This window comes from Lolium perenne, chromosome 2 (genome assembly GCF_019359855.2).
Source record: "Lolium perenne isolate Kyuss_39 chromosome 2, Kyuss_2.0, whole genome shotgun sequence".
Classification (NCBI taxonomy): Eukaryota; Viridiplantae; Streptophyta; class Magnoliopsida; order Poales; family Poaceae; genus Lolium; species Lolium perenne.
The window spans coordinates 321,188,273-321,332,082 of record NC_067245.2 but is presented as its reverse complement, the minus strand read 5'-3'; the positions used below and the strand labels follow the sequence as shown (position 1 = coordinate 321,332,082).

Genomic DNA, 143,810 nt, shown 5'->3' with positions numbered 1-143,810 from the left:
CTATCCCTCCTGCATCGATATACCAACGGGGGCTCAGGTTTCTTTCACTCCGGCAACCCCGCAATTGGCAAACGAGTACAAGATGCATTCCCCTAGGCCCATAAAGTTGAAGTGTCGTGTAGTTGACGTTCACACGACACCACTAGAAGAATAACACCACAACTTAAATATCATAACATTGAATATTACTCAACCATACTTCACTACTAACATTTAGACTTCACCCATGTCCTCAAGAACTAAACGAACTACTCACGAGACATCATGTGGAACATGATCAGAGGTGATATGATGATGAATAACAATCTGAACATAAACCTTGGTTCAACGGTTTCACTCAATAGCATCAATAACTAGTAGAAATTAACACCGGGAGAGTTTCCCTATCAAACAATCAAGATCAAACCCAAATTGCTACAGCGGTGACGATGTGCAGCGGTGGAGACGGCGGTGATGATGATGAAGATGATGATGATGGTGATGGAGATGATGTCCAACTTGATGGCGGTGACGATGGCGTCGATTTCCCCCTCCGGGAGGGAATTTCCCCGGCGGATCTCAGCCCGCCGGAGAGCTCTTTTCTCCCTGGTGTTCTCCGCCCCGCAGAGGCGGTTGTAACTCTTCGTGAGGTACCCTCTGGAGCTTAGGTCTTCGGGACGAAAGATTTCGCGAAGAAAAGGAGGCGAGAAGGGCTGTGGGCCCCCCTCCTCACAGGGCGGCGCGGCCAGCCCTTGGGCCGCGCCGGCCTATGGGGTGGGCCCACCTCGGGTCCCCTCAGCTCCCCCTTCTGGCTCTCTTCGTCATCTGGAAAAATAGGATTTTTGGTATAATTTCCGTCAACTGTTGATCTTCCGAAATATTGCATTCTGACGGTGCTTTTTCTAGCAGAATCCTGTCTCCGGTGCTTGATCCTCCAATAATCATGAAACATGCAAAATAGATGAAATAACATAAGTATTATGTCCAAATATGAAATATATCAATGAATAACAGTAAATTATGATATAAAATAGTGATGCAAATTGGACGTATCAGTCGCCGACGACGAGGCGCTCCGCGTCACTGCCGAGGCGGCGCAAAGAAGGCAGGCGACGCCGAGATGGTGGAGGCGGCCGCGGACGGCTGGCACGAGACCGCGGACGGCTGGTACGAGGCCGCGGAGGAGCCCGTCGACGAGGAGGACCTCGCGCTGGCGAATATCAATGCCTCCATCGAGGAGCGTCTCGCCGATCTCACGCGCGTGACGAAGGAGCACGAGGCCACCTGGCGGGCCGGCCGCCGCCGATTAGGCGACCTCCTCGGCCAGAAGAACGAGTTGATCGCTATGCGAGCAGCCCGTCACCTCATCTAGATGCCCTCGCCCGAGCGGCGCGCCCGGGAGGATGCTGCGTCGGCGGAGCGCGGCCGGCAAGAGCGCATGCGCCGGCGGCAGGAGAACCACGAGGCCCAGGCCCCCGCTCGCGTCCGCCTGGAGGCGCGCACCGCTGTGGAACGCGCCGCCCTGCAGAAGCTTGAGGTATGCGGGAAGCGGATGGTTCCGCCACAGGAGGCGGAGCGCGAGCTCGCCCGAGGTGCGCGGACGGAAAGGAGGAGGATGAAGGCCTCCGCCGAAGCCGCCGCCGCCGCCGTGCCACCCAGCTGGTAAGCTGGAGTGGAATCCTCACGCGTACATGCCGCCCGCGTCGAGTGAAATCCACGGCCCCGACGGCGAGTCGGCGAGGAGACGCCGGCGAGGCCGCCGGCCCCGTAGGTAGTAGGATAGAAGTAGTAGTTAAAAAAATTGTAATGGGTTCTTTTTAATGAAAACAAATGTTTATGTCTATGACACGCGGACCAGGGGTGGACAAGGGGCGGACGCGAGCGACCAGCCTTTCGCGTCCGCGGCCACGCAAACTCGGCCCAGATTTGGGCCGGATTTGCGTCGTTCCGGACGCCGCGGCCATCCGTTTTAGGGATGGGTCCGCGCGCTGGGCCGGGTTTTTGTCCGGCTGGACCCAGCCGGACGCGTTGTCGTGGGATGGGTCGCCCCGTTGGAGATCCCCCGTCCACAGTTTGCTCCTCCCGTGCCCATGCCCGGCGCGCCCCCAGTATCCCAAATTCATTTATCACCTAAGCGTTTGGTCTGGCAACGCAGAACGCTTATTCGGTCGCTAACAAAATTAAGAAAAAGGGACTACGAAGAACCATAGCGCCCACGTACCCTCTCCAATGCGAGACGCTTGCATCTGGAACAGACAAGCTAGCCTACGAGCTTCTCTTCCCCACTTTCACTCAGGTTCAGCTCGCGCTGTGGAACACCAACGGGGACTCCTCCCTCCATCCACTCCCTGCCTCTCCTCTGCCAAATCTGTGGAGCACCAACGGTGGCCGGCTCGACCCGGACCGGAACGGCCCAAATCCGTGGAGCTGGAGGTTGACGCGGACGGGTATTCGATCCGTCCCGGACCGCGGACGTTTACGTACCCATCAGCCCGTCCGTCCTCGTCGGAGTACTTCGTCGACGGTAAGGAACCCAGCCGCCCGTCCTCGTACTAAGCACTGCAAGCAGGCTTCCAATCTCCGCCCTCTGTTTCTGTTCAGGAGTACTTTTTTTTGCGAAATCTGTTTAGGAGTACTCTGGTCAAGCAAAATCAATTCGTCGACATTGTTAGATTGATCTCCACACGACCGAGCCCAACGGCTCAACGTGTCCCTTGACCGCGCCCTGATCGGAGGTGCCCAACCGAACTCTGGTCAGGGGTGGCCCCAGGATTTCTATGATGTGTATTCAAATTTTGAAGTGTGCAATTTTTTTTGACAGCCTAAAACCTTATTTTGGCCTGTATAACTGATTATAGGAGCATCCCACTATATAATAGTATGTAGAAGCTATAACACGGTTTGACCATAATATCATAATTTCATAGAACATATCATAATTTGAAAGTGTTCAACATATACAAGTACCAATTGTTCAACATATGGGGATAGGGTCCACCAAAGAGCGGAAGTTACGCTAGGGCGATCGGGAGGCGATCGTGGTGAGCTAGGGTTTTCCTCTCGAGGGTGGTGTGTCTCCGGCGGCGGGACTGATCTCGACGGCGAGTTCGGTTGATCGCTGGCTGGAAGAGGTGCTCTCGCAACTGCTGTGCGGGGGCGAGGAGCAGGTTCGGGTTTTTTACTGCATGGCGAACGAGCAGAGGTCGCCGCCAAAGGGGGGAGGCCGTCCGCGGGTGACTTCTTCGCGATCTCCGGCGAAGAAGGGAGCAGACGATCTGGCTGCAGGTTTGTCTGCACGGATGGGTGATCTCATGTTGACGGATAAGGAGGCCACTGGGCTTGTGATCGGCGAGATCGGATCGTCCTCTGCGCCGCGACCTCGCTGGGCGGTTGTCGGCAAAGTCTGTTCCCCACGGCGACTGATGATTGGTGCCCTGGAGAGGGCCATGGAGAAAGCCTGGGGTCTCCACAGGACTGCGCTGTTCAAGGACATTGGAGATAACAGATTTGTTATCCGTTTCAGTTCGGAGGGAGATTGGAAGCATGTGATGCGTAATGGTCCATGGCAATTTGATTTTAATCCCATCTTACTGCAAAAGTTTGATGGCTCTATCAGACCGTCGGACATGGTTTTCAATTCCCTGGATGTGTGGGTGAGGGTTTTGGATTTGCCACTGGATAAGATGAACAGGATATATGGAGAACTGATTGGGAATTGGGTCGGGAAGTTTATCTCGGTAGAAGTTGATGAGGATGGTATGGCCTGGGGCGAGGACCTGAGGATCCGTGCAGAAATTAGAGTTGATCAACCTCTTATGCGGGGTGTAAACCTCAGAAGCTCAGACGAGGATGTTGAGGGTTCGTGGTTCGACCTGCAATATGAAAAGATCCCTCATTTTTGTTTTGATTGCGGGTGTCTGGTTCATCCGGATGAAGGATGCCAGGGTGAAGGTGGTGAAGTGAAGCAATGGGGAGAGTGGCTTCGGGCAGAACCACGCAAAACCAGGAAGTCGCCACCACAGGGTAGGCCGGCTTTCTCATCAAGCAGTTTCAGTAGCTGGTCGGCTGGGTCGGATTCATGGCATAAGGGAACTGCTTTTGTCCGCGACCTCCCGCCAAAGAGGAACCAGGCTCGTGACTACTCTTTTTCTAGCTCTTCCCGCACTGGCGGGAATGAGATCAGGAGGCACGAGGAAGAGGCGACAAGCCCGGAGAAGCGCCACAGGGCTAGGGCAAGCGTGCGAGCTGAAGCAGCAACTAACGAGCCATCTCTAGAAAGGAGGACCAGAGCGGGTACGTATGTCAGGGTACGGAAGCCTGCAGAGCAGAATGTCCAAGGTAGCAAATCTCAGGCGCCGCAGGGTACTGGGAGCAGAAAGCGTGGACAGAAGCAAGTCTGGATGCCCATCAACGTCCAGGTTATAGGAGAGGGAACCTCTGAATCTCAAGGGAAGAGGCAGCGCACTGGCTCTGTCTTTGACCGTTTGGAGGAGCAAGGAGTGGAACAGACTGGGTCGGTGTTTGATAGAATTGAAAATCCAGCGGCGGACCCTGCGGTGCAGGGCCGCCGGGAGCAATGAATTGTCTTGGTCTCAACTGTCGGGGATTGGGGTTGGACTCGGCAGTTGGCGAACTCAGGGACCTATGTAGGTCTTACAATCCAGCGGTGGTGTTCTTAAGCGAGACTAAGAAGCGCTCAAAAGAGATGGACAAGCTTAAATGGAGCCTTGGCTTCACCCATGGAGTGGCTGTTGAATGCAATGGCAGGAGTGGGGGTTTGGCACTTTGGTGGAGAGATGGTGTGGAAGTTTCTGTGAGGCCTTGGTGTCAATATTACATAGACGCAGAAATTTCGCATAATGGCAGAAAATGGAGGTTCAGTGGTATCTATGGGGAGCCACGTACGGAGCTGAGGCATAGGACATGGGAAGCTTTGAGGTATTTAAGGTCACAGGACAATTTACCTTGGCTATGCATGGGAGACTTCAATGAAATTGCCTCTCTTTCGGAACAGCAGGGAGGTAACCTGAGGAATCCATCACAGATGGCTGCTTTTCGCGATTGTTTATCCTTCTGTGGCCTTAACGATCTAGGGTATAAGGGATATGATTTTACCTGGTCCAATAGGAGAGAAGGGGCGGAAAATGTGCAATGTAGGCTGGATCGGGGGACGACGACAGCGGCGTTCCTCGACATGTTTCCTCTTACTTCTGTTGAGCACATAGTGACTGAGGAATCAGACCATATGGCACTGTTGGTTAGAGTGTGTGATGAGCCCCCACGGCGCCCAAACCATAGAGGCTTTGTTTTCGAGGAAATGTGGTTAAAACATGAGGGCTATGAGGAAATGGTTAAAAATTCTTGGGAGGCTAGGGATAGAGGCATCAATGGCATAAATGACCTATGGAGTCAGCTCCGTGAGGTCTCAGGTGATATGAAGTGATGGAGCTATGAGTCGTTTGGTTCGGTCAGGGCGGAAATCAAGAAGCTGAGAGCTAAGCTTGATTCGGCTCGTTGTGCAGCGGGTTTGCATGGTACCTCACTGGAGGTCCGCGAGCTCGAAAGTAAACTCCATGAAGTGTATGAGAAGGAGGAGATCATGTACAGGCAGCGATCGAGACAGGAATGGCTTAAGGCGGGAGATAAAAATACTAAATATTTCCAGAACAGAGCCTCTCATAGGAAGCGCAAGAATACGGTGAAGGGGCTGCGGCGAGAGGATGGTTCTATTTGTAAAACTAATGAGGGGATGTGTGAAATGGCACTGGCCTTCTATCACAATTTGTATTCCTCAGAGGGGTCGCAAGGGGGCGCTCAGGTGCTCAACCTTATAGATCGGCTGGTGACAGAGGAGATGAACCATGATTTGATGTTGGATTTTTCGGATGATGAAATTACAGAGGCACTGTTTCAGATGGGCCCAACAAAAGCCCCAGGGCCGGATGGGCTACCGGCCCTTTTCTATCAAAGACACTGGTCTTTTTTGAAAGCGCATGTGTGCAGGGCTGTGAGGGACTTTCTGGCAGGAAGGGATTATCCAGAAGACTTCAATGATACCATCTTAGTTTTGATCCCCAAGATCAATAACCCTGATTTGCTGAGTCAGTTTCGTCCAATCATCGGGGATAAGGATCGAAGGAGGAGAATTGCCAAACTAAAGTGAATGTTGGGATATACCTGAAAAGTAATGTCTTATACAAAATTGCGTCGAAGGTGGTGGCGAATAGGTTGAAGCGGATTCTCCCCATTCTCATATCGGAGGAGCAGAGTGCGTTTGTCCCTGGGAGGCTGATCACAGACAATGTGTTCATTGCATACGAATGTATCCAGGCAATTAGAACAAGGAGAAGGAAGAAACCCCTGTGTGCGGTGAAGCTGGATATGATGAAAGCCTATGATCGCGTCGAATGGACGTTTTTGGCTAATATGATGAGGCGCATGGGGTTCTCGGATCAGTGGGTCGATATGGTCATGCGGTGTGTCTGCTCGGTCAGATTTTCGATCAAGCTGAATGGAAGTGTGTCGGACTCGTTCACGCCGACGAGAGGGCTGCGTCAGGGGGATCCTCTCTCTCCCTATCTATTCTTATTCTGTGTCGAAGGTTTCTCAGCTCTGCTTAGGCGTGCGCAGCAAGAAAGGGACCTTGCAGGAGTGAGTTTTGGTGCGAGTGGGCCGAAAGTTACGCATCTACTTTTTGCGGATGACAGTATAGTGTTCTTGGAAGCTAGCAGGAGCAACTTGGAAACTCTGAAGGGGGTTTTGCAGAAATATGAGGCCTGCTCCGGACAACGAGTAAATCTTCAGAAATCGTCCATATTCTTTGGCAAAGGCTGTGGGGAAGGCACAAGGAATACCCTCAAGACTTCCATTGGCATCCAGTGTGAAGCCCTATCCGAGCGCTACCTCGGCTTACCAACGGTGGTAGGGCGACAAAAGCAGGGGGTTTTTAAGCATCTGACGGAACGATCACGCAATAAGGTGGCGGGGTTGAAGGGACAAGGGCTATCCAAGGCGGGAAAGGAGGTTCTGGTGAAATCAGTTCTGCAAGCGGTATCCACTTATTCCATGGGATGTTTTCAACTTGCCAAAGGTCAGTGTGCTGAGCTATCATCGATCTCCTCGAACTTTTGGTGGGGAGATGGCAAGGGAAAGAGGAAGGTTCACTGGATTAGTTGGGAGCGAATGTGCTCGGCTAAGCGCAGTGGTGGCATGGGATTCCGGGACTATAGTGATTTTAACCAAGCCCTCCTTGCTAAGCAAGCATGGAGGATGGTTACTACGCCGGAATCCTTGTGTGCTCGGGTTCTCCGGGCCAGATATTTCAAGGATGTTGATTTTTTGAGCGCCAAATGCCCAAAGCGGGCCTCGTTTACCTGGAGAAGTATCTTGCATGGGAGGGACCTGCTGAAGGAGGGACTAGTCTGGAGAGTGGGGAATGGTGCATCAATTGATGTGTGGAATCAAAACTGGATACCTCGTTCATCACTACAAAGACCTTTTGGACACAAACCGAACCAGGAGGTACAGAAAGTGCAGGAACTACTTCTGCCTGGAGGTATGGGATGGGACATAACGAAGCTTAGTGAGGTGTTCTTTGAGGAGGATGTGGCCGACATACTGAAAATCCCTGTAGGTAGAGCTGGAACAGTTGATTATGTTGCTTGGAATTACACCAAATCGGGGGTTTTTAGTGTACGCTCAGCATACCACCTCAAACAGCATATGAAACAGATGGCGGCGGGGAGGGGTAGCTCGTCTCTGAACTGCTCAGAGCATCGAGGTTGGCTCTCGCTGTGGGCGGCGAATGTTCCTGGTAAGGCCAAAGTGCACTGTTGGAGACTTGTTAAGAATGGCCTTGCGGTGGGCGACGAACTGCGCAGGAGGAATATCAAAGCAGGGGTGGTATGTGTTGCTTGCAACAGGGCAGAGACGATTCATCATCGCTTTTGGGCCTGTCCACATTCGGTGCGGATCTGGGAGCTGCTGAAGGAGCGCTCTGGACTGCGATTGGCTGCGCCACCACGTGACTGTCGCTCGCATGGGGAGCTGCAAACATGGCTTCTGGACTGGATAGCGGGGTTGAAGGAGAGGGAGCTAGCGCTGGCTATGATGGCTCTATATCACATGTGGTTGGCTCGTAACGACGCCCGCGATGAGCCTATGATTGAGGACCCGGACCGGACTGCACGGCGAATTATTGGCCTATTGGAAGAGTGGCGATCGCTTAAACCGAGCAGCGGGCAACGGTCTCATCCAGAAGTGGAGCACTGGCTCCCTCCGGAGGAAGGCTGGCACAAAGCGAATGCCGATGGCGCTCTATCTCCTGGTGAAGGAACTGGCGGGGTGGGGGTGATCATCAGAGATCACCATGGCGAAGCGTTATTGGGCGCCTGCCATTTTTTCCCTCGCGAGACGGATCCTGAGAGGGTGGAGCTTCTAGCGTGTAAGCGTGCGGTCCAAGCTGCCCGACAACTGGGAACGAGGAGGCTGGTGCTGGAGACAGATTGCGCTGGAGTGGTCAGCAAGCTTCGGAAGGAGGAGTTGGATCGATCGGTCCATGGCCCTTTGGTTGAGGAGATAAAGGTGCTGATTGGTGAGTTTGAGGACTCCTTGATCATGCATGTTCGTCGTTCTAGTAACGGAGTGGCGCATAAGTTAGCTAAGGAAGGCTGCAAAAATAAACTGTGTAATACCTGGGTTTCGTCTTTCCCAGATTATGTATTGGATGTTTTAGCTCGTGACATTGATTAATAAAGTTGCAGCCTCTTGATCTCAAAAAAAAAAAATTGTTCAACATATCAAAGGGCACCATCCAAAATATCTTGAGGACACAAAATAGCAAAATGATTTGAGATCTTACAATTAGAGGTCAACTTTCGCATGCTTGGTAGCTCGAAAACTAGTAATGATGTCCTCATTCTTTGACTTGCAAGAATAGATCCATGAAAGCCTTCGAATCAACAACAGGACCACCACTCTTTCTCTTCATATTTCACAGCCAAATGATGCAAGCTGAAAAACGAAAACAAAAGTAACATTAAGTCTTCTGAATTTCAGATTTTTTATTTAAAATATCTCAACGATTGGAACTGGTCTGATAATAAGTAGTAGACAGTAGTAGCAGACCAGGGGACGGAAATCACGGAAGGCATGAGCAATTGAATTCGGCAGCCGGGCATAGAGCCCCGATCGGCGACAGGCCCTGATCGGTGACGAAGGCGAGTGTCACAGCCGCGGTTTTTCGTGTAGGTGAACCAGAGAGGCCGTTAGAGCATCTCCATCGGCGGCCTCGATAGCGGCCCCGATAGCTTTTTGGGGCTGGCCTCGTTTTTGGGCTCATACCTGCGCGTCCCAAACGGCACCGGCCATTTTTCGAGCCCAATAGAATCGCCGGCATCCCCGGCTGGCTCCTTCGCCAAGGGCGCGAATCGGGCGCGCCGGCGCCTCGCGAAACGACGGTTTCCGCGGGTGGGGGCGCCTTGTTAGCGAGAGGACGCGACGGTTCGCATCGACCGCGATGCGGGAAGGTTGGTCGTCGGCGTTTAATGGCCTCCCGCACGGAAACCGCGGCGGCCACGAGAGCAGCGACTGGCCACGCGGCAACCAATCAGCGTAAATGTGGGTAGTTGCCGCCGCTATATAGTACGTACGCCGTCCACACCGCCGCTCCATTCTCTCCTCTCCACCACCGCCGCTCCACTCTATCCTCTCCACCACCGCCGCTCCCTCTCCACAGCAAAATGTCGCGCCGTCTGAAGACCACCTACTCGATGCTTGGCCTCAACGGCCGCACGATGCATCCGCCACCACCGCAGCCACAGCCGGAGCCTGAGCCGGAGCCGCAGGCCAACGCCGACTACAGCACCGACGAGGACGTAGACCCATGGTTCGCGGCGTGGGACGAGGTCCACGTCACAGCCGCGGAAGAAGAGGCGGCGGAGGAGGCAGCGGAGGAGGTAGCGCAGTCAGGGCAGCCGCCGCAGGCCCCCGCCCACCCGGATCAAGTGGCGATCCTCGCGTCGCTGAAGGTGGAACGATACCACCAGCGGTTGAAGGAGGAGAGGGACGAGTTCATCAATGACGCGAACCTCCAGCACGACCTCGAGATCTCGTGCCAGCGAGCGGCCACGGAGGAGGCGGGACGCCGCCTCATGGAGGCGGAGCGACAGAAGCTCGCAGAGCTCAACGCTCACCGCCACTACGAGGCGTTCGCCCGCCAGGTGGCGAGGCACGCCGAGATCCATGCTTCTCGGGAAAGGATGGAAGCGCGGGGACATCGCCGCCGGCAAGCCCCTGTGACGCCGGTCGCCATGCTCCACCGCCAGATGCACGAAGCTAGGGAGGAGAAGCGGGCACGGACGCAGGCCGCAATGACGAAGAACGATGACGAGGCAGGGCCGTCGAGCGGACCAACCGACGGCCAGTAGATAGGATTAAGTTTAAGTTTAAATTCGAGCTACCTTTGTATGAACTTCGTATAAATTTCCTATGAATTTCAGTTTTTAAATATTATTTTAAATTTAAAAATCTATCGGGGCCGTCCATTTGGGGGCGCCGGTGTGGGAGCAGCGTCCCCAAATAGAGGATGCAGTGCTGGCGCCTCCCAAACGAAGGTGACAGCGTTCCTGCTGGCGCCTATTAGGAGGCTACCGGTGGGTGAGATGCTCTTAGGCGGAGACGATACTCCCTGGGACGAGTGTTGCACCTGCTGTGTCGACGTCGGCCGCTGGGACTCCGCCGTCGTGCGTCGCCGTCTCCCGTCGTCCCGCAGTGTTGCCGGTTCAGTTAGGGATTTCGGGAGTTGGAGGCCTGGGCGCTTCCACTGGTAGAAAAACAGGCTTCCGTCCGGCCCCATTAGTCGCGAAACTATAGGAACCGCGACTAATGCGGCCTTTAGTCGCGGTTCGGGAGGCAAACCGCGACCAAAGGCCTGGGCCGAGGGCGCTCGGTGGCCAGCTGGTGCACGTGAGGGGCTTTAGTCGCGGTTGGCCAGGCCAACCGCGACTAAAGGTCCTCAGGCCTGGCCCGAAGGCCTTTAGTCGCGGTTGGCCAGGCCAACCGGGACTAAAGGCCCATCCCTATAAAAGGGCCTCAGCTCACAGCACTTAGCCATTTGGTGCCACTTCTCTTCACAAGCTTCACAAGGGGGTGTAGGTTTGCTTTTGGTTCCTCTTATGCACACAAGGTGTTTGATAAAATGCCCCAAGAGCATGAAACAAACATGATATATATGAAGTGTTGGAGCCGCACTTGAGCTTCCTTATTTATTTTTTCCTCCTCGATCGCGGTTAGCAACTTGAACCTTTCATGTGTCATTGATAAAATATGCATGTGTGTAGTTCATTGTTTAATTTATATTGTTTGTAGCTAGTTAGTTTAACAAATGCATGATGGTTAATTATATATTTTATATTATAATAATGCAGATGAATCGGCAATGGATGTACGGTAACCGACTCTCCGGCGAGTTCACTACGGGTTTGAAAGATTTCCTCGTAGTGGCTAATGCGAACAAGCAGGGGGGTTTTGTTATCTGTCTATGTGTTAACTGTAAGAATCAGAAGGGTTACTCTTCCTCAAGAGATGTTCACATGCACCTGCTTTGGCACGGTTTCATGCCAAGTTATAATTGTTGGACCAAGCATGGAGAAAGAGGGGTTATAATGGAAGAAGATGAAGAAGGGGATGATTTCATTGATGAAAGCTATCTTGCTCATTTCGGTGATACTTTCATGGAGGATGCTGAAGGTGAAGGGGAAGGTGAAGGGGAAGGTGAAGAAGAGGCACGTGATGATCCCGTTGATGATCTTGGTCGGACCATTGCTGATGCACGGAGACGCTGCGAAACTGAAAAGGAGAGGGAGAATTTGGATCGCATGTTAGAGGATCACAGAAAGGCGCTGTACCCCGGATGCGATGATGGTCTGAAAAAGCTGGGCTGCACACTGGATTTGCTGAAATGGAAGGCACAGGCAGGTGTAGCTGACTCGGCATTTGAAAACTTGCCGAAAATATTGAAGAATATGTTTCCAAAGAATAACGAGTTGCCCGCCAGTACGTACGAAGCAAAGAAGGTTGTCTGCCCTCTAGGTTTAGAGGTTCTGAAGATACATGCATGCATCAACGACTGCATCCTCTACCGCGGTGAATACGAGAATTTGAATGAATGCCCGGTATGCACTGCATTGCGTTATAAGATCAGAGGCGATGACCCTGGTGACGATGTTGAGGGCTAGAAACCCAGGAAGAGGGTTCCCGCCAAGGTGATGTGGTATGCTCCTATAATACCACGGTTGAAACGTCTGTTCAGGAACAAAAAGCATGCCAAGTTGTTGCGATGGCACAAAGAGGACCGTAAGTCGGATGGGGAGTTGAGACACCCCGCAGATGGAACGCAATGGAGAAAGATCGACAGAGAGTTCAAAGATTTTGCAGCTGACGCAAGGAACATAAGATTTGGTCTAAGTACAGATGGCATGAATCCTTTTGGCGAGCAGAGCTCCAGCCATAGCACCTGGCCCGTGACTCTATGCATCTACAACATTCCTCCTTGGTTGTGCGTGAAGCGGAAGTTCATTATGATGCCAGTGCTCATCCAAGGTCCGAAGCAACCCGGCAACGACATCGATGTGTACCTAAGGCCATTAGTTGATGAACTTTTACAGCTGTGGGGCAGACCTGGTGTCCGTGTGTGGGATGAGCACAAAGAAGAGGAATTTGACCTACGAGCGTTGCTTTTCGTAACCATCAACGATTGGCCTGCTCTTAGTAACCTTTCGGGACTGTCAAATAAGGGATACAATGCATGCACACACTGCTTACATGAGACTGAAAGTGTACATTTGCCAAATTGTAAGAAGAACGTGTACCTTGGGCATCGTCGATTTCTTCCGAAAATTCATCCGATGAAAAGAAAGGCAAGCATTAAAACGGCAAGGCAGATCACCGGCCGAAGCACCTGCGGAACACTGCTTGGTGCTGAGGTATTTGATATGGTCAAGGATTTGAAAGTCATCTTTGGAAAGGGTCCTGGCGGACAATCAGTTCCGAAGGGAGCTGACGGGCACGCAGCCATGTGGAAGAAGAAATCTATATTCTGGGAGCTAGAATATTGGAAAGTCCTAGAAGTCCGCTCTGCAATCGACGTGATGCACGTTACGAAGAATATTTGCGTGAACCTCCTAAGCTTCTTGGGCGTGTATGGGAAGACAAATGATACAAAGGAAGCACGACAGGACCAGCAACGTTTGAAAGACCCTGATGACCGGCATCCGGAACGGTTTCAAGGTCGTGCCAGCTACGCTCTGACCAAAGAAGAGAAGGTCATCTTTTTGAATGCAGCGGTATGAAGGTCCACGTACGGATTCTCGTCCAATATAAAGGGAATAATAAACATGGCGGAGAAAAAGTTCCAAAACACGAAGTCTCACGGCGCCACGTGATTATGACGCAATTGCTTCCGATTGCTTTGAGGGGGCTCCTGCCGGAAAATGTTCGAGTAGCCATTGTGAAGCTATGTGCATTCCTCAATGCAATCTCTCAGAAGGTAATCAATCCAGAAGTTCTACCATGGTTACAGAACGATGTGATCCAATGTCTTGTCAGTTTCGAGTTGGTGTTCCCGTCATCCTTCTTCAATATTATGACGCACCTCCTGGTTCACCTAGTCGATGAGATTTCAATTCTCGGTCCTGTATTTCTACACAATATGTTCCCCTTCGAGAGGTTCATGGGAATATTAAAGAAATATGTTCGTAACCGTGCTAGGCCAGAAGGAAGCATCGCCAAGGGCTATGGAAATGAGGAGGTAATTGAGTTTTGTGTTGACTTTGTTCCTGACCTTAAGCCGATTGGTCTTCCTCGATCGCGGCACGAGGGGAGACTAAGTGGAAAAGGCACGATCGGAAAGAAATCAACGATATGTATGGACGGCCATTCTCTGACTGAAGCACACCACACAGTTCTGACCAATTCCAGCTTGGTGGCTCCGTACTTTGAGAAACACAAGAATATTTTACGCTCGGACAACCCTGGGAAGCCTGAATCCTGGATTAGGAAGGCCCACATGGAGACTTTCGGCAGTTGGTTGAGAAAACATTTAATGAATGACGATCATGTTGTAGATCAGCTGTACATGTTGGCCAAGACACCATCTTCGACTATAACGAATTTCCAATGGTACGAGATAAATGGGAATACATTTTACACGATCGCCCAAGATAAAAAGAGCACCAACCAAAACAGTGGTGTCCGCTTTGATGCAGCAACCGAGAGTGGGCAAAAGGTCACATATTATGGTTACATAGAGGAGATATGGGAACTTGAGTATGGACCCTCCTTTAGGGTCCCTTTGTTCCGGTGCAAATGGTTCAAGCTAACAGGAGGTGGGGTAAAGGTGGACCAGCAATACGGAATGACAATGGTGGATTTCAACAATCTTGGTTACCTTGATGAACCATTCGTCCTAGCGAAAGATGTCGCTCAGGTTTTCTATGTGAAGGACATGAGTAGCAAACCGAGGAAACGGAAAGATAAGAAAACGATCAGTACATCATGCGATGATCCAAAGCGCCACATTGTTCTTTCAGGGAAAAGAAACATCGTGGGAGTGGAGGACAAGACAGACATGTCAGAAGATTATAATATGTTTGCTGAAATTCCGCCCTTCAAAGTGAACACCGACCCAAGCATTAAGTTAAATGATGAGGATGCTCCATGGATACGGCACAATCGTAAGCAAGCAGGGACACAAGGAAAGAAATGATGTGTAATAATTTATTGTACCAAACTTTGTTGAATGGATCATGTGAATTATATTACCCGTGATGTGTTTGGTGTCCATTTTCGAATGATTCAATTGACTCGAGATAGCACTGATGATACATGAAATTTGGAGTGATTCAGTCATACAACTGCCTAGGGGTATAATATGCATACTCGTATTCTTCATAGCCGCCGCCGTTGTACTGGTAGTCGTCGCCTTCTAAGTTGCCGCCGTCGTCGTCGCTGCTGTCGTCGCTGTCGTCGGGCGGCGCTCATGGCTCGAACTGAGGGTAGCGCAGGCGGGGGATATCGCCGGCCGTGATGTAGTCCATGACGCTCTGCAGAGTCCGGCCGTACCACCATAGCCGACGGCCAGCCTCGTGGAAGTTCCCAGGAGGCAGACCGTCCTCCTCATACCTGGCGAGCGCCCTCTCACGCCGATTGATGAAGAAGGCGTCCCAAGTATGCTGGTTATCGGGATGGCAGCGGGGATTCATCCGCTGCTCCGGCGTGAGGTCGAGGTAGTAGGGGTTCGTGATGGCCGCCCGGCGCGCAGTACCCTGAGGGACGGGAGGGACCGGCACGCCGCCGGCGCTTAGGCTCCAGCCGGCGGGGACGCGGTAGCCCGGTGGGCAAGGGTAGTTCGAGGCGCAAGCTCCTCCACCTGCTGGTAGGTTAGAGTGGGTGCGGTGGAAGCCATGAGGGAGTGATGAGAGATTGTAGAGATGTGATAATGCTGGCCAAGCCGGGCTACATATATGTAGTGACAAATGGCGGGAAAAATGGGAGCGGGAAGACAGGAGGCGGGAAGAAAGTGGCGGGAAGAAAGAGGCGGGAAGAAATTGGCGGGAAGAAATTGGCGGGAAGAAAAAGAGGCAGGAAGACAGGGAAGAAATGGCGGGTAGACGAGGCGGGAAGAGGGGGTCGGCGGAAAGACAGAGGCGGGAAGAGGGGGCCAACGAGAAGACAGAGGCGACATCGAATATATTATTTGTATTTTAAGATTTTGAATTGAATTAGTTTTATTTTTCTGAATTTTTTGATATATTATTTGTATTTTTAAGATTTTTAAATGAATTAGTTTTATTTTTCTGTATTTATTGATATATTATTTGTATTTTTAAGATTTTTAAATGAATTAGTTTTATTTTTCTGTATTTATTGATATATTATTTGTATTTTTAAGATTTTTAAATGGATTAGTTTTATTTTTCTGGATTTTTTGATATATTATTTGTATTTTTCATATTTAGAAATGAATTAGTTTTATTTTTCTAAATTTGTTGATATATTATTTTGTATTTTTCACATTTATAAATGAATTAGTTTTATTTTTCTGAATTTTTGGATATATTATTTGTATTTTTCACATTTAGAAATGAATTAGTTTTATTTTTCTGAATTTGTTGATATATTATTTTGTATTTATAACATTTACAATTGAATTTCTTTCGAAAAAGGTCTTTAGTCGCGGTTGGCCTGGCTAACCACGACTAAAGCTCAATTCCGCGGGATCCGCAAAAACGGGCGAAAAATTGGCTTTAGTCGCGGTTGGCCAGGCCAACGGCCAAACGCGACTAAAAACCCTTCCTTTAAATATCCGCGCCCGCAGGGCGGCGCATCAGTTCTTCTTCCTCTCGCCCGCTCCGTCTGCCGATCGCGCCGCGCCCGAAGACGCCGTCAGGCTGCCCGGCCGTCGCCGGCCGTCGTCGCACTCGACCTTCGCCGCCGCTCCTCGTCTTCTCCTCTCTCGCCGCGCCGCCAACACCACCGCGCCGCGCCGCCAACACCACCGCCGTACCGAGCCGGTGCCGCGCCGCCGCCGCCACAGACCGCCGCCGCCCGACGACGACACGTACAGCAGCGTAAGGACTACCCGCGCGCCGCCTTCTCAGATCGCCGCCGCCGCCTGCCTCGATCTCGCGGCCGTCCGCCGGCGCAGCCGTGCGCCCTCTCCGGCGGCCAAGGCCTACATCATGGAGGAGGGCGGCCACTCCCACCCATCGATCCGGGCGTCCACCATCTTGGCCCCTTTATTAGGAAGGTGAGGGATCATGACGACCTCGTAGTGCGGCGACACGGCAGGATCGAACACGATGTAGTCATACCGGGGGAAGCCGGTCCAGCTGATAGGAAACGATGGCCGCGGGAAGGGCAGGCTGGCCCACCGCCGCGTGGCGGGGTTGACCACGTAGGCGCAGCTCAGGAGTAGGAGGCCGTTGCAGTGGTCTGCGACCGGGATTGGATCGGTGGTCGGCATGTACTGGTGGACCTTGCCGCTGACCTTGGCGGACGGCGGCACAGGGCGGGCCAAGAGCTCCGAGAATGCGTGGTCGTTGAAGCTGATGAAGATGCCGGCTAGCGGGAGCTGGACAAGTTGCATCAGGCGGTGGTTGTGGATGACGGCGCGCCAGGAACTGTGGACGCACCGCGCCGCGGCCAGGTCATGGGCGGAGACACGGCGGAGGATGTCGGCGAGTAGGTCCTCGGGTACCAGCTCCATGATCGATCTGGCGATCCTGTGCTATGATGTTGGTGTCTCGATGCCAGGGCTCGATCTCTTTTTATGAGGTTGGAGCTCAATCCGAGTAGGTTTAATATTCGGTGTGAGGCCAAATACAAACGACACGATATTGGAGCGCTTCGTCTCCGTACATACAAGCAATCTCCGCACGCAGGTTAGTACGTTGATGTACCAGTAGGAATTAGTTGAGGGAGTCACGCCACGCTAAGGATAATCAAGATCATATCCGACCCGGAGAGCAAGGCACAGCCCAAGAAAAAAGCTACACACCAGCACAGAAGAGCAGATCGATCGGGCAGGGGGCTACTGCCTACTCTGTTCAGCGCACGAGCATACGCAATCGCGCGCCAGATCGACCATGGAGCTGCTACCGGTGGACCTACTCGCCGACATCCTCCACCGTCTCTCCGCGCACGACCTCGCCGCGGCGCGGTGCGTGCACAGTTCCTGGCGCGCCGTCATCCACAGCCACCGCCTGATGCAACTTGTCCCGCTCCCGCTCGCCGGCATCTTCCTCAGCTTCAACGACCACGCATTCTCGGAGCTCTTGGCCCGCCCCACGCCGCCGTCCGCCAAGGTCAGCGGCAAGCTCCACCAGTACATGCCGACCGCTGATCCAGTCCCCGTCGCAGACCACTGCAACGGCCTCCTCCTCCTTAGCTGCGGCTACGTAGCCAACCCCGCCACGCGGCGGTGGGCAACCCTGCGTCTTGGGTCATGGAAGACGTCAACTATCATTTCTACTGCGATAGGTTTCCAGATTACGGCGGACAAGCGCCACCAGAAGATAGATTCGAGTGGGACTCTGACAACGACGATGTTCTCGACATGAAAGATACTCCCTCCGTTCTTTTTTAATTGACTCAGATTTAGTACAAAGTTGTACTAAATCTGAGTCAATTAAAAGAGAACGGAGGGAGTACAACTGAAGGGCGGTACAGGGAAGGTATCACCATCCTCGGGTTTCATCCCCACAAAGAAGTCTTATATCTGAGCGAGTCGATGAGGAGAGGATTGGCCTATCATATGAACGCCTCCAAGCTTCAGGACCTGGGAAATATGTACCCGACACGATATGATGACTTTGCAGATCCTCATAGATTCATATCACTAGCTTTTCCGTACACGCCGTGTTGGACTGTAGAGTTCCCTTCAAATAATTGATTCTGAAGCTTATATGGATTTTTTTACTTTGGAGTTAGAAGCAAACCATGGTCCATGGTGTGCAAAAAAAAAACCATGGTCCATGGTGCAGTTAAATAGGATTGATCGCGTGATGTTACTGTATCTTTTTTTATTTTACTTTAAAGATGAGTCCATCTTGAAGTTTAGTAGTATGTGCAATGATTCCTAATTAAACATAGTAAACCATAATGCCAGTATTTTAATATGAACAATTTTATAATTTTATATCGATTTTGCCAATTCCCAGTCAACTTTTGACCCAGAGTTTGCTTAATTTCTAGTCGACCCCGAGAAAGTTAGATTGCGTCGTGCCATGAATTGCAACATGGACTGCAACTGGGATTTTTTTCCGATTTGAAAATTATGTTGAGTTGCAACTCAAAAACAGAAAATACTCTCAAACCATGGTGACTTGTCTAACGTTATGCTTCCAACCGAACAACAATTTGCCTAATGCCATCCAATTCTTCACCTTCTAACCAAAACAATAATCCCTCTCGTCTCTATTTGGTTCATCTACAAATATGGACAAGGCCAACTTAACCATGTTTGCACTTCTGCCAATGGTGTATTTGGTTCACTTGGTATCTCTTAGTGGGAACACTCTCCCTAAGAGCCAGTGGAGCTAATATGCCAAAATATGTGGAACTGAGCCCGTGCTCGTATGGCTAGCCTAAGACACATCAAATCGGATTTAGTCATTACTAAAACCGAAGTCAGTAGGGGTACTATTATGAAAAAACATACCTTTTAAGGGGGAGAAATGGAGATATGGATTGTCTATAGGGCCTCGTTGATCAATAGGAATAGTGCAAAAAACACCGGAATATGAATTGTTTTAGGGTATTCATCTATCTGACTCAAAAGAATGGAGCATAGAAATAAGGAAAAAATAACATGGCATTCTTCTTTGTTTTTTTCGATAAGGGAGCAAAAATTCCCAGCCTCTGCATCAATTGATGCACACGGCCTTTTTATTGCAAATATCAAAAGTATTCAAGGTTCAAGTGCGGGAATAAAACGAAATACAATCATGGATCTGACATAGTTGCAACATGAATCAACCAACGGAAAAGACGACACAAAGCTAGACTAGCCATACTCTATCCTATTACTGTGTCGCCATCCAGTAGCCCGGGAAAACAAGTTCTGAGTAACCAAAAGCAACCGAGTGCATCCAGTATCCATATCCTTGCGCTGGTCCACAGGTAGCAGGAAAGCCCATAAATGGATTCAGTGCACTGCTCGATGGATAACCTGCAAAAAGTTAGTACCTTTTTGATTATTGAAAATGATATCATTTCTAGTTCTCCAAATTGTCCAACATATGACAGAGATTCCAATTCTAATTCAAATTTTATTATTATCTTTCTTTAGAAATCCATTTAACCAGTTCTCAAACATATTATTAATACTTGTGGGTGGAGGAATGTTATAAGCAAAATAAATCATCCTCTAAATTATCTTAGCAAAAGGACATGCAAGGAACAAATGGTGAACAGTTTCATTTGCATCACAAAAACAACACTTCTGAGACCCCGTCCACCTACGCTTTGCCAAATTATCCTTAGTAAGTAAAATTTTGTTATTGAGAAACCACATAAATATTTTAATCTTCAAAGGGATTTTGAGTTTTCACAAATACTTACGCAAGAATCTAGCATGTCCATTCATACAATCGAGATACATAGATTTAACAGTAAACAAATCGGTTTCAGTAAGCTTCCATCCAAATTTATCAGGCTCCGTATTAAGATCAACAACAATAAGTCTCTGACACAAATGCAACCATTCATTATATTTGTGATCATTTAAACTTCGTCTAAACGTGATATTGAGCGGAGTTTGAGCCAAAACTGTGGAAACCAGGACATTCTTATGTTGAACAATGTTGTACAAAGAAGGATATCGAAGGGATAGAGGAATATCCCCTAACCAAATGTCTTCCCAAAAACGTACCGAAGTACCATCACCAACTTTGAAATATCCCCTACTGAAAAATTCAGATTTCACCTTCATAAGGCCTTTCCAAAAGGGTGAATCCGTCGGCTTTGCTTGTACTTGAGCTAGAGTTTTAGAATGAAGGTATTTGTTATGCAAAATTTCCTACCACATACCCTCTTCGGTAAGGAGTTTGAAATTCCATTTACTAAGCAAACATTTATTCTTTGGTATATGTTTCAAAGAGCAAACAGGAATTTCACAATCCATCCAAAACTATTCTTATTAATATCTTTGCATATGTTTTAACCTTAATTTGAAAATTCTTGTGCTTAGTTTATTCCCATGAATCAAACACCCGAAGTCCCGTTCTATCTTAATTCTATATTTGTGCAGTTATTACTATTTTTTCAAAATCCTGCGAATCAACTTGTAGAAGAAAAGTACTCAAGCTAATGAATCTTGTGGAAAGTCGAAAGGAAAAATAAATCCAATAAAAAGGCTTTGTAACAGTATTTTCTAACTAACTTTGCAGCAGTTATTTTCCCAAGTGCCATAATTCAAATAATTTATATCTCCAAAATATAGCATTTTTCTGAAAAGAAAAAATAACCTAGAGAAATAGTAAGAGGCCCAAGTAAAAAAAAAAACTAGGCCCAACAAACCACCACGTTCAATAAGCACGAGCCTGGATATATATATTACCCTCAAACGAGCCTGAAACGAAATCGTTAGTTCTCCGGTCCAGACCCGTCACCGGAATTCCAGGCGAGCGGGAGCGGCAGGGTGCGGCACACCATGGCGGGCGGGGGTGGCGCAGCGGGTGGCGTGGGCTGTACTAGGGTTTCAGTCGCCGACCGGAGAGCTTGGAATCGACCGACGCCGGCGAAGAGGAACCGGAGGCGGAGGACCGGGACGCTCGGATTCAAGCGGCGCCTCCTCCGTCCCGCTACTCATTGGATGGCAGGTTAGTTTGTCCCCTCTATCGACTTTGATGCGTCTTGGATCACAAACTGTCGCACAGCACGGTTTCAATCCAAACACCAGACTAGCACTAGCCCTTGGTTAGATAATTTTTCTACTTCATGGAGTACGTACGGTAGCTCCGATTGCATAATAGGCAATGGCGCCTGCGCCTCTGCTTCTTTGGCCGACCAGCACCTGTATATGCAACATGCTCGCCATGACAACACCCATGAAAGAGTCGGGTTTTTTTTTCTGAAATATAAAGGATGCGTCCACATTTTACTTAATTTATCCAGTTTTCCGCTGGAGGCTTCCATGGTTGAGGAGTCCAAGGCTGAAATCAGGACAAGTGGACAACTTCATGATTCGCTACACATCCTGGGACTCCCTTTCTGACCTGGCCGGTGGTCACTTTGTTTTTGGTATCCAGAGTTTCACCCAAACACTAATACACTACTGTCTCTTTAAAATGTTGTTAGAGATCTTGCGCTGTAGTTGGATAAGGGAAACAGATTGGATTCAGCATGTGTATGCTAAGTTGTCCGTATGATCCGTAACCACTCATGTGCTACTGCAGACGGATTGATTGCTTCGCGGGGTAAAAGGAAGTGCCAACGAGATTATGTTCCAGGTGGATCAAGTAGTGACCAGGCAAGCACAGAAGGATCGCCCTGCCAACTAGATGATACTTCTCAGAGTGGCAAAACAGATGTGTATTCAGGTCCAGATCTTCCAGAGGTACGTCAATAAATTTGTGGACATGTGCTAACTACATGAACGAACATGACTTCATTTCTTAATCCTGTAATCTGCTACTTCATTAGTAGCTTCGTCTTGTTCCGGCCGTTACAGATTTAACCCCCTGCAAATGACACTGGCAAGCGTCAGTTTTCTGTTATCTTTTTGGTAGTTCCATGTAGATTTCCTGGAGCATCGCTGGCTGGTGCCTCTTTTGTGTTAAGGGTTAGGAGATTCCTCAGTGGACAACTTGCGCCTGGCCTCTTCCAACAGTAGTACATGAGGGATGTCAACCTTTTTTTTTTTTTTGATGAAAGGGAATGGCCCCGAGGGGCCTGGAAGCTTTGATTAAACGAACGGACGGTACAAGGTTACAAACAGCCCCCTGGGAGAAAAGGAAAATACAACACATGGCTGATTTTTTACAACCAACACCCTAGATCTATTCGCGAAAACGCGATCAGGTACTTGGTCGCCGCCGCCGATTTGAAACCACCACCTCCAGGCACCGTCGTCGCTGCCGGGGAACATGCCACTTGGGACGTCGCTGGCGTTGCCTCCCGGAGTGGGGTTGATGAAGATCCTCACGCAGAGGATAAGGAGTCGAAGAAGAACAAAGCTTCCCGACATGGAGTGGCTTCTTTCGCCCAAGATAGCCCCGGCGTCCCTTCGCCGTCGCTGATGAACTCCAACACGAACCGCTTCCAGAACGCACACCTCACGCATGCCGATTTCCTTCCAAGAAAGAAGCTGAGCAGCAGCAGTTTGCCTCACAGCATCCCTTCCCTCCGCACCATCGCCATGATGGCCAAAGAGGGAGAGAGATACCAGGGGAGCAGAAGCTGTCGCCCAGACACCGAACCTCCACGTCGTCAATGCCGAGGATGAAGCCCAGCATAGCTTCTCCCCCTCGCCTCCACAGCCGTCCAGGAGAAGCTCCACCGGATTGTAGCCCTCAACCCGCCGCCCCTCCTCCTCGCCGCCACGCCCGGCCAGGAGAAGCTCCGCGTCGAGGATCTCGCGCATCTGGATGTGGATGACGACCATGATTTTATTCAAGGAGACTGCGTTCCCCTCCGCCGCCGCCAGCTCCGACCGGAGGAGCACAAAGAGAGAGAAACCCTAGGCATCTCTGGATCTGGCCGCCATGACCATGAGATCTGCTCCGACTACCGGGCATAGAGCCCAAAACTACCTTACACCTAGACCTAACTACGCCGGCGCCCCTCCTAGCCCAGCTCCGACCGGCTAATCCGGCGGAGAGGGCATCAGAGAGGCCCGGGCGGCGGCGAGAGCCAAGCAAGGAACTGTTCACGCGTGAGAGCTATGATGGGGGAAATGAGAGCCTTCGGAAACTGTTGAGGGATGTCAACCTCATCTAGCTCAGAACAAACTTCTTGCAGCATCTCCCACACCTTACACGTTATTTAAGAAAGCTACTTCCATCATATTTTCCAGATCACTAGGAGTTCCTGTTTTGTCGGGTTCTCTGACTTTGAGTGTTTATGTATATCAGTACTTTGGTTGTTGATTGCTCTTAAGGTCAAGGTGCTACCGTATAATCATTACTTTGGTTGTTGATTGTTGTTAAGCTCAAGGTGCTACCATATAATCTTGCACAAAAGGAGTTTTTGCTTCTCTCACTAAAGAAAGCTGGAGGCTTCTTTGTTTTTTTGTTCACTACACATACACAATCACTGCTCTTCACTAGTGTCATCTCTTTCTGGTCAGTGATGTTGAAAGGGATGACCAAATTCCTCCTGGTTGTATGACAATCGTACCACCTTCCATTTCCGAACTGCAGTACTGTCCGTTGTCTTTGTCTCATTGACATGCAAGGTGGAAATTGACCATATGGACCAGACCATTTCTCTCAACCCCCCCCCCCCCCCCCCCCTCCTTACCGACCCTGCAACAAAATCCCCAACAAATGGAAGCTAAATTGGTACTCCCTCCGGCCCAAATTAGTTGTCGCAGGTTTGCCTAAACCTGCGATAACTTATTAGTTATTTGGGCTAAAGGAGTACCAAAATCTGAAATAAAAATAACGGAATGTGGATTACCAAGTCGATGAAAGCACTTGAGTTATTTACAGTGGCATCAAAATCCCCTGGAACACGTGATTTTGATGTTCACCAGGCTTTGCAGATATGACACTTATTTACCCAAATAAAGTAGGACCATATCAGTTAGACATAGATTTTGACTTTTCATAGAGGTTAATTAATCATGTTGTTTTTGGTAGCACTGACAATGGTGTCTTTTTCGTACCAAAAACCACCGCCAAAACTTTTGGGAAAAGATGCTCAATATACTAACCATGGTTTCCAACGCGTTGTATCTCTGCAACATGGTGCACTGTGTGCAATCATGGGCATGTATTTTACAGTGCTGATGTTGAGCTTTTCTCTGATGCTTGTGCATGCAGGACATGTGGCATCATATACATTCCTTAATGCCTCTGAGAGATGCTGCCCGAGCCGCCTGCCTGTCTCAATCCTTTCGCTATTCTTGGAAACACCATCCCAACCTAATTTTGAGTAGGGAAACATTGGGCTTGGACGAACATGTGCATCAAAAGGAAACAACTATGGATTTCAGAAGCAAAATTGACCACATCCTTAGAAACCACTCCGGCAATGGTCTGAGAAAACTCAAACTCAGGATGGTTCCAAATTACAATGCCAAGGACTCTGATTATATCGATAGATGGCTTCAAATTACTGTTACACCAGCGATTGAAGAACTCACCCTTGCCGTGTCTTTAGATAGTCACAAATACAAGTTCCCGTGCACACTTTTATCGAATGGGATGGCAGACTCGCTTCGTCATCTTTTCCTTGCCGGTTGTTCCTTTCATCCTACACCTGGGCTTTGTTGCTTGAGAAGCCTGACAAAATTAGAGCTGGTTATGGTGCGTACTACAGGGGACGAGTTATGGAGCCTTCTTTCCAGTTCGCCAGCTTTAGAACGGCTTTCACTTAATTGTTGCAACAAAGTAAGCTACTTGAAGATACCTTGCCATCTTGAGCGGCTAAGCCACGTTGAGGTGCATGAATGCAGCAAGCTGCGAGTGATAGAGAGCAAAGCTCCAAATCTCTCCAGATTTCACTTTCTAGGTAAGCTCAAGGTACAAATCTCACTTGGAGAAACATTGCAAGTGAAGAACTTGCACATGAACTGTACCGATTTTGGTTGTGATACTCGAGCAGAACTGGCATGCAGCATGCTAAGCAGGGAGGTATGCTCTAAAACTGTAGGTCTGCTTAATGATTCTTTATAAGCTAGTAATTGGAATTATAACTAATCTGACACTATTGTGTAGGTGATCAATTCACCAAATGTTTATAGTAAATTTCTTGAGCTGAAGTCCTTGAATATTACAATTGGAGAATTGCCCTTCGGTCGGAGCTTTGATTGTTCTTCTCTGGTCTCTTTGTTTGGTGCTTCACTCTCTTTGGAGACCTTCATCTCGCATGTAAGTGCCCTACTTTTATCCTGCAAACATGAGTAGTTAGTTAGCCATGGTGGAACTGTCAGCTGAAAGATGGTTGCCTTTTCATTCATCTCCAGGTTTCCAATGAACTCAAGCAGCATGCAATGGCTTTTGGAGATCCTTCGGGGCTGTGGATCTTGGGGACCGGCGGTGGTTTGTCCCCAATGAATAAGGGGCTGGTTGAGTTAGCATGTCATGTGCTCAGAGCCTGGTTAAGCTAAAATGCCCCATCCTGGGGACTGCAGCATCGCTTGTACTGAACAACAGATAAGTGTACATGGTAATACCAAATGCTTTAAGCGCTTGGCCATCGAAAACTAAACTAGGCAAAGTGTGGAGCCTTTGTGAAGCTGTTCAACATGAGATGTCAAGTTGTGTGGTACTTATAGTTGCTTATAAAGCTGTAGCTAGATCTTGTTTTCTTAAATTACCGGGACCGGTCACTGTTTAAAATGGGGATTAGCACACAGACAAGGACCTTGGAGAAATTATTTTTTGTTGCATGTGTTCATCATCTTTAGAATCTTAGCACTAGTTTTCATGTTACTGTCTCACTTACATGAACAGTGAACATGTTCACATGCCCTCGTGCCTCGTGGTTTCATCATTTTAGTAGAAGGGATAACTCACTAATTTCTGCAATGACAATGTATGTGCTCATTGTGCTGGTCATGTCGACTTTACATTTGTCCGAACAGTGATTGTGTACTTGAAATATTAAACAGTATCACTCGCCTAACCTCTTGGTTTTTGGGTGCTGATCCTGGTTGCAACTCCTACTAAGTTGTATGAAGTGGGCGTTGGTCATGGCACCCAAACTGCAATAAGAGCTGAGCGAGCGTGAGGAAAGTAAGCTATCGAGGCTAATGGACAAGCCAGCCGGATATGTACCATGTGAAAGCTCTCGAGAAGCTGTGGTCTTGTATGTGCACAGCCTTACAAGGGTTGCTGGAAGCGTGTCGCAGGGTACTATGTGACATCAGATCTGCTCAAAGCAGTAACGGCGTGACATAAAGGGGGTCACCTTGAGGATAATTATAGGCTAGCGTTCTTCTCCTATGGGAAGCCAAATTGTTCATGTAGGAGTACTTGTCAAGTGAACCATTCCAAGCAGCTTGTACATGGAGTTCAGCAGCGCCTCGAGTAACCTGATGAAGCTTCAGAAAGAGGTGGATGTAGTTACTTGGCATGTGGCATTTGTCTCGACTTTAAACAAATTTGGATGTATCTAGATACTAATATAGATCTAGATACGTACCGGCAATGCTCTGTTCTGTCCATTTGTATTACATCTAGCCTGTTATCGATAGGTCACCCCTTAGTCAGCATTTTCTTTCATGTCAATCATCAGTATATTGTTTCAGTGTTGTATTGTGGTCAGACATTTTTGACGTATATATTGTTGAAGTGCTGAGACATTTTCAAGCGTTCTACAATATCTATAAGAGTTGTATACAGTGGGTCACTCGGAGCATGTTGATCAATACAAACACCCTGTTCCCAGTAATCGAGATACCCAGCGAAGAACTATCTAGTAGCATCTCCCTCACTTTGAAAGTTAAAATGTCCAACTCATTTCATCCATCAGCTAAGGTTCTGATAACACCACACATGGATAGCAGTTACATATATAGTGGCATCTCCCTCACTTAAAAAGAATATCTGGCAAGTATAAAAAAAACAATAGTTTCATATCTCTGATAGGAAACAATCTTATTCGTCCGACGACACGCTAACCGGATGCTTGCTCAACTAAATTACCAGAGCTCGAATAGACATGGCAATTCACGGAAGGATACGCCACGAAACAGTTGTAGATTTTGGTGCTGCAATCTCCAAAAGTACATGCCAGCTTGACCGTCACTCTTTTAAGCATCGGCGAGCATTTGGATATAACGCCTAAGAAGTCAATCTCGTGGTCCTCACCGGTGAGCCCGTCGATTTCCAATTCATCGAGGCATGGCAAGGAGATACTTTGCCTTCTCCAGTTCTTGGGGTTAGCACAAGGACAATTTCCTGAGCAAGCTCGTCTCTGCTTAAGAAAATGATGGACATTATAATGCATTATTGATTTATGCTAGCTCCACAACTGGGACCATATCGAAACCAGATTTTTGCTCAACATCTGTAAGCTAAACGTGGGTGAATGTTACCGGTGGACACGATGGTTGGATGACGATCTTGAGCTTCTCCGTAGCAGCACGAATCCGCTCCATCCCGAGTATACGCAGCACCAGTGCGCCGAAAATGTGCCCACATGTGCACAGTCTTAGGTCCAGCACTGAGAAGTTGGTAATCAAAAGTTTCTCCGTCTCCTTTGCTAAGATCGGCCTTGAACCCAGACGACCCTGTAAAACAAGTTGGCAAGGTATTATGCATTAAAGGAATCTGAATTTAGTGCCTAACTCCAGTAAATTGGACACAGATGACTGACTTACGCTAAGAATGCAAGATATGTGCAAGCACAAGGTATGCACACGAGGGTCACATGTGTCTAGCTCTTGCCCGCTCTCTAGACTCGCGCACTCGAGACGCCAGAAACCAAACATCACAGCCGATGTTGTGTACCGGCGCTTCCATGAGACCTTCTCAACCATAGGCGCTGAGATGGACACGCTGAGTTCGCTACCACTACCAGCCGAAATCTCCATCTCCAATTTCTTAAGCTTGGGTGTGACTATGTCGATGGTGTGGCATTCCGTGTTACTATGGACATGAAGGTCCTGCACCGACGCCGAGTGGACCGTGACATCACCCGAAGCCATGGCCACCTTGAGCACACGCAAGCGTGGGCAGCGGCTGAGCAAGGTGCTGAGGTCGACAATGCTACAACCCTCAGAGATGGACAGCCCCTCGAGCGCCGAGAACTCGCCATCCAGCAGTGCTGTGAAGTATACATTTTCTAGATCCAGCTCAATTGACATGGCACGCTGGAAGCAAGGTAGGTTGGCCTCAATGGGTGAATCAAAGTGGTGAGTGAATACGAGCTTCTGCACTGATATCCTCGCCATGGCGCGGAGAAGATCACGGAATCCCGGGGCGTAAAGATTGTCTGTGGAGCGACTGTCGACGCCGAGGAGGGACAAGGTGAGGCCGAGCGCGGCAGCCGCCGCCTCAAGTGCCTTGAGAGCTGCTTTGAGCGCGCGGAGATGGAGCACACCACGGAAGACGACACCGAGAATGCGAAGGCGCGGGCAGCGGCCGAGCAAGGTGCGGAGGTCGACGATGTTGCCAGCAATGGACAAGTTCTCGAGGACAGGGAAATCGCCGGACGGCGGCGGGCTGATCCTGAGCAACCCAACGTCGAGCTCGATCGAAGTGGCACGGTGGAAGCAGGGCAGGTGGGCTGCTGCTTCCATATCCAGGGCAAAATCGTGAGTGAACCTGAGCTTCTGCGGCGACAGCCTCGCCGCGGTGCAGAGAAGGCGGTGGAATCGAGCGGCGTCGACTCCGTGTCTGTGGCGAGTGTCAAAGTGGACGCCGAAGAGTGACAGCTCGAGGCCGCGCGCCGCCGCCGGTTCGAGCGCGGCGAGCTCGGCATCGAGCGAGTCGGGATCGACGCCGCGGAAGGTGACGGCGAGCACGCGCAGGCGCGGGCAGCGGCCGAGCAAGGCGCCGAGGCCGGCGACGTTGCCGGCGAGGGACAGACTCTCGAGCGCGGGGAACTCCCCGGCCGGCGGCGGCCTGATGATGTGCAGCCCGGCGTCGACCTCGATCGAGGCGGCGCGGTGGAAGCAGGGCAGCACCACGGCTCCGCCGTACGCCTGCCGAGGCTCCTCCCTGAGGACGAGCACCAGCTCCGCCGGCGAGAGCAGCGCCGCGGCGCGCAGCAGCGGGCTCGGTTCACGTGGTGTTACCGGGAAGCTGATGCGGATGGAGGACGCCACGGCCGAAGCGGCGGCGGAGAATCTGGCGAGCGCCGCCTCGATCTTGTCGGCCGCGTCGGCGCGGAAGGCGAGATCGGCGAGGCGCGTCCAGAGGCCGAGCCACCGCCGCGAGAGGAGGCCGGTGCGCGCGGCGGCGCGGACGCTGCCGAGGCGTGCGAGGATCAGCAGGATCATGTCGTCGGCTAGAGCGCTGATGCGGTCTGAAGACGGCTGAAGGCGCCCGGAGCTGGCTCCATTCGGCGGCGGCGGCGAGCGCCTGCGACGCGCCGATGGCGATTCCATCATCGCAAGGAATGGGTGAACGAACCCCTGGAACTCCGCCCCAACAAAGACAAAGGAACCTAAAAAGGCCCAAACTCACCCAGCGGCCAGCGTCAACCAGCCCAGCCCATGATAGCCCCGCCTTTTTACGTTTCAAATTGTCCGGGTTTTTTTTTTCAAACAAAAATGTGAGAATCAACTTGTCCACTTGCTCAACATTAATCCCGTGTTCTAATTTAAGATGTCGACACATAAGCTATTGTACACTGAGCTATATGTATTTTAACTACTACCTCGGACCCATATATGGGTCGAAGGAAGTAGTAATTTTGCACGTGCTTTGCACATTTAGACATCTGATATAAAAAAAATCATTAAAATAGTTAAACTTGTATCCATACGAAATGAATTGATATTGGTTATTCATTGATTCCATTATGTATCTAAGTGTGGGTATCCCAAATACAATTACGACTCCCTCCGTTCCTAAAAAAGCTTCACAAATTTGTCTACATATATAGGTATCACTAATAGGAAAATGGGCCTTTAGTCCTGGTTCAGGGCGACCTTTAGTCCCGGCTGTTCAACAGGACTGTGAAATCAGGACTAAAGGCCCTTCACGTGGCCGATGTGGAACACTCGAGCTGTAACACCAACCGGGACGAAATAACGCAGTATGGTTTAGGGTTTTAGCCCCTTTATTTTGTGTTTTTCATTCAATTCTTTTTCATTTTGTGTTTCAATTCTTTTTTTATTTCAAACTAGTTTTCGTATACATATTTTATGCTACTACATATTGTACACATTGATGCATACATAATATAATTTCTCTTAGGATCGAGCATACATATATACAATTTGGCATAGTTTCTACCTAATTACATGGAGATCACTAAATTATATGGAGGCATTAGCGGCAATGGAATTCTCCGGCTGGATATATGACCTCCGCAAGAAAGAATCCCGTTAATTCCTCTTGAATTGCTTGTACGCGGTCCTTCGGTACGAGCTGTTCCCACAACTTATCGTTCTTTAAAATAAGGAGATAGATATGAATATATGAGTTGTGTGAATATATATCAAATCATCGTAAAAGAAATTATGAATGAAACTCGACACAATTGATGTTAATGAAATAAAATTATGAATATTGTTTACATACTTGAAGGAAATCAGCTATGCACCACTCACTGCCCGTGATGCAGATTACTCGCAAACGTAGAATGCACATAAATTAGTCACATGTGTCTGCCTCAACCACTTTACAAAAATCTAATTTAATCACCGGACCTAGTAGTCAAGAATGATAATCGTATTGAAACTAAAATTAAAGAGATGCGCGGACCTAGTACTACTTACATGCTTTCGTGAAAAGCGCATCTCCGGTTTCCATTCACCGACAACCGCCTTGATGAACTTTTTTCAAACCCTGCGTCAAAGAAAATAAATAAAGAAGTTATTAATTATTTGATACGAGGAAATGAACGAAAGAGGCCGATATAGTGCGATAATGATTGAAATTGCCGCTAGAGCACAAGAATGATGCTCTCGTACAACTCAGGGTATTGGGGGTCAATGATATCAACTTTTCCAGTGCCAACTTGAATGCTTAGCGTAATCCAGTGGAAGTCGCACACATTTATATTCGCAGACATGCATAACTCATCAATTACACTAAACATCGAGTAAGCAAAAAAAAATACAAGACAATAACACCTACGAGAAGCTGTAATGAAATAGTATTTCCGATCTTTCATTTTGTCCAATTTAAAACCTTAGCAAGTTATACTCTGTGTCCTTTGCGTGGTTTGGTACCGTAAGCCAATTAACGGTATATGGGTCAATGAACGCAATGGCATATATTATCCGTATTTTACATTCTTGAATCTTCATTATGCATGAATAGCGTACAAAAAAATACAGTGAGGATAATTACACGCAATGAACGAACTAAGATGGAGACTTTATTACATAAATAAATCACTTACAGATAATAGCAACTTACGAGAGATTTGTCGAGGACGTCTTAATTATACAACTGAAAAAGTTCTTCAAGCATAATACATACTGGTTCTCACGGAAGTAATACTCTTCTTTAGCTTTCACCATGAGCGTGGTTCGCTCTTTCTTTATGATATCCATGTAACAAGTTCTGTAATATTCGTATTTGTGTTGGTAGATGCGGGACTTGCTCGTGGCTCCCGACGGAAAATTTATATGCTAGTTCAGCCTTGAGAAAATGCGCCACGTGCGTTGTGTCTAGCTACTGGTTGATATGACTAATTAAACGCGTCATGTATTCTAGTCGTACTACGATACAATACCTTTACACGTATTCTTAACCGAATCCCCTCCGTGGCGTTCGACCGCTCAAGCAATCAATTAGGTCTGGAATTAAAACTCGAAACTCGTGAGCTAAATGAGTAACTCGCGACTCGCCTCGCCTCGACTCGAACTCGATGTATAACGAGCCGAGCCGAGTTTTAAATTTTGTCGTTAAATGAGTTCAAGCTAAATGAGTCGAGTTCATGAAACTCGCGAGTAGCTCATTTAGCTCGGTAAAAATAAATAGTAGTTTGTATAATCTGGCAAAACAAATTAATCTAGCCTGAAATGAGCAAGTAGTGTCGTGTCGGCCCCAGCCCATCATATTGGGCAAGTATATTTGTTCTTTCTCGACATGGCGACCTTATACTCAGGATATATTTATTGTTGTAGTTTATACTGGTCCGATACCATAATTATAATGATTATTGTGCATCATTCATGCCCAAATATTTAGGAACAATGCATTATATGTTTTACATATTTTATTTGAAAATTTTAAACGAGCTACTCATTAGTTACTCGCGAGCTTTGCGAGTCGAGCCGAGTTTCAAATTTGAACTCAATTATTAAACGAGTCGAGTCGAGCTAACTCGATTGTTGACTGAGCTTTAGCGAGTCGAGCCGAGTCGGCTCGGCTCTGCTCGAATTCCAGCCCTACAATCAATCTCGTGGAGCGATTTCTTTTCTGTCGTTTCCTTCGATCCCGCGGGGGGCCCATGTCCAACGGTTTCCTTTTGTCGTTTCCTCTAATCCACGCATTTAATTCATTCCTTTCTTATCGTTTCTCCTGATTCTACGTATTTATCTAGCGCCTGATTTTCTCACGGTTTCCGGTTTCCTTTTTTATCGTTAGCGTTCCTTTTTTTATGGCTACCGTGATTTTAGTTTCCTTGTTTTCTGGTAGCGTGATATCCGCGATATTTGTTTCCTTTTTTTATAGCTAGCGTGATTTTAGTTTCCTTTTTTCGGGTAGCGTGATATCTGGCCAACTTAAATCAATTCCCTTTTGTGCTATTTTTCCTTTTTTCAATGGAAAACGCTGTCCTTCCCCCGGGGGAACAGCGCTCTGTTCCTCCGCTCTGCGTGACTGACGCGTGTCCTGTGGGACCCATCCTTTCCTCCAATTCTTATCTCTTCCTCACGGACGCAGCAGAGGAACCACCACACCGCACGACACTGCTTTTCCCCACCGCCGCGCCGCACCCGGTCCCTAGCTTGTTGCTGTGCTGGCCGCCGCACCCCACCTACCTCCAAGTCCGGCCGCCGCGCCCTCTGCAGCTCGCGCCGCCGGCATTGCAAATCGTGTCGTCGCGATTTCGAGAGATCTCGTCGTCGCGCGCCCCTGCAGCTCGCACCGCCGCTGCGCGCCACTCGATTCGCGCCGCCGCCGTGCCCTAGAGCTCCCACCGCCGGGGCTCGTGTACAAGCATGCGCCGCCGCGCACTCCGCCGGAGCTCCTACCGCGCACGCCGCCGCTTTTGCCCGCGCACTCATGGAGACGCGGCCGCTGCCGCTCGTTGTGCAGCCATGGGCGAGCTCGACCGCGCCGCCGCTGCTCTCGACCGACCCGCTGTAGCGCTCAACAACTCCCTAGCACCCGCCGCTGTCACGCTCTAGGAGGATCCCGCCGCGCGCCGCTCTATAGCACCCACTGCGAGCCGGCGGCGGCGCCACCGTATTCGTCGCCGGCGCGCTGCGGCCGCTCCGTCCCCTCCCAGCCACAACTTCGTCGCCGGAGTGTTGTCGTCCAATGGTGGCCGGAGTGCCGCAGGTGCTCGACCTTGCCGCTCCCAGGCCTCTGGTCATCTTTTTTTCTTTTTTGTATGTGATAGCTGTATACACAGGCCCAGGATGCTACCCTAGTTTGATGATAGCTACAATAACATTTTCTTTTGCTACATTCTTTTTCTGGTTGAGCTAATATAGTATAAATTGTTTGCTACCATGTCTTCCATGAAAATAAGTTGTTTGCTACATACCTATATTTTTCTTGCTATTTTGATTATGTGTTTTTGCTGTATTCACATAAAATTCATGGTCCCAGGTTTTCGGCGAGAGGCTCCGACTAAGTCACTTTTGCTACTTTTTTTTCTTGATTTTTGCTATAATAGCATACGTTTTTGCTACAAGTTCTCCGGAGAGGTCTCCGGTGAGACTTCGACGAGATCGGTTTTGCTACAATAGCAAAAAAAGCTGCTACAATTTTTGTGTTTTTTTGCTACTTTAGCATATTCTTTTTGCTACCATGTCTCCGGTGAGGTTCCCGGCGACGCCTCCGGCGAGTTCCCGGGTGATATCTCCGGCGAGTTTTTTTTTGCGAGCTCTCCGATGAGGTCGGTGTTGCTACAATACCATAATTTTTTTGCTACAATAGTACAACATTTTCGCTACATCGTCTCCGGCGAGGTCTCCGGCGAGTCTCCGACGAGATCTGTGTGTATTTTGGGTGAACCGTGTTTTGCTACAATTGTGTTGATTTTGCTACAAACGAACCGTTTTTTGCTACTTTGGTACATTATGGTAGCAAAAGTGGGACTGAGGTATACTGTGACACGTGTCATGATCTGGACGGTCCAATCGAGCTAATCCAACGGCTGTCCATCCGGGGGATTAAAAATCTAATCCCCCGGGGGACGCTCAGCGTGACCCTTTTTCAATTCCCTTTCTCCAATTCCCCTTTTTGTAATAACTAGGAAAAATGCCCGTGCGTTGCACCGGGAAACAGAAAACACAAACACTCGAGCGAATCATTTTTGACTACACTTTTCATATGTTCCACCAATCCACCATCGACGAAGGTGGTCACCTTTTTTCTATTCATTACAAACATGGTTAATCATGAGAAGTTGAGTCTACGAGATCGCCGCTTTATCGACTTATAATACCGCGGAACTTGTAAGGCACCGCCCATATTTTAATTTAAACTTGGTACATGTTCCATATCCACAATTTAATTCTACTACTTGTTATGATGGTGATCTACCCGAACAAAAGTCGATGCTTAAAAAATCGAGGAATTGAGCTGAGAGGAGCAACACTATTATAGTTTTATCTAGAGTTGAAAACAATTATATCAATAAACATGATTGAGAAAATGACACATCTAATCAGAAAGCAACATATAATTGAGCTAGCCAATAAATAATTATCCACAGGGTAAGAATTGACTCTTCAAAAGAACAATGATCACAGCATGTAGAAAAAATAACTGCATACGGGTTGTAAGAAAGAAAGCAACATTTTGTTGGGAGGCATACCTAAAACTTGTATTTTTCACGTAACTAATACACTGAGAAATATATTCAGTTCTTTACATGAAGAAGCAGCACAGACAGTCTCTAACTCGACTGCATAGGGGGCTGCAGCAAATTCAGATTCTTTAGGCCGGGCCAGCGCATCCCTTCAGGTTAAGCAGGCAGAGACATCCACCACTACCAGCTAGCTTGTCCAATGACAATGAAGAAATTAACTGCCGATTTAAATTTTTGTCCATCCCGTCTATATATGATTTCTTGCAGACTGCAGAATCCAGATGCATAGTATATGTTTGGAGCTCATATCTGCAAAGATGTGATGTTTGCCTTTACCATCGGTGTAAACTCTGAGATCTAGATTTGAAGGTAAATTATAGAAGCATCAAGCATTAACAGGCGATTTAGCAGTGTCGTGGACAATGTGTCCTCCGCGACTGAGGTGAGTACCAGGAGCAAGTGACGGCCGCCGTAGCGCAAGGCTAATTCAGGAGGAAGCTCCCAGTGTTTGCAGATCAACCGATTAGTACGCTATACGTAGAGCAACCAGTTTTGTGCATTGAACAGTCAATCATACGCTGCATCTGGTCTATTACTTTGATCAGCTCGTGGAGTTCATTCTTGCCTGATTGCCTCTTTGAGAACCTCGAACAATCCACGGTCGATGCTCTCGATCGAACGGAGTCCATGAAGTCGCTTCACATAGCTAGTGCCTTGACGTGATCAATCATTAGAAATTTGAAGTGCTCTACAGACTACAGCGATATACAATACGAACCAGCAAATCGTCTTACACCTGCACCACGATTCTGAGTGATCTCTGCCAAAATCACAGGGCGAAAGTGATGCCGATCCACGAAGACAGCGACCTCGACGGCTCGCTAGCTAGGCATGGCTGCAGGTGCGGTGCCGACTCGATCCCGTGACAGCGGCCACCCCCTATTGGCGCCGGCAATGGAGGCCATGTGCATCACCTTGGCCGCCTTCTCTGCCAGGAAGTCTTGGAGAAAAGCGGCGCCGCCATGGTGGAACCCGCCTCCTCCAGTCTCTACGTCAAACTGCGTGGAGGCTCATGACAGCGCACTCGACGTCCTCGACGGATGAAGAAGTACGCCGACGTGGGGAGGTGCGACGGCATCTCATCTCAAGATCGGCAGAACGCCGACGATCAGCCACGAAACCTAGCCGTGTCCTACCCTCTCCAGAACTTCCAAAGTCGATCGGCAGCGCAACCGTATAGGCCTCGATCGGATCGCGATTCGCCAGCCAAATTCGATGAATACCCTGATGATCGAGCGATGTATCAACAGTGTTTATATATACTTTTCTTCGTGACTCCTTTTTGAATGAGGGCCGGGAGACCAGACCTGATACGGTACGGTGAGCTGCTAACGACGCGAAATTTACTGAACGGGCGGACGAACGAACCAGGCGGACGACAGGTACGGACGAAACCACGGAAACGCTTTTGCCTTTATTATTGGGAAAAGCTGGTGTTCCCCCGGACGATTACTGATCAAATCCTCCGGGTCCTACCAGGCACGCGGCGCGTTGTGGTCCACGCGCACATGGGTAGGTCCCACTGAACCAAGGCAGAAAAATATCCCATCCATCTTCCTCGCTTCCCTTTTCCATGGCTGCTCTCTGCGCGCGGCCAAGATCCGCCTTCGCATGGAGTCGCGGCTGCACGCGACGCCGTGGGTCAACTCCGCAGCAGGCCACTGTCCGCCGCTCCCGCTCCTCCCCGGCCGGTCGCCGCTGGTCCCTGGCCGCCGCTCCCGCTTCTCGCCGCCGCGGAGGACTCCGGCAAGGAGATCCGCCGGAATCTGCCACCTCTGCCGTGGGGCAGCCATGCTGAACTGCGCGCGCCGCCGCGCTGCCATGGGGATCCCACGGAGCTTGGACAGCGCGCCACCGAGCAGAGCTCGTCGCGTCTACCTGCTCCGGCTGCTGCTGCCGGCGTCCGTGACGTGGTGGCGAGATTTCTCCATCCTCCGGCTCCCCCAGCCATGGCCGTCATCCTCCTCTCCCCCTTCCCTCTAGCTGCAAGTCAACGGCCGCCTGCTGCTAACGGCTCCTCGGCGTTTTTGCTCAGGGGCGTGATGCTACAATAGTATATTGTTTTTGGTACTTCAGTTTGGCATTTATGCTAATATAGTATACATTGTTTGCTATAATTCTTTTTGGCGAAATTTGTCTTGCTACAATTATATTTTTTCATCAATGCATAGTTTGCTACAATAGCAAAAAAATTTGCTACAATATTTTTGTTTTCTTGCTACTATACCATATTTTTTTGCTACTATGTCTCCGGCGAGTATCCGGTGGAATCAGGTTTTGCTACATTTGTTCTAGGTTTTAGCTATAATAGTATACGTTTTTTGCTACAAGTTCTCCGGCGAGGTCTCCGGCGAGACTTCGATGAGGTCGGTTTTGCTACAATAACAAAAAAAGTTGCTACAATCTTTGTGTGTATTTGCTAATATAGCATATATTTTTTGCTACTAAGTCTCCGGTGGGTCTCCGGCGACATCTCCGGCGAGTCTCCGGCGAGGTCTATGTTTTTAGGTGAAAATAGATTTTGCTACAATTGAACCGTTTTTGCTACTTTGGTACATCATGGTAGCAAAAGTGGGAGAGAGGACTGGTTGGTTTGATCTGACGGCCGAAAATGTTCCAGATCTGTTGATCGGACGGTTGGGGACCCGGGGGATTAGATTTCTAATCCCCCGGGGGACGCTCAGCACTCCCCTTTATTATTAGGTATAGATTATATATTTTTCTTGTTTGTGTTATTTGTATCAAAATTCATATTATTTGTATCTTTTTAATTTCTTTTTTCGGGCTAGTGGTTTTTTTAAGGGGAAAATAACGGGTGGGGAAACCAATTGCAACTTAAATAAACTACCACTTGCAACACAAATAAATATCACTAGCTTTTCGGGTCGATAATTTTTCACATTTACCATTGATAAAAAACGGGCGGAAGGGTTGATAATTTGTGAGCTAGATTGTTTCTAAAATATTCTAAATGAAATGAGCTTTTTTGGGTAGATAACACTTCACATTACCATTGCTAAATAACAAGTAGATGGGTTGATAAATTGCGAGCTAAAAAAGTGCCCAAAAGTATTCTAAATAAAAAGTTTTTTGTGTCGATAACTTTTAACATTTACCATTGATAAATAATAGGCATATGGGTTGATGAAATTGTAAGCTAAAAATGTTCCCATAAGATCCTTAACTTTTTTTTTTGCGAATCCATAAGATCCTTAACTAAATTAGTTTTCCTGGTCGATAATTTTTCACACTTATGGTTGATAAATAATGGGCAAGGTGGTTGATAAATTTAAGAGCTAAAAACGTCCCAAAGATATTCTAAATTAAATGAGCTTTTCGGATCGATAAATATTCATATTTACCTTGATAAATAACTGGTAGAGTGTTTTGATAAATTGTGAGAATGTCCCTAAAATATTTTAAATAAGATTAGCTTTTTCGGGTCGATAACTTTTCACATTTACCACTGATAAATAACGGGCGGAGGAGCTGGTAAATTGTAAGCTAAAATGTTCTAAAATATTCTAAATTAATTTATTTTTGCAACAAAAACGTTAACTCCTCTACAATTCTCTTTTATTAATTCTCTTTATTAATTCCTCTTCTTCCCTTTTTTACTTTTGTATCAGAATTTATATTATTTCGGCTTACTATATTCTATTCACTTTTACTTCCCTTTTTATAGTTGGTACACTAATTCATGTTCCTTTAAACAAATTGTTATAATTCCCTTTTTCGGGTTGGTGGTTTTTTAGGGGGGAATAATGGGTGGGTTCACTTGCAACATAAATGAACTACGACTTGCAACTTAAATAAACTACTACTTTCAACTATTGTTATTATTTTTACGATATAACCTCGCGTATTTTGATATGTTAGATAATATTCTAAATAAATAAGTTTTTTGGGTCGATAACTTTTCACGTTTACCTTTCATAATGCGTGGGGGTTGATAAATTGTGAGCTCAAAGTGTCCCCCGAATAATCTTAATAAAATTTTCTTTTTTGAGTCGGTATCTTTTCACATTTACCGTTGATAAATTACGGGCGTAGGGGTTGATAAATGGTGAGCTCAATATGTCCCCATAATAGCTAATAAAATTTCTTTTTTTGAGTCGGTATATTTTCGTATTTACCGTTGGTTGATAAATTGTGAGCAAAATATGTGCCAAAATATTGTAAATAATTTTTTTGTTTTTTAGTCGGTATATTTTCACATTTATCGTTCATAAATAATGGACGCAGGGGTTGATAAATTGTGAATATCCTAAAATATTCTAAATAAAATGTCCTTCTTTGAGTCGGTGATTGTTCACATTTACTGTTGATAAGTAACGGGCGCATGGGTTGATAAATTTTGAGCTGAAAATACCCCCAAAATATTCTAAATAAAATTTCCTTTTTTGAGTCGGTATCTCAAAATATTCTAAATAGAATTCTTTTTTTGAGTCGGTATCTTTTCACCTTTATCGTTCATAAATAATGAGTGTAGGGGTTGATAAATTGCGAGCTAAAAATGTCCACAAAATATTGTAAATAAAATTCTATTTTTGAAAGTTGTTATCTTTTCATATTTACCATTCATAAATAACGGGAAGATGGCTGATAACTTTTTGCGAAAAAAAGTTGTTGACACATATCAATATGGATGTTACTTATAAAGATCTTGCCTAGATTGGTTTATTGGTGAAAACAGAACTAAAATTTAAGTTGTTTTTTTAGAGATGAAACATGTTGAATTTTCGCATTTTGAGAGAAGCGTCGTATCTGATTATTTCTGCGCGTGAGCTAAAGTGGCACTGTAGATTAGTAAAAACAAAGTGCGTCACTATTTTTCACATGAAGACTTCACGGTCCTGGTGGTCAGCTCGTGGTATTCCGCGGCCGCACAGGAGGTTGGTTGTTCGATTCCACTGAACAGGAATTTCGACAGACGAAAACGGAAATGTGCGAACGGTGCGCAGTGTCAGCAGCCTAAAAAAGGAAAGTCGGGAATCGACCGCCTGGATGCCTCCGCGCGGTCGATCGCCAGCTAGGGTGGCCCATTCTTAACGTTATCTTCTTAGTTTGGTATGCAGGTAGTACCTGATACCTAATGAAACATGCCCTTTATACTACTAGTCGTACGCTACAGTATCCTTTACACGTATTCTAACATTATCTTATTAATTTGGAGGTTCCGTCTAGTCAATCCTGGCCAAACAAATCAGTTAGACGTTGCTTGTTTGACATGATTGCGTTCACGCAGGACGAACACGTACCATGCATAGTACACGCGCATGCACCTCAGCTCAATAGTCTTTGCTCGTGTGGCACGTTCGTACGTACCTATCCATTCTAGTACTAATCTCGCTTCGAATCACTCTATAAATACGGCACCCTAGCTACGGAATCCTCATCCAAACAACCACTATACGAAAGCTAGGCTATCTATCGGATCAGCATCGTCGTTCAATATCAGTCGAGGGATACGCCCAATTCAAGACGTGAGTCCTCCATTTTGATGAATCTCTAGCTGATAACTACGAACTTTGATTTCTAGTACTGCAGCTAATGAGCTTTGTTTGATCAAGCACAGTTGGACCAGCATGAGCTCCTCGGACGAAGTCGCCGGCGGCAAGAAGACGTCGTGGCCGGAGCTGGTCGGGAAATCCATCGAGGAGGCGAAGAAGACCATCCTCAACGACAGGCCGGACGTGAAAACCGTCGAGGTCTTCCCGGTGGGCACGGGGGTGACCAAGGACTTGAGGTTTGACCGCGTCCGTATCTTCGTCGACACCGTCGCCGAGATCCCCCGCATCGGCTAGCGTTGCACTATGCTCGACCTTGTTGACCAGCTCAAGAATAAATTACCAACGAAGAATATATGTAAAAGTGTGTCCGGAACAGTTACTATGTCTGCAGTTTTCTGAATAAACTCTATAGCCAGTGGCTCACTAGTAGAAAACCTCTCATCCATCTAAACCTTTAGTACCGGTTCCCTTACGAACCGGTACTAAAGGGGGCATTAATACCGGTTCCGTGCGTGGGACATCAATACCGGTTCGTTATGGACCTTTAATACCGGTTACGAACCAGTATTAAAGGGTTTGGGCCCGATTTCCAGGCGGTGGTGGGGCCAGGGTTGCACCTTTAGTACCGGTTCGTGTAAGGAACCGGTACTAAAGGGTCTGTGCCCTATATGAGCGCGCGGCAGGGCCCGAGCTCCCTGCATATCTCATTCTCACTTCTCCTCTCACATTTTCAAATATTTTGCACCTCTCACACTCCAATAATCTTTATTTTTCTCCACCATTTTAACAAGATTAACGGCATACATCTATCCAAGGGTTAGCAATATCATCCTTCCTTCCGGCGTTCCTAATTTAGCTCAGTTCTTTGGTAGTTTTAACTCGTACTATTTTTGTAGTGCAAGCAAGGTGTTCGATGAAATGCCTAAGTTAGTGATTTTATTTTTTTATATGCAATTTGAGCTGAAATTATGGTATGTTTTGTAGGTTTTCATTAGTATCATCCCCGTCCTTACCGCTGTCGATCGCCAGCGTCGTCCCCTAGCCGGCACGGTACCACCTCGGTGAGCCCCTCTTCTTTTTTATAAAAAACAATTAGTTTTATGTGATGAACTTGAATATTAATTAAGTTGGTCACTCATATATCCATGATGTTGTGTATTTAATGATTTTTGATATACATATAAAATGCAGATGAGTCGACAATGGATGTACGGTGACCGGTGCCATCCCGAGTTCATTACTGGCATGCATTATTTTCTCAACGTGGCTGAGGCAAACAGGCGGTCGAATGGTTTCATGTATTGTCCATGTAGTTCCTTTAAGAATATGAAGGATTACTCTACCTCGAAGACCCTTCACGTCCACCTGCTGGAGAACGGTTTCATGCCCAGCTATAATTGTTGGACCAAGCACGAAGAAAGAGGGGTTATATTGGAAGACAACGAAGAAGAAGAGGATAGTGACAACTATCCCTTATTCACTGAAGACGGTGGTAGTAGAATGGGGGAAGACGAAGCTGAAGAAGAGCCCATTTTCGATGAGCCGATTTTTGATGACCCGGATGACGATTTGGGTCGGGCCATTCTTGATGCGAAGATGAACTGCGGAAATGAAAAGGAGAGGTTGAAGTTGGAGAAAATGTTAGAGGATCACAACAAACTGTTGTACCCAAATTGCGAAAATGGTCAGAAAAAGCTGGGTACCACGCTGGAATTGCTGCGATGGAAGGCGAGAGAATGGTACTTGACAAGGGATTTGAAAAGTTGCTGAAAATAATAAAGAAGATGCTTCCAGGGGAGAACGTGTTGCCCTCTAGCACGTACGAAGCAAAGAAGGTTGTCTGCCCTCTAGGATTAGAGGTGCAGAAGATACATGCATGCATCAATGACTGCATCCTCTACCGCGGGGAGTACGAGATACATGCCCGGTATGTAGTGCATTGAGGTATAAGATCAGGCGAGATGACCCTGACGATGTTGAGGGTGAGTCCACCCCCAGGAAGAGGGTTCCTGCGAAGGTGATGTGGTATGCTCCTATAATACCACGGTTGAAACGTTTGTTCCAGAACAAAGAGCATGCCAAGTTGTTGCGATGGCACAAAGAGGACCGTAATAAAGATGTGATGCTGAGACACCCCGCTGATGGGTCGCAGTGGAGAAAAATCGACAGAGAGTTCAAGTCATTTTCAGATGACGCAAGGAACTTAAGATTTGGTCTAAGTACAGATGGCTTTAATCCTTTCGGGAGCGAGCTCCGATCATAGCACCTGGCCAGTGACTCTATGTATCTATAACCTTCCTCCTTGGTTGTGCATGAAGCGGAAGTTCATTATGATGCCAGTGCTCATCCAGGGCCCGAAGCAACCCGGCAACGACATTGATGTGTACCTGAGGCCATTGGTTGAAGAACTTTTAGAGTTGTGGCGTGACGAAGGTGTACCTGTGTGGGATGAGCACGAACAAAAGGAATTTAACCTACGAGCGTTGTTATTTGTAACCATCAATGATTGGCCTGCTCTTGGTAACATTTCAGGGCAGTCAAACAAGGGATACCATGCATGCACACACTGTTTAGGTGAGACTGACAGTAATTATTTGGGAAACAAGAATGTGTACCTAGGGCATCGTCGATTTCTTCCAAAACAACATCACGTAAGAAAGAGAGGAAAGCATTTCGGAGGTGAGGCAGATAACCGAACGAAGCCTACCCGCCCTACTGGGGAAGTTATATATGATATGGTCAAGGATTTAAAAGTGATCTTTGGAAAGGGTCCCGGCGGACAATCTGTTCCGCATGATGTTGACGGACACGTACCCATGTGGAAGAAGAAGTCGATATTTTGGGAGCTACCCTACTGGAAATTCTTAGAGGTTCACTCTGCAATCGACGTGATGCACGTGACGAAAAATCTTTGCGTGAACCTGCTAAACTTCTTGGGCGTGTATGGGAAGACAAAAGATACACCGGATGCACGGCAGGACCAGCAAAGTATCCACGAAGGAAACAACCTGGATCCAGAGAAGTATCAAGGTCCTGCCAGCTACGCTCTTACCAAAGAGGAGAAGGAGATCTTTTTTGAAGTCCTAAGTAGCATCAAGGTCCCGTCTGGCTTCTCGTCAAATATAAAGGGAATAATAAACATGTCGGAGAAAAAGTTTCAAAACCTAAAGTCTCATGACTGCCACGTGATTATGACACAATTACTTCCGGTTGCATTGAGGGGGCTTCTTCCGGAAAATGTTCGAGTACCCATTGTGAAGCTATGTGCGTTCCTCAATGCAATTTCTCAGAAGGTGATCAATCCACTTACTCTACAAAATTTACAGAAGGATGTGGTCCAATGTCTAGTCAGCTTCGAGTTGGTGTTCCCACCATCCTTCTTCAATATTATGACACATCTCCTAGTTCACCTGGTCGAAGAGATTGGCGTTCTCGGTCCTGTATTTCTACACAACATGTTCCCCTTTGAGAGATTCATGGGAGTCTTAAAGAAGTACGTTCATAACCGTGCTAGGCCAGAAGGAAGCATCTCCAAGGGCTATGGAACAGAGGAGGTCATTGAGTTTTGTGTTGACTTTATTCCTGACCTTAAGCCGATCGGTGTTCCTGAATCGCGCTATGAGGGGAGACTGCGTGGAAAAGGCACGCTAGGAAAGAAATCAGCAACGTGTATGGACGGACATTCTTTCACTCAAGCACACTACACAGTTCTACATAATTCCATCTTGGTGGCTCCGTACAAAGAGGAACACAAGGAGATCTAAAGGTTTGCCTCTGTCTTCCCGCCTATTTTCTTCCCACGCTTTCCACCGGTTCCCGCCTCTGTCTTCCCGCCATTTTTTCACTATATATATGTAGGCTTGGCCACCATTTACATATCACATCTAGACTCATATCTGCAAACCTCATCATTCTCTCCCATGGCTTCCATCGCATCTCTAACCCCCCGGGAGGCGGAGGCGCTTTGCGCCTCGAACTACCCCTGCCCGCCGGGCTACCGCGTCCCGACCGGCTGGTTGCTAAGCGTCGGAGGCGTACCGGTCCCTCCAGTCCCTCTAGGTGTGGCGCGCGAGATGGCCATCACGAACCACTACTACTTCGAGCTCACGCCAGAGCAGCGGAGGAATCCCCAGTGGCATCCCGACTACAGCCCGACTTGGGAAAGCTTCTTCATCAATCGGCGTGAGAGGGCGCTTGCCAGGCACGAGGAGGGCGGCCCGCCTCCTTCGAACTTCAACGAGGCCGGCCGTCGGCTGTGGTGGCGCGGCCAGACTCTCCAGGGCGTCATGGCCTACCGTGGCCCCCGCCTGCGCTACCCTCAGTCCCAGCCCACGCATGCTCTCCCGCCGAGGTTCAACTACCGCGACCCCGATGCCAGCGACGATGATGACGGCGACTACGACGACTACAGTGGCGAGTACTATAGGGCTAGGCACGAGTATGACTGAATCTTAAGGTGGCAGTCGGCTATGTGTACCCAAATCTGGCCATGTATCTTAATTTTTAGTTGAGCTATGTACTTTTAATTCGAGTTCAATCGTAATAAATTTTTATTCCCGCCCCTTTCTTTCCCGCCTTTTTTCTCCCACGCGCGGCGTCGTGGCGGGAAACTTAAAAGAAAAGGAACATAAAAAGAAAAAAGAAAAGAAACATACAAGAAAAGAAAAAAAAGAAAAGAAAAAGAAACAGAAAAAAAGAAAAGAAAGAGAAAAGAAAAAAGAAATAGAAAAGGAAAAGCAAAAGAAAAGAAAAAAAGAGAAATAGAAAGAAATAGAAAATAATAAATAGAAAAGAAAAGAAACATAAAGGAAACGAAAAAAAGAAAAGAAAAAGAAACAGAAAAGAAAGAAGAAACATAATAGAAAAAAGAAATAGAAAAGAAACATCAAAAGAAAAGAAAACAGTAAAAGAAAACAAAAAACAAAAAAAACCCTTTGGTACCGGTTGGTACCACCAACCGGTACGAAAGACCTTTCGTACTGGTTGGTGGTACCAACCGGTACCAAAGGGGTTCGCCTCGTTCCCTTAGCCGCGCAGCACCAATTTTGGTGCCAGAACACCACACATCTCCACCACACACCGAAGCCGCACGCGCCGCCGTGTCCGCCGTCGTCGCCAAGGACCCCGAAGCCTCGCCATCACCGCCGTGTCCGCCGTCGTTGCCACGCGCTCACCGTCGCCACGAGGACCACGCCGTCGTCACCCGCCGCTCCCCCCTCCGCCGGCATCCAGGTGAGCGTTTCCCCCACTCGATCCCCTTCTTCTTCCCTCCTCCGGCCGGCAGCGCCTCCCGCCACAGCGGCCACCGCCTTCGCCGCAGCGCCTCCCTGCTCCAACCGCCGCCGACGCCGCAGCAATGGAGCAGCTAGCGCCCGTCTGCGTGCAGTGGCGCGTGCCGCGGCGCCCTCAACCGCGGCCGCCCACCAGTTGTTCGACGAAATGGCCGGCTGCCCCTCACCTTGCCATCGACGCGCCCCCGAGACGTACAACACCGAAGAGACCGGCTGCTTGGCAAGCCAGTCCATGCACTCGTGCCGCGGCTGCGCCGACGGGGCGGGTCTGGTCGCGTCGAGGTCGAGGTCCATCTCGGTGAAGAAGAATTCTGGCGGCGGGACGGGTAGGCCGAGCGCGCGCACCAGGCAGTGCCCGGGGTCCTTGAACTCCGCGGCGAACGACTGCGCCCCGCACTGGAAGGCGTACGCCTCGCAGTTGGGCAGCCGCGACGCCTCGGACGCCGGGAAGGCCGTGATGCCGTCGTGCACGACCACGACGCGGCGGTTTGTCGCGGCCAGCTCCTGGAGGAGTCGCCCGAGTGGGGCAGCGGCGTGGTCGCAGAAGGCGTCGAAGAGCGGCTGCAGGTGGATGGGCCGGGGTACGCGATCGGGTTCTCGGGGTCAGGCGGCGGCATCTCGTAAGGCGGGATGCCGAGGGCGGTGAAGTGGAGGTGGAGCGAGCGGACGGTGCGCACATCCCAGCCCTGCACGCGCACGCGCACCTGGCAGACGTGCGCGGTCGTCGCTGCGTAGTGCACGTCCAGGCCACGGGAGGCAAGCAGCAGCGACAGGTGCAGCATCTGGTTCAGGTGGCCTTGCGCCGGGAACGGCACCGCCACGATGGCCACAGCGGCTGCTGGTGCAACCTCCGTTGCCGCCGGAGCCATGCTGCAGAAGAGTCCCGTTTCGAAGTTGTTATCCATAATGTTCATATATTGCCGACGTGCCCCTCACAAGTTGTTATCCATAATGTTCATATATTGCCAAAACGCATCCATTCTACATTATTTGAGCACTGAATTTCGAAGTTGATTTTGTCTCTGCAAATGAACTGCAAGATTGTTAGGAGGTATGGTCGTGCCGAGTTCTTTTATCATGAATATTAAACTAAATAAAAAAATGTAGGGAAACAGAGCAAAGTGTTCTATTTGTTGGCATGGATTGGAATTGATAGTTCTTGAAGTACATAAACATATGAACATCACAAGGTGAAATCTGGATAAATAGAAAGTACCACAACTAAGTTTTTTTAAGGGCATGCTTGTGTTTTTGTTTGGCATATTCATTTCAAAAGGAGGGCATATGTGTTTGTATTTCACAGGATTATGCTATTAATTGCTTTCTTCATTTTGCAGTGACATTGAGGTATGGAGGACGGCACCTTCGTCCGAGATGAGGAGGGGGAAGAAGCGGTGCAGAAATTGATCTATGAGAGTGCCCGTGGTCCGGAACCCGACGATGGAGATGACAACGAGTTCCAAGACTTTCTGAATGATTTTGGCGAGGGACTTGAGTCTGAACAAGTTAGAAAAGACAATGAAGTGTCCATCACAAACTCCGTCAAGGTATATATCTATGTATCAATTAGTCTGTGTTCATCCCTAGAAGCATTCATTTATTTGTATTGCACTTATTAACGAATAATTTTTTCTTTTAGCCTTCTGGATCATCGAGCAAGTCTGTTAGAACAAAACGAGGCCCGACGCGGGTGCTAAAGGGCGAGGGCAGGTTAGCCCTCACGGCATTCAAGGATAATGGTGAACCAGTTCATCCTAAGGAGTTTTGCCGCAAATTTACAAGTCAATCCGGAGTTATTGTTAGGGACCATGTACCGATCAGCATTCAAGAGTGGCATAAGCCGAAGAACCCGGAGAGTGGTGCTAGTTATGTCAACGACACGATGAAAAATTTTCTTTGGGACACGCTACTGACAAAGTTCAGCCTACCGGAAGACATGAAGGAAGGCCAGAAGAATAAAGTCAAGGAATGGATATTGAAGAAGATGGCCATACAATTCCAGAGCTTCAAGAAAAATTTATGGGACAAATATAAGAATGAAGATCCAGTATTCGATGATAATCTAGTGAAGATAAAAGATCACTGGGCCGCATTTAAGGAGTATAAAAAATCGTCTACTTTTGTGTCCCGATCGAAGAAAAATACCGAAAATGCTGCAAAGAAGAAACTTCCGCATCATTTGGGGTCAGGTGGCTACAAGAGTGCCATTCCGAAGTGGACAGCGTTTGAGAATAAACTGATGGATCATGGAATCACTCCACAGACATGGGACTGGCCCGAACGGTCCAAGTTATGGTTGTTCGCTCATGGGGCAGGGTTGGACCCAAAGACAGGGCTGATCGTTGCGAAGGGAAAATGGAAGGAAAAAATTGAGGCAATTGTACCGAAGCTTGTAGATGCAATTGAAAAGGTCAGAAAGGGAGAGTACATTCCCGATCGAGAGAATGACGAGCTGACACTCGCTCTGGGGAACCCTGAACATGTTGGACGGGTACGAGCTCGCCCAGGTCTCACCATGAAGAAAGCGTGGCCGGATAGCGCTGACACTTATAGAAGCCGTTCGCGAAAGAAGAAGAAGGACGCCGACATTGTAACGGAATTGTTAACTAGGGTGGAGGCTCTTGAGAGAAATCAGAGGGCACCTGATCAGCCGCTGTTTCTACAGGATCCACAAGCCGATGCTGCCCCATCTCAGCGAAGAAGCAGTGTCGGTTCCTCGCATCTTGACGGATGTGGAGGAAGCTACCCCGTGGATTATGTCACGGAGAAGACAGATTGCGAGCTACATATGTTATTCAGGACAGCGTCCGTTAAGGTGGCGGTCGGCTATGTGTACCCAAGTGAAGATGGAGCAATGCACCATCATACGCCCATTCCACCTGGCTGTGTTCGTGTCGGGGTGGATGAAGTTGTTCCAGGTTTTGAAACAGTGGAGCTTGATATTCCTAGAGGTGAAGATGAGAGGACACTGGCCGATGTCAAGCACGGTTTCGCCCTATGGCCGAAGAAGTACGCCGTCCTTTTGCAAAGGCCACCGACTCCTACACATGAGCAGCAAATGCCATCGACTCCTCCTGGTGGCAGTCCTGGTGAGCAGCCAAGTCCACACCTACCTGAGAGGGACCCCAGCGTGAGTCCACCATCTCGAGATCCTCCGCGACGTAAGACAGCGTCCGTTAAGCGGAACGGTACGCCGCCTAGGAAGAAAGCTAGAAAGGAGAAACAACTGCCGCCTACTGAGAAGTTACCTTGGGAAAAAACTCCAGAGGAAAACGCGGAGGCCGTTCAGGCCGAGTTGAAGAAATGGTTTGCACCGAAAGTGCCAGAGATACCTTTCGAGAAGACACTAGATCCGGTGAAAGTTGTGCGTACCGTTGACAATCTATATGACCCTGTACCATCGCCGCCATCTGACTATGCGCGTTCTATTGAAAGGTCGTATGACAAGATGATCGAGGCGACAAAACCCGTTCAATCGGGTATTGATGTCTACGCCCCCTCCTTTTCCTGTAGACAGTGTTGGGCCTCCAAGAGCAGAGGTTTGTAGAACAGTAGCAAGTTTCCCTTAAGTGGATCACCCAAGGTTTATCGATCTCAGGGAGGAAGAGGTCAAAGATATCCCTCTCATGCAACCCTGCAACCACAAAGCAAGAAGTCTCTTGTGTCCCCAACACACCTAATAGGTGCACTAGTTCGGCGAAGAGATAGTGAAATACAGGTGGTATGAATAAGTAGTAGCAACGGCACCAGAAAAGTGCTTTGCCCAGGACAGTAAACAAGCAGTAGTAACGCAGCAATAGTAATGCAGTAAAACAGTAAACAAGCAGCGATAGCAGTATTTAGGAACAAGGCCTAGGGATTAGACTTTCACTAGTGGACACTCTCAACTTTGATCACATAACAGAATAGATAAATGCATACTCTACACTCTCTTGTTGGATGATGAACACCATTGCGTAGGATTACACGAACCCTCAATGCCGGAGTTAACAAGCTCCACAATTCAATGTTCATATTTAAATAACCTTAGAGTGCATGACAGATCAACACAACTAAACCAAGTACTAACATAGCATGCACACTGTCACCTTCACACTATGTAGGAGGAATAGATCACATCAATACCATCATAGCAATAGTTAACTTCGTAATCTACAAGAGATCACAATCATAGCCTACGCCAAGTACTAACACGGATGCACACACTGTCACCATTACACCGTGCAGGAGGAATAAACTACTTTAATAACATCACTAGAGTAGCACATAGATAAATTGTGATACACAACACATTGCAATCATAAAGAGATATAAATAAGCACTTCACTATGCCATTCATAACAGTGAATAAGTATTCTGTGAAATATAGCCTAAGAGACCCACACGGTGCACACACTGTCACCTTTACACACGTGGGACAAGGAGTCTCCGGAGATCACATAAGTAAAATTCACTTGACTAGCATAACGACATCTAGATTACAAGCATCATCATATGAATCTCAATCATGTAAGGCAGCTCATGAGATTATTGTATTGAAGTACATAGGAGAGAGATGAACCACATAGCTACCGGTACAGCCCCGAGCCTCGATGGAGAACTACTCCCTCCTCATGGGAGCAGCAGCGGTGATGAAGATGGCGGTGGAGATGGCAGCGGTGTCGATGGAGAAGCCTTCCGGGGGCACTTCCCCGTCCCGGCGGCGTGCCGGAACAGAGACTCCTGTCCCCCAGATCTTGGCTTCGCGATGGCGGTGGCTCTGGAAGGTTTCTTGTACCGTGGCTTTTTCGTCTCGAGGTTTTAGGTCGAGGGGCTTCTTATAGGCGAAGAGGCGACGTCAGAAGGTCAACGAGGCGACGACACCATAGGGGGGCGCGGGCCACCCCTAGGCCGCGCCAGCCTATGCTCCGTGGCCTGTGGCCCCCCTCTGGCCTCTCTCGTGTGTTCTGGATGCTTCCGGGGATTCTAAGATCTTCGGCGTTGATTTCGTCCGATTCCGAGAATATTTCCTTACTAGGATTTCTGAAACCAAAAACAGCAGAAAACAGCAACTGGCCCTTCGGCATCTCGTCAATAGGTTAGTTCCGGAAAACGCATAAATATGACATAAAGTATGCATAAAACATGTAGATATCATCAATAATGTGGCATGGAACATAAGAAATTATCGATACGTCGGAGACGTATCAGCATCCCCAAGCTTAGTTTCTGCTCGTCCCGAGCAGGTAAACGATAACAAAGATAATTTCTGGAGTGACATGCCATCATAACCTTGATCATACTATTGTAAGCATATGTAATGAATGCAGCGATCAAAACAATGTAAATGACATGAGTAAACAAATGAATCATATAGCAAAGACTTTTCATGAATAGTACTTCAAGACAAGCATCAATAAGTCTTGCATAAGAGTTAACTCATAAAGCAATAATTCAAAGTAGAGGTATTGAAGCAACACAAAGGAAGATGAAGTTTCAGCGGTTGCTTTCAACTTATAACATGTATATCTCATGGATATTGTCAATGTAAAGTAATTTAACAAGTGCAATATGCAAGTATGTAGGAATCAATGCACAGTTCACACAAGTGTTTGCTTCTTGAGGTGGAGAGAAATAGGTGAACTGACTCAACAATAAAAGTAAAAGAATGGTCCTTCAAAGAGGAAAGCATCGATTGCTATATTTGTGCTAGAGCTTTGATTTTGAAAACAAGAATTTTTTTTTGTCAACGGTAGTAATAAAGCATATGTGTTATGTAAATTATATCTTACAAGTTGCAAGCCTCATGCATAGTATACTAATAGTGCCCGGACCTTGTCCTAATTAGCTTGGATTACCGGGATTATCGCAATGCACATGTTTTAACCAAGTGTCACAAAGGGGTACCTCTATGCCGCTTTGTACAAAGGTCTAAGGAGAAAGCTCGCATTGGATTTCTCGCTATTGATTATTCTCAACTTAGACATCCATACCGGGACAACATAGACAACAGATAATGGACTCCTCTTTTATGCATAAGCATATAGCAACAATTATTTTTCTCATATGAGATTGAGGATATATGTCCAAAACTGAAACTTCCACCATGGATCATGGCTTTAGTTAGCGGCCCAATGTTCTTCTCTAACAATATGCATGCTCTAACCATAAGGTGGTAGATCGCCCTTACTTCAGACAAGATGAACATGCATAGCAACTCACATGAAATTCAACAAAGGGTAGTTGATGGCGTCCCCAGGAACATGGTTATCGCACAACGAGCAACTTAATAAGACATAAAGTGCATAAGTACATATTCAATACCACAATAGTTTTTAAGCTATTTGTCCCATGAGCTATATATTGCAAAGGTGAAGAATGGAAATTTAAAGGTAGCACTCAAGCAATTTACTTTGGAATGGCGGAGAAATACCATGTAGTAGGTAGGTATGGTGGACACAAATGGCATAGTGGTTGGCTCAAGTATTTGGATGCATGAGAAGTATTCCCTCTCGATACAAGGTTTAGGCTAGCAAGGCTATTTGAAACAAACACAAGGATGAACCGGTGCAGCAAAACTCACATAAAAGACATATTGAAAACATTATAAGACTCTACACCGTCTTCCTTGTTGTTCAAACTCAATACTAGAAATTATCTAGACTTTAGAGAAACCACTCATGCAAACCAAATTTTAACAAGCTCTATGTATTTCTTCACTAATAGGTGCAAAGTATATGATGCAAGAGCTTAAACATGAGCACAATAATTGCCAAGTATCAAGTTATTCAAGACATCATACCAATTACTACATGTAGCATTTTCCGTTTCCAACCATATAACAATTAACGAAGCAGTTTCATCCTTCGCCATGAACATTAAGAGCTAAGAACACATGTGTTCATATGAACCAGCGGAGCGTGTCTCTCTCCCACACAATCATTTATTCAAACAAAAACAAAAATAGAAACAAACAAACAGACGCTCCAAGTAAAGTACATAAGATGTGACCGAATAAAAATATAGTTTCAAGAGAAGGAACCTGATAATTTGTCGATGAAGAAGGGGATGCCTTGGGCATCCCCAAGCTTAGATGCTTGAGTCTTCTTGAAATATGCAGGGATGAACCACCGGGGCATCCCCAAGCTTAGAGCTTTCACTCTCCTTGATCACCTTGTATCATTCTCCTCTCTTGACCCTTGAAAACTTCCTCCACACCGAACTCGAAACAAACTCATTAGAGGGTTAGTGCAGAATCAAAATTCACATGTTAAGAGGTGACACAATCATTCTTAACACTTCTGGACATTGCCCAAAGCTACTGGAAGTTAATGGAACAAAGAAATCCATCCAGCATAGCAAAAGAAGCAATGCGAAATAAAAGGCAGAATCTGTCAAAACAGAACAGTCCGTAAAGACGAATTTTATTGAGGCACCAGACTTGCTCAAATGAAAATGCTCAAATTGAATAAAAGTTGCGTACATATCTGAGGATCACTCACGTAAATTGGCATAATTTTCTGAGTTACCTACAGAGAATTTTGCCCAGATTCGTGACAGCAAAGAAATCTGTTTCTGCGCAGTAATCCAAATCTAGTATGAACCTTACTATCAACGACTTTACTTGGCACAACAAAACACAAAACTAAGATAAGGAGAGGTTGCTATAGTAGTAAACAACTTCCAAGACACAAATATAAAACAAAGTACTGTAGCAAAATAACACATGGGTTATCTCCCAAGAAGTTCTTTCTTTATAGCCATTAAGATGGGCTCAGCAGTTTTAATGATGCACTCATAAAGATGAGAGTTGAAGCAAAAGAGAGCATCAAGAAGCAAATTCAAAACACATTTAAGTCTAACATGCTTCCTATGCATAGGAATCTTGTAAATAAACAAGTTCATGAAGAGCAAAGTAACAAGCATAGGAAGATAAAACAAGTGTAGCTTCAAAAATTTCAGCATATAGAGAGGCACTTTAGTAACATGAAAATTTCTACAACCATATTTTCCTCTCTCATAATAACTTTCAGTAGCAACATGAGCAAACTCAACAATATAACTATCACATAAAGCATTCTTATCATGAGTCTCATGCATAAAATTATTACTCTCCACATAAGCATAATCAATTTTATTAGTTGTAGTGGGAGCAAATTCAACAAAGTAGCTATCAAATATAGGAGGCATATTGTAATCATAATCAAATTTACTCTCCATAGTAGGTGGTACCAAAAGACTACTATCATTATAATCATCATAAATAGGAGGCAAAGTATCATCAAAGAAAATTTTCTCCTCCATGCCCGGGGGAATAAAAATATCATGCTCACCAAAACCAGCTTCCCCAAGCTTAGAATTTTCCATAGCATTAGCAACAATAGTGTTCAAAGCATTCATATTAATAACATTCCCATTAGCATGCATATAAAGTTCCATGGGTTTTTTAATTCTCTCTTCAAACACATCATGTCCTAATTCAAGATAAAGTTCATAAAGATCTCTCATATTTTTGTTGTTTTCCATTATGCCTAACTAGTGTAAACAAGAAACAAAAAGTTGCAATTGCAGGATCTAAAGGAAATAGCTTCGAGCACAAAAACAATGGCGCCAGAAGAGTACTATTACCTGGAACCGAAGTATGAGTGCCTTTTACCTTTCCTCCCCGGCAACGGCGCCAGCAAATAGCTTGATGTCTACGCCCCCTCCTTTTCCTGTAGACAGTGTTGGGCCTCCAAGAGCAGAGGTTTGTAGAACAGCAGCAAGTTTCCCTTAAGTGGATCACCCAAGGTTTATCGATCTTAGGGAGGAAGAGGTCAAAGATATCCCTCTCATGCAACCCTGCAACCACAAAGCAAGAAGTCTCTTGTGTCCCCAACACACCTAATAGGTGCACTAGTTCGGCGAAGAGATAGTGAAATACAGGTGGTATGAATAAGTAGTAGCAACGGCACCAGAAAAGTGCTTTGCCCGGGACGATAAACAAAGTAGTAACACAAAGAGTAGTAACGCAATAAAACGATAAACAAGCAGCGATAGCAGTATTTAGGAACAAGGCCTAGGGATTAGACTTTCACTAGTGGACACTCTCAACTTTGATCACATAACAGAATAGATAAATGCATACTCTACACTCTCTTGTTGGATGATGAACACCATTGCGTAGGATTACACGAACCCTCAATGCCGGAGTTAACAAGCTCCACAATTCAATGTTCATATTTAAATAACCTTAGAGTGCATGACAGATCAACACAACTAAACCAAGTACTAACATAGCATGCACACTGTCACCTTCACACTATGTAGGAGGAATAGATCACATCAATACCATCATAGCAATAGTTAACTTCGTAATCTACAAGAGATCACAATCATAGCCTACGCCAAGTACTAACACGGATGCACACACTGTCACCATTACACCGTGCAGGAGGAATAAACTACTTTAATAACATCACTAGAGTAGCACATAGATAAATTGTGATACACAACACATTGCAATCATAAAGAGATATAAATAAGCACTTCACTATGCCATTCATAACAGTGAATAAGTATTCTGTGAAATATAGCCTAAGAGACCCACACGGTGCACACACTGTCACCTTTACACACGTGGGACAAGGAGTCTCCGGAGATCACATAAGTAAAATTCACTTGACTAGCATAACGACATCTAGATTACAAGCATCATCATATGAATCTCAATCATGTAAGGCAGCTCATGAGATTATTGTATTGAAGTACATAGGAGAGAGATGAACCACATAGCTACCGGTACAGCCCCGAGCCTCGATGGAGAACTACTCCCTCCTCATGGGAGCAGCAGCGGTGATGAAGATGGCGGTGGAGATGGCAGCGGTGTCGATGGAGAAGCCTTCCGGGGGCACTTCCCCGTCCCGGCGGCGTGCCGGAACAGAGACTCCTGTCCCCCAGATCTTGGCTTCGCGATGGCGGTGGCTCTGGAAGGTTTCTTGTACCGTGGCTTTTTCGTCTCGAGGTTTTAGGTCGAGGGGCTTCTTATAGGCGAAGAGGCGACGTCAGAAGGTCAACGAGGCGACGACACCATAGGGGGGCGCGGGCCACCCCTAGGCCGCGCCAGCCTATGCTCTGGTGGGCCTGTGGCCCCCCTCTGGCCTCTCTCGTGTGTTCTGGATGCTTCCGGGGATTCTAAGATCTTCGGCGTTGATTTCGTCCGATTCCGAGAATATTTCCTTACTAGGATTTCTGAAACCAAAAACAGCAGAACAAAGAACTGCCCTTCGGCATCTCGTCAATAGGTTAGTTCCGGAAACGCATAAATATGACATAAAGTATGCATAAAACATGTAGATATCATCAATAATGTGGCATGGAACATAAGAAATTATCGATACGTCGGAGACGTATCAGCATCCCCAAGCTTAGTTTCTGCTCGTCCCGAGCAGGTAAACGATAACAAAGATAATTTCTGGAGTGACATGCCATCATAACCTTGATCATACTATTGTAAGCATATGTAATGAATGCAGCGATCAAAACAATGTAAATGACATGAGTAAACAAATGAATCATATAGCAAAGACTTTTCATGAATAGTACTTCAAGACAAGCATCAATAAGTCTTGCATAAGAGTTAACTCATAAAGCAATAATTCAAAGTAGAGGTATTGAAGCAACACAAAGGAAGATGAAGTTTCAGCGGTTGCTTTCAACTTATAACATGTATATCTCATGGATATTGTCAATGTAAAGTAATTTAACAAGTGCAATATGCAAGTATGTAGGAATCAATGCACAGTTCACACAAGTGTTTGCTTCTTGAGGTGGAGAGAAATAGGTGAACTGACTCAACAATAAAAGTAAAAGAATGGTCCTTCAAAGAGGAAAGCATCGATTGCTATATTTGTGCTAGAGCTTTGATTTTGAAAACAAGAATTTTTTTTTGTCAACGGTAGTAATAAAGCATATGTGTTATGTAAATTATATCTTACAAGTTGCAAGCCTCATGCATAGTATACTAATAGTGCCCGGACCTTGTCCTAATTAGCTTGGATTACCGGGATTATCGCAATGCACATGTTTTAACCAAGTGTCACAAAGGGGTACCTCTATGCCGCCTGTACAAAGGTCTAAGGAGAAAGCTCGCATTGGATTTCTCGCTATTGATTATTCTCAACTTAGACATCCATACCGGGACAACATAGACAACAGATAATGGACTCCTCTTTTATGCATAAGCATATAGCAACAATTATTTTTCTCATATGAGATTGAGGATATATGTCCAAAACTGAAACTTCCACCATGGATCATGGCTTTAGTTAGCGGCCCAATGTTCTTCTCTAACAATATGCATGCTCTAACCATAAGGTGGTAGATCGCCCTTACTTCAGACAAGACGAACATGCATAGCAACTCACATGAAATTCAACAAAGGGTAGTTGATGGCGTCCCCAGGAACATGGTTATCGCACAACGAGCAACTTAATAAGACATAAAGTGCATAAGTACATATTCAATACCACAATAGTTTTTAAGCTATTTGTCCCATGAGCTATATATTGCAAAGGTGAAGAATGGAAATTTAAAGGTAGCACTCAAGCAATTTACTTTGGAATGGCGGAGAAATACCATGTAGTAGGTAGGTATGGTGGACACAAATGGCATAGTGGTTGGCTCAAGTATTTGGATGCATGAGAAGTATTCCCTCTCGATACAAGGTTTAGGCTAGCAAGGCTATTTGAAACAAACACAAGGATGAACCGGTGCAGCAAAACTCACATAAAAGACATATTGAAAACATTATAAGACTCTACACCGTCTTCCTTGTTGTTCAAACTCAATACTAGAAATTATCTAGACTTTAGAGAAACCACTCATGCAAACCAAATTTTAACAAGCTCTATGTATTTCTTCACTAATAGGTGCAAAGTATATGATGCAAGAGCTTAAACACGAGCACAACAATTGCCAAGTATCAAGTTATTCAAGACATCATACCAATTACTACATGTAGCATTTTCCGTTTCCAACCATATAACAATTAACGAAGCAGTTTCATCCTTCGCCATGAACATTAAGAGCTAAGAACACATGTGTTCATACGAACCAGCGGAGCGTGTCTCTCTCCCACACAATCATTTATTCAAACAAAAACAAAAATAGAAACAAACAAACAGACGCTCCAAGTAAAGTACATAAGATGTGACCGAATAAAAATATAGTTTCAAGAGAAGGAACCTGATAATTTGTCGATGAAGAAGGGGATGCCTTGGGCATCCCCAAGCTTAGATGCTTGAGTCTTCTTGAAATATGCAGGGATGAACCACCGGGGCATCCCCAAGCTTAGAGCTTTCACTCTCCTTGATCACCTTGTATCATTCTCCTCTCTTGACCCTTGAAAACTTCCTCCACACCAAACTCGAAACAAACTCATTAGAGGGTTAGTGCAGAATCAAAATTCACATGTTAAGAGGTGACACAATCATTCTTAACACTTCTGGACATTGCCCAAAGCTACTGGAAGTTAATGGAACAAAGAAATCCATCCAGCATAGCAAAAGAAGCAATGCGAAATAAAAGGCAGAATCTGTCAAAACAGAACAGTCCGTAAAGACGAATTTTATTGAGGCGCCAGACTTGCTCAAATGAAAATGCTCAAATTTAATAAAAGTTGCGTACATATCTGAGGATCACTCACGTAAATTGGCATAATTTTCTGAGTTACCTACAGAGAATTTTGCCCAGATTCGTGACAGCAAAGAAATCTGTTTCTGCGCAGTAATCCAAATCTAGTATGAACCTTACTATCAACGACTTTACTTGGCACAAAAAAACACAAAACTAAGATAAGGAGAGGTTGCTACAGTAGTAAACAACTTCCAAGATACAAATATAAAACAAAGTACTGTAGCAAAATAACACATGGGTTATCTCCCAAGAAGTTCTTTCTTTATAGCCATTAAGATGGGCTCAGCAGTTTTAATGATGCACTCATAAAGATGAGAGTTGAAGTAAAAGAGAGCATCAAGAAGCAAATTCAAAACACATTTAAGTCTAACATGCTTCCTATGCATAGGAATCTTGTAAATAAACAAGTTCATGAAGAGCAAAGTAACAAGCATAGGAAGATAAAACAAGTGTAGCTTCAAAAATTTCAGCATATAGAGAGGCACTTTAGTAACATGAAAATTTCTACAACCATATTTTCCTCTCTCATAATAACTTTCAGTAGCAACATGAGAAAACTCAACAATATAACTATCACATAAAGCATTCTTATCATGAGTCTCATGCATAAAATTATTACTCTCCACATAAGCATAATCAATTTTATTAGTTGTAGTGGGAGCAAATTCAACAAAGTAGCTATCAAATATAGGAGGCATATTGTAATCATAATCAAATTTACTCTCCATAGTAGGTGGTACCAAAAGACTACTATCATTATAATCATCATAAATAGGAGGCAAAGTATCATCAAAGAAAATTTTCTCCTCCATGCCCGGGGGACTAAAAAGATCATGCTCATCAAAACCAGCTTCCCCAAGCTTAGAATTTTCCATAGCATTAGCAACAATAGTGTTCAAAGCATTCATATTAATAACATTCCCATTAGCATGCATATAAAGTTCCATGGGTTTTTTAATTCTCTCTTCAAACACATCATGTCCTAATTCAAGATAAAGTTCATAAAGATCTCTCATATTTTTATTGTTTTCCATTATGCCTAACTAGTGTAAACAAGAAACAAAAAGTTGCAATTGCAGGATCTAAAGGAAATAGCTTCGAGCACAAACACAATGGCGCCAGAAGAGTACTGTTACCTGGAACCGAAGTATGAGTGCCTTTTACCTTTCCTCCCCGGCAACGGCGCCAGCAAATAGCTTGATGTCTACGCCCCCTCCTTTTCCTGTAGACAGTGTTGGGCCTCCAAGAGCAGAGGTTTGTAGAACAGCAGCAAGTTTCCCTTAAGTGGATCACCCAAGGTTTATCGATCTCAGGGAGGAAGAGGTCAAAGATATCCCTCTCATGCAACCCTGCAACCACAAAGCAAGAAGTCTCTTGTGTCCCCAACACACCTAATAGGTGCACTAGTTCGGCGAAGAGATAGTGAAATACAGGTGGTATGAATAAGTAGTAGCAACGGCACCAGAAAAGTGCTTTGCCCGGGACGATAAACAAGCAGTAGTAAGGCAGCGGTAATGTAACGCAAAGAAACGATGAAACAAGCAGCGATAGCGATATTTAGGAACAAGGCCTAGGGATTAGACTTTCACTAGTGGACACTCTCAACTTTGATCACATAACAGAATAGATAAATGCATACTCTACACTCTCTTGTTGGATGATGAACACCATTGCGTAGGATTACACGAACCCTCAATGCCGGAGTTAACAAGCTCCACAATTCAATGTTCATATTTAAATAACCTTAGAGTGCATGACAGATCAACACAACTAAACCAAGTACTAACATAGCATGCACACTGTCACCTTCACACTATGTAGGAGGAATAGATCACATCAATACCATCATAGCAATAGTTAACTTCGTAATCTACAAGAGATCACAATCATAGCCTATGCCAAGTACTAACACGGATGCACACACTGTCACCATTACACCGTGCAGGAGGAATAAACTACTTTAATAACATCACTAGAGTAGCACATAGATAAATTGTGATACACAACACATTGCAATCATAAAGAGATATAAATAAGCACTTCACTATGCCATTCATAACAGTGAATAAGTGATTCTCAGAAATATAGCCTAAGAGACCCACACGGTGCACACACTGTCACCTTTACACACGTGGGACAAGGAGTCTCCGGAGATCACATAAGTAAAATTCACTTGACTAGCATAACGACATCTAGATTACAAGCATCATCATATGAATCTCAATCATGTAAGGCAGCTCATGAGATTATTGTATTGAAGTACATAGGAGAGAGATGAACCACATAGCTACCGGTACAGCCCCGAGCCTCGATGGAGAACTACTCCCTCCTCATGGGAGCAGCAGCGGTGATGAAGATGGCGGTGGAGATGGCAGCGGTGTCGATGGAGAAGCCTTCCGGGGGCACTTCCCCGTCCCGGCGGCGTGCCGGAACAGAGACTCCTGTCCCCCAGATCTTGGCTTCGCGATGGCGGCGGCTCTGGAAGGTTTCTCGTACCGTGGCTTTTTCGTCTCGAGGTTTTAGGTCGAGGGGCTTCTTATAGGCGAAGAGGCGGCGTCAGAAGGTCAACAAGGCGATGACACCATAGGGGGGCGCGGGCCACCCCTAGGCCGCGCCAGCCTATGCTCTGGTGGGCCTGTGGCCCCCCTCTGGCCTCTCTCGTGTGTTCTGGATGCTTCCGGGGATTCTAAGATCTTCGGCGTTGATTTCGTCCGATTCCGAGAATATTTCCTTACTAGGATTTCTGAAACCAAAAACAGCAGAAACTTGACAAGCTGGCCCTTCGGCATCTCGTCAATAGGTTAGTTCCGGAAAACGCATAAATATGACATAAAGTATGCATAAAACATGTAGATATCATCAATAATGTGGCATGGAACATAAGAAATTATCGATACGTCGGAGACGTATCAGGTATCAGGGAGATAAAAGGGATACACAGTGTCTACCAGCTCGGACAACAACCCGTTCAATCGGTCGCCCCTCTCAAGGTGTTTGATGGGAAGACCGTTCAAAGTTCTTGACAAGACGCAACTGATTACGCCTTCGCTGAACGAGCATATCAGTTTGTTCAAGGGAAAGATTTGGTCGAGAATCTCAGGAAGGTACCAACATGTATGCGTAACTTGCATTCGTGGTACCTTAAGGCCTCAAAGGAAGGGATCGAGACTATCATGGTGCGAGTTAGGGAAGAGCACTACTTCCAGGAGTACTGTGTGAACGTTGACTTCGCCGAACTCTTTCAGTTATACAATCTCCAGGCCCTCGACAAATCAATCATCAGTTGCTATTGTCTGTAAGTGATTTATTTATTTAATTTGAGAAGTCTTTAGCTCAGCTCGTTCATTGTCTGCAGATTATAATCTTTTGTGCGCTATATTATGCAGATTGAAGATGCTCGAATGCAAAAGGGACGATATCACAGACATTGGGTTCATTGACCCGCACACAATGCATATTAAAACCATAGAGAATCCCCTCTATAACAAGGATACACCGCAGACTTTGCTAAGGTTTTTGAAGCGACAACGTGACAAAAAGCTAATAATTTGGCCTTACAACTTCGAGTGAGTCTTACTGTCTTATAACACATTATATTTTGCTCACCGTATGTCAAAATTTTAACTAATGACTTATATATATGACACTACATATTGAAACGTGCGTAGGTTTCACTTTATTCTTCTCGTCATCAATTTGAAAATTGGAGAAGTTGAAGTCTTTGACTCACTAAGCAAAAAATCGGAACTATACGTGTCTTGTTTTTTAATGCTCAGAAGGTAATTTTAATTCTTATCGGTTTGTTTCGTTAATTTCCTGCTTTGAACTAATTGATGACTCTTTTATGCATTTTCTTTTGTCGAGCAGCGTATGGCAAACTTTCATCAAGGAAGATACGTCCCGTGAATGGACACTGAAGCTGCGATGGCATGCGAAAGTAAGTAGTACTACCTAGGTCCACACACCTTTTAATTATCATACTTGACTATTGTTTGATTGAATTATATTCTTGTAAAGAAATGCCCGCAACAACCTCCGGGGACCGATCTCTGTGGATTCTTCATTTGCGAGTACATCCGCAGAATTGTCAGCAAGAGAACGAATAATGAAAGAAATAAAGAGGTACAAAAACAATCTTCACAAATTTGTTTTGTTATCATAAGTTGTGCTGAGTTTCAGTAATAGTTGTTTCATGTATTCATTTGTATCTTATTCTTTTATAGTTGGCAAGAAAGTGGAACAAGCTCTCAATCGATGACCGCTTCATAGCAATAGGCGAGGAATTGGCGGGATTTTTCCTTCGGGACGTCATACCACCACTCGCAGAGTACCACTATGAATGAAGATGTATATGTTACATATATAGTTGACTCGAAGAGTACCACTATGCTACATGTAATAGACATATATAGAGTACGCCTCGGAGAGTACCACTATGCATGAAGATCGATCTTCATGCATAGTGCTACTTAATTTGCGATCTTATGCAATAACATGTGTGTTATATTATATGCACCAACTTGCTATGCATCATCTTGCTCTTCATGTACTACCTAAACCCAAACGCGTTTCTGATGCATCGACGCGATATGAAACAAACCGATATCCCTAAACCCCTCCAAAAACCCTAAAAAAACAATTCTCTGCCGCGGCAGAGATTTGGGCAAATTCCCTGCCGCGGGTGGGAACCTTTGGTACCGGTTCGTATTACCAACCGGTACCAAAGCTCCTTGGCCCTGAGCTCTCCTGGTGGCCCACGTGGAGGGCCTTTTATACCGGTTCGTAAGCAACCAGTACGAAAGGGGGGGGGCCTTTAGTGCCGGATAATTAGTACCGGTTGCTCAACCGGTACTAATGCCCCTCTGGAACCGGTACTGATGAGAGATTTTCTACTAGTGGCTATACATGACGTTCTTGGCTATTTGTCGATCGTTATGTAATTGTATTGCAAATTGGTTTGCAGCTTTGGTCAACAGTATTATGGATTTGCAGTGGTATTGTTTCATTTTCTTTTTTGTTTGTTTCCAACTCTATCAACGCACTATCGCATTAGTCCATATAGTTTTCAAGATTTCAAAGGAAACAGCCACTATATCTCTCTCATGCGGCGGTCTCCATGGAAAAACCTCCGAGAACGCAAGCAATGGTGTTATAAGAGCATCTCCAGCTGCATCCCCAATTTAAAAAGAAACAACTACGCTGCGTCGGATTGAGCGTTTGGGGACGCTTTTTTCGGGCCGAGTTTGGGGACTTCGTTCCCGAGCCGCATCCCCAAACGAGGCCCAAATTAATAAAAAATGCATGAAAATAAAGTTTTCATTTGAATTTAATTATATTTTACAAATTTGAATGAAAACAGCTAGAATATCTGACCCTAGCCACCCGACGGTGCATTCGATGGCCCCGCCCCGTCGTCGCCTCCCCTCCGTCGCAGCTCCTGCGCCGCGCGCTGCCTCTCCCAACGAAGCAGATGTCGGTGCTCGTTCGCCGCGTCGTCACCTACCCTCCCAGCTGCTCCTGCTGGAGGGAGAGTTTGACGGCACGTCGAACCTGCTCCTCTTCGCGGGCATGGGCGTCGTCCGCGACTCGAACGACTCGAGGAGCGCCAGTTGCTGCATCTCCTCCTCCTCCGGGTCCGGCCTGTCATCGTCGGGCCATTCGGAGTCATCCTCGTCCTCCTCCTCCGCCTACTCCCCCTTCGCCTCCTCCTCCTCCTCCATTTGCGTTGCCGCAGCCGCCCCCAACGCATCCGCCTCTGCCACCCAGGTCGCCGCTTTCGCTGCCACCGCCTCCTCCCGCAGCAGCTGCTCCAGCGCCAACCGCCGTTGTCGTTGATGGAGGTCCCACATCCGCAGCCGCTCCTACAACTCCTCAATGTGCCGTCGCTCATACATCTCATCCGCATGGTGGCGCCGCTGCTCCCGCTCAGCACGCCACCGCTTTCCCATCTCCTCCGCCTGGCGCCGGGCCGCCTCTTCCACCGTGGCGGTGTCGAACACCACTATGGTGTCCGCTAGCGCCGCCTGCTCCCACGCTTCATTCTCCGCAGCCTCCGGGTCGACGTCAAACTCTTGTGGTGGTGGAGATGGAAGTGGAGGTGGAGACGGTGGTGGAGGCAACTAGCCGTCGTAGGCGCGGTTCATCATTGCGTAGGTGGTGTGTAGCCAACGAGGCGGTGGAGAAAGGGATGCCGACGGTTGTGGTGACGACCATTGAATGGAGGAGGCTCTTTTATAGACGCCAACGTTGCGAGAAGAGGCGTGAAGGGGCCAGATGCCGCTGGAAGAAAGAGCGGGAAATCACCGTGGCGTGCGACCCGGCGGCGATGCGTGGAGGAGGCGCAGCGCCGATGAGACGTCTCGCCTGCCCCTCCGTTGCCATTAAGGAAAAGATGCGACGCTTTGTTCATGTGTCAATGACGCGTCGGGCCCGCCACTACCTGTCTCGCTTCTTGCCTGGCGCCCTAAGCGTCCCCTAGACCGGGATGGGTTCGGGGTGCCGGACACCGTATTGGCCCACGCCGGACGGAAGGAGGCTTTGGAACGCGCGATTGAGTCCGAAAATATGTTCGGCGCCTGATACGTCTCCGACGTATCGATAATTTCTTATGTTCCATGCCACATTATTGATGTTATCTACATGTTTTATGCACACTTTATGTCATATTCGTGCATTTTCTGGAACTAACCTATTAACAAGATGCCGAAGTGCCAGTTCCTGTTTTCTGCTGTTTTTGGTTTCAGAAATCCTAGTAACGAAATATTCTCGGAATCGGACGAAATCAACGCCCAGGTTCCTATTTTTCCCGGAACCATCCAGAACACCCGAGAGCCGCCAGAGGGGAGCCACGGGGCCCCACACCACACCCTGGCGCGGCCAGAGGGGGGGCCGCGCCGCCCTATGGTGTGGGCCCCCCAGAAGCCCTCCTGCGCCGCCTCTTCGCCTATATAAAGCCCCTGGATCGAAAACCCTGAGGCGTTCGACGAAAACCACAGAAACCTTCCAGAGCCGCCGCTATCGCGAGGCCAAGATCTGGGGGACAGGAGTCTCTGTTCCGGCACGCTGCCGGAGCGGGGAAGTGCCCCCGGAAGGCTTCTCCATCGACACCGCTGCCATCTCCATCGCCATCTTCATCACCGCTGCTGCTCCCATGAGGAGGGAGTAGTTCTCCATCGAGGCTCGGGGCTGTACCGGTAGCTATGTGGTTCATCTCTCCCATGTACCTCAATATAATAATCTCATGAGCTGCTTTACATGATTGAGATTCATATGAGTTTGTATCACTATTTATCTATGTGCTACTCTAGCAAAGTTATTAAAGTAGTTCTATTCCTCCTGCACGTGTGTAAAGGTGACAGTGTGTGCACCGTGTTAGTACTTGGTTTATGCTATGATCATGATCTCTTGTAGATTGCGAAGTTAACTATTGCTATGATAATATTGATGTGATCTATTCCTCCTACATATGCATGAAGGTGACAGTGTGCATGCTATGTTAGTACTTGGTTTAGTCTTTTGATCTATCTTACACTATAAGGTTACTAAAACATGAGCATTATTGTGGAGCTTGTTAACTCCGGCATTGAGGGTTCGTGTAATCCTACGCAATGTGTTCATCATCCAACAAAAGTGTAGAGTATGCATTTATCTATTCTGTTATGTGATCAATGTTGAGAGTGTCCACTAGTGAAAGTGTAATCCCTAGGCCTTGTTCTTAAATACTGCTATCGCTACTTGTTTACTACTGCTGCGTTACTACTGCTTGTTTACTGATTTACTGTGTTACTACTGCTGCAATACTACCACCATCAACTACACGCCGGCAAGCTATTTTCTGGCACCGTTGCTACTGCTCATACTTATTCATACCACCTGTATTTCACTATCTCTTCGCCGAACTAGTGCACCTATTAGGTGTGTTGGGGACACAAGAGACTTCTTGCTTTGTGGTTGCAGGGTTGCATGAGAGGGATATCTTTGACCTCTTCCTCCCTGAGTTCGATAAACCTTGGGTGATCCACTTAAGGGAAAACTTGCTGCTGTTCTACAAACCTCTGCTCTTGGAGGCCCAACACTGTCTACAGGAAAGGAGGGGGAATGTAGACATCAAGCACTTTTCTGGCGCCGTTGCCGGGGAGGAAAGGTAAAAGGCACTCATACTTCGGTTCCAGGTAAAGTACTTTTCTGGCGCCATTGTGTTTGTGCTCGAAGCTATTTCCTTTAGATCCTGCAATTGCATCTTTTTGTTTCTTGTTTTGCACTAGTAAGGCATAATGGAAAAGATCTGTGAGCTTTTTATTCTATTTCCTGAGTCAAGACATGAATGGTTTAATGCGAAAATTAAAAAACCTATGGAATCTTATTTGCATGCTAGTAGCAATGATATTAGTATGAACGCTTTGAACACCATTGTTGATAATGATATAGAAAGTTCTAAGCTTGGGGAAGCTGGTTTTCATGATCTTTTTAGTCCCCCAAGCATTGAGGAGAAAATTTTCTTTGATGATACTTTGCCTCCCATATATGATGATTATAATGATAGTGGTCTTTTGGTACCACCTACTATGGAGAGTAAATTTTGTTGTGATTATACTATGCCTCCTACACTTGATGAGAATAATAATGATAGCTACTTTGTTGAATTTGCTCCCACTACAACTTTTAATAAAATTGATTATGCTTATGAGGAGAGTAATTATTTTATGCATGAGACTCATGATAAGAATGCTTTATGTGATAGTTATATTGTTGAGTTTGCTCATGACACTACTGAAAGTTATTATGAGAGAGGAAAATATGGTTGTAGAAATTTTCATGTTACTAAAACACCTCTCTATGTGCTGAAATTTTTGAAACTACACTTGTTTTATCTTCCTGATCTTGTCACTTTGCTCTTCATGAATTTATTTGTGTACAAGATTCCTATGCATAGGAAGCATGTTAGACTTAAATGTGTTTTGAATTTGCCTCTTGATGCTCTCTTTTGCTTCAAATACTATTTCTTGCGATTGCATCATTAAAACTGCTGAGCCCATCTTAATGGCTATAAAGAAAAGAACTTCTTGGGAGATAACCCATGTGTTATTTTGCTACAGTACTTTGTTTTATATTTGTGTCTTGGAAGTTGTTTACTACTGTAGCAATCTCTCCTTATCTTAGTTTTGTGTTTTGTTGTGCCAAGTAAAGCCGTTGATAGAAAAGTAAGTACTAGATTTGGATTACTGCGCAGTTCCAGATTTCTTTGCTGTCACGAATCTGGGTCCACCTCCCTGTAGGTAGCTCAGAAAATTAAGCCAATTTACGTGCATGATCCTCAGATATGTACTCAACTTTCATTCAATTTGAGCATTTTCATTTGAGCAAGTCTGGTGCCATTTTAAAATTCGTCAATACGAACTGTTCTGTTTTGACAGATTCTGCCTTTTATTTCGCATTGCCTCTTTTGCTATGTTGGATGAATTTCTTTGATCCACTAATGTCCAGTAGCATTATGCAATGTCCAGAAGTGTTAAGAATGATTGTGTCACCTCTGAACATGTGAGTTTTTGATTATGCACTAACCCTCTAATGAGTTTGTTTCGAGTTTGGTGTGAAGGAAGTTTTCAAGGGTCAAGAGAGGAGGATGATATACCATGATCAAGGAGAGTGAAAGCTCTAAGCTTGGGGATGCCCCGGTGGTTCACCCCTGCATATATCAAGAAGACTCAAGCGTCTAAGCTTGGGGATGCCCAAGGCATCCCCTTCTTCATCGACAAATTATCAGGTTCCTTCTCTTGAAACTATATTTTTATTCGGTCACATCTTATGTGCTTTACTTGGAGCGTCTGTATGCTTTTGTTTTTGTTTGTGTTTGAATAAATGCTTGTGTGGGAGAGAGACACGCTCCGCTGGTTCGTATGAACACATGTGTTCTTAGCTCATAATATTCATGGCGAAGGTTGAAACCTGCTTCGTTAAATTATTATATGGTTGGAATTGGAAAATGCTACATGTAGAAATTGGTGTGATGTCTTGAATAATGTGATACTTGGCAATTGTTGTGCTCTTGTTTAAGCTCTTGCATCATATACCTTGCACCCATTAGTGAGGAAATACATAGAGCTTGTTAAAATTTGGGTTTGCATGAGTGGTTTCTCTAGAGTCTAGATATTTTCTAGTAAGATGTTTGAACAAAAAGGAAGACGATGTATAGTTTTATAATGCTTGTAATATGTCTTTTATGTGAGTTTTGCTGTACTAGTTCGTGCTTGTGTTTGCTTCAAACAACCTTGCTAGCCTAAACCTTGTATCGAGAGGGATTACTTCTCATGCATCCAAATCCTGAGCCAAACAACACTATGCCATTTGTGTCCACCATACCTACCTACTACATGGTATTTTCTGCCATTCCAAAGTAAATTGCTTGAGTGCTACCTTTAAAATTCCATCATTCACCTTTGCAATATATAGCTCATGGGACAAATAGCTTAAAAACTATTGTGGTATTGAATATGTAATTATGCACTTTATCTCTTATTAAGTTGCTTGTTGTGCGATAACCATGTTCACTGGGGACGCCATCAACTATTCATTGTTGAATTTCATGTGAGTTGCTATGCATGTCCGTCTTGTCTGAAGTAAGAGAGATCTACCACCCTATGGTTAAGCATGCATATTGTTAGAGAAGAACATTGGGCCGCTAACTAAAGCCATGATCCATGGTGGAAGTTTCAGTTTTGGACATATATCCTCAATCTCATATGAGAAAATTATTAATTGTTGTTACATGCTTATGCATAAAAGAGGAGTCCATTATCTGTTGTCTATGTTGTCCCGGTATGGATGTCTAAGTTGAGAATAATCAATAGCGAGAAATCCAATGCGAGCTTTCTCCTTAGACCTTTGTACAAAGTGCATAGAGGTACCCCTTTGTGACACTTGGTTAAAACATGTGCATTGTGATGATCCGGTAGTCCAAGCTAATTAGGACAAGGTGCGGGCACTATTAGTATACTATGCATGAGGCTTGCAACTTGTAAGATATAATTTACATGATACATATGCTTTATTACTACCGTTGACAAAATTGTTTCATGTTTTCAAAATAAAAGCTCTAGCACAAATATAGCAATCGATGCTTTCCTCTTTGAAGGACCATTCTTTTACTTTTATTGTTGAGTCAGTTCACCTATCTTTCTCCACCTCAAGAAGCAAACTTTTGTGTGAACTGTGCATTGATTCTTATATACTTGCTTATTGCATTTGTTATATTGCTTTGCATTGACAACTATCCATGAGATATACATGTTACAAGTTGAAAGCAACCGCTGAAACTTAATCTTCCATTGTGTTGCTTCAATGCCTTTACTTTGAATTATTGCTTTATGAGTTAACTCTTATGCAAGACTTATTGATGCTTGTCTTGAAGTGCTATTCATGAAAAGTCTTTGCTTTATGATTCAGTTGTTTACTCATGTCATTACCATTGTTTTGATCGCTGCATTCACTACATATGCTTTACAAATAGTATGATCAAGTTTATGATGGCATGTCACTCCAGAAATTATCTGTGTTATCGTTTTACCTGCTCGGGACGAGCAGAACTAAGCTTGGGGATGCTGATACGTCTCCGACGTATCGATAATTTCTTATGTTCCATGCCACATTATTGATGTTATCTACATGTTTTATGCACACTTTATGTCATATTCGTGCATTTTCTGGAACTAACCTATTAACAAGATGCCGAAGTGCCAGTTCCTGTTTTCTGCTGTTTTTGGTTTCAGAAATCCTAGTAACGAAATATTCTCGGAATCGGACGAAATCAACGCCCAGGTTCCTATTTTTCCCGGAACCATCCAGAACACCCGAGAGCCGCCGTAGGGGAGCTCTGGGGCCCCACACCACACCCTGGCGCGGCCGAAGGGGGCCGCGCCGTCCTATGGTGTGGGCCCCCCAGAAGCCCTCCTGCGCCGCCTCTTCGCCTATATAAAGCCCCTGGATCGAAAACCCTGAGGCGTTCGACGAAAACCACAGAAACCTTCCAGAGCCGCCGCCATCGCGAGGCCAAGATCTGGGGGACAGGAGTCTCTGTTCCGGCACGCTGCCGGAACGGGAAAGTGCCCCGGAAGGCTTCTCCATCGACACCGCTGCCATCTCCATCGCCATCTTCATCACCGCTGCTGCTCCCATGAGGAGGGAGTAGTTCTCCATCGAGGCTCGGGGCTGTACCGGTAGCTATGTGGTTCATCTCTCCCATGTACCTCAATACAATAATCTCATGAGCTGCTTTACATGATTGAGATTCATATGAGTTTGTATCACTATTTATCTATGTGCTACTCTAGCAAAGTTATTAAAGTAGTTCTATTCCTCCTGCACGTGTGTAAAGGTGACAGTGTGTGCACCGTGTTAGTACTTGGTTTATGCTATGATCATGATCTCTTGTAGATTGCGAAGTTAACTATTGCTATGATAATATTGATGTGATCTATTCCTCCTACATATGCATGAAGGTGACAGTGTGCATGCTATGTTAGTACTTGGTTTAGTCTTTTGATCTATCTTACACTATAAGGTTACTAAAACATGAGCATTATTGTGGAGCTTGTTAACTCCGGCATTGAGGGTTCGTGTAATCCTACGCAATGTGTTCATCATCCAACAAAAGTGTAGAGTATGCATTTATCTATTCTGTTATGTGATCAATGTTGAGAGTGTCCACTAGTGAAAGTGTAATCCCTAGGCCTTGTTCTTAAATACTGCTATCGCTACTTGTTTACTACTGCTGCGTTACTACTGCTTGTTTACTGATTTACTGTGTTACTACTGCTGCAATACTACCACCATCAACTACACGCCGGCAAGCTATTTTCTGGCACCGTTGCTACTGCTCATACTTATTCATACCACCTGTATTTCACTATCTCTTCGCCGAACTAGTGCACCTATTAGGTGTGTTGGGGACACAAGAGACTTCTTGCTTTGTGGTTGCAGGGTTGCATGAGAGGGATATCTTTGACCTCTTCCTCCCTGAGTTCGATAAACCTTGGGTGATCCACTTAAGGGAAAACTTGCTGCTGTTCTACAAACCTCTGCTCTTGGAGGCCCAACACTGTCTACAGGAAAGGAGGGGGAACGTAGACATCAGCGCCCCAAAAACCTTTGGAGGTCGCTTTGGGATGCGGCTGGAGATGCTCTAAACTGTTTTCCTGTTTACCTGTTTGCTTTTCTTTTTAAAAGTATGTTGGTTTCTTTAATAGAAACGGAGGATGGGGGCTCGTTGAGTAAAAGCATGAAGCCAAATTACAGTACAATCATGAACAAGAACTTCATATTAACTGAACTATTCTTAAGGAAGTCAAGAATCATGAAAAGTGATATTGTTATACTAGTGGAAAACAGGGCTTCGGGCCTTTTATCGCCGGCGCGTCTGCACCCGCGACAAATGGCATGGCCACGTCGCCCCGAAACCCTTTTGAGCGGTCCAGGCCTTTTGTCGCGGCCTTTTATCGCGGGTCGTATAACGACCCGCGACAAAAGGGGCTGAGGTTTGGCGCCTCCTGCTGGCACCCCTTTTGTCACGGGTGGTTATACGGCCCGCGTGAAAGTGCATGGAGCCCCCATGTGTGGTTTTGGTAATTAATGACAATCCCTATGGACTAATGTTTGCATTGAGTTATATTTGTAGGTGTTGTCCATAGGCAATGCTTGAACCATATGTTGGCTTCAAGGTTGCAATAAGAAGAAATTGATGAAGGATATCAAGTGTCAAGTATGTCTTGAAGATGAAGAGGAAGTGAGCCCTCAAGTTACTTCAAGACATCAACATGAAGAAATGAAGTGCAAGTTCAAGATGAGCCAACTCGAAGAGATCATATGCTTGAAGCTTGCCATGAAGAAATGAAGTGCAAGTTTAAGATGAGCCAACTCGAAGAGATCATATGCTTGAAGCATGCTCTCCATATAGTGTTCATGGATATGTGAAGATGCGCCGAAGAAGAAGCTCTCCCATGATGGATTATGGGGGAGCAATCCACAAGACTTCGTCAAGCAAGCACAATCAAGAAAGGCGTTCCATCTTGTTGCGGTCAAGATCGTCATCATCGAGCTCAAGTGGAATGCGCAAGTATAAGGTTTGCTCTTGATAGGGTTTCTTTCTCACCGGTCTCATAGTGTAGTTGGAGACCGGTTTATAGTTTAGTTGCCGTACTATCAAGAGGGCTCTCGAGTGAGTAACTCGATCGTATCGTCCGGAGAGAGCTCAAACCTTTGCATCCTTGCATCATCTTTCTTGGTTGTTATTTGGATCTTATCCATATGGTGTTTTAGAGATTGTGCTTATTCTCATGACAAGCTCTAGTTCATCGAAAACGGATTCCGCATGGATCACTTGTTGCGTTTTCGATATTGGAGTTTTTCTCGGTTTCTCGTATTGAGAGGTTTCACTCTAGAATACATAGAAAAACCCACCCCACCTGTTCTTAAGCTTTTCACTCTTTGTGGGGTAGCTCTTGTCATCTTCTTTACAACAAAATTGGTTTCACCTAAATCTGAGTTTCCTAACTCAAGTTGTTGCATTTTCCATATTGGAGGTTTTACCGGTTTGCTGTTTATAGATAGGTAAAACCTTTATCCATTTGCTTCTATCCTACTTTGCTGGACTATGATGTTTCTATGCATATTGTTGTAGAGCTCGTTGTTGTGATTTCAACGAGCCCAAGATCATCGAAATCGGAGTCCGGATGCAAAAGTTATTAAGGTTTTCGTATCGGGTGTTTGGGCAAAAAACTGGGGGGCCGGAACTGCCGCCGGGAACACCCCGGCACTGCCGCCGGGAGCACCCCGGCACTGCCGGTGGCCAAGGCCGGCACTGCCGGCCACCCCTGCACTGCCGGTGGAACAAGGCCGGCACTACCGGTGGCTCAAGGCCGGCACTGCCGGCCTGTCGCGATTTTGGCCCCAACGGGCAGAAATCTGAGACCCCTATTTAAGCCCTTCTTCCTCCTCTTTCTCCCCACTGCTTCTTCCTCCTTTTGCTCTCCACCATTGTTGACCTTGAGAGCTTCCCACATCCCTCTACTCCTCCAATGATTCTTGAATCCATTTGAGGGAAAAGGAAGAGGAGATCTAGATCTACATTTCTACCAATCAAATCCATCTCTTTGTGAGTGGAACTCTCTAGATCTTGATCTTGGTGTTCTTTGTGAATTCCTTTGTTCTTCCTCTCTTATTCCCCCAATAGCTTTTGTAGCTTTGTTGGAATTTGAGAGAGAAGGACTTGAGCATCTTTGTGGTGTTCTTGCCATTGCATTTGGTGCATCGGTTTGAGTTCTCCACGGTGATTCGTGGAGGTGAAAGCAAGAAAGTTGTTACTCTTGGGTTCTTGGAACCCTAGACGGATTCTAGGCCTTTGTGGCGATTTGTTGGGAGCCTCCAATTAAGTTGTGGATGTGTGCCCCAATCTTTGTGTAAGGCCCGATTTCCGCCTCGAAGGAAATCCCTTAGTGGAACCGTGACCTAGGCCTTTGTGGCGAGGGTCACCGGAGATTTAGATGAGGCGCCTTCGTGGCGTTCGGTGTGTGGTGTGAGTACCGCATCTTGGGGTGAGGCCTTTGTGGCGTTGGTGTGCATCGAGCAACCACACCTCAAGGTGAGCCTCTTGTGGCGTTCGGGAGCACTAAGCAACCGCACCTCTCCACCGGAGATTAGCACTCGCAAGAGTGTGAACTCCGGGATAAATCATCGTCTCCCGCGTGCCTCGGTTATCTCTATACCCGAGCTCTTTACTTATGCACTTTACCTTGTGATAGCCATCATGCTTGAAGTTATATATATCTTGCTATCACATACTTGCTTGTATTGCTTAGCATAAGTTGTTGGTGCACATAGGTGAACCTTTGCTTAGAATAAGTTGTTGGTGCAAATAGGTGAACCATAGTATATAGGCTTTGGGCTTGACAAAGTAAACGCTAGTTTTATTCCGCATTTGTTAAGCCCATCTCGTAAAAGTTTTAAATCGCCTATTTACCCCCCCTCTAGGCGACATCCGTGTCCTTTCAATTGGTATCAGAGCAAGGTCTCTCATTCTTAGGCTTCACCGCCTTGAGAGTAAAGATGTCGGCTAGAGGATTAGTGCACGATAACACTCTTATATTAGATGGCACAAATTATGATGTTTGGAAAATTTGCATGCTTAGTCATTTTCGGGACATTGACCCTCATATGGAGAAAATTGTAGATATAGGTTTTTCTCCTCCTATGGATTCACAAAATCTATCTTTAGAGGACGAGAAAAATTTATATCTCAATTCTCAAGCTTCTTATGTTCTTATGAATGCTTTGCGAGATGTAGGTCTTTTTTGTAGCGACCCGGAAAAATACCCCTATTAGAATTGTTTGTTCTTTTTATTTGCTGCATCATCATGACATCATGCATGCATCACATCCATTTTTTTTAACCAAAATAAAATTATTTTTATAAATCTTAATTATTTTATTTCTTCCTCTCTTATGGTTAATTAATAAAACCTCCCTTGTCCTTTCTCTTATTTTAATTAAACCAAAACAAATATCTTTAGATCTTCACAAAATTATTCTAATACCAAAATATAGTTTTTCAAATCTGTCAAACCTCTTCTTCTCATCATCTTCTTGTCTTGGAAGAATTCAGCAAGAAAAGAAATGAAGAAGCAGCAAGAGAAGAAGAGAGAACAACCAGCTGGCCACTTCCTTGTTGTGAACCCACCGAAGCTAATCTTCTTTTAATGTTGTCCTCCTCCTCACGAAGAGAGCATGAGCTCTCTGGCTCACGCAAGGCTGCGTGCGTGCCGTGCCGCACCACCCCTTCCAGATATTTTTTGGTCACCCTCCACAGCCGCCCAACACCATCTGCCTCCACCTGCTCCCCTCTTCTTTCCCCTCTCCCAAGTCGAATCCGAGAGAGGAGAAACCCCATCGAGCGCCATCGCAGCAACCTCGACCTCGCCGTCGATCCGCCAGCTCCGGCCATTCCCCGATGATCTGAGACTACCAATAGCTGCGCCTTGATGCCGCGGTCCTTCTCAAGCCAAGAAATCGAGCCGGGGCGCTCCATATCATCGCCAGCTTCGTCGTTTCCTCTCCGACCACGGCGAAGAAATCTCTGTTTCCGGCCGCCTCCAACCTCGCCCGCCCTCGCCAAGGTGTTCATCTTACTCCTGGTGAGACGGCACCTCTATTCCACCTCTTCCCTGTCATGTTTGCTCTTTGTTCGGCGTCGCGTATTTCTGATGGAACTGTCGTCTTCCTGTCCGAGATACGCTGTCGGCGTTCGTGTTACTGCCATCGCCTGGGGCCTTCATCCACTTCGCCACCGCGGTGCTCTCTGGCAAGTACCTCGTCGTCTCTGCTTCATCTCCGTCCTTGTCGAGCTCACCTTCCTCGCCATCGACCTCCCTGGTGAGCGCCCCCTCTTTCCCACCCAGTCTCTGCCCTTTTCGTCAGCGTAGTCTGCTTCTCTGGCGATGTCCGTGCACCGTAGTCACCGGCGCCGGCTCTGTCCGCAGCGTCGTTCTGAACCCAGGTCGCACACCTGGAGAGAATCATTTGGCCGCTCTCTCATATCGTTCAGTAAACCATCGTAACCACTTAATCTGCTCCTTTTGGTCCAGCAGTTTGCCTGCTTGTTTAAGCTAGCTAGGCACAACACGAAACATCAATCGATCCAGCTGCCTGCCTGCTTGCTTGGCCAGCTAGCTATCGCACATCTTGTCTGGTCAAATTGCTTGACCCCCTCAGTTTGATAGCAATCTCTGGTCAGATCTTGGTAAGCTCTAGTGGTAGTTTCTTAATCCACTTCCCAGCAGTACCAGATCAAATCCAAGGGACAGCAAAATGCCCTCTCTTCCGTCCTTGTTCTTCAGTTTCAGATAACACCTCTGTTGAAATTCAGTTAACGTCACACTTCGTCACTAAATTCAGTTATCTGTTCCTACCGTTGTATGCCTCCAGGTTGCGCACGCAAGGGCCACCTCGCAGCAGCCAGCGCTGCCTCTTTCTCCTAGTGTGAGACACAATCGATCTGGCCAAACCAATTAAGTGCAACGCCTCCTCTTATCCTTTTTATTTCAGCTAGCACATCTTGCAAATCTTGGATCCATCCATCCAGCAGCTTGCGTGCTTGCTTGGCTAGCTCGCAGCTGTTCCCTATTTTGGGTTGGCACTCAATTAAATTCCAGTTAGCACTTTCTGTCTTATACGTGTCTGCCCCTGTTTTAATTTAAACTTCCAATTTTCAACTTTGGTTTATATTTGTAATACACCTTAAAATAAAATGTGTTATATATGAACCTTGATAATAAAATACTTTAAATAATAATATGACATTCATATGCATGTTGTATCTCGCAGCATATCATGTTGTTGTATCGCACCTAATATTTAAATGCGGAGTATTTCGAAAACACCGATTTGGTTTTCCCCGCTCCGTTTAATATTGAAGTAGCGCACCCCTGCCATGATATGCCATGCTAAACAACCCTTAACTTTGCCGGTAGAAAAATAACGTGAACCTAATAATTGTTTGTTCGGGGTTCCGATCCCGCTTAATATGGATAAGTTGCATCGCATCATAATTGGCATGTCATGCATATCATCTTGATCATGCTGGATCTTGTTTATCCGTAGTAGTAAGACTTGCATACGTTGTGTGTTTCAGCATTTGCTTCTTCCCGGATAGGATCGCGAAGTGGTGTGGTGAGATACGACAAGATCTCCGGATGTCCCTCGGCAAGCTTTAACAGGCAAGCATTTCCCCTATACTCCTGCCCCTGCAGAAGTCGCTCACCTATTTTATTTTGCCTTCTCCCTCATGCTATCCTTAAGTTGCGTTCTTGTCACGTGTCCCTTCCACTTGTTACCTCAAGCAGCCCATATTGCCTCCACCAACCACCTATGACTATTGTTTGGTTTCGGGTCTGCCTTGCGAGTCGTAGGGCATGCTAGTGCTGTTTATATCTCGTTACTGTTACTGCTATCTTATCGGGTTATCTGTTGGGGAACATGACACATGGTTTATGGTTATATCTGTTGGAAGTATCATGGTTACTTGTTAATAGTTGTTAGTGGAGGCATCGGTGGGTCAGCTGATCGTTTTGTGACGGCTCACTTGTGTTTCCTAAATATCTTAGGACCCCGAGTTCTTGTTATCTGTTCCGAGACTGAGCGCTCTAACCACACGTGGGTATGTTTCTGGGTCTCCCCTCGACCACTGCCGGAATCTACAGCTTTGTCCAGTGGCCACAACTAGTTTCGTAATGTTTTACCATTTGTTGTTGCGTGCATGCCAGCATGTTACTTATTTATTTTGGGAAGCCCCTGGGTGCCTTGTATCCCTTGTTTCTGGTATGCACGTATAGGTCGCGGAGCCGCTGCGAAGTGGTTTATCGCCCCAGTGTGTGTTTAAACCACCTAGTACGCTGTCGCAAACAGCTAGGTCCGCTTCGGAGATACGGCCGGACTTCGACACGGGTTTAACTTAGTTAGGTGGCTTCCTGGACATTGTTGTCGTGAAGGAGAGTGCGAGTCGTGATATCCACCTGTCGCAAGTGGGTTGATCGTGCGTGTGGGTACATTTGGGCAACCCCTGCAGGGTGTACATCTTATCGATAAGCCGTGTCCGCGGTTATGGACGACTTGGAGCTGTATGACTCGACCATAGACAACTTACACCTGCTGTTTCAATCATAATAACTTGTGTAGTAAGCTAGCACAACTCTAATAATAAATGGTTAAAACTTGACAACCGTGTGAGTGCCTTTGCAAGTACTTCTTGGCGAAGGGGGAACACATCGGCTGTGTTATGTTTGCAGAGTATAGAACTGTTAGTTATGCGCTCTCTCACCTTCTCTGATAGACGACAGTTGTAGAATGTCTCTATAGGTTTTTAGTGCTTGCGCGCTGCCGCTTAACCCCACCATATTGCCTATGACGTTCCTCTTGCGTCTTCTAAGTCCCCTGCGTGCCTCAAGTACAAAGGACGACTGGTTGACGAATGCTTATACGTCTTGAAGTCTTGTTAAGTACGAACCCGTACTTATTGCTGCTTCTACGGGATATAACCGGGCAGGTATGAAGATATGTTCGATGAAGACGACGCTAGCAAGGTTACCCTTCCGGCTTGGCCTGGGCAGGGTTGTGGACGCCATCGTTTATCTTCAGGACTCTTAGTCCAATTTGTATCTTGTCCGTACTCGGATGTATTTGATCTTCTGTATGATTTGGATCTTTGTATGTATCTATTTGTATCTTGACTCGTTGGAGTCGTTGTTGTAATATATGTTTCTTGTGGGCTCTATTGTAATCCTGTTGTAATGTTACCTCTCGTGATTGATTCCACCCGCATCGCGTGCATGCTTCGGCGTGTACGAGGCGCTTGGTGGTGCGTCTCCTAAAATCGATATCGTGCGGATTTCGGCGGGTTCGCTGGGATCCTCATGGTACCGGTTTTGGGGCGTCACATTTTTCCATACTTGCCTTTTTGGAGCGCTCATGAGTTATGGACAAAGATTCAAGATAAATATGATGTGTCCAATATTATTAAGGATGATTGCATTGCTTCCACTTCCGGCCGTGATGAGTTTTCATCTCCATCCACTTCACCAATGTGTGGGAATACACAAGGTAATGATATGGTGAGTGGTGATGGAAATTGCAATGTTGATATTGAGCTTTCTATTGATGATTCTTCATCTATATCGCATTGCAATGGTTCATCTTTGGACTTTAACACATCTAGCACTAGAAATGATTTACATGCTTGTGTTGATAGTCCATGCATATCATGTGTAAGTTGCTTAAATAAATCTAATGATGATATGCTTGCTTTGTCTTGTGGCCATGATAAAAATACTTCTATTTCCTCTAGTTGTTGTGTGACTAACAATGTAGAGGAAACCAAAGATTCTATTGGTCAATACAAGATCTTGAAAGGAGCCTCAAGTAACTCCTCATCTTTATCTCACGGTTCTCATATATGTCTTATGGCCAAGAGTTCCACGGTATCTCCTACCGTGGAACCTAATATTCCTCGTGGTGATAAGGATGAGGATAAGTATGAAGAAGAGGATTGGGTTGTCTCTCTACGCAATAAGGGTGAGAGTGTTTTCAAGGTTCTTTGCAAAGATAAAATTGCTTGCTCTCACTTCTTTGAAATCTTGACTACCGCTATTGAGAGCCAAAACTTATTTGGATGCATGAGAACACCATTGATAAAAAGGGTGCTCTTGAACGAGAGTATGCCAATGATGTAGCATCCCTAAAGAATGATCTTGAAGAAGAACAAGAGACCGTAGCCTCTCTTGAAGAGCAACTTGAAACCCTTGAAATGTCTCAAAATGAAATAGTTTCTAAACTCACTAAGGAAAGAGACCATGCTAAAGATCAAGTAAAAATGCTTAAAAAGGAAAATTCCAAAGTTGGCGTTGGTCATGATAAACTTGTTAAGGATCTAGATGATCTAGACAAGGCCCACAAGGCCTTGGAGAGCGAACACTCTATCCTCACCAAGTCACATGAGCAACTCCAAGCTTCTTATTTAAAAGAGCATGCTATGTTACCCACTCTTCTTAATATGTCTTGTGATGATGCTTGTGCTACTAACTCTACTTCTTGTGAAGCATCTATCTTGAAGGAGAATGTTGAGCTAAGGGCTCAACTTGAATTGCTAACTTGCAATTATGAGAAATTGGAAGAAAATCATGAAAAGCTTTCTCGCTCCCATGAGGATCTTCTAGCCTCTCATGATAGGCTAAAGTTAGCTCATGAGGCTATCATATCTAAGGCAACACCTTGTGAGCCTCATGTGGATACTAGCACTTCTACTCAAAATGCTATATTGCCATGTGCTAGTCCTTGTAATTCATCCACTCATAATATTGCTAAATCTTGTGATGAATTATCTTCCTTGCCTTGTTGCTCTAACAATGAAGATTCTACTTCCTCTAGTACTTGTGTTGTTACTAACCATGTAGAGGAAATCAAAGAGCTCAAGGCCCAAGTCACTTCTTTGAAGAATGACTTGGTAAAGGGTCATGAAGGGAAATGCAAACTTGACACGATGTTGAGTATGCAACAATCCCCCAATGACAAGAGTGGACTTGGATTCAAATCCAACAACAAGAACAAGTCCAAGAACAACAACAAGAAGAAGGGCCAAGTAAGAGTCAAAGACCCGGCCAAGATTGTTTGCTTCAAGTGCAATATTGAAGGGCACCATGTTAGATCTTGCCCTTTGAAGAAGAAGCAAAAAGGGAAGCGGCCTCAAGCTCAAACTCATATTCAACCTCAAGTTGAAGAAATGCCACTTCCCAAGAAGAAACAAGCCAATGCCCCCATTGTGGAGAAACCTAGTGAGAAGAAGGAGAAGAAAAGAACTTGCTACATATGCCGTGAGAAGGGCCACATCTCCTCCTTGTGCACTATTGGTACCTCATCCAACTCTATCACCATTGATGATATTTATTCTATTCGTAAGGATGAGGGTGGCAATGTGTTTGCCAAATATGTTGGTGCTCAAAGTGGTGTCAAGAAAAGAACCATTTGGGTTGCCAAGCCTATTGTGACTAACCTCTTAGGACCCAACTTAGTTGGGGACCAACAATCCAAAATTTGATCAATAGGTGCTTGTTGGAGGGCATTGGAGACTTGGCTACATCATGAAGAATTAAGGGATCTTCATCATTTATATTATCTCAAGCCAAGACTTTTGATTATCTTGCTTCTATCATATATCCAATGTTCCTCCTTGCGGTAACTTGTGCTCAACTCATTTATATTGAAAGTTACTCACCCCTTAGCATGTGTTAGTTTTGTTCCTAACATGTGTTTGTATATGTTGTGCTTCCTACTTGATTTTCTTGAGAAATCAAGTCTATGCATGTTGGGTTGCACACCATGTATTTGTATTTGTGTTGGAGCCACTTTGCATCTTGTTGTATCTTATATGGCTCTTATGAGCGATTAATGGACTATCCCATTTTGGGGGAGTGATATTCCTTTGGGAATTTCATGATCCTAACAATGTGTGTATATGAGGAATATCACTTAGAATTGATATTGCAAGATTATCTAGACTCTATGTGGTATGTCATCTTAATGAGAAATTCAAATTCTTATGTCCATTAATATCTCTAGTTGAATCTTAGTTGCCTCTTGTGAAAATAAATTCCTTATCATATTATGGGGGAGCAATAAGCTTTGTGCATATTACAAGCCTAGAAAATGTGAACATTTGAGGTTGTGTCACATAGAATTGATACCGTAAATTATCTCTCTCCTATGTGGCATGTTTGCTCAAACAAGCTCCAATTTGCTTAAATGGCTTCATTGCTAATATCTTTGTGGATCTTATTTGTGAAAGTTTTTCTTGGCATGGTTTTTCACAACGTGTCCCTCAAATACATTTTTGGAAAACCAAGTGCTTCAAGTCATACTATTAATTGATTTGCATGTTGGTATGAATACTATTAATTGCTTTGCATGTTGGTATGAATACTATTAATTGCCTTGCATGTTGGTATGACTAAATGAAGCTATCAAGAAACTATCTTTGCATGATGGTTAACTCTTATCTTTTACCATATGCTTTGTTCGTTGTAAATATGATCTTATGTATACTTACAAACTACCACCGGGAAATATTTCATAATACCTCTTGTCCTAGGACAATTGGTAATCAATTATGAGGTAGATATTTATTGATCATATCTACATTGGCTCTTGTATTTATATTGCCTTATTTAATACCATGAATTTGTTGTGCTTTGACTCCCATGTGTCTTCCTTGCATCTTATGGATCTAAGTTGTCTATTCAAACTTTCTTAGCATTGTTAGAAGATATAGGTAGCGTGATGATCCTAGTGTTGTGCATTTTGTATTCATATAAAAAATCCTAGATAATGCACCAAAATTGGGGGAGCTCTTCTATATTATTAGAATGCTTAACATCTCTTGATCTTTATAAAAAAATTGGTTTTGGGAGACATAAATTTCCTTTTGGTACTTTGTGCCATCATAAAAAGTGTCGAGGGTTTGGTTTATTTGTTGGAACCTTGCTCTCTTGGGAGTTGGTTATCTCATTCCTTTGTGCTTAGGCTTAATTAGCTTCTTATAATGAGATAAGTCTTTGGAGTCAATCTTGTGTTGATTTGATTCTTTGATATAATTTGTGCAACCTTTGTCTCTTGATTTATTTGGTGTTTTGTCCAAATTATATCTTCCTTTGGTTCTTGAAAGTATTATGCATGCATATTTAATATATGTATATCTTATGTCATGTGTCACTTTCTTTGATCCAATATATAGGGTAAACTCCATCAAATCCTAATTTGGCTAAGATGTGCATGAAATTCAATTTCATATCTATATGCACATAGAATTGTGGAGTTTGTCCTATATGTTGTAGTGTGTCTAACTACTTCGGACCCAATTAGTTTGGGGACCATTTTGTACTTACCTTTGTGTTAGGTACAATGGATATGCATTGGATGCTTGTCTCACTCTTGGAAAGAAGTGGTGACTCAATGGTAACTTGAGGCAAGCTAGGATGGTCAACGAACACATATCTACTACATCCGCACCAATGCTATCTCGGAAACAAGTATCTTCTCATGCATATTTTTCTAGCATCCAACCATGTGGTTGCATCTTGGCATGAATCTCTTGATTTGCAAATATTGTGCTTCTTGCTAAAGTCTTAACGAAACCTCTTTATTGCGAATGTGAGTAATTTGAGATGAGTACATATGTTGGGAAGTATATAAAATCATGCTCATGATTCACCCATCCCATCTATGCCCATCTAGCAATTTTATTGCATATCAATTCCTCAAGGCTCTCACGTGTGTAATATAGATGAAAGTGCAAATTTAGTTATTTGTTTTGGTATCCTCGTTTGTGATACTTGTTGCCTATCTCAATGCATCCCAACTATCTTCTATCCCTTGTTGATATTTGTGATATATTTTACATGGTTGTGGTTGAATTTCATGAATGTACAATAAGATAAAATTGAGCCTTTGGCCATGCTATTAAGCAAAAATTCTTATTGGTATATTGCATGACTTCATTTTGGGATATCATACTATATTTCTTGAGTATCTATTTTGTGTGTGCATGTTTCTTTGTGGATAAATATCTTTGTGATATTGCTCACTTAGAGAAACTTATACACATAAGAGATGATACATCTCCATTTGATATCTTATTTATTTGTTGCATGTTGATTGATCATGCTAAGCAATATAATTCATTGAAGACTATGATGATGCTTTTTGCTCATCCTTGTAATAGTCTTATAATATGCTTTATCATGCCTTTCACATATCCTCTTGGTTGAGCTTTTTATTATGGTGCCTCTTACTTGTTGCTCAACCATTTGTTTGTTGCAAGTGTTAAGCTTAATTTTCTATCTATGATCTATTTTCAAATGTTTGTGTTTTAAATAGTAATGAGGGAGTGAGGATTCCATGTTATGCATATTGTATTCAAATGCAACATTTTAATTTATACATGTACCTTGGGGAGCTTCCTCATTTATTTAAGGCACTATTTTGTGGTGATCATTAGAGTTTGATTCACTTGGTATTTTTTGTTTTGAATGATATTATGGGAGTGATGATTCCATGTTTGTGCACTTCATACTCCAATGAAAATTGTCTAGTTTTGTGCACAAACCTTGGGGAGCTTCCTAATATTATTTAGAGCAATCTTCTTGATCTTATCATAATATCTATCTTTCTTTCGGTATCTTCTTTGTGGTTCATTTGGTTGCTTGCTTCATTTGTTGAAGCTTCTTGACTTTGTTATCTTTTTGCAATCTTTGATCCTATCTATAGTGTGATTCCTTCCGAATATTCATCATTGGATACGTGCATTTGATTCCACTCAAATTATGAGAAATGCACACGCTATGGAGGAACTCTCACTATATTGGCCTTCTAAATTTTTCACCCATTTCGGCAATTGGTGCCAATGGGGGAGAAGTTTGGAGGGTTTAAGGGAATTTGGTTATGTCTTTGCTTTGTGCTTAAGCATGTGCCTTTATTGCTTTGCATCTTGGTGCTTTGCATAATTGAATATTTAGAGGAAACTCCACTAGGCTTTGAATGCCAATGTATGCAATAAAAGTCAAGTTCATTCACACATGCATATATTATGGGGGAGTTTGCTCTATGTATTCAACTTGTTGTTTCTTAAATTCCTTATATAAACCCTCTCAAAAAGATTGTCATCAATTACCAAAATGGGGGAGATTGAAAGTGCATGGAGCCCCCATGTGTGGCTTTGGTAATTAATGACAATCCCTATGGACTAATGTTTGCATTGAGTTATATTTGTAGGTGTTGTCCATAGGCAATGCTTGAACCATATGTTGGCTTCAAGGTTGCAATAAGAAGAAATTGATGAAGGATATCAAGTGTCAAGTATGTCTTGAAGATGAAGAGGAAGTGAGCCCTCAAGTTACTTCAAGACATCAACATGAAGAAATGAAGTGCAAGTTCAAGATGAGCCAACTCGAAGAGATCATATGCTTGAAGCTTGCCATGAAGAAATGAAGTGCAAGTTTAAGATGAGCCAACTCGAAGAGATCATATGCTTGAAGCATGCTCTCCATATAGTGTTCATGGATATGTGAAGATGCGCCGAAGAAGAAGCTCTCCCATGATGGATTATGGGGGAGCAATCCACAAGACTTCGTCAAGCAAGCACAATCAAGAAAGGCGTTCCATCTTGTTGCGGTCAAGATCATCATCATCGAGCTCAAGTGGAATGCGCAAGTATAAGGTTTGCTCTTGATAGGGTTTCTTTCTCACCGGTCTCATAGTGTAGTTGGAGACCGGTTTATAGTTTAGTTGCCGTACTATCAAGAGGGCTCTCGAGTGAGTAACTCGATCGTATCGTCCGGAGAGAGCTCAAACCTTTGCATCCTTGCATCATCTTTCTTGGTTGTTATTTGGATCTTATCCATATGGTGTTTTAGAGATTGTGCTTATTCTCATGACAAGCTCTAGTTCATCGAAAACGGATTCCGCATGGATCACTTGTTGCGTTTTCGATATTGGAGTTTTTCTCGGTTTCTCGTATTGAGAGGTTTCACTCTAGAATACATAGAAAAACCCACCCCACCTGTTCTTAAGCTTTTCACTCTTTGTGGGGTAGCTCTTGTCATCTTCTTTACAACAAAATTGGTTTCACCTAAATCCGACTTTCCTAACTCAAGTTGTTGCATTTTCCATATTGGAGGTTTTACTGGTTTGCTGTTTATAGATAGGTAAAACCTTTATCCATTTGCTTCTATCCTACTTTGCTGGACTATGATGTTTCTATGCATATTGTTGTAGAGCTTGTTGTTGTGATTTCAACGAGCCCAAGATCATCGAAATCGGAGTCCGGATGCAAAAGTTATTAAGGTTTTCGTATCGGGTGTTTGGGCAAAAAACTGGGGGGGCGGAACTGCCGCCGGGAACACCCCAAGATCGCCGTGGGAGCACCCCGGCACTGCCGGTGGCCAAGGCCGGCACTGCCGGCCACCCCTGCACTGCCGGTGGAACAAGGCCGGCACTGCCGGTGGCTCAAGGCCGGCACTGCCGGCCTGTCGCGATTTTGGCCCCAACGGGCAGAAATCTGAGACCCCTATTTAAGCCCTTCTTCCTCCTCTTTCTCCCCACTGCTTCTTCCTCCTTTTGCTCTCCACCATTGTTGACCTTGAGAGCTTCCCACATCCCTCTACTCCTCCAATGATTCTTGAATCCATTTGAGGGAAAAGGAAGAGGAGATCTAGATCTACATTTCTACCAATCAAATCCATCTCTTTGTGAGTGGAACTCTCTAGATCTTGATCTTGGTGTTCTTTGTGAATTCCTTTGTTCTTCCTCTCTTATTCCCCCAATAGCTTTTGTAGCTTTGTTGGAATTTGAGAGAGAAGGACTTGAGCATCTTTGTGGTGTTCTTGCTATTGCATTTGGTGCATCGGTTTGAGTTCTCCACGGTGATTCGTGGAGGTGAAAGCAAGAAAGTTGTTACTCTTGGGTTCTTGGAACCCTAGACGGATTCTAGGCCTTTGTGGCGATTTGTTGGGAGCCTCCAATTAAGTTGTGGATGTGTGCCCCAATCTTTGTGTAAGGCCCGATTTCCGCCTCGAAGGAAATCCCTTAGTGGAACCGTGACCTAGGCCTTTGTGGCGAGGGTCACCGGAGATTTAGATGAGGCGCCTTCGTGGCGTTCGGTGTGTGGTGTGAGTACCGCATCTTGGGGTGAGGCCTTTGTGGCGTTGGTGTGCATCGAGCAACCACACCTCAAGGTGAGCCTCTTGTGGCGTTCGGGAGCACTAAGCAACCGCACCTCTCCACCGGAGATTAGCACTCGCAAGAGTGTGAACTCCGGGATAAATCATCGTCTCCCGCGTGCCTCGGTTATCTCTATACCCGAGCTCTTTACTTATGCACTTTACCTTGTGATAGCCATCGTGCTTGAAGTTATATATATCTTGCTATCACATACTTGCTTGTATTGCTTAGCATAAGTTGTTGGTGCACATAGGTGAACCTTTGCTTAGAATAAGTTGTTGGTGCACATAGGTGAACCATAGTATATAGGCTTTGGGCTTGACAAAGTAAACGCTAGTTTTATTCCGCATTTGTTAAGCCCATCTCGTAAAAGTTTTAAATCGCCTATTCACCCCCCCCCCCCTCTAGGCGACATCCGTGTCCTTTCACCGCGACAAAAGGGCCCTATATATACACACAGCCAACCCTCCACCTCCCTACATTTTTTTCCTTGATGGTGAAAGGTGGAGGTTTATGCTGCATCTTTTTTTCTTCATGTGCACAAGAGGTGTTTGATGAAATGTTTGCGAAGGATGCCACGTACTTGATTTTATTTGATAAGATTTCTCCTCCTTTTGATCCTAAAAGGTTAGCAACTATTTTCTCGTATACATAATTCGTACAATACAAATTTTAGCAAGGTGATTGCATCTGATACATAATTGTACTTATGATGCAGATGAGTCATCCATGGATGTACGGTAACCGATGTGCTCCCGCTTTCAGAGAGGGCGTGAATTCTTTCCTGCTTGTGGCCGAGGCCAACAAGTCGAAGCAAGGTTTTATGTGATGTCCATATCTGAAATGTAAAAATGAGAAGGATTACTCTTGCTCAAGAGACATTAAGAGCCACCTGCTTCGGTTCGGATTCATGTCCAGCTATAATGTTTGGACCAAGCACGGAGAAGAAGGGGTTATGATGGAAGACGGCGATGAAGAAGAATATAACGATGACCAATACCGATCTGTGTTCTCTGAATGCGATGATACCGCAATGGAAGATAATGAAGAAGAAGGAGGTGAAGAACATGCACCACATGATCCTGTTGATGATGATCTTCGTCGGGCCATTTCTGATGCAAGGAGATATTGTGGCACGGATAAGGAGAGGTTGCAGTTCGACAAGATGTTAGAGGACCACCACAAATTGTTGTACCCAGGTTGTGAAGATGGGCAGAGAAACCTTGGTAGCATATTGGAATTGCTGAAATGGAAGGCAGAGACCGGTGTGACTGACTCGGGATTTAAAAATTGCTGATAATATTAAAGAAGTTGTTTCCAAGAAATAACGAATTGCCCGTCAGTACGTATGAAGCAAACAAGTTTGTCTGCCCTCTAGGATTATATGTGCAGAAGATACATGCATGCATTAATGACTGTATCCTCTACTGCGGTGAGAAGTACGAGAATTTGAATAAATGCCCGATATGTGGTGCATTGCGGTATAAGATAAAAAAAGATGACCCTGGTGATGTTGAGGGCGAGCCACCCAGGAAGAGGGTTCCTGCGAAGATGATGTGGTATATTCCCATGATACCACGGTTGAAACGTTTGTTCAGAAACAAAGAGCAGGTCAAGTTGTTGCGATGGCACATGGAAGAACGTAAGAAAGATGCGATGTTGAGGCACCCCGCTAATGGTCGGCAGTGGAGAAACATCGGGAAAGAGTTCCCGGATTTTGCAGGTGAGGCAAGAAACTTATGGTTTGGTCTAAGTGCAGATAGCCCTGTTGTGTGAAAAAAATGAATTATCCCTATGTTCAAAATTAACCTGCATTTTGGTTTAGTTAAAGTCAAAGTTTGTCAAGTTCGAACAAATATATAAAAATGAACATCTAAAATATAAGATTAATAATTACAGTCTATAATTTTATATTATGAATTTAATATGGTTGATGTTGATATTTTTTTCATACGTATCTGGTCAAAATTATAAATTTTGACTTTAACTAAACAGAGAACATGGGGTAATTAAAAACTGGAGGGAGTATGCAACACTAGATGTCTCAATCTATAAACTGAAATATAGAACCACCTTTGAATAAATAAGACGTATGAAACTAGTTGAAAGTCAAAAATCTTACTAAGTTTATCAAAATATTAGAAAAAATATATCAGTATCTACAATGTTTAATAAATATATAGTGAAATATAATTTTATGGTGGATCTACTCATAACAGATAAACACAGAGCTCACATACACACACATACACTCATTCCTATAAAGGCACACATTCAAACTCTACCCATATGAGTTGATCGATCAAAGGAGATAATTAATTGACACCTAAACAAATTATATAAGCATTATCTCTTTCATTACTACTCATGTCCTCGTCACCGATATGCTGTTTAGCGAACTATAGCAGACGTCAGATCGATCCGATCCACTGAATCCAGGCTATGCAAGAGTGAGTAGGACGCGCCACGTGCGTTGTGTACTAGCTACTAGCTGATATGACTAATGAAACACGTCATGTATTCTAGTCGTACTACGATACAGTACCTTTTCACGTGTACGTATTCTTAACGTTGTCTTCTTAGTTTGGTATGGAGGTAGTAGCTGATAACTAATGAAACATGCCATTTATACTAGTCGTACGATACAGTATCCTTTACACATATTCTAACATTATCTTCGATCTTATTAATTTGGAGGTTCCGTCTAGTCAATCCTGGCCAAACAAATCAGTTAGACGTTGCTTGTTTGACATGATTGCGTTCACGCACGACGAACACGTACCATGCATATAGTACACGCATGCACCTCAGCTCAATAGTCTTTGCTCGTGTGGCACGTTCGTACGTACCTAACCATTCTACTAGCTAGTAGTACTAATCTCGCTTCGAATCACTCTATAAATACGGCACCCTAGCTACGGAATGCCTCATCCAAATAACCTCTATCGGATCAGCATCGTCGTCCACCAGTCGAGGGATAAGCCCAATTCAAGACGTAAGTCCTCCATTCTGATGAATCTCTAGTGATAACTACGAACTTTGATTTCTAGTACTGCAGCTTATGAGCTTTGTTTGATCAAGCACAGTTAGACCAGCATGAGCTCCTCGGACGAAGTCGCCGGCGGCAAGAAGACGTCGTGGCCGGAGCTGGTCGGGAAATCCATCGAGGAGGCGAAGAAGACCATCCTCAAGGACAGGCCGGACGTGAAGACCGTCGAGGTCTTCCCCGTCGGCGCGCCGGTGACCGAGGACTTGAGGTTTGACCGTGTCCGTATCTTCGTCGACACCGTCGCCGAGATCCCCCGCATCGGCTAGCGTTGCTTGATTCATGCTGCAGTATGCTCGACCAGCTCAAGAATAAGTTGCCGACGACGAGAATATGTACAAGTGTGTCTCGAGCTGTTACTATGTCTGTAATTCTCTGAATAAACTCTGTAGCTAGTGAGTATGCATGATGCTCTTAGCTATTTGTCGATCGCTATGTAATGGTATTGAGAGTTGGTTGCAGCTTTGGATGTCAACGGTACTATGGCTTTGAAGTAGTATCGTTTTGTTCGTTTCCATTTCCAACTCTGTCAGCGCACCTATCGTATTAGTCCATAATTTCAGTTTTGAAAAGTTTAAAGCGAACATCTGACAGACTAACACCTCTCATGGGGCGCTCTATTCGGCCACATTATACCCTATATAAAAGCTAATCAGTTTAGAGCATCTCAATTAATTTGGGCACTGTAGATGGGTTATTTATCACCAATCCTGGTCTGACATGTAGATAATTTTTTTCCTCCTCTTTGATTCAGCCTATGTGTTTTCTTAAGTTACTTTTTTTTCCACAGTAAAGATTACCGGTTACCGGTTACAGACTTTATCTCTTCCGGTGATGCTCTTTTTGTTTACAACGGTGAGCGGTCAAAGCGGCACAGACGAATCTAGACATTCCACCGCTTTAAACTCGCAAAAAAAAGGAAAGAAAGCTCCACCGTGTCTATCAGCTCCTCCCGACTCCGCGCGGCTGTGGTCACAGGCGTCCATCAGATCTCCTCGCCGCCTTCCTCAGTGGCTGCCCACGGCGCCGTCCCCGCCCAACGCGCGCGCCGCCACCAAGAGCCTCATCTCCGCTCTCCATCCGTACGAGTTCCTGGTCCTTGAAGCGGTCCGGAGCGGGGCGTACAGAGGCAGGCTCGCCGCGGGTGAGACATGGAGGGGTGGCTGGAGGCCACCACGGCCTGGCAGCTGGGAGACGTGGGCACGGCTGCTGATGCTCCCCATCCTCTCCTCACATCTGGGCTTTTCTGGAAAACTCAATGGAGGCCGAGCCGTCCGGCAACGGGAGAAGTGACGGAAGGGATGGGAACCGCGACAGGGATGGAGGCGGCCACAGGCGGGGCGGACGCTGCGGCGTCCACCAGCGAAAGAGAGGCGGGCGGGGCGGAAGGGATGGAGACCGCGACGTCCAGCGACGGGATGGAGGCGGGCACCGGCGGGGTGGACGCCGCGGCGTTCACCAGCAGAAGGGAGGCAGGCGGGGCCGTGGGGGTGATGGAGACCGCGGTGTCCACCGGCGGCGGCGCCTCACCTCCCACTCGACTGATCCGATCTCCTTGGAGGGTTTGGCGGTCGCCCTCTTCAGTCCTCGCCGTGTTCACTGCCCCTCGAGGTCCTGCAAGTCGCCGACACTACTACTGCAGTGGCATTGTCACATAGACAACCAGTTGGAAGTGTCATGCCGGGTGCACAGTCCAGTCCTCCCCGACTGCAAGCCGCTGAATACCATGAGAATCGAGCTGCTCGCTCTTCTTTTCTTTCAGATCAGAGATGCTTTAACCCAAAGGCAGGTAAACATGTACCTCTGCTCTTTCTATTTTCTTCCTTTCTTGCTGTGTTGGTATTCCAAAAAAAAGTTGCAGTGTATGTGTTTGAATCAGGCTTTGTGCTATGGATAGTAATGCCTCTAGCAAGTTCATATCCCATTACCTCTTTGGCCTTTTAGTTTGGTGGTCAAAAATTGAGATGACACCCAGTCTTGTGAGATCAGCATTACCACACAACAAGAGCTGCAGACAACGCCAATAATAGAAGGAATTTGGGATGTCACAATAGACCTTATTATTATTTTTTATAATTGCTCTTGACGTCAGTGCACCTTCTCATATGTTAACATCTTCTATGTCATCATGGTGTACACACATATATGAAGTGAAGCAATATTGTGGACAACTCAAGAATACAAGCATTTGCCATTTGCACTCATGGAGTAGGCATTACCTCGATTTTATGTTCTTATTCAAATATCGTGTGTCGATTTCTTGATCAAAACGTCTCTGTGAAAGCTGATTTTTGGATTTGCTAATTTAAGAAGCAGATAAGTTTCCACGAACAACACATGCCACCGTTAATGTAATATTATTCTGAGCACTATTTCCTTGAAAACCTGAGTGAAATGTACTATTTCCATTTATCTAAAATGATCTTACAGTCCTGCTGACAAGAAAATTTATCAATGTATTACTGTTCCTACATTTGTTCACCCTTGGTCTGCATGTTAAGATGGCAAGCCTGAACAAGTACTCTTTCTGTACAGAGAATGGTACTGTGCTAGCGCAATCCATCTTTGATGTTCCTGGTAGATGGATCATATTAGTCATTACGTGTGCTATCCTGAAGCTACGGTTTTGATGGTAAGATCTTATATTTTCTGAATGTTTTTTCAGTGACAGTGAAAGAAAATTGGTGTCAACTTTAACTGCAAATGTTCTTTTCAGTGACAATGCAAGAAGATTGGTGTCGAGGCAAAGACTTACGGTGACAATGCAAAAAGATTGGTGTCGATCTTAACTGCGCTTGGGACAAATTCATCTCCATGGGGATCAGCTAAGGCAATCTTATTTTGTAGTAATTTTTTTCCACATGAATTTAATCAATTGATGTTTGTGTGTTTAGTGGAAGGTTCATGGTACTTGGTTTAGGGTTAGGTTTGTTTTTTGGAATAACATCTGCTGAAACCTGAAACAGTTAGCTGCAATAGTTAGATCGTCTATGAATATGAACCAAGGTAGGTAATTTTTCATTCCCCCTCCTCACTAATTATAGCAGTATAAATGTCAATGGACGGACTGCAGCTAGAATCTTAGTGGATGATAACTTCTTTTCCTCAGATTCAGCCGATGTATATACATCCTAATATGCCAACTGGTAAAAAAAGTAGTAATATTGATTCTTCCGTATCTGAGCTTAATTTGCCCCATTTACCATAAACCTAAAAATATCCATTCTGCTGAGTGCGCTGAATGCCTTATATGTACATCACCGTGCTTCATGACTCATATATACTCGACAGATGAACACACACAGAAAAGTTTCAGCTATCAGTGTTGTCATGTCGTACAACATACCGAGTATTTTATGGCTGATTTACATGGGACAGAATGTTACTGAGCACGATGAAATACATATTTTGTTTACTTTATATAGTTTGTTGCGATGCGTATACATCCTGGCTACATAACCATGATTGGTTGAGTAATCACAGCAAATTGTATGGCATCAGCACCCCATTTCATTACGCCATTGTCTTCTGAATAATGCTCTGTAGATTCTTGGAAGCTTTTTCATTATTTGGCATGCTAGATAATGGCACTGCTATACTATGTTGTTCGGATATGATTTCTTTGTATATAGTGTTCAAGGTATAATATATCTCTGCCTTGGAGCGAAGTCAAGCTAGGGATCACATACATGTCAACGAGGTGATGGACCATCTCTTGGTTTAATGAAAATATATTTTCTCCTTTTCCTTGACTATAGCTTGACTCGAAAATGTATTCAGGCTGCTCTTATTAACTTGAGAAAGCCCATGAAATTTCTCCAGAGGATAAAACTGTTGCCGAGGTTCTATAGCATGGTTTACTTTTCTCCTATTGCCGAGGTTCTGAAGTATGGTTTACTTTTCTCTTGCATAAACAATAATAATTATGCTGATCTTACGCTCCTTCCCTGAATTATATTGAGACCAGCTAAAGTATAGGGAATGCTAGGTGACGTTTGATTTGGTCTGAATGCCTACAATGGTGAACATTTTTATTTCTCCCTTCATAAAAAGTTTCTATTTGGGAATGTATGTTGTTCCATGATGTATCTCCAATTTCTCAGCGGTGCTAATTGTACTTTCTGTTGTAACAAGGTCTGCTATATACCAGAATCTTAGCCAAACATTCATCATGAGCATATACAAAATTTTAAGGAACAATCTTTTATGTAGCTATTACCTTTGTTGATGTGCAAGAACACAGTTCAGGATATCTGAATCTGATTTGTGCACCGAACTAGGGGTAATTTTTCCCAAGTACTTAGATTTCTGTTGTACGTGCTGCTTTCTTGCATCTGATCCTGTTATAATGTTCAATTGTGGGAACCTGAGTACTTCTTTTAAACAGTCTAAAGAAAATGGTTCCTGGTGCACACCTCCCATCTTCGAAGAACTTGACGTCTACGTTCATAGGTCGATGATGTCCGGGACCTCAAGGCGTGGATCAACCTGGCCAAGGAGATGTAGGTATATGTGAATGGCATCGGAAAGAAAGTTCCATTGCTTTCTTATCATTGGTTGTCTCCGAGATTTCTTCCCTGCATGTGCTATACAAAATATGATTTTGGCTGGTGGTATACCGAAGTATGGCTTTGTCGAATTTCCACAAGTTGCTATTGTAGCCCAGTTTCAGATAGATTTAAACCTGTATATTGGCTTGCTTACTTATGTTTTGAATGTCGGAGAAACATGTTTTGTTCCTTCTGGGTTGGATTTATGATGCACGTTGTGGCTCCACTGTAGTTGTAGTAGCGACTTGTGAGGTTTCTTGCTCATTCTTGCAAACATCAATTGCCAGAACCGTATCTATGTGCTTGTGTATATTCCCTTCAGAATTAATTATATCAGCATAGCTCTCCCAATTGTGATATGTGGTCGTACTTTTGCTCTTTTACGAGCACAGATGGTTGGTGTTGTATACCCCTTTGGAAAAACAATCTCTCTATATAATTTTCTTCAATTATTGAGATTGAAGCTTTGCTTCTGTGTCGTGTCCCTAGAGAAGCGTACGCATACCTCACGTTTTCAAGCAACATCCGATGAAACTTACAAAAACACTTCATTCTCGGGCGAATGAATCATAGCGTCAAGTGATCAGAACAGAATTACATCACTATACATTTTCTGCTCGGATTTCAGTCTTCCAACAAACAATTTATTAAGGCAGTTCATTATCGACCCTCCCTATATATCTTTCTATCGTGAATTCTATAATTGCAAAGCGAGTCTGTCTTGGTGCATAAAAATGTTGACACTTGATACCGTTAGGCCAGCTTCCCCCCGTCTTTGCTTCTTTGAACGCTTCATTCCAACCGGATAACTTGATGAATGATAGCTCTACATTTTTACCCTATCCCGAAGCCTAATAATCAGACACCACGTTTCCTTTCATGAATCACTGTTGCGCCACGGGCACGGCGTGTCGCCGCGCCATTGCCTTCCTAGTGGACCATCATCGCCGTCCGGGGGCGCCGCGTCGCTTTTCTCAACTCCACAGCACAACTCCCGAAACATACTACTACAACAGTGGCAGCGTGGTCATCTTTTTTTAATGATTATTTCATATGCACATATTATAGCCTGGTTTACATCCACAAACTTGTTTACATTTCGTTGATACGTGTTGAGAGAATTCGAATTTAAGAGGAACATTTGCCCGTGAAAACGTGTTGAGAGAATTTAAATTTAAGAGGACCATTTGCCAGTTGACGCTACGATCCTACTGGCTGCCATAAAATTCAGAGTGCCTGGGATGAACTAGCAACTCACACCAGAGGTTAGCATTAGCTATGAAATACTTTTCCAGAGCTTCCATTACCTCCCAACTATGTCTCAGCTCAAGAACTTACACACGTGTAGAGAGGCAGCAACCGCAAAATGGCGGACACTTTTTGCAAAATTATCGTGTCCTGCACCAGCCACCCTAAATCAATTACTTGATGGGAATAAAAGGGCTGGAAATAAAGAAAAAAAGAAAGGAAAATGTGGTTTCGAGAAAAACGAAATGTCCTACCATACAAAAATGATGACAGAGCTAAGTCGCCAAGATCGGTAACGGTTCTTGCACTGGTTATTATTTTTGCTACCTTTCTATACGCAACTAGTTTATCTACTGTACAGTTTTTTGAAGAGCCCTTTCATGTATTGGGCTCAGATTGCCAATGCTCCATCGATAGGTTCACTTTCATCGTCGGAGATCAGAGGCTTTGTTTTCGACATGACTCTGGAGAACCCATAGCCCAAAGAGTTCCCAGATGTAGAACATAGCTGTCAGGCAAAGAAACAACCATCAGTTGATCAATACAAGAAAACAAAACTATCTCAACAAATTGATATATGCCCTTCATCAACCTAACATTACATATGGATTGTCATAGTTTCACAGGAAAAAACAGACAACAGTCTCGCATATTAGCAGTGATTGACATGGACAAACAAACCACCCTGCTCGATAAACATGAGATGTGAAACTGACAACTGTTGACTAGACAAATACTCGGCAATACCTACATTGTGGTTTTTAACAAATGCTCGGCTAGTAATTTTTAACAAAGTGGTAGTAGCATGAAAGACTCGCTGTTAGCTGTTTTTGCTAATTCAGTTCAATGCAATTGTTTTCCATCTTCTATGTCATCCATAGTAATAATTTGATTGTGAAAGAATTACGAAGATCACTAAATGATGATGCAACCACACACCTCGGTTAGCTCTGACAAATGACGATTCCTGAACTCGTTGATAGTCGCTGCAATCTCTGACATTGGAAGTTTTGCCTGCAATACAGTACATGAAGAAAGTGGGGCTTATGAATCAAATTCAACACTAAATGAGCACAACAGAATATAATAACAGCGGAACTTACTTGGGCAAGAACAGCAGCAGCCAACTGAAGACTTGGTTCTAAGGTCTCGGGGACGACCTAAAAAAGTTCCAAATGAAGTTTCATCACACGACATACTTGGTAATAAAGGAGTATACGACAACAAGCACATGGTACAAGATAAAGCAGAATATATCAAGGTAAAAGATGTGAGAAGAAGTCTTCATGGACAGGTTATGTCCAAGTTATGGAAGCCGCTAGCTCCACAGAAGAGCAAAAATAACTCTTTCGTAATGGTCCGCACAAATATGACTATAATCATTCACAGCTCTTAAACTGGCTGGCTATTATGTTCTTGATTTCAATAAACTAATGAGTTTGTGGAGATTTTAACAATTGTACTTCCTGGAATTGGTTTCATCAAGATTCAAAAATTTGGTGGCTGGTATTAATTGGGCCAACCCATCTAGTAGCGCTGATACAGCCCAGTCAATACGTGATAGGTAGAGCCATTACTTGTTTGGTAAATTCGTTTTGTAATGCTGTTTTTCACAAGGCAGGTTCTTGATTTGCAATTTGTGCTGATAAACTAACAAATCTATCACATTGCACACTTCTGCCAAACATATGGCTTCATCTCATTCAAGTTGCCTCGAGAGAATCTCATCACCTAAAATGTTTTCGAGATTTGTGACATTTACTTACCGCTGATGCACCTGCTTTCTCCAAATTAACACCATGATCAACGTCATGTGCTCGGACAAATGTCTTCACATTTGGAAAGTATTTGCTCAGAGCCCAAACAGCTCGATAATTTGCACCTGGAGTGTCTAAAGTGATGGCAGCAGCACAGGCCCTCTCAGCTCCAACTTTGTGCAGTACCTAGCAAAAATCAATAGATCGTTATTTCTGATTTTTCTTACAATTATACAACTGGGTTTAGTTGAACTCTTCCTACCTCCCTGCTTCCTGCATCACCGAAATATACTGGTAGGTCTAGTGCACGTCCAACTGCCACCCGGTCACTGAAAAGTACCCAAGAATTAAATAATGGAAACAGCGCTAGACTTCGTCACCAAAGTTGATAAATTGACTATTGAACAAGTACAATACGGCAGAACAAGGTTGGAAATGTCATCCAAATCACACTACTGTTGGTCTATCACACTGCAACCAACAGTCAATAGAAATAGGGAGTAAGCCCATCATTCCAGGGTTAACACTATTTTCTAAGTCAATTTATCGGATTCTTCAATATAGTTTGCAGATATACGAAAACTCATTTTTCCAGTTCCATGTTAGTTGACCAGAAAGTATGATAGCAACCATTAGCGCACATCATATAAATCTAAAATCCTAACAACTAACAAAGTAATTCGTAGAGTCATCTAATATTAAGGGATTTATTATACGTATGGTAGTCATACTCATAGACCAGCACTTGACTAGTAGTACTGCAAATATGTTTCGCATATTCTCATAGTGTTGTGTTAATAAGGTTATTGCCGTATCCAGTACCATACCTTCGAACATCAAGTGCAACAAATGGAATTAACCGCTCTGACAGGAGTTGGGCAATGATCTAGTACAAAGTAAAGACATGTTAATAGGATACTGAGCATGGTATTTATAAAAGTGCATGAGGATCACAAGCCAACCTGCCCAACACGTCCAAATCCCAAGATAATAATATGGCCTTGCAAGTCATCGGTCTACAATAACAAACAAAAGCTACATCAGAATAAGCATCTAGGATTAAAAAAACTGCCATGATGTCTCTTCTACACAAAGGAGATGTACAAAAGTAATGTATTTGCCAGTACCAAAGTTCCCAACAATGGCTAAAATAAGCTGGTTGCATACAACAACCCTTGTCTGAGGAGTCATATACCTCAGCCAGGGTTATCACTTACGAGTACCTATTCTAGTCAATGTTTGTCATAACTTCTGTTTCTACACATAGTATCTATTACATTCTTGTACAAGAAGGTATTAACTGACTGTTCCTGGATGGGCCATGGACACTAATTTTGCATTCATGGATGGAAGCAGGTAAAGTGCGCCTTGTGTTCAGTTTTAGCAGGTTTAGAAGTGGTTATTAAAATTATTGCAGAAAAGAAAATTTGATTACTGCAGCAAGTGACGGAGAATGAATTTCCAAAACTATAGATCGATATTATTACTACTCCCTCCGGTTCATATTAATTGACTCTAATATGGATGTATCTAGACACATTTTAGTTCTAGATACATCCATATTAAAGTCAATTAATATGAATCGGAGGGAGTAGTAGTTTTAGGACTGACCCACTGGAAGTTCCTATACCATAGATGTAGTAAAGAAGGCTGCTGATATAGGTCATTTGATTTATTAAGGCTGCTTAGTTTACTCAAAACTCAAATACATGCTCTAGCTTCATTATACACAAGGAAAGCAAAAGGCCGTGAATGCCCTCAGTTGAGCGTAAATGATTATAGGCATTGTCAAAGTCCAAAATTTCCTTGAACATGATGGTGTAATAGTTTACGTGTTAAGACTTTTGAGGAAGAAAAAAGAAATCATATTTCTGCCTCAGCCATGATTACAGATAAATTCAACCAAAAAATAGGTTATAACTGAGTTGACCTATGTAAAAAAAAAGTATACCTCACTTTCCACTGGCAATAAGCTCCTCACATCATGCTGCTCGAATTTAGATGCCAGAAACTGCCCTCCCGCAGCTAAATATGGTGTCATAGCCATTGAAATACCAACCACCAAAAATAATAATGACGATAATTGAGGCGATAGAAGACCCTGCAAAATATTCTCCATGAGTTTTTTCTCAATGCTGCATAACGAGTACTTATGAAAATTACTGACATTCCTGTGATAAACTCAGGTGTCAGAAAAAAAATCTTATGAGTTATGACGTACAAGACTACAACAATTGCAAAGACAGAAAACATCAGGTACATTCTATAGAAAATAGCAAAGGTAAAACCTGGTTGACAGCTTCTCCAAAGGCAACAAAAGCAAACTCCCCGCCAGGTGCAAGCAAAAGTCCAGTCCGGACGGCAGCTATGGTCGAAATTCCAAACAATCTACCAGTAAGTGTTACTAACAATGTCTTCCCAATAATTAACAGACTTAATATCAGAGAGATTGCTGGGAAATTTGACATAAACAACTTTGGGTCAATAGACATTCCAACCTGGAAAGGAAAAGCCAGGTAAGCATCAAAGAAGGGTATCAAATATGGTCAGAACTTTTGAAAACAATAAATCATTCTTAAGTAATTCAAGCGTTGATGCTGAAGAGGCAAAATTCAGAAATTCTAATGACAGGAGAAAAAGAAGTGACATACTGATATGACATTAATCAGTAATGCTTATGATTCTACTACACATGGCAAGTTGTTGAAATAAGACAATACATTTGCGGTTAAGATGTTGACACTATGAAATACATGAAATTGCCTGCTAGGAAGGATTTAAGATGTCATTGCAAATATTTAAATGCGATAGCACAAATGACCAGCTCAAGTGATAACAAAACATTATGCAGTAAGATTAGTGTGGAGTCAAAATAGTTAATTATATAATGAACAATTCGAACGCAATAAACAAGGATGTCATGTGATTCCACACATACATAAATCAATGAATCCACAACTAATAAAGTAACAAGCGATAATCAACCTAATGTCTGCAAATATTGCATTATATATCTACTACACTATATCGATAGTATAACACCAGCAACAAAATCCTAGTGATATTTCACCACCAGAAAAATTATATCTAGTGAGACTGTTTTCAGGGCCCTCACCGTCATAAAGAACAAGCCTAACAGAAGACCGCGATAAGGAGCAATATCCGACTCAACCTGTAAGGAGAACTCTGTTTCTGCTAACAACAAACCAGCCAAAAATGCTCCCAGTGCCATTGATAAACCAGCCTGTGAGAGAACAGTAAAACAATATGAAAACTGGATTTCAGCAATGCAGAGTGAGAATTTAATAAAAAAAAAAAGAATATATACCCGAGCGGTAAGGAGACTTGTCCCAAATATAACAAGGAGAGTATTTGCCGAAAATATCTCAGCGTTCCGATTTTCAGCAATTTGTCTGTAAATTGGCCTAAGGAACTGTTCAACAAAAAGAAACAGAGTCATACTTAAATAGTTAGAACCAAATCCTGGGAAATGCTGCTGCAATATGAAAATGGACTAGAATGAGTAGACAAGCAGCAGACATTACAGATAAATGCATGTGGTGCACGTCTGCATGTTTAGCTGGGAGTCAACAGAGAGTTTATGCAAATTCCTCATATGATAGCACAGCAAATAAAATGAATGAACAGAAAACTCACCAGACGACCCCCAGCAATGATGGCAGTTATAGCAGCTACTGCCTTTACAGCAGCCATACCCATGGCTTCTGCTATTGCTTGGAAACCAACCTATACGCAGAAATTGTATCAAGGGACATATGGTACAATGTAAAGACTAATAGGCATGGATGAGGACATTAGTTCAATGAAACATCATCATTTCAACTAATTCTGGTCGCTATGGTGGAACATGGGTTTTAAAATGCTCATCTAGAAGTAATAACCAAGAAAAGAAATCTATGAGTTCTGGACGATCCTAACATGTGAGAAATGTATATCTCCATCAGCAGTTCATGTGATGTATATAAATTAGAGCATTGTCTATTGCTTAGGAGGCCATGATAGAAAAGATTACCCCTCCTTTTGATGAATTAGGTGACAGAAGTGGAATCAGTATCAACAGAACCACCACGGCCAAATCCTGAAGACAGCACATGAAACATCTATCAGAAGACAGTCTTACGTTAACATTACGAAAAGGCCACCTGATATATATCAATAAAATGACGTAGACTGCGATTTTACTCGTGGTAATACAAAACGCCTATGAACATTATCAAGAAGATGAGCAAGAGACATCTGAGATCTAACCTTCCATAGTCAGAAGAACAAGTTATATGTCAGATCATACTGGTGTTATACCTGGAAAAGTAGCACAGAAAATGTTGCGCGTCCATGGCGTGACGTGCTCTCCCCACGTTCTTGCAGTACCTAAGCAAAGTAAAAAAAAACAGCAAGTGCTTAGCAGCAAACCAAGAAAGGATTCTGCTAAATTTTTGAAGAAAGCAGATAGATAGGAAGAAAGAAAGCATTCCACAATCACATTACTCAAGTCAACATGCTTCAGTAAACCTAGTCTAGGCCTAAATAACAAGTTTGAAGAATGGCAAGAACCAGAGTGAAACTGTTGAACAACTTCATTCCGATTCTGATCCTTTTGACTTTTGATAAAAACCAGCAAAATTCGATATACGGGATGATTGTCAATTATAGTTCTTACTTGCAAGACAACAGCCGTCGACGATAGAGCCAAACCACTGCCAATTACAATTGCCGCTGGTCCTGGTAGTGTTGCAAAACGGTGAGCAATCATACCAATAACTGCTGCAGTAACCAACACCTGTCAATTGTTTATAACTTGTCAGGGAGTAATCCTCATAAGACTATTGTTTGATGGCTGCATAGTACTGGAACTACCTGAGCAGAGCCTAATCCAAAGACGTACTTCTTCATCGAGCTTAACCTTTCAACAGAAAGCTGCAGACACAAAATATTAAACTGATATCTGCTGACAGAAGAAAGAATCTTACAAACCATTAATCTTGTACCTCGAGGCCGATGTTGAATAACAAGAACACGACTCCAAATTCAGCAATTGCCTTTGTTCCATGGACATGACGGATGATAGAAAGACCATAGGGGCCAATGAGAACACCAGCAGCAAGATACCCAAGGACAGGACTACCTACGATATGAAGGTGCGCTTAATAACTGAGCATAAAAATATAAGGATTTTTATCTTCTTTTGAGGTCTCCACTTTTTTTGAAAGTATAATCGTGGATGTTCCTAGTACACAAGTTTGTGCAATTTAGACAGCCAAGTTTCCATTATTCTAGTATTGGGAAGGCACAATAAATGGTTACAGTTGAAACTAAAATGAAATAGAACCAAAGCAAGACTTGTTCAATATGATTTCAATCTCAACACAAGAACGGACTAAAATGAATTACTAGTAGAAGATATGGGAAGGTTGGACACCATGATAACATGTACACACATATAGATGGCAGGTCAACATATCTCACCTCCGGGTATTTTCTGGAATAATGGTACAAATACAACACTAGCCAGCAGCAAATATAGTACGTCAAAAAGCGAAGCTTCTTCCTCATTTACCTGAATAGGGCAATAAAGAACTTAAGGAAATTACTTGGAAGATAAACTTCATATTAATTTACATGGGAAGTAAGAGAGCGGTCAGACAACAGAAATATAAAACCCATCACTAATGTAAATGTTCAGATTAAACAGGGACAAATACCTCTTGATGAGGCAAGAGCTCGATTAGCTTCTTTATCCTCTGTGGGAGCTGTCGTATCTCACGAACTATGGGCTTAGCAGTGGAGGTAACTTCTTCAATACTTGTGGTTATGCCTGGCTGCTGAGTTAATTGAGCACTCTTCTCAGATCTATTGATAAAGAGTGCCCTATTGTACACACACAGCAAAAATGTCATTTGAGAAAGAGCTGGTTAGGCAATATGCATGAAATGGATGTGGAAACAACTATAGCAAGAGCAAGCACCCACATATAATATGTTTATTCAAATGAAGCATGATGTCATTATGCAAGGAAACAGGAAAGGATATGTGAAACCAAATCTTTGTCGCAATATAGAAACAACGAAAATGCAAATATCAGGCACCATGAAACTCACCCTGCACCAAGAAGCAGTATCCCGGTAATAAGAACTGGTGCTTGCTTTCTGGCTGTTTTCATCAGCCCCTGGAAAACAGATGTAGGCGTAAACTCTCCATCCGATTTGGAGGAGAAGAAAGACGCCGGGAAGAAGCGAGATGATCGCTTGAGCGATGATTTGGACTCCTTGCGTTCCGCGTCGGGCTTCTTCCCTTGCTTTGATGACTTGTCTAGGTCAGGCTCTGCTTCTTTCTGAGGCTCAGCAAGCAGCTTCTCACCGCGTTCCTCAGCAGTGGACATTTCATAGGACGATTCAAGCTGCTCGATGCCTTCGGCGGCCAAGTCGCTAATCTGCATCAGACGCTCAACATTCGACACCTCGTCCCTCTCGGAAGTGTCGGCCACACCATCGCCGCTATAGTCATAGACATCAGAAATGTCGTACTCCTCCTCGCTCAGCTGCCCCTCGGCAGGCGGCACGAGGTCCACGACGGAGTCGACCAGCGAGACGGCCTTCTCGGCCTTCTGCATGGCGAGCTCGGCGTCGTTGGCGCGCTTGGCAGCCTCCATCTCGAGCGCCACGGCCTGCTCGGCCAGCACCATGATGTTGGAGACGTCCTCCTCGGCCTTGGACGCGTCGAGGAGCGCCCTCTCGGCGAGCTCGGTGAGCCTGTCGACCTCCCTCTGCAGCTCCATCTTCTTCCCCTGGACCCGCCGCAGCTCCTCCTCGCACCTGGAGAGGGTGAGCTGGCACGCCCTGATCTCCTCCTGCGCGGACGCGAGCGCCTCCTCCTCGACGTCGTCGAGGCTGACCTCGAGCTGCCCCACGGAGCCGCGCTTGGCGTGGAGCGCCTCGGCGGCCAGCTGCAGGCGCGCCTCGGCCATGGAGAGCGCCATGGTGGCCTTCCGGACGGCCTCCTTGGCGTCGTCCTCCCTGGCGATGACCTCCTGCACGGCGGCGACGGCGGTGGAGACCTCGGCCTGCGTGCCGTCGGCGCGGTCCTTGAGCGCGATGGCGGACTCGGAGATCCGCTGCGCCTTGCCCTCGAACATGGTGCTGTTGAGCCTGGCCACCTCGAGGTCCTTCCTGGCCCGCTGCAGCGCGTCCCTGAGGTCGTCCACGTCGCCCGCGGCCAGGGCGGCGCGGCTCCTCTCCTCGGCGTCGGGCCCAGTGGTGCTGGCGCTGGCCTCGTCGGCGGCGGCGGAGGAGCCCTTGGTGCCCTCGAGGGGCCCGTCCACGTAGGCCAGCGAGTCGTTGCCCTGGCAGCGCGCCGCTCTGAGCCGGAGCGCGGGCGCGTGGAAGAGGCCGCGGATGGCGGAGGCCACCATGAGGTTCCCCGCTCCGCCGAGGCGGGGCCGGGGCCGGGGCCGGCGCAGCGTGCAGGGGCCCCGGAAGGGGCCGCCGCCGCCGATCTGCAGGCCCGGGCGCGGGGCCGCGGCGGCGGCAGCGAACCTGGAGAAATCCATCCCCACTCCTGTTCCTGCTGGAGCAATCGGAAATCGCGAATCAGGAAGCGGGACGAAACAAATGGTGGGCATTATTAGATAGGCAGCTACCGGGAGTAAAACACTGCCCGAAATGGCGTCGATAAAAGTTACGCCCCAGAAGAGAAAAAAAAAATCCCCAAAGCAGAACGGCTCTCGCGGAAGAGAGCTCCGACGAGCGAGCGCAGCGCACTAACCGAAGTAGCGGGGGCGGGTGCTTGGGGGCCTGGCGGCGCGCGCGGCGGAGCGACGGGAGAAGCGAGGAACCGAGCCGCCCCTTGTGCGGACGGGGGTTTGGACTTTGGAGGAGGCGGGTGCGTCACGAGAGGAGGAAGAGGGGGCGCCTCGTCATTCCGTGCGCGCTCGCTCGCTCCACGGTCGGTGGGAAGTCTTTTGGGGTCTGGGAAGGACGGCCGCCTCTTGGCTTGGCGATTTCTTCTGTGTTGAGCAATTTCTTCCAGCGGAGAAGACGAGGCAGAGGCACACTGCACTACAGATTATCCTACGACCAGGCTGCCAGCGTGCGTGCGTGCGTGGCTCGTATCCTCCGTGGAGCCCCCGCCGCTACGAATATTCCCCTCCAAAGGGATCCCCTCTCCCCTCCTCCTACGACTAGGAGAGCCACTAAAGCAAACCCTAACCTAGTGCCCCCGCCCGTCGTTCACCATTTCGATATCCGCCGGTTCACCCCTTCTACTAGGGTTGGTCCTCGACTAGGCCCGAGAGGCGGCGACGCGGATCCTTCGAGTAATGTTTGGCATCCAGTGTCAAAACCTTCTTTGTTGGGTTTGTGCGCTCTTGTTGCTGGCGCAAGGCGGCGTTGTACGAAATGAAGGTCCTGTCGCCGCTTTTTCGGCGTGAATGTTGCCTCGGGGGGAGTGAGGCGTTGCGCCACCCGATGCCGATACCCTTCTCCCACGCCACCTACCTCGACGAATCCGTCAGCCGAGCTATACCTACCAGCAGTGGCGAAGGACGGAAAAAAATTGAGGTCGGGCGAAATTTTAAACGTAAAAATGACGCAAAAGAATAAACTATCTCGACACATTAATAGTTTATATAACGGTAAGAATAGTCACTCAGTACTATGGTAATAGCAACATGTTCAAATATAAATATAACCTACAAAGGTACCGATAATGAAGCTTTAATGCCGTCTGGAAGTTCCAGGCAATGGCAAAGCTCTACCTTCTTTTTAAAAATCCTTTTTAATTTCAGCAAGATCAAGACTGCAAATTGAAAACATAAAATACATTACTAGTTTGCCCATATTATCGAGCTCACAATTCACAAACTTAAAGTTTATTCAATTGACAAAAACATCTATAATTGAACATCTATAATTGTACCTTCCCCTTTACCTGCAGCATTCTTTCCCTTCTTGTCTATCTTAGTTCTTCACTTCTTCTTGAACCTTGATCACAAAATCAAAGCCACAAACTATTCGAACTTCAAACTGCGAAATCTCGTAGATAAACCTTCACCAGCGCCGGCCGCCAGGTGATCTACAGCCTACAGGACAAGGGTAGGACGTGCCGGCCGGAAAAGTCGGCGGGATTCGCTTGGGAAGAAACCGCCAGGACAGGGCGTTAGGCGGCGCAATGAAAAGACGACGAGAACGGTGGCCGGAACCGGAAGGCCGTATCCCATCGGCCGTCGCGGGCGTTGGCGTGTCGGTACTGCCGATCGCGTCGAAGAAGAAAAGGCAGGCGCAGGCGGCTGCCGCTGCTCGTTTCCCACGAGAGTGCGGGCGGTTTTCCTGCCCGCACGCGATCAGGCTGTAGGGGATCGCCTATACGCTCGCTAGTTCGCTCCCTTGCACGTCCGGCCGATCGATTCAGCCCAGCTAGGTACGTAGCAGCCCAGTTCGGCTCATTCAGCCCAATTCTTCTTTACCCTTCTCATTTTTCTTCAGAAACGGACAGAACTTGTACAAAACTGATTGTATGTCTATAGATGCATATGTATATGCGATTTTTTGCAAAAAATCAAGGTAGGGCAGCTGCCATACCTTGCCCAAAGGGGAGCTCCGCCCATGCCTACCAGTGGGTCCATACGTTGATACTTGTAAAAAATGCATCCATGGAAATTTCCTAGTTTGTTTTGTCATATTCACAATTGGTAATCAGAGTCTTAACTATGTATTGCAATGTTTCATGAGATTCCGCACGGAATCATGTATTTGGGTTGCTATAACTCTTTACCGTAGAATTTTATGTATTCGTGTGCCCTCGGTCACCCATGATTTCGATGAAAATTTCAGGAACTACTTAGCTCTACTTAGCTTGTCACGATAAGGCTATTCAGAAATAGATATCCCCCTTAAAAGAAAAGGAAACCTCCACAAAAAATCCAATATGACCTAGAAAATCCTATAAGGCCTAAATTATTCCTGAATGGGAGCTTCCTCCAACTCAGGCGCTTAAAGCTTGTTTGACGAATGGAATGACGAGGAGGAAAAATATCTAGTGATACAATTATTAAAATTCAAATTTGCATGTTTAAAAAAACTTCAGAATAAATTTGTGAATGTTCATTCTTGGGCCGGGTGATGCGGCCTAAGGCCACCTGGGTTGCCCGATCTCACGAATTGACCGAGGGAAAGGCGGGAGAGAGGAATAACACGAAGAACACGACGAAGAACACGATGAACACACGCGAACGCACACAACACAACCCGATACAATTCCGGTTTACTCCCGATAGCCCGAACCACTATCACGATAGAATCCCTCAAGGAGAGACACGAGGTAGAATCCCCGAGAGAAAGACCGATATATGATCTATGGAGTCACACGTGTGAGAGACCGCGGTAGAATCACAAGTGCGAAAGATAAATCATATAAGGAGTGCCTTGATACAACTCATAGATTTGTGTCTAAGAGAGGAGGGGGTTTCCCTAATCCCAAAGGGATGGTGGAGGCATAAGCCAAGTTCTCACTCAAGTTATGTCTTCCCTAATGAAGGGAGAGGTGGGAGCCTATATATAGGGAGCCACTAAGGAGGGGTAGTTTAGGCATAGAAGGGGGTACATGGGGCTTGGCCCTAATTGACTTGTGGCTAGCGCTTCACATAGTCCGGAGACTCTCGTGTATGTAGGCCGGAGACTCCGGTCTTGATCTTCATGGGCCGGAGACTCCGTTGTGAGTTGGCGAGGCCGGCGACTCCGGTGTAGCTGCGCCTGGAGCTTCTTCCATGCTTCCACGACCTCGGCCTTGAGTCCTCGAGCATCCATGTCATCCTCCACATCCTCCGTACTTGGCGATGTATCCCTATCATGGTCATATGACGGAGGATGAAGTAGCATACCATTCCACATAGGTAATTGTACGCACGCATAAAGGAGAAGATTCACCTTTGCGTGACATGTCGGCGTCGATGCATATGATTGGTTTGTGGTGAACGTGATTGTTGTTTATTTCATAAACCCTAGATACATATTTATAGTCCGTAGACTTTCTAACGTGGGAATTATCCCAACCGTGCACGAGACAAACTCTAACTAACCGACACGTATCCTACTATATTACAGATACACGGGCAAACTAGCCAAAACTTTGCATATAAGGCCGATTCACGTATATTCTTCCATGTATATTCTTCAAGCCCATCTTGATCGCGGCCCACCTCTGACTCGGTCAAATTCTGGTGATAACACATGCCCCCCTGGTTTTGGAATTGATAATTCCAAAATCACTCTGCTTTTTCTTCGTCGGGTCATGTCGTGGTAGAACAGAACCGCCGCAGTATTCTTCATCATGATGCCTTGCCTTCTCAACTTCTCTGCAAAATTTGATAGCCTTAGCATCACTTCCTCGGAAACTGCAATGGCATTAACTCTCCACTAGGCTTCCCCTTTATTTAACTGTGCCGATTGATTAGCCTTTTCATCCCCTTCCTCTGTTCTAGCTATCGGCACCGAAAAGCCCTCTTTCCCTGTAGCAATGTCTTCCTCTTCCTCCGTCTCCTCCGGCCTCTCCCTCCAGTCTTCCTCCTCGAGCAAGCAGGAGTGGAACTTTGATCATGTGCCAGACGGCCCACCCGAAGCACTCGTCGGGTCAGATGGTGACCTACCTCTGACCGATGGGGAAGACGACCTCAAGTTCCTCATCGAAGGGGAGCTGAAGAGCGAAAGCGAAGACGACCTCCATCCCTGGGTGAAACCCACCTCCTCCGACGGGAAGGAGGAAGAAGAAGTAGAGGAAGAAGAGGAGAAGGAGGAGGATGATTCCTCCTCCTCCGCTGGGCATCCGCCGGCAAAGCGATTCCGCGCTTGGGCGGACAGCGAGGACGATGAGGATGACGAGGAGGAAGAGGAAAAGGAGGAGGATGAATCCTCCTCCTCCGCCGGATATCCGCCGGCAAAGCGCTTCCGCGCTTGGGTGGACAGCGAGGATGATGATGATGACGAGGAAGAAGAAGCTCCGGCCGAGGGCTGGGGCAGCAGCGACGAGGAACTCCCTGGAAGCAGCGCCGACGGCGACAATGAGGACAGCGACGACCCCTAGAACAGGGGCAAATTAGTGTAGGACTAGTAGTAGCAGTGCACTAGGCATCAGATCCCCCTTTTGAGAGCCATCGGCTCTTTCCTGTAAAGCCGCTCCTTTGAATCAATAAGACTTGTTCTTCCAATTTGTCTTTCAATTAATCCAATTTCAAGCCTTCCGCTCGCCACACCAAGACCGATAGCAACGTATCGGATTTTTTAGACGCCCATGAAGCCAGACTCAGATACCGATTAGACCGTCAGTCAAGCTCTTCTCAAATTCAGACTGTGATTTGATATCTGACCATAATATTTCGCAATCCTATAGCCGACGACTGTTCATCGGCTGTTTTGAGAATCCAGTCTCTTTCATTTTCTTGCAGCAACAGGTCGGTCCAAACCCTGTAGATGACGACGGTTTCCCTTTCAGGCTCCTCTCCGTAACTCTAGCAGTCTTCTTCTGCAACAACTCACCGCTTTCGGAGAAGGTTATGATGCAGGGTCAGCCGATGCAACTCCAATCGGCTCCCAAAAACAGAGTGCCTACCAAATCAGCTGCCCCCCGAGCCTCAGTCAAAGTGAGAACAATGGCGAGGATACACCGTTCAGTCCAAGGGCCCTGAACTCAGGTAAATTGAGACAACCACCATGCAGAGGTCCTAATCATGCCTACGAGCGTAGCTGGGAAAGTGGCCAACTTAGCCAGGCCGACGGTAGACGCACCAGAGCCGATCACCCTTCTTCCTTTGAAAGCCGATATTGCAGATGAAGTACCAACGGCTTAAAGAGCAAAGGGCTGCCCTGTGCCAAAAGCGGACGTTTACGCGATCTTCGAACGAGCGGCGCAAAGGGTTGGAAGTCCTCGAAGAGAAGGTTCAGGTACCAAAATTGGCTCATTGTTTACTCCCTCGAGGAAGCAAAAGGCATCACAGCTGAACTGAAAACCGATCTGGTCGAAATCCGTGTCTTGAACACGCAGCCGGTAGATCTTGTGTAATTGTACTAGAGTCGATGGCTGTGCATCGGCTTTGTTTCTTAGCTCTAAAGTCGATGTCCGTGCATCGGCTGTATATTATGCAAAAAAAAATTTACTGGCCGATTTTCTATCGGCCTCCAATATTTCACTGCACATATATCGCACATGTTCATCCGATTAGGTGCCCCCCGAGCCGGATCTGTCAGGTAACTACAGATATCGGCTCTGTAGTTAGCCAAGGCACTGTATTTGCACGTCGGCTCCGGTAGGACCAACATTGACTCTCATCAGCCGACGTAAAACCGCTGCCTATTAGATCGATGTTGAACACAGGCGGAATGTGTGGTGAGGATAATTTTGGCCGATTGCTGGAATCGGCCTCCACGTTGATCGAATCGCTTAATGAAGGTTTTGCAATGTTCCTCCATAGATCTTTGGGGCCGATCCCAAGGATCGGCCTCGCCACGTTTGTTCATAGGTTTGTTCCTGCTACACGGTCAGGCCAGTGGATAAGACCAGCCTAACCCCATCCTTCGTCACGTTGATGCGCTCGCAGTCGTCCAGATTGATGCCTGAGAGTGGCTCTTGGCCTGCTGTCTCCCAAGCGTTCATGCCAGCCGTTGAAATCTCGGCTGAGTCATCTGCATGGACGACCTCTACCTCATCTCCATCCCACTGTATTACGCATTGGTGCATCCTGGATGGGATGCAACAGTTGGCGTGGATCCAATCTCTTCCTAGCAAAACAGCATAGGTGCTCTTGCCGTCGACGATAAAGAACGTCGTAGGGATGGTTTTCCTTCCTACGGTCAGATCCACGTTCAGAACACCTTGTGCGTCAGACGCTTGGCCGTTGAAATCGCTCAGTGTCATGTTGGTCTTGATCAGATCTGAGCTAGAGCGTCCCAATCGACGTAGCATGGAGTATGGCATAATGTTGACTGCCGCTCCGGTGTCCACCAGCATCTTGTTGACAGGCTGCCCATTGATATAACCTCGCAAGTACAGGGCCTTCAGATGTCTGTAGTTTCTTTCTCGTGGCTTTTCAAAGATAACTGGCCGTGGGCCGCAGTCAAGTTGTGCCACGGGTGCCTCGTCCAATCCTGGAGCACTAAACTCCGTCGGAAGGATGAATGATACGTCTCCGACGTATCGATAATTTCTTATGTTCCATGCCACATTATTGATGTTATCTACATGTTTTATGCACACTTTATGTCATATTCGTGCATTTTCTGGAACTAACCTATTAACAAGATGCCGAAGTGCCGATTCTTTCTTTTGTTTTTGGTTTCAGAAATCCTAGTAAGGAAATATTCTCGGAATTGGACGAAATCAATGCCCAGGGGCCTATTTTTTCACGAAGCTTCCAGAAGTCCGAAGACGAAACGAAGTGGGGGCACGGGGGCCCCACACCACAGGCCGGCGCGGCCAAGGGGGGCCGCGCCGGCCTGTGGTGTGGGGCCCCGTGCCCCCTCTGACTTGCCCTTCCGCCTACTTAAAGCCTCCGTGACGAAACCCCGCACCGAGAGCCACGATACGGAAAACCTTCGAGACGCCGCCAACGCCGATCCCATCTCGGGGATCCAGAGATCGCCTCCGGCACCTGCCGGAGAGGGGAATCATCTCCCGGAGGACTCTACGCCGCCATGGTCGCCTCCGGTGTGATGTGTGAGTAGTCTACCCCTGGACTATGGGTCCATAGCGGTAGCTAGATGGTTGTCTTCTCCCCATTGTGCTATCATTGTCGGATCTTGTGAGCTGCCTAACATGATCAAGATCATCTATCCGTAATTCTATATGTTGCGTTTGTTGGGATCCGATGAATAGAGAATACTTGTTATGTTGATTATCAAAGCTATGTCTATGTGTTGTTTATGATCTTGCATGCTCTCCGTTATTAGTAGATGCTTTGGCCAAGTTGATGCTAGTAACTCCAAGAGGGAGTATTTATGCTCGATAGTGGGTTCATGTCTCCGTGAACTGAGGGGTGACAAGAACCTCTAAGGTTATGGATGTGCTATTGCCACTAGGGATAAAACATTGGTGCTATGTTCAAGGATGTAGTCACTAGTTACATTACGCGCAATACTTAATGCAATTGTCTCGTTGTTAGCAACTTAATACTGGAAGGGGTTCGGATGATAACCTGAAGGTGGACTTTTTAGGCATAGATGCATGCTGGATAGCGGTCTATGTACTTTGTCGTAATGCCCAATTAAATCTCACTATACTCATCATGATATGTATGTGCATGGTCATGCCCTCTTTATTTGTCAATTGCCCAACTGTAATTTGTTCACCCAACATCTTGTTTGTCTTATGGGAGAGACACCTCTAGTGAACTGTGGACCCCGGTCCAATTCTCTTTCTTGAAATACAATCTATTGCAATCTTTGTTCTACTTGTTTCTCGCAAACAATCATCTTCCACACAATACGGTTAATCCTTTGTTACAGCAAGCCGGTGAGATTGACAACCTCACTGTTTCGTTGGGGCAAAGTACTTTGGTTGTGTTGTGCAGGTTCCACGTTGGTGCCGGAATCCCTGGTGTTGCGCCGCACTACATCCCGCCGCCATCAACCTTCAACGTGCTTCTTGGCTCCTCCTGGTTCGATAAACCTTGGTTTCTTTCTGAGGGAAAACTTGCTGCTGTGCGCATCATACCTTCCTCTTGGGGTTCCCAACGAACGTGTGAGTTACACGCCATCAAGCTCTTTTTCTGGCGCCGTTGCCGGGGAACGAAGAAAAGTTACACCACAAAGATTTTCAACTCCCACGTCAACAGCTCTTTTTCTGGCGCCGTTGCCGGGGAGATCAAGACACGCTGCAAGGGGAGTCTCCACTTCTCAATCTCTTTACTTTGTTTTTGTCTTGCTTAGTTTTATTTACTACTTTGTTTGCTGCACTAAATCAAAATACAAAAAAATTAGTTGCTAGTTTTACTTTACTTGCTATCTTGTTTGCTATATCAAAAACACAAAAAAAATTAGTTACTTGCATTTACTTTATCTAGTTTGCTTTATTTACTACTACTAAAATGAGTAATCCTGAAGTTGAAGTTCGTACGTTTAAGCAACGAGGGGGAGAATGTTTGAGAGATGCTTGGTATAGAATTAGTGATGCCCATAATAGATGCACTAAGAAACACTCCACCATTATTTTACTCAGGAATTTTTATGTTGGTATCTCTAGCTGGAATAGATATGTTCTTGATAGTCTCGCAAAAGGTGACTTCCTAAGTACTCCTGCATTAGAAGCTAGTTGCATTATTGAGAGTTTATTTGGAATACCCCCTGTTGATAAAGTTAAAACTGAAATCTCTCTTGAAGATGTTATGAAAAAATTGGAAACCATAGAGAAATTTTTTCCAAGTATTGAAGCTGAATTGGAAATGTTACTTGATAAAACTGATGAACTTGATAAATCCTTAGGAGGAATTGATGAAAGAATTAGTGTCCTAGGAACTTGTGTTGTCCATGATGATCAAATCAATAGGATTGATGAACTTGAAAAGGCTATGGGAACCTTGGGTTCAACATTTTCTTCTCTTAAATATAAGGAGAAAGCTTATGTGGGTAAGGAGCAAAAGTTTATGTATGTCTCTAAAGTGCCTAAACCAAAGAAGTATTATTATAGGCCTAAAATTGACAAAGCACTTAGTACCACTGCGGATGGGGGAGCTCATAATAACGATACACCACTCTCCGATAATACTTGATATACACTTTCTGCGCCTAGCTGAAAGGCGTTAAAGAAAAGCGCTTATGGGAGACAACCCATGTTTTTACCTACAGTACTTTGTTTTTATTTTGTGTCTTGGAAGTTGTTTACTACTGTAGCAACCTCTCCTTATCTTAGTTTTGTGTTTTGTTGTGCCAAGTAAAGTCGTTGATAGAAAAGTTCATACTAGATTTGGATTACTGCGCAGTTCCAGATTTCTTTGCTGTCACGAATCTGGGGTCTTTTCTCTGTAGGTAACTCAGAAAATTATGCCAATTTACGTGAGTGATCCTCAGATATGTACGCAACTTTCATTCAATTTGAGCATTTTCATTTGAGCAAGTCTGGTGCCTCGATAAAATTCGTCAATACGAACTGTTCTGTTTTGACAGATTCTGCCTTTTATTTCGCATTGCCTCTTTTGCTATATTGGATGAATTTCTTTGATCCATTAATGTCTAGTAGCTTTATGCAATGTCCAGAAGTGTTAAGAATGATTGTGTCACCTCTGAACATGTTAATTTTTATTGTCACTAACCCTCTAATGAGTTGTTCTAAGTTTGGTGTGGAGGAAGTTTTCAAGGATCAAGAGAGGAGTATGATGCAACATGATCAAGGAGAGTGAAAGCTCTAAGCTTGGGGATGCCCCGGTGGTTCACCCCTGCATATTCTAAGAAGACTCAAGCGTCTAAGCTTGGGGATGCCCAAGGCATCCCCTTCTTCATCGACAACATTATCAGGTTCCTCCCCTGAAACTATATTTTTATTCCATCACATCTTATGTGCTTTTCTTGGAGCGTCGGTTTGTTTTTGTTTTTGTTTTGTTTGAATAAAATGGATCCTAGCATTCACTTTATGGGAGAGAGACACGCTCCGCTGTAGCATATGGACAAGTATGTCCTTGGTTTCTACTCATAGTATTCATGGCGAAGTTTCTCCTTCGTTAAATTGTTATATGGTTGGAATTGGAAAATGATACATGTAGTAATTGCTATTAATGTCTTGGGTAATGTGATACTTGGCAATTGTTGTGCTCATGATTAAGCTCTTGCATCATATACTTTGCACCCATTAATGAAGAAATACATAGAGCATGCTAAAATTTGGTTTGCATATTTGGTTTCTCTAAGGTCTAGATAATTTCTAGTATTGAGTTTGAACAACAAGGAAGACGGTGTAGAGTCTTATAATGTTTTCAATATGTCTTTTATGTGAGTTTTGCTGCACCGGTTCATCCTTGTGTTTGTTTCAAATAAGCCTTGCTAGCCTAAACCTTGTATCGAGAGGGAATACTTCTCATGCATCCAAAATACTTGAGCCAACCACTATGCCATTTGTGTCCACCATACCTACCTACTACATGGTATTTTTCCGCCATTCCAAAGTAAATTGCTTGAGTGCTACCTTTAAAATTCCATCATTCACCTTTGCAATATATAGCTCATGGGACAAATAGCTTAAAAACTATTGTGGTATTGAATATGTAATTATGCACTTTATCTCTTATTAAGTTGCTTGTTGTGCGATAACCATGTTCACTGGGGACGCCATCAACTATTCATTGTTGAATTTCATGTGAGTTGCTATGCATGTCCGTCTTGTCTGAAGTAAGAGAGATCTACCACCTTATGGTTAAGCATGCATATTGTTAGAGAAGAACATTGGGCCGCTAACTAAAGCCATGATCCATGGTGGAAGTTTCAGTTTTGGACATATATCCTCAATCTCAAACGAGAAAATTATTAATTGTTGTTACATGCTTATGCATAAAAGAGGAGTCCATTATCTGTTGTCTATGTTGTCCCGGTATGGATGTCTAAGTTGAGAATAATCAATAGCGAGAAATCCAAATGCGAGCTTTCTCCTTAGACCTTTGTACAGGCGGCATAGAGGTACCCCTTTGTGACACTTGGTCAAAACATGTGATTGTGATGATCCGGTAGTCCAAGCTAATTAGGACAAGGTGCGGGCACTATTAGTACACTATGCATGAGGCTTGCAACTTGTAAGATATAATTTACATGATACATATGCTTTATTACTACCGTTGACAAAATTGTTTCATGTTTTCAAAATCAAAGCTCTAGCACAAATATAGCAATCGATGCTTTTCCTCTATGGAGGACCATTCTTTTACTTTCAATGTTGAGTCAGTTCACCTATTTCTCCCCACCTCAAGAAGCAAACACTTGTGTGAACTGTGCATTGATTCCTACATACTTGCTTATTGCACTTATTATATTACTCTATGTTGACAATATCCATGAGATATACATGTTACAAGTTGAAAGCAACCGCTGAAACTTAATCTTCTTTTGTGTTGCTTCAATGCCTTTACTTTGAATTATTGCTTTATGAGTTAACTCTTATGCAAGACTTATTGATGCTTGTCTTGAAGTGCTATTCATGAAAAGTCTTTGCTTTATGATTCACTTGTTTACTCATGTCATATACATTGTTTTGATCGCTGCATTCACTACATATGCTTTACAAATAGTATGATCAAGATTATGATGGCATGTCACTCTAGAAATTATCTGTGTTATCGTTTTACCTGCTCGGGACGAGCAGAACTAAGCTTGGGGATGCTGATACGTCTCCGACGTATCGATAATTTCTTATGTTCCATGCCACATTATTGATGTTATCTACATGTTTTATGCACACTTTATGTCATATTCGTGCATTTTCTGGAACTAACCTATTAACAAGATGCCGAAGTGCCGATTCTTTTTCTGCTGTTTTTGGTTTCACAAATCCTAGTAAGGAAATATTCTCGGAATTGGACGAAATCAACGCCCAGGGGCCTATTTTTCCACGAAGCTTCCAGAAGTCCGAAGACGAAACGAAGTGGGGCCACGGGGTGCCCAAACCCTAGGGCGGCGCGGCCCCCCCTTGGCCGCGCCGGCCTGTGGTGTGGGGCCCCCGTGCCCCCTCCTGACTTGCCCTTCCGCCTACTTAAAGCCTCCGTGACGAAACCCCCAGTACCGAGAGCCACGATACGGAAAACCTTCCAGAGACGCCGCCAACACCGATCCCATCTCGGGGGATCCAGGAGATCGCCTCCGACACCCTGCCGGAGAGGGGAATCATCTCCCGGAGGACTCTACGCCGCCATGGTCGCCTCCGGTGTGATGTGTGAGTAGTCTACCCCTGGACTATGGGTCCATAGCAGTAGCTAGATGGTTGTCTTCTCCCCATTGTGCTATCATTGTCGGATCTTGTGAGCTGCCTAACATGATCAAGATCATCTATCTGTAATTCTATATGTTGCGTTTGTTGGGATCCGATGAATAGAGAATACTTGTTATGTTGATTATCAAAGCTATGTCTATGTGTTGTTTATGATCTTGCATGCTCTCCGTTATTAGTAGATGCTCTGGCCAAGTTGATGCTAGAAACTCCAAGAGGGAGTATTTATACTCGATAGTGGGTTCATGTCTCCGTGAATCTGGAGGGGTGACAAGAACCTCTAAGGTTATGGATGTGCTGTTGCCACTTGGGATAAAACATTGGTGCTATGTTCAAGGATGTAGTCACTAGTTACATTACGCGCAATACTTAATGCAATTGTCTGTTGTTAGCAACTTAATACTGGAGGGGGTTCGGATGATAACCTGAAGGTGGACTTTTTAGGCATAGATGCATGCTGGATAGCGGTCTATGTACTTTGTCGTAATGCCCAATTAAATCTCACTATACTCATCATGATATATATGTGCATGGTCATGCCCTCTTTATTTGTCAATTGCCCAACTGTAATTTGTTCACCCAACATGCTGTTTGTCTTATGGGAGAGACACCTCTAGTGAACTGTGGACCCCGGTCCAATTCTCTTTACTGAAATACAATCTATTGCAATACTGTTCTACTGTTTTCTGCAAACAATCATCTTCCACACAATACGGTTAATCCTTTGTTACAGCAAGCCGGTGAGATTGACAACCTCACTGTTTCGTTGGGGCAAAGTACTTTGGTTGTGTTGTGCAGGTTCCACGTTGGCGCCGGAATCCCTGGTGTTGCGCCGCACTACATCCCGCCGCCATCAACCTTCAAGGTGCTTCTTGGCTCCTCCTGGTTCGATAAACCTTGGTTTCTTTCTGAGGGAAAACTTGCTGCTGTGCGCATCATACCTTCCTCTTGGGGTTCCCAACGAACGTGTGAGTTACACGCCATCAATGAACACCATGTTTGTGCCAGCCGATGTTTCATCATCGGCTTTCCTTTGCTTGGGGCGCCACTCCATTTTTTGTGGTCGACCCTCTTCATCCAGGGTTCGCTGAATTTTCGCGGCCAGATCAGGCCGCGCCTTCCTTAGCGTGTGCAGGTATAACCTTTCGGCTTCCTCCAAGCCGCGCAGTCGCCGAACCCTGCGCTTTTGGGAACGGCTGAGTCCATCAGGGCACCACCTTGGCCGGTGGTACCTGTCTTCTTCTTCTCCATCATCGTCTTCCAAATCCTCGAGATCTTCCACCCGAGGGGACTCAGCGTGCTTGTTCCGAAGTGGGAGAGGCCCTAGACGTTTGAACACGGACACGTTAGCTGCATCATCTTCATGCACCATGTACATCTTCTCCATGATCGGCGTCTCGTCATCCATGGGACCTAATAAGACACAAGGAAACACACTAGAGGTAGAGGGTAAGTTGTTAGAATTCGAAATGGCCTCACATGACCTATCAACTACCACTCTCATCTCACTCGGTGTATCACTCATGCCCACGAAGTGGAGGCACTCATCAAGCTCACATATAGTGGAGTCACTCGTCTCACATATAGTGGAGTCGCTCATCTCACATATAGTGGAGTCCCTCATCTCCATGGCAATGGCGTCGTCGATGTCCGAGCAACCTAGCAAAGAGGAAGACAACACAAGCGGAGGAGAGGTTAAGTTGTTAGAAATCGAAACATCCTCACTCGACTCATGGGGTGTATCACTCTTGCTCTCAAGGTGTTTGAAGTATGCGTTTGATACGTCTCCAACGTATTGATAATTTCTTATGTTCCATGCCACATTATTGATGTTATCTACATGTTTTATGCACACTTTATGTCATATTCGTGCATTTTCTGGAACTAACCTATTAACAAGATGCCGAAGTGCCGCTGTTTGTTTCTGCTGTTTTTGGTTTCAGAAATCGTAGTAACGAAATATTCTCGGAATTGGACGAAATCAACGCCCAGGGTCCTATTTTGCCACGAAGCTTCCAGAAGACCGAAGAGGAGACGAAGTGGGGCCACGAGGTGGCCACACCCTAGGGCGGCGCGGCCCCTGCCCTGGCCGCGCGGCCCTGTGGTGTGGGCCCCTCGTGCCGCCTCCTGACCTGCCCTTCCGCCTACTTAAAGCCTCCGTCGCGAAACCCCCAGTACCGAGAGCCACGATACGGAAAACCTTCCAGAGACGCCGCCGCCGCAAATCCCATCTCGGGGGATTCAGGAGATCGCCTCCGGCACCCTGCCGGAGAGGGGAATCATCCCCCGGAGGACTCTACGCCGCCATGGTCGCCTCCGGAGTGATGTGTGAGTAGTCTACCCCTGGACTATGGGTCCATAGCAGTAGCTAGATGGTCGTCTTCTCCCCATTGTGCTTAATTGTCGGATCTTGTGAGCTGCCTAACATGATCAAGATCATCTATCTGTAATTCTATATGTTGCGTTTGTTGGGATCCGATGAATAGAGAATACTTGTTATGTTGATTATCAAAGTAATGTCTATGTGTTGTTTATGATCTTGCATGCTCTCCGTTATTAGTAGATGCTCTGGCCAAGTTGATGCTAGTAACTCCAAGAGGGAGTATTTATGCTCGATAGTGGGTTCATGTCTCCGTGAATCTGGAGGGGTGACAAGAACCTCTAAGGTTATGGATGTGCTGTTGCCACTAGGGATAAAACATTGGTGCTATGTTCAAGGATGTAGTCACTGATTACATTACGCGCAATACTTAATGCAATTGTCTGTTGTTAGCAACTTAATACTGGAGGGGGTTCGGATGATAACCTGAAGGTGGACTTTTTAGGCATAGATGCATGCTGGATAGCGGTCTATGTACTTTGTCGTAATGCCCAATTAAATCTCACTATACTCATCATAATATGTATGTGCATGGTCATGCCCTCTTTATTTGTCAATTGCCCAACTGTAATTTGTTCACCCAACATGCTGTTTATCTTATGGGAGAGACACCTCTAGTGAACTGTGGACCCCGGTCCAATTCTCTATACTGAAATACAATCTACCGCAATATCGTTTCTACTGTTCTTCTGCAAACAATCATCATCCACACTATACATCTAATCCTTTGTTACAGCAAGCCGGTGAGATTGACAACCTCACTGTTTCGTTGGGGCAAAGTACTTTGGTTGTGTTGTGCAGTTTCCACGTTGGCGCCGGAATCCCTGGTGTTGCGCCGCACTACATCCCGCCGCCATCAACCTTCAACGTGCTTCTTGGCTCCTACTGGTTCGATAAACCTTGGTTTCATACTGAGGGAAAACTTGCCGCTGTACGCATCACACCTTCCTCTTGGGGTTCCCAACGGACGCGTGCTGTACGCGTATCAAGCTCTTTTTCTGGCGCCGTTGCCGGGGAGATCAAGACACGCTGCAAGGGGAGTCTCCACTTCCCAATCTCTTTACTTTGTTTTTGTCTTGCTTAGTTTTATTTACTACTTTGTTTGCTGCACTAAATCAAAATACAAAAAAATTAGTTGCTAGTTTTACTTTATTTGCTATCTTGTTTGCTATATCAAAAACACAAAAAAATTAGTTACTTGCATTTACTTTATCTAGTTTGCTTTATTTACTGTTGCTAAAATGGCCACCCCTGAAAATACTAAGTTGTGTGACTTCACAACCACAAATAATAATGATTTCTTATGCACACCTATTGCTCCACCTGCTACTACAGCAGAATTCTTTGAAATAAAACCTGCTTTACTGAATCTTGTTATGCGAGAGCAATTTTCTGGTGTTAGTTCTGATGATGCTGCTGCCCATCTTAATAATTTTGTTGAATTGTGTGAGATGCAAAAGTATAAAGATGTAGATGGTGACATTATAAAATTAAAATTGTTCCCTTTCTCATTAAGAGGAAGAGCTAAAGATTGGTTGCTATCTCTGCCTAAGAATAGTATTGATTCATGGACTAAATGCAAGGATGTTTTTATTGGTAGATATTATCCCCCTGCTAAAATTATATCTTTGAGAAGTAGCATAATGAATTTTAAACAATTAGATACTGAGCATGTTGCACAAGCATGGGAAAGAATGAAATCTCTGGTTAAAAATTGCCCAACCCATGGACTGACTACTTGGATGATCATCCAAACCTTCTATGCAGGACTAAATTTTTCTTCGCGGAATTTATTGGATTCAGCTGCTGGAGGTACCTTTATGTCCATCACTCTTGGTGAAGCAACAAAGCTTCTTGATAATATGATGATCAACTACTCTGAATGGCACACGGAAAGAGCTCCACAAGGTAAGAAGGTAAATTCTATCGAAGAAACCTCTTCCTTGAGTGATAAATTGATGCTATTATGTCTATGCTTGTGAATGATAGGACTAATATTGATCCTAATAATGTTCCGTTAGCTTCATTGGTTGCCCAAGAAGAACATGTTGATGTAAACTTCATTAAAAATAATAATTTCAACAACAATGCTTACCGAAACAATTCTAGTAACAACTATAGGCCATATCCTTATAATAATGGCAACGGCTATGGTAATTCTTATGGGAATCCTTACAACAATAATAGGAATTCACCCCCTGGACTTGAAGCTATGCTTAAAGAATTTATTAGTACACAAACTGCTTTTAACAAATCTGTTGAAGAAAAGCTTGGGAAAATTGATATACTTGCTTCTAAAGTCGATAGTCTTGTCTTTGATGTTGATCTTTTGAAATCGAAAGTTATGCCTAATAGGGATATTAAAAATAAAATTGTTACTACAGCAAATGCCATCCAAGTTAGAATTAATGAGAATATAAAATTAATGGCTGAACTGCGTGCTAGGTGGGATAGAGAAGAAAATGAAAAACTAGCTAAAGAGAAGAATGTTGCTAAAGTTTGGACTATTACCACGACTAGTAATGCTAATGCTACACATGTTGCTGCACCTCCTACTATTAATAATAAAAGAATTGGTGTTAGCAATGTTTCCACTTCAAATGCAAAGCGCGAGAAACTACCTGAAACTGCTAAAACTGCTGAAACTGCCTGTGATAAAGTTGCTGAAATTTTTTCCAACATTGGGGATGATGATCCCATTGCTTTAGATTATAATGGTTTGAATTTTGATGATTGCCACATCTCTGAAGTTATAAAGTTCTTGCAAAAACTTGCTAAAAATCCTAATGCTAGTGCTATAAATTTGGCCTTCACGCAACATATTACAAATGCTCTCATAAAAGCTAGAGAAGAGAAACTAGAGCGTGAAGCCTCTATTCCTAAAAAGCTAGAGGATGGTTGGGAGCCCATCATTAAGATGAAGGTTAAAGATTTTGATTGTAATGCTTTATGTGATCTTGGTGCAAGTATTTCCGTTATGCCTAAGAAAATTTATAATATGCTTGACTTACCACCGCTGAAAAATTGTTATTTGGATGTTAATCTTGCTGATCATTCTACAAAGAAACCTTTGGGGAAAGTTGATAATGTTCGCATTACCGTTAACAATAACCTTGTCCCCGTTGATTTTGTTGTCTTGGATATTGAATGCAATGCATCTTGTCCCATTATATTGGGAAGACCTTTTCTTCGAGCTGTTGGTGCTATCATTGATATGAAGGAAGGTAATATAAAATATCAATTTCCTCTTAAGAAAGGTATGGAACACTTCCCTAGAAAGAGAATGAAGTTACCTTTTGATTCTATTATTAGAACAAATTATGATGTTGACACTTCGTCTCTTGATAATACTTGATACACACTTTCTGCGCCTAGCTGAAAGGCGTTAAAGAAAAGCGCTTATGGGAGACAACCCATGTTTTTACCTACAGTACTTTGTTTTTATTTTGTGTCTTGGAAGTTGTTTACTACTGTAGCAACCTCTCCTTATCTTAGTTTAGTGTTTTGTTGTGCCAAGTAAAGTCGTTGATAGAAAAGTTCATACTAGATTTGGATTACTGCGCAGAAACAGATTTCTTTGCTGTCACGAATCTGGGGTCTTTTCTCTGTAGGTAACTCAGAAAATTATGCCAATTTACGTGAGTGATCCTCAGATATGTACGCAACTTTCATTCAATTTGAGCATTTTCATTTGAGCAATTCTGGTGCCTCGATAAAATTCGTCAATACGAACTGTTCTGTTTTGACAGATTCTGCCTTTTATTTCGCATTGCCTCTTTTGCTATATTGGATGAATTTCTTTGATCCATTAATGTCCAGTAGCTTTATGCAATGTCCAGAAGTGTTAAGAATGATTGTGTCACCTCTGAACATGTTAATTTTTATTGTCACTAACCCTCTAATGAGTTGTTCTAAGTTTGGTGTGGAGGAAGTTTTCAAGGATCAAGAGAGGAGTATGATGCAACATGATCAAGGAGAGTGAAAGCTCTAAGCTTGGGGATGCCCCGGTGGTTCACCCCTGCATATTCTAAGAAGACTCAAGCGTCTAAGCTTGGGGATGCCTAAGGCATCCCCTTCTTCATCGACAACATTATCGTGTTCCTCCCCGAAACTATATTTTTATTCCATCACATCTTATGTGCTTTGCTTGGAGCGTCGGTTTGTTTTTGTTTTTGTTTTGTTTGAATAAAATGGATCCTAGCATTCACTTTATGGGAGAGAGACACGCTCCGCTGTAGCATATGGACAAGTATGTCCTTAGTTTCTACTCATAGTATTCATGGCGAAGTTTCTTCTTCGTTAAATTGTTATATGGTTGGAATTGGAAAATGATACATGTAGTAATTGCTATAAATGTCTTGGGTAATGTGATACTTGGCAATTGTTGTGCTCATGTTTAAGCTCTTGCATCATATGCTTTGCACCCATTAATGAAGAAATACATAGAGCATGCTAAAATTTGGTTTGCATATTTGGTTTCTCTAAGGTCTAGATAATTTCTAGTATTGAGTTTGAACAACAAGGAAGACGGTGTAGAGTCTTATAATGTTTTCAATATGTCTTTTATGTGAGTTTTGCTGCACCGGTTCATCCTTGTGTTTGTTTCAAATAAGCCTTGCTAGCCTAAACCTTGTATCGAGAGGGATTACCTCTCATGCATCCAAAATACTTGAGCCAACCACTATGCCATTTGTGTCCACCATACCTACCTACTACATGGTATTTTCCGCCATTCCAAAGTAAATTGCTTGAGTGCTACCTTTAAAATTCCATCATTCACCTTTGCAATATATAGCTCATGGGACAAATAGCTTAAAAACTATTGTGGTATTGAATATGTACTTATGCACTTTATCTCTTATTAAGTTGCTTGTTGTGCGATAACCATGTTCACTGGGGACGCCATCAACTACTCTTTGTTGAATTTCATGTGAGTTGCTATGCATGTTCGTCTTGTCTGAAGTAAGAAAGATCTACCACCTTATGGTTAAGCATGCATATTGTTAGAGAAGAACATTGGGCCGCTAACTAAAGCCATGATCCATGGTGGAAGTTTCAGTTTTGGACATATATCCTCAATCTCATATGAGAAAATTATTAATTGTTGTTACATGCTTATGCATAAAAGAGTAGTCCATTATCTGTTGTCTATGTTGTCCCGGTATGGATGTCTAAGTTGAGAATAATCAATAGCGAGAAATCCAATGCGAGCTTTCTCCTTAGACCTTTGTACAGGCGGCATAGAGGTACCCCTTTGTGACACTTGGTTAAAACATGTGCATTGTGATGATCCGGTAGTCCAAGCTAATTAGGACAAGGTGCGGGCACTATTAGTATACTATGCATGAGGCTTGCAACTTGTAAGATATAATTTACATGATACATATGCTTTATTACTACCGTTGACAAAATTGTTTCATGTTTTCAAAATCAAAGCTCTAGCACAAATATAGCAATCGATGCTTTTCCTCTATGGAGGATCATTTTTTTACTTTCATTGTTGAGTCAGTTCACCTATTTCTCTCCACCTCAAGAAGCAAACACTTGTGTGAACTGTGCATTGATTCCTACATACTCGCTTATTGCACTTATTATATTACTCTATGTTGACAATATCTATGAGATATACATGTTATGAGTTGAAAGCAACCGCTGAAACTTAATCTTCCTTTGTGTTGCTTCAATGCTTTTACTTTGAATTATTGCTTTATGAGTTAACTCTTATGCAAGACTTATTGATGCTTGTCTTGAAGTACTATTCATGAAAAGTCTTTGCTTTATGATTCACTTGTTTACTCATGTCATATACATTATTTTGATCGCTGCATTCACTACATATGCTTTACAAATAGTATGATCAAGGTTATGATGGCATGTCACTCTAGAAATTATCTGTGTTATCGTTTTACCTCGCCGACGAGCAGAACTAAGCTTGGGGATGCTGATACGTCTCCGACGTATCGATAATTTCTTATGTTCCATGCCACATTATTGATGTTATCTACATGTTTTATGCACACTTTATGTCATATTCGTGCATTTTCTGGAACTAACCTATTAACAAGATGCCGAAGTGCCAGTTGCTATGTTGATTATCAAAGTAATGTCTATGTGTTGTTTATGATCTTGCATGCTCTCCGTTATTAGTAGATGCTCTGGCCAAGTTGATGCTAGTAACTCCAAGAGGGAGTATTTATGCTCGATAGTGGGTTCATGTCTCCGTGAATCTGGAGGGGTGACAAGAACCTCTAAGGTTATGGATGTGCTGTTGCCACTAGGGATAAAACATTGGTGCTATGTTCAAGGATGTAGTCACTGATTACATTACGCGCAATACTTAATGCAATTGTCTGTTGTTAGCAACTTAATACTGGAGGGGGTTCGGATGATAACCTGAAGGTGGACTTTTTAGGCATAGATGCATGCTGGATAGCGGTCTATGTACTTTGTCGTAATGCCCAATTAAATCTCACTGTACTCATCATAATATGTATGTGCATGGTCATGCCCTCTTTATTTGTTAATTGCCCAACTGTAATTTGTTCACCCAACATGCTGTTTATCTTATGGGAGAGACACCTCTAGTGAACTGTGGACCCCGATCCAATTCTCTATACTGAAATACAATCTCCGCAATCGTTTCTACTGTTCTTCTGCAAACAATCATCATCCACACTATACATCTAATCCTTTGTTACAGCAAGCCGGTGAGATTGACAACCTCACTGTTTCGTTGGGGCAAAGTACTTTGGTTGTGTTGTGCAGGTTCCACGTTGGCGCCGGAATCCCTGGTGTTGCGCCGCACTACATCCCGCCGCCATCAACCTTCAGCGTGCTTCTTGGCTCCTACTGGTTCGATAAACCTTGGTTTCATACTGAGGGAAAACTTGCCGCTGTACGCATCACACCTTCCTCTTGGGGTTCCCAACGGACGCGTGTTGTACGCGTATCAGCGTTGCACTCGGCTTTTTCTTTGGGTGTCATTTGGGCTTCTCGAGCATCTAGCTCGGCGAAGTATGCTCTCATCTCGGCTTGTTCTTGTGGGGCCATCATGTATATCTCACTAGGATAGGTGTATATGTATGGTGGAAGGAAAACTACACAAGTATCCAACCTTTCAAGAAAGTATCGGAAAAATGGTTCAAGTCAAGAGCAAAGTCAAAATTGTACCGGGGTTACTCACACACACACAAAGCACACGCAAAAGGCTAAGAACTCTATATGTGGTGGGTAAGGAGTGGATAGCAAACGAAAAAGATCAACGGAAAAGTCTATTGTCAAATGTGGGTACGATCCAAAGTCAAATGTCAAAAGTGGTGATCTATGTCAAGGAAACACGGAAACACACACAACGGAGAACAATGGGGTTAGCGCGACCAAGGAAGTGAGCTAAGTAACAAGATGGTCCTAACAAAGACTATAAGCTCGGTGTCACGCCAACACAAGAGAGACGGTATCTCGGTTGCATAAGAGGGAAGCAACAAGATTTGCACAAATGCCACTCTTCTCTTATCTCTCTTTGCGCTTAGAAGCTTTGGACTCCTTTGTATCGGTGGCACACACACTTTTTTTTCTATTTCTTTTTCTTTTTCTCTTTTTTTTCACTTTTTTCTATGCTTAGAAGCTTTTTTTCCTCTATGTCACACTTTTTCTTCTTTTGTGTATCTTTCTCACCGAGCTTGCTTCGGAGCTTTGCTCAACACAACGCACACACGCAAACCCTCTCACGGTCGTGACACTTGTGCAATGCTTCGCAACACTCGAAAAGCCACTCTCAATGGGATAGATACGCAAAGGAAGAAATGGGGCTACAAGGGGTGAGGGGGGCAAGTTATACCTATTGACGTTAGGCGGTGTCAAGCACACGAACTTGCGATGGCGAAGTGGTGGTGTCGAAGTTGCGCCAGAATCCGGGGTGCCGAAGGTGTCGCCGCGGTGTTGATGTAGACGCGGAAGCTTGGTAGACTATCCTTGCACTCCAAAACGAAAACCGGGCAAATTAAGTCAATGCCCGAAAAGTTGGGTCAAAACGAGCGGTCAAAAGTTGGGCTCCAAAAATCGTCAAAAATTAGAGATGGGCTATGTGGAGTATTTGGGGAATGATGTTAAAATTTGGAGTCAAACGGGCTCCGGAAAGTTATCAAAATTTGGGGCAAAAAGTGGAGTCAAAATTGTGAAATCCGGTCATGGGGCCGGTTTGACCGGATCCTGGACCGGACCATCCGGTGTGCCGCCCGGTTTGGCTCCGGTCCGGTTGCCGCCCGGTTTGCGTCCGGTCCGAGCTGATTTTGCGCGAAGTGGAGTTGGTGTTTGCGTGAGATTGTGGCCTGGCTTGGATGCTGCGCGCGCGAGGTGGGCTCGAGGAGCAGATGTTGCGGAAACAAACGCGGGCGGATGCTGGCGGCTTGCGCGCGCGGAGGTGAGGCCGAGCTGCTGTGGCGCGTGCTGGTTGCAGGGAGCGGGGCGAGCTGGGGCTTGGTGGCGCGATGGGCAGCGGCCGTTGGCAGCGCGGGCGCGTGGTGGCGTCTGGTGGCGTGCGGCCTGCTGGGCTCGAGCGGGTGCGGCTGCGCGCGGGTGGAGCGAGCCGGGGACGTGAGCTTGCAGGTGGGCGGCGCAGATGGAGGCGGCCGGTCGAGTGGGATGCGGTGGTGGGCTGGGCAGAGCAGCGGTGGGTGGAGGAGCTAGGCGGCGGCCTGGGCAGTGCCCGCGCGTGAAGATGGGGATGGGCGGGCCTTGCTGCAGCTGATGGAGGCGGCGCGTGGTGGTGGCGGGGAGCAGCGCGCGGACGGTGGTGGCCGGCAGCGGCGGCAGGGTGGGCCAGAGGCGGTCGGGGCGTGCGCTGCTTGGGCAGAGAGCGGGGCGCGCGTGCGGGGTGAGCCAAGGGCGGATCGAGTGGAGGCGGCCTGGCCCGTTGCGGGCGGATGCGGAGCTGGTGGCCGAGCTTGGTGCAGCGCGGGATGAGCGGCGGCGGTTCGTCCTGGTGGGGCTCGCGCGGGGGCGGGGCCAGGGGCCAGGGGGTCGAGCGGCTGGGAGGAGTTCGGCTGGGCAGCCAAGGTTGAAGACGACCTCGATGAACAGCTCACGGGTAGCTCCAAAAATTCTCAAATTGGAAGCAAAATTGATGGAATTAGATGGTAGAAATTGGGGGAAACATAGATTTGTGTCTAAGAGAGGAGGGGGTTTCCTAATCCCAAAGGGATGGTGGAGGCATAAGCCAAGTTCTCACTCAAGTTATGTCTTCCCTAATGAAGGGGGAGGTGGGAGCCTATATATAGGGAGCTACTAAGGAGGGGTAGTTTAGGCATAGAAGGGGGTACATGGGGCTTGGCCCTAATTGACTTGTGGCTAGCGCTTCACATAGTCCGGAGACTCTCGTGTATGTAGGCCGGAGACTCCGGTCTTGATCTTCATGGGCCGGAGACTCCGTTGTGAGTTGGCGAGGCCGGCGACTCCGGTGTAGCTGCGCCTGGAGCTTCTTCCATGCTTCCACGACCTCGGCCTTGAGTCCTCGAGCATCCATGGCATCCTCCACATCCTCCGTACTTGGCGATGTATCCCTATCATGGTCATATGACGGAGGATGAAGTAGCATACCATTCCACATAGGTAATTGTACGCACGCATAAAGGAGAAGATTCACCTTTGCGTGACATGTCGGCATCGATGCATATGATGTGGCGAAGACCGAAGGTCGGGCTACATCACCGGGTATGGGGGCCTTTTGTAGTGTAGGCTATTCTTTACTGGTGATGGTATTTTAATTTTAAGTATGTGTTTGATGTATTTGTACTATTACATCGTTTATGTGTAAGAGTTCCGATCAAACTAGTATGCTAGGTAAAACAAAGAGGGGGATTATGTGTATTACAAAGAGTAAACTAGTAGTAGCAGGTGGATAGCGAAAGAAAATTTGGAAACTAATATGGATATTGTGGATGTTACCTTTCCATTGCTTACCTCAGTGGGGATAAATAAAAAGTGTGTGATATAGTTCATCAAGTGACAAAAGTATGATCCCGTTTGTTCGAGTAGCATATTTGATATTCAACATCATGTCAAAGTACCTAAAGCAATACTCTGTGTGGACACGAGAGTGCGTCCACTTAAATCTTAGTATGTGTAGTTTATCTACTGAGGGACTATCAGTGAGATGTGTTACATCATCTTTAACTTAGGATGTGATCTCCATATGAATGTGAATCAATCATTACTTACATTGATATTAACTTTCCTATAGAAGCTATATTTTGTGCCACCATGTTATGAGATATTAGGTAAGTGAACCATGAACCCCGGTCGATTTTTAATCATAAAACACCTTTTACTTTCAACTATTTTCCCTTTATTTTCTAAAATTATTTATTCTAAAAATACAAACAAAATATTAACATTGTTTGCATTTCTAGTTTGCGCCATCATACTCATGATAACAACATTTTTACTGCACCATTGCATTTGCATTTACTTTTTTTTGTTTGGCTTTGTGTTTCATGTTGCTTGCACACCATCTACTTGACAACCACTACAATGAAGTTGGGGAGTGATGGAAACAACTCAGTGTGTACCAACTCGTTGGGACTCCAAGTGCAGAGTGTTGTAGCAAGCATCTTTTTTTCACAAGGGTGACTCGAGGATTTATATCGAACTCTCGGGGAATTGACTTAGAGTTATTTTTTCTCCACCTATTCAATCAACCTACAAAACAAAGTAATTGCCTTGTGGCCCCAACTCCATCCTGTGGTTGTCAAGCACAAGATTTTGTTTTAGTAAAACTGAAATAACATATAAACAATAAAGTAAAACAATCTATGACTAGCCAAGCAAAGTAAAAAAAAACAATACTATGAATGTCTTCTTGGGTTTTGGTTCTATGAATGTCTTCTTGGGTTTTAGTTTGTGTTTGCTAATAGTAAAAGTATTTTGTATTTACAAATTTAATAATGCAGAAAAAATTAATGATACCAATGGTGTTGGAGAGTTGTTTCTCATGGCTAAAATTGGACCAGAGTTCATATGGTTTCACTTGTCTATTCTCTCATATGACACTGCATTATATATCTACTACAATATATAATTTATTAGATATATGTTTTCTTTTGGGGAAATACTGTTTTACATACAAAATCCACTCTCCTTTTGCTTATAATATTTTTTAGTGAGAAATCGCACAAATGCCATATACTGCACACTAAACATACTTGTATTTGGGCTCCACTCACTTCGATAAATAATGGAATCAATGAATAACCAATATCAATTCATTTTTCGCGAAAACGCAAAAGTCTTATGTTTCGATGCATTGATAGATAAAGAAGAGTTTATGTACAAGTTCGAGGACGGACATACACCACGCCGTACAACTCGACCCAAGAAAAAAAAGCTAAACTAGGAGAGTATCTGGCGCACATCCCAGGCTCCCGCGTCGGCCACAATGTCGTTGAACAAAGATGTCATCGAAGGCCGTGCATTGTCGAAGACCGCCGCGTTTCGGTGTTTCCAAATCCACCATGCCGTAAGCATGATAATCGACGAAGTGCCCTTACGCAGCTCGTGAGGGGCGGTTAGCACCACCAGCGACCACCAATCCACGAAGTCACCCTCAACCGTGGGGGGCATGAAGTGGATCGGATCCACGACAGGACCTCAAACCAAACCATCCTGGAGAAAGAGCATAGCGGGAATCTAGGCGCGTGCGGTAGCCCACGTTGTTCCATCATCTGTCGAGGTAGGCCAGCCAAATGAAAAACTTCACCCTTGGAAGCGCCCACGATTTCCAGTTGAGTTTCAAGGAGCCTGAGATGATCGCCCCTTGGAAGAGGGTGTTATAGTAGGATTCGGACGAGTACTAGCCATCTGTCATCCAATGCCAAATCAACATGTCCTGGTCTGCCGATAGTTGGGTGTCCCTGAGTAGGCCCCACGGTTGTACTGCCACAGTGCTAGGGCGCTTGGTGCGCACCTACTATGGCGGGGATCCAGGTGCGTTCAACCAACGTCTCACGGACAACACGTGCCTTTCTCCGGCGCTTTGGTACCACCGCGTACACCTCAGGCGCCATCTCCTTAATGGGCTTGAACCACCTGTCCTCCCAGAAGAGGGTGGATCCCCCGTTGCCGACCACCATGGAGGTAGAGGCCGCAAAGACATCCAATTCCATCTTCGAGAAATGCATGTCCAGCCCACGCCAAGGTCGCAGGGGTCAGTGCGCATCCTCCAGATCCACCTCACCTTGTGCCTGATAGCAGTGCCGGCACCGGGCGGAGGAGATGGGCGAGTGGTGGCGTGCAGAGTGGGAGCATCGGCGCCGCCGTGCGGACGAGATGTACGAGCGGCGACACATTGAGGAGCTGCAGGAGCGGCTGCGGGAACTCCATCAACGGCAGTGGCGGGAGGCGATGGAGCAACAACTACGGGAGGAGGTGGCGTTAGCGGAAGTGGCGGAGGCGGATGCGTTGGCGGCGGCTGCGGCGACGCAAATGGAGAGGAGGAGGAGGAGGAGGAGGCGGAGAGGGAGGTGGTGGAGCAGGAGGAGGAGGACAACGACGATTTCGACTCGATAACGGGCTGGACCCAGAGGAGGCGGCAACGTATCAACTGGTGCTCCTCGAGTCGTTCGAGTCGCAGAAGAAGCTGCAGGACGAGGGACCTTTGACATTTTACAATGCATCTAAAATTAATTTCAAAATCAGGAGATATGCTGTGATGAAGAAACACCCTGTCACATCTTAAGTTTTTTTTTAGAAGACAAGACAATGTTTCAAACAATATAAGAAGCTAGGTCGCTGCGTCAGCTCTGGGCCGCGTGGACCTTCTTCAGATCGTATTATGGTCTGTCCCGCCATCGATCATAGCTGAGAAGCCCAGTTCTCCTCAAAGAGAATCACAACTCAAGAAAACTAGTCATTTGTCGAAGGTGAGCGCTGGCGGCGGCTCCGCGCGCCGGAATCAGATTCAGATGGGTTTCGAGGCCAAGGCCGAGGGACGGGCGGTGGACGGCCCGTCTCTGGAGGAGAAGTATCGGGAGTGGCTACGGTCCATGCGGGACCGCATCGACTCGGAGCTGGCCGACGAGGAGTTTCTGATCAAGACCCTGCCGCGTTTGAAGACCCAGTTGGCTGATGAGTCGTCGAAGCTGCAGATGCTAAAGGATTTCGTGCTGGACTCGATGCTGCGCGAGGAGGAGGAGGAGGCCAGGGTGCGGATACCAGAGGAGGATGATGATGAGAACAAGTGCGCTTGGAAGCAGGAGTTGCTGAGGAGTAAGAAGTACCTCGTCGCCATGGGCGTCGGGGTCTCGTCGTTGGCCATCTCCATGGTCTCCATCATCCTCGTCGCCCTCCGCAAGGACTTGTCCCCGTCCGAATCCGAGCGGTTCATGTGCTTTCTGACTGCCGTCTTGGCCATTTTCGGGGCCTCGGTCTTGTACAAGTATCACGTGATCCGGTTGCTCAGTGGCCGGACTGCAGCTGCAGCCCAGCTGAGCTGCGAAAGTCCACCTGCCTCTGCGTCTGCTGCTGCAGGCGTCGCTACAGGCGTCGCGCTCTTGTTGTTGGCAGTCTTGACCTTCTCCGGCTTCTTCATCCCCAGCGACCTTAACCCCATGTCTCCGACCGAATCCCTCCGGTTCATGGGCTTTGAGGCTGCCGTCTTCTTCTTGTTTTTGACCTCGGTCATGGTCCGGAACCGCCTGATCGAGTCGCGCTCAAGGGTGGTACTGCTGCCCGGCTGAGCTGCCAAAGTTAACCATTGTGCGATGAAGTAGGCGCTAGGCAAGGTAGTGGCTCATGTTTCCTCTATTCTGCATATCACTCAAATTTGTACGATCAGATCAAGCATAAAACTATCAACAATGTTTATTATGGCAACTTCTCTTTCTCATTTTATCACTGCAAACTGCTGTGCTGTTGGGGGCTGCACTAAATTGCAGAAGAGGCGCTGATGGGTGGGTAGAGTTGGCCCTTTGTGGCGGCGGTGTATAATATGCTTATCTATTCTGTGAATTTGAAAATTTCAGTTCGGGAATCATGGCACAAACCTAAGTAGGTCTACTACGTACATCTATGGCTTGTGGTGTTTTTTTTTTTGTCACCAGTGTCACAACATCCATATCGACCCAATCACTTCAGTTATTTGCAGCGGCCAATTATCTCGCCATCAAACTAGGTGACCTAGTAAATCTTGTCAAAACTCAACCCTAGGGAAATACATTTAGAACATTAAAATTTACTTAGCATGTAGAAATATTTTGGAGGACTGGGGGTCCCAGCCTTAGTATTTAAATATGCGTCTACTTGGATCTAGGTGAAGAGATATATTCAGGGAAATGGTAAAATGTGGAAATACCATAATTAATGCTGAGTATGGTAAAATACCTATGTTTCATGCACCAATTTGAAAGGGGCTTCAGAATTCTGGAAATGTGTGTGTGCCATGCTGAAGGACGACACTAGGGTGCGTCATAGACGCATGAATGCGACGGGCATTCGGCACGCCATCGACAACACGCGTCGTGCCAGAGAGCGAGAAGTGAAGGTTGACGGTGGATGGCCGCTGCCGTCATGACAAGCCAAGAGCACCAGTGTCGCTCGCATTGGAGCGGGTCGGCATGGAGCATCTGGGGATGCCGTTTTCATATTGTAGGTATTCATGTTCTTGGATATCTGCTGCTGGTGTTCTCATTGGTCCCTATGGTCTTTCTATCATCCGTCATGTCCATGGAACAAAGGAAATTTGCTGAATTTGGAGTCGTGTTCTTGTTATTCAACATCGGCCTCGAGGTACAAGATGAATGGTTTTTAAGATTCTTCTTTCTGTCAGCAGATATCAGTTTAATATTTTGTGTCTGCAACTTTGTGTTGAAAGGTTAAGCTCGATGAAGAAGTACGTCTTTGGATTAGGCTCTGCTCAGGTAGTTCCAATACTATGCAGCCATCAAACAATAGTCTTATGAGGATTACTCCCTGACAAGTTATAAACAATTGACAGGTGTTGGTTACTTCGGTATGATTGCTCACCGTTTTGCAGCACTACCAGGACCAGCGGCAATTGTAATTGGCAGTGGTTTGGCTCTATCATCGACGGCTGTTGTCTTGCAAGTAAGAACTATAATTGACAATCATCCGTTATATCGAGTTTTGCTGTTGTTTGTCGCAAGTCAAAAGTACCAGAATCGGAATGAAGTTGTTCATCAGAAATCAGTTTCACTCTGGTTCTTGTCATTCTTCAAACTTATTGTTTAGGCCTAGACTAGGTTTACTGAAGCATGGTGACTTGGGTAATGTGATTGCGGAATGCTTTCTTTCTTCATATCTATCTGCATTCTTAATTTTTTTAGCAGAATCCTTTCTTGGTTTGCTGCTAAGCACTTGCTGTTTTTTTTTAAACTTTGCTTAGGTACTGCAAGAACGTGGGGAGAGGACATCACGCCATGGACGCGCAACATTTTCTTTGCTACTTTTCCAGGTATAAAACCAGTATGATCTGACATATAACTTGTTCTTCTGACTATGGAATGCTAGATCTCAGATGCACCATGCTCATCTTCTTGATAATGTTCATAGGAATTTTGTATTGCCACGAATAAAATTGCAGTCTACGTCATTTTATTGATATATATCAGGCGGGCTTTTGGTAATGCTAACATAAGACTGTCTTGTGATAGATGTTTCATGTGCTGTCTCCAAGATTTGGCCGTGGTGGTTCTGTTTTTTTTTGATCAAGTCGGAAGGGGAGAACCCCTACCTAAATTTTTTATTAAGGGAGCTAAGGCAGCTCAAAGTGTTACATCAACCAAAGATCACAAGGGGGGGGGGGGGGGGGGGGGGTGCAGGGAAAGAAAGAGAGAAAGAAAGGAAAACAAGTGATATGTACAGAGGAACCCAGAGAGGGAAAGAGGTCAAATATGCCACTCTGAACACCAGAGAAGTAGTGCATCTCTCTCATCCTTCCTGGCCCTATGCGACCAAAGCTTGCAAGTTTCCATGCATTGCTTGGCAGTAGTGTGAAGTGGGACTTCTATGTCATCAAACACTTTCCTGTTTCTGGACAGCCAAATGGTCCACATGGATGCTGTAATAACAAGGTCCCAACCTTTCTTTTTCCGGTCTGAACACTTCTCCCTGGCTGTGTCGTAAATATCTGATAAAACAGAGAGATTAGACAGGTCTATCCCAAGAAGCGCGAGGATTTGAGTAGTCCGCTGACAATTTAGGACAAAATGTTTCACTGTCTCCCTTTCTTTACATCCAAAGGGGCATAGCTCATCATCCACAATTTTCTGCCGGAAAAGAACTGATCTAACTTTAATCCTGCCCTTAATCATTAGCTAGGCAAAAACCTTTCCTTTCTTTGGTGCCGCGCACGACCAAATGGTGTCTGCACTCACATGTCTTATTCCTCCCCAGTTCATGATCTCGTACATATTTCGAACTGAGAAATTGACATTCATATCAATTCTCCATCCTCTCCTGTCGCAATCAGAAGGTTGTAGAACACAAGTGTTCAGGAAGGACATGAGCGTGTCCTTTTCCCGTTCAGCTCTGTCGGAGGTAATGTGCTTCAGAGGGAGAATCCACGTCCCATCTCTCCAACAGTCCGCTACTGAGATGTTTGGTCTTAGCGCATGTGAGTACAAGGCCGGGAACTGGTATATGAAGGGCCCATTTGTAGTCCATTTATCTTTCCAAAGGGAGGTACATATTCCGTCCCCAAGCTGCACACACGTTGCATTCCTATATGTGTCAACAAGCCCATTAATCTGTCTCCAAGCCCTGGTATGTCCAGCTGAGCTATCCCCAAGATCATTACCTTGCAAGTGTGCAGCCGTTACCCATCTAGCCCAGGGTGAGTTTGGTTCAGTTGAAAAGCGATGAACAAACTTCGTCAATAAGCATTCATTTTGAATACCCAGGTTCTTGATACCAAGCCCGTGGTGGTTCTGTTGATACTGATTCCACTTCTGTCTCCTAATTCATCAAAAGGAGGGGTACTTTTTTTTTCTTTCTGTCATGGCCTCTTAAGCAATTCTTTTAAAGAGACAATGCTCTAATTTATAAACATCACATGAACTGCCGATGGAGATATTCATTTATCCCATGATAGGATCATCCAGAACTCATAGATTTTTTTCTTGGTCTTTCAAGAGAGGTCTACCGCAGAGATATTCATTTATCCCATGATAGGATGCTCTTTCAAGAGAGGTCTACCGCTGAGTTGATTGCATGTTTAGGGTTCCATCATCCGATAGTTGTTCTACATAGACAGTTTTTGACCATGTCATGGATTTTCATTAACCATTTGAAGTCGGCAGTTTTTGGTGTACGTGATGCCCTTCGTACCAGATGCTCTTGCACGAGTATTTTTGCCGAGGTTTGTGCTCTTTAGTTTGTAGCACGTTCAGATTTCATGAGATGAGTTCTGTTATGCGCTTGTTCAAGCACCACGGGAGATATGATGACTTATATCATTTGATGATTGAGCAGTTTCAATTTTCTTTGAGGTTAGTGGCATGGACTCAGTTTTTTGTTAGGTTTTATTGGAGACCCAAGTTCGTTTGTCTGCTTTGTTTATAGCTGTGTTGTTTTCTGGACGACCCAATACTGGTTTGCTCAATTTGACTTCAATAGAAGTTTATTAGTCTTATGGACGTTTCAAGTCACAAGGTTTACTTGTGATGACTTTAGTTGAGAAGTTGAATGCTATCTATGACTGTTGCAAGGGATTTCGGCTCAAGATGAAGATTGTTGAATATGATCCGAAATCTATTTACCAGTTGTACTATGGAAGGAGTCCTAACGGACTACGGCGTGCCAACCGTGCTAGACATAGCACATCAGCAACTCTATTTCGTGTCCGCCAAGAAAGAGAGTTGTCTGCCCTATATATAGTCCAAGATAGTTATAAAATAGATGAGAGAGAAAGTTACATATATTGATAGAACGTAGATGGTCTGTCCTCTCGTGTATTGTAATACTCCTCCAATTATAGTGAGAGCGCCGCCTTGCATTTCGTGATTTTCCCGTTTGGGTTTTTCACGTAAAAATATGTGTTTTTGTTCTTCGTTTGATCTACTTTTATTGCGCGTTTTTGTAACAGCACTGAATCTAGGGCAACACAAACAATGTCATAATGGCCATCGTCGAAATTGATTTCTTCGGGGCAATAGTTTGATGTAATGACATCCAGTTGAGCTCTCAAGGCTCACACACTTGAGAGACCATGTTCTTTCTCCATACTTGATAGCTCCAGCAGCAAACACCAAAATACCCGAGACTAGAAGTTCCACGTCGTAGTCTTCAAATGGACTTCACACGGGCCGGTGGCGCCGTCCCTCCTGCCTCCAGCCGTTGTCATCTCCATTCTGAACTAGCAAGTCTCGTCCTCTGAATTTCACAAATAGAGAAGGACACGACCGCATCCTATGAATTTTCCGAACAGAGAAGGACACGAGGGGAGACCATGCCGCGCCCCGCGAAGTCTCCCAGGCATCGCCGGCTCCCTTGCCGCTGCTACATGACTCAGTGGTCGGTGGAGCCGCGACACCGAGGATGGGCGTCAATTTCATATGGGCACGTTGTGGTGAGCTAGCTGCAGCTGCGAAGTCTCGATCTCTCTCAATTTCTCAAAATCAAAAGCGTCGGCATGCTGCGCGCGAGCGGTGAGCAGCAGCTGGCTGGCGGCATCTCAGCATATGTTGCAAGGTAGCTTCGAACTACTCTGATTTCCTCTAGAAATTTGTTCTTTCATATATCCTACTTCTTCCTACTGGACCCTTACTATTTCGTTAGATCGTCTCAATTTGGGAAAGCTCTACAGATTTCGATATTGCTATGAACTAGAGTCATCTTACATAATACATAGAGGTGAATGTTGATTTGTGGATTTAGTGTATTTCTGATGTTGATTTATTCAGACCTGGTGTTGAGATCTGTACTAGCGAATTATTTGTTTTCAGATTCTTCGTTACTCTGACTAGAGGTTGAGAAATGTATACAGGTTGAAGAGCTTGAGAAATGTAGTTCCTATTCATGTGCATATATACCTATTCACATTTTCTTATTGCCAACTGAAACATTTAGTCATCCTCCGATGCTTGCCCATGATGGCGGATGGTGGCCAGTCACCAGTGACGGTTGAAGACAGCCGGGAACATAGAGGCGCAACCGGTGTGGAGCTCCAACAACAGAGGATGGTCGAGGCGGGGTTCCGTGATGCTTACACGCTGGCGCTAGGGATTAAATCCCGGTTGTTTTTGCCCAATTCCGGTCGTTTTTCTACCTTCGGGCGCAATATTAAGATTTCGACCAAAATTACGAGTTCGAGGCTTGACCGATTAGTACAAAATACTGCTACTAGGCTGCTTCTTAGCATGAGTAGCTTAGCCCTTACTTCTATGGGTATTACTACAATGCCATGGATGTTCAATTGGCCTCGATTTCTACAGGACAAACTGTAGGATCATCGAATTGGTACTTATCTTAATTCTCTTCTTGCAGACGGGTTATGTTGATTTCAAAAGTGAAGAATTTTTTTTGTTTGCTTGCTTAGAATGCTTGTCGGTTAATAATCTAGTCTGAGTAAAAAAATGGAGAAATGTTTTAGTTTCCAGTTTAGCGTCTACAAATGTGGTAATAAGTTGTATTCACGGAATTTATTTGGCTTATTTAGACTGCGCTGATGGCTTATTTTGTACTAATCGGTTAGTTCAGAAACACTAGGGGAAGAGATGAAGACCGGAAAAAACGGGGAGACGTTGGAGGCGCCCTTTGGGCGATTCTGGGCGCTCACCCAGCTTTCCGACGACGAAGATGAAGACGACCGCCGCATGGGAGATGCAACGCCGTCGCCCTCTGCTGTCGCCTCTCAGGTATCGGAGACCTACTTCTGTCGGTCGCCCTCGCCGGTGGCGTGCTCTCTGCAGAAGTTGACGATGACGGCGGTCGCTCGAAGAGAGGAAAAGAGAAGGAATCAGCGGGAGGCGGCTCTTGCTCTTCGATCAGGTGAGTGTTTCGGTTCATCCTTTGTTGATTCTCCAGTGTTTGAATGCAGATCGTCGGCGAGAAAAACAAAGGTGAGGCCGGTCCTGCCGCCTTCAACTTTTCTGTTGGATTCCTTTGTCGCGGCGGATTGGATTCTCGTACAAAGGAGGAAGAGGTCGATCAGGTGGGGGAGACCTTTCCCTAATGCTTGGCAAGGGCCTTCTCGCCGGATCCGGCAGGTATCGCCGTCGTTGTGCCGCACGGTTGTTTCTGGAAAACGGCAGAATTTCAAATTTCCTTTGGGCCATGAGGGCCTGTGTGTTTCTAAATCCGATCAGCTGGTTTCCAAGAAAGGCAGTATGGGCCTGGATCCACTAATCGTGATTGAGCCAGTCACCCGTAGGATTCGATTTGATGGGAATCCACGGCGTGAGCTAGGGTTCCACAATCGCTCGTTCTTTCCTGCCCCCTGTGTTCCACCCATCTCCTCGTCTGGCACCGTCGCTGCCGTCATGGCGAATAGTGGTGGTGGTAATCCGTTGAGGGGCAATGGACCGCCTGCTGGAGGACGTGGAAATAGCAGATGGGACGGAGGTTTCAACAGAGGCCCTAACTTCTCCGAGGGAGGCCCGAGTGGCACCGCCGGCGGTGGTGGTGGCGGGGGCACCGGGGAAGAGCATCTGTTTGGTGATGGAGTTTTTCGTGCAGGTTCGGGGCGTCCCAATAATGGTGGGGGTGGCTTCCGGAATCAGCAAGGTTACAACCGGGGTTTTGACCGCCGGAACTATGGTAACAATACTGGGTACAATACTCGCCGCCCTTACAACAATAATCAGTATGTTCGTCGTGAGAATACACCTAGGTCTGATCCTGATTTGAGTGGCCTCACTACGGGAAAAACGCTCGTTGCCGTGCAACCACATTTTGCCGTGTGCTCGCGCACGGCAAAGAATACTTTGCCGTGCAACTTAAACAGAAAACGCACGGCAACGACCAACGCACGGCAAAGAGGACCTACGGCGCACGGCAAAGATAAAGCGCACGGCAAAGCCTCAGCAAAGCGCACGGCAATGAAAGAAGGCACGACAAAGAGAGGAAGGCGTTGCCGTGGGCCAGCCCCTGCCGCACGGCACAGGCTTCTTTGCCGTGCGCTGTGCACAGTCCCGCACGGCAAAGGCTGCTTTGCCGTGTACATTTTCCTTTGCCGTGTGCCTTGTGGTATTTTCTCCTTTTTCTTTTTATATTGTACTTATTTTAATGCTTATATTTTATTCTTGAAATATGACAAGTACCACATCTTGATTAATGAATGTTTATACTATATTTTTGCAATACGACAAGTACTCTAAGTCCTTACTCCCCCTCCAACATATCAGGGTTTCGGCGTAAACAAACCGCGTTCGGGGAATCTTCCAAGTGCTATCGCCTGAAAGAGAGGAATGCCACACAGCCTTGCACCATTTGGTGAATCACACCTTCCAACACACTTTCACACATATCCTAGGTCCACATGCAAGTGTTGGTGGCATTCCGGTGCTCCGGCGGTAGTTCCCCCCCCCCCCCCGAAACGGCGGTCTGCGTGCCTCGGGGGGTCTACCCCCCTAGATTTCACCGCGCGAGGTTCCACCAACATACTTTTTGATAGGTTTAGTTTTGTTTAGGCCATATACACATGTAAAGGTAGGTTTGGCACACTTTTGCACATTGTAGCCACCGGTATACCCGCAGCGGGACACTTCAGCCTACAAGTCGAGGAATCTTCCAAGTGCTGTCGCCCGAAAGAGAGGAATCTCACACATGGGAGCAATGCCTTGCACCATTTGGTGAATCACACCTTCCAACACACTTTCACACATATCCTAGGTCCACATGAAAGTGTTGGTGGCATTCCGGTGCTCCGGCGGTAGTTCCCCCCCGAAAACGGCGGTCTGCGTGCCTCGGGGGGTCTACCCCCCTAGATTTCACCGCGCGAGGTTCCACCAACATACTTTTTGATAGGTTTAGTTTTGTTTAGGCCATATACACATGTAAAGGTAGGTTTGGCACACTTTTGCACATTGTAGCCACCGGTATACCCGCAGCGGGACACTTCAGCCTACAAGTCGAGGAATCTTCCAAGTGCTGTCGCCCGAAAGAGAGGAATCTCACACATGGGAGCAATGCCTTGCACCATTTGGTGAATCACACCTTCCAACACACTTTCACACATATCCTAGGTCCACATGCAAGTGTTGGTGGCATTCCGGTGCTCCGGCGGTAGTTCCCCCGAAACGGCGGTTCTGCGTGCCTCGGGGGGTCTACCCCCCTAGATTTCACCGCGCGAGGTTCCACCAACATACTTTTTGATAGGTTTAGTTTTGTTTAGGCCATATACACATGTAAAGGTAGGTTTGGCACACTTTGGCACATTGTAGCCACCGGTATACCCGCAGCGGGACACTTCAGCCTACAAGTCGAGGAATCTTCCAAGTGCTATCGCCCGAAAGAGAGGAATCTCACACATGGGAGCAATGCCTTGCACCATTTGGTGAATCACACCTTCCAACACACTTTCACACATATCCTAGGTCCACATGCAAGTGTTGGTGGCATTCCGGTGCTCCGGCGGTAGTCCCCCCCCGAAAACGGCGGTATGCGTGCATCGGGGGGTATACCCCCCTAGATTTCACCGCGCGAGGTTCCACCAACATACTTTTTGATAGGTTTAGTTTTGTTTAGGCCATATACACATGTAAAGGTAGGTTTGGCACACTTTGGCACATTGTAGCCACCGGTATACCCGTAGCGGGACACTTCAGCCTACAAGTCGAGGAATCTTCCAAGTGCTGTCGCCCGAAAGAGAGGAATCTCACACATGGGAGCAATGCCTTGCACCATTTGGTGAATCACACCTTCCAACACACTTTCACACATATCCTAGGTCCACATGCAAGTGTTGGTGGCATTCCAGTGCTCCGGCGGTAGTCCCCCCCCGAAAACGGCGGTATGCGTGCATCGGGGGGTCTACCCCCCTAGATTTCACCGCGCGAGGTTCCACCAACATACTTTTTGATAGGTTTAGTTTTGTTTAGGCCATATACACATGTAAAGGTAGGTTTGGCACACTTTGGCACATTGTAGCCACCGGTATACCCGCTGCGGGACACTTCAGCCTACAAGTCGAGGAATCTTCCAAGTGCTGTCGCCCGAAAGAGAGGAATCTCACACATGGGAGCAATGCCTTGCACCATTTGGTGAATCACACCTTCCAACACACTTTCACACATATCCTAGGTCCACATGCAAGTGTTGGTGGCATTCCGGTGCTCCGGCGGTAGTCCCTCCCCCCCCCCCCCCCGAAAACGGCGGTATGCGTGCATCGGGGGGTCTACCCCCCTAGATTTCACCGCGCGAGGTTCCACCAACATACTTTTTGATAGGTTTAGTTTTGTTTAGGCCATATACACATGTAAAGGTAGGTTTGGCACACTTTCGCACATTGTAGCCACCGGTATACCCGCAGCGGGACACTTCAGCCTACAAGTCGAGGAATCTTCCAAGTGATGTCGCCCGAAAGAGAGGAATCTCACACATGGGAGCAATGCCTTGCACCATTTGGTGAATCACACCTTCCAACACACTTTCACACATATCCTAGGTCCACATGCAAGTGTTGGTGGCATTCCGGTGCTCCGGCGGTAGTTCCCCCCCGAAAACGGCGGTATGCGTGCATCGGGGGGTCTACCCCCCTAGATTTCACCGCGCGAGGTTC

General features: G+C 45.4%; 7 protein-coding genes and 2 long non-coding RNA genes across 13 annotated transcripts; 6 read left to right on the top strand and 3 right to left on the bottom strand.

The window, feature by feature from the left end:
• Positions 1-16,711: 16,711 nt before the first annotated feature.
• On the bottom strand, positions 16,712-17,245 carry LOC127329519 (uncharacterized). The gene has a single exon (XM_051356026.1). The coding sequence runs from the start codon at positions 17,243-17,245 to the stop codon at positions 16,712-16,714; it is 534 nt and encodes a 177-aa protein (XP_051211986.1).
• Positions 17,246-17,624: 379 nt separating this feature from the next.
• Positions 17,625-18,098, top strand: LOC127329520 (uncharacterized). The gene has a single exon (XM_051356027.1). The coding sequence runs from the start codon at positions 17,625-17,627 to the stop codon at positions 18,096-18,098; it is 474 nt and encodes a 157-aa protein (XP_051211987.1).
• Positions 18,099-21,172: 3,074 nt separating this feature from the next.
• LOC127336635 (uncharacterized) lies at positions 21,173-26,085 on the top strand. Its single transcript, XM_051363470.2, has 5 exons — positions 21,173-21,359; positions 21,936-22,096; positions 24,525-25,337; positions 25,422-25,574; positions 25,670-26,085. Exons 1-5 carry the CDS (start codon positions 21,191-21,193, stop codon positions 25,811-25,813), a joined length of 1,440 nt encoding a protein of 479 aa, XP_051219430.1. The 5' UTR covers positions 21,173-21,190; the 3' UTR covers positions 25,814-26,085.
• A 1,234-nt stretch (positions 26,086-27,319) lies between these two features.
• Positions 27,320-29,761, bottom strand: LOC127336636 (uncharacterized). Its single transcript, XM_051363472.2, has 3 exons — positions 28,031-29,761; positions 27,746-27,940; positions 27,320-27,624 (listed from the first exon to the last, which is right to left on the bottom strand). Exons 1-3 carry the CDS (start codon positions 29,759-29,761, stop codon positions 27,325-27,327), a joined length of 2,226 nt encoding a protein of 741 aa, XP_051219432.1. The 3' UTR covers positions 27,320-27,324.
• A 10,996-nt stretch (positions 29,762-40,757) lies between these two features.
• LOC127336638 (subtilisin-chymotrypsin inhibitor-2A-like) lies at positions 40,758-90,663 on the top strand. 3 transcript variants are annotated; one of them, XM_071826817.1, is made up of 3 exons: positions 40,758-40,830; positions 90,106-90,137; positions 90,229-90,663. In XM_071826817.1, the coding sequence occupies exon 3, from the start codon at positions 90,239-90,241 to the stop codon at positions 90,455-90,457; it is 219 nt and encodes a 72-aa protein (XP_071682918.1). In that variant the 5' UTR covers positions 40,758-40,830; positions 90,106-90,137; positions 90,229-90,238; the 3' UTR covers positions 90,458-90,663. The 3 variants fall into 3 exon arrangements, with proteins under 3 accessions (XP_071682918.1, XP_071682919.1, XP_051219434.1); XM_071826818.1 differs by having other exon boundaries at positions 40,789-40,833; positions 90,109-90,137; XM_051363474.2 differs by lacking the exon at positions 40,758-40,830 and having other exon boundaries at positions 90,023-90,137.
• Positions 40,779-41,320, top strand: LOC127336639 (subtilisin-chymotrypsin inhibitor-2A). Its single transcript, XM_051363476.2, has 2 exons — positions 40,779-40,865; positions 40,958-41,320. Exon 2 carries the CDS (start codon positions 40,968-40,970, stop codon positions 41,184-41,186), a length of 219 nt encoding a protein of 72 aa, XP_051219436.1. The 5' UTR covers positions 40,779-40,865; positions 40,958-40,967; the 3' UTR covers positions 41,187-41,320.
• LOC127336637 (uncharacterized) lies at positions 75,426-79,149 on the top strand. Its single transcript, XR_011752857.1, has 3 exons — positions 75,426-76,255; positions 77,514-77,598; positions 78,924-79,149. It is a non-coding gene; the product is annotated as an uncharacterized lncRNA (long non-coding RNA).
• A 1,320-nt stretch (positions 90,664-91,983) lies between the features above and the next one.
• Positions 91,984-95,032, top strand: LOC127336640 (uncharacterized). The gene is made up of 2 exons (XR_007873435.2): positions 91,984-92,820; positions 92,905-95,032. It is a non-coding gene; the product is annotated as an uncharacterized lncRNA (long non-coding RNA).
• Positions 95,033-96,004: 972 nt separating this feature from the next.
• LOC127336641 (K(+) efflux antiporter 2, chloroplastic) lies at positions 96,005-105,790 on the bottom strand. Of its 3 annotated transcripts, XR_007873436.2 has the most exons (22): positions 105,523-105,790; positions 103,860-105,324; positions 103,464-103,629; positions 103,228-103,318; positions 102,750-102,886; positions 102,619-102,678; positions 102,422-102,541; positions 102,064-102,132; positions 101,777-101,842; positions 101,401-101,490; positions 101,072-101,176; positions 100,859-100,987; positions 100,032-100,241; positions 99,695-99,844; positions 98,706-98,759; positions 98,571-98,629; positions 98,006-98,072; positions 97,753-97,929; positions 97,090-97,146; positions 96,926-97,000; positions 96,241-96,494; positions 96,005-96,136 (listed from the first exon to the last, which is right to left on the bottom strand). XR_007873436.2 is itself a non-coding variant. In XM_051363477.2 (21 exons), the coding sequence occupies exons 2-21, from the start codon at positions 105,305-105,307 to the stop codon at positions 96,378-96,380; spliced, it is 3,447 nt and encodes a 1,148-aa protein (XP_051219437.1). In that variant the 5' UTR covers positions 105,308-105,324; positions 105,523-105,790; the 3' UTR covers positions 96,090-96,377. The 3 variants fall into 3 exon arrangements, 2 of the variants coding, with proteins under 2 accessions (XP_051219437.1, XP_051219438.1); XM_051363477.2 differs by having other exon boundaries at positions 96,090-96,494; XM_051363478.2 differs by having other exon boundaries at positions 96,090-96,494; positions 103,860-105,321.
• Positions 105,791-143,810: the final 38,020 nt, after the last annotated feature.

Bases quoted from the DNA above. Each gene is read 5' to 3' on its own strand.
- LOC127329519 (XM_051356026.1), bottom strand. From the start codon at position 17,245: ATGGAGCTGGTACCCGAGGACCTACTCGCCGACATCCTCCGCCGTGTC.
- LOC127329520 (XM_051356027.1), top strand. From the start codon at position 17,625: ATGGAGCTGCTACCGGTGGACCTACTCGCCGACATCCTCCACCGTCTC.
- LOC127336635 (XM_051363470.2), top strand. From the start codon at position 21,191: ATGGCGGGCGGGGGTGGCGCAGCGGGTGGCGTGGGCTGTACTAGGGTT. The intron at 22,097-24,524 runs GTACGTCAATAA...TTGTGCATGCAG, and splicing joins CAGGTCCAGATCTTCCAGAG to GACATGTGGCATCATATACA. The intron at 25,338-25,421 runs GTATGCTCTAAA...ACTATTGTGTAG, and splicing joins GCAGCATGCTAAGCAGGGAG to GTGATCAATTCACCAAATGT.
- LOC127336636 (XM_051363472.2), bottom strand. From the start codon at position 29,761: ATGGAATCGCCATCGGCGCGTCGCAGGCGCTCGCCGCCGCCGCCGAAT. The intron at 27,941-28,030 runs GTAAGTCAGTCA...CTTGTTTTACAG, and splicing joins ACATATCTTGCATTCTTAGC to GGTCGTCTGGGTTCAAGGCC. The intron at 27,625-27,745 runs GTAACATTCACC...TTTCTTAAGCAG, and splicing joins TCCAACCATCGTGTCCACCG to AGACGAGCTTGCTCAGGAAA.
- LOC127336639 (XM_051363476.2), top strand. From the start codon at position 40,968: ATGAGCTCCTCGGACGAAGTCGCCGGCGGCAAGAAGACGTCGTGGCCG.
- LOC127336638 (XM_071826817.1), top strand. From the start codon at position 90,239: ATGAGCTCCTCGGACGAAGTCGCCGGCGGCAAGAAGACGTCGTGGCCG.
- LOC127336641 (XM_051363477.2), bottom strand. From the start codon at position 105,307: ATGGATTTCTCCAGGTTCGCTGCCGCCGCCGCGGCCCCGCGCCCGGGC. The intron at 101,177-101,400 runs GTGAGTTTTCTG...TTTGTTGAACAG, and splicing joins TCATTGCTGGGGGTCGTCTG to TTCCTTAGGCCAATTTACAG. The intron at 100,242-100,858 runs GTGAGGGCCCTG...TTTCCTTTCCAG, and splicing joins TAGGCTTGTTCTTTATGACG to GTTGGAATGTCTATTGACCC.